This window comes from Tachysurus vachellii, chromosome 17 (genome assembly GCF_030014155.1).
Source record: "Tachysurus vachellii isolate PV-2020 chromosome 17, HZAU_Pvac_v1, whole genome shotgun sequence".
Classification (NCBI taxonomy): domain Eukaryota; kingdom Metazoa; phylum Chordata; class Actinopteri; order Siluriformes; family Bagridae; genus Tachysurus; species Tachysurus vachellii.
Window position 1 is genome coordinate 12870555 of NC_083476.1, and position 140673 is coordinate 13011227.

Below are 140673 nucleotides of genomic sequence, written 5' to 3' on the forward strand. Positions count from 1 at the left end.
GTAAATCTCACATTTGATGATGGACCACAGGTTCTCTATGGGGTTCAGATCAGGTGAACAAGGAGGCCATGTCATTAGTTTTTCTTCTTTTAGACCCTTTCTTGCCAGCCACGCTGTGGAGTACTTGGACGCGTGTGATGGAGCATTGTCCTGCATGAAAATCATGTTTTTCTTGAAGGATGCAGACTTCTTCCTGTACCACTGCTTGAAGAAGGTGTCTTCCAGAAACTGGCAGTAGGACTGGGAGTTGAGCTTGACCCCATCCTCAACCCGAAAAGGCCCCACAAGCTCATCTTTGATGATACCAGCCCAAACCAGTACTCCACCTCCACCTTGCTGGCGTCTCAGTCGGACTGGAGCTCTCTGCCCTTTACCGATCCAGCCACGAGCCCATCCATCTGGCCCATCAAGACTCACTCTCATTTCATCAGTCCATAAAACCTTAGAAAAATCAGTCTTCAGATATTTCTTGGCCCAGTCTTGACGTTTCAGCTTGTGTGTCTTGTTCAGTGGTGGTCGTTTTTCAGCCTTTCTTACCTTGGCCATGTCTCTGAGTATTGCACACCTTGTGCTTTTGGGCACTCCAGTGATGTTGCAGCTCTGAAATATGGCAAAACTGGTGGCAAGTGGCATCTTGGCAGCTGCACGCTTGACTTTTCTCAGTTCATGGGCAGTTATTTTGCGCCTTGGTTTTTCCACACGCTTCTTGCGACCCTGTTGACTATTTTGAATGAAACGCTTGATTGTTCGATGATCACGCTTCAGAAGCTTGGCAATTTTAAGAGTGCTGCATCCCTCTGCAAGATATCTCACTATTTTTGACTTTTCGGAGCCTGTCAAGTCCTTCTTTTGACCCATTTTGCCAAAGGAAAGGAAGTTGCCTAATAATTTCTAGAGCTAAAGGAATCGGCTCTAGTGTGTTGTGCACTAAATGAGGATTCTTTCAGTTCACCAAAGCATCCCAAAATGTGTCCACATGAATCAGAACAAAGATAGATAAAAGTTGTGCTCTGAAATATACCTTAGTGTTGTGTGATTGTTAATTCACCACCACTTTATTAGTATTAATATTATTATTTATTGTTCACCTGCATATCATATGCAATTATCTAAACAACCAGTCATGTGGCAGAAACACAGTGCATACAATCATGCAGCTAAAGTTTTGAGTTCTGGTTAATATTCATATCAAACATTAGAATGGGGAATATCGTGACCTTGGCCAATTTTGGTGGTAATGACTGGCTAAAATGATTCATTTAGAAAATGCTGATCTCATTAAATTTACAAAACAAAACAGATTTTGTAGAATTTCCCTGTATGCTGTAGCTATATGCTATAAGTTATATATTACAATTTCCATTCTTTGGAGCTAAGAAGCCTGTTACAGCATGGCAATATAAAAGACTGTAAATCACAGTTTATAGTTTAAAGTTATATTTAATTATTGGTGACTTGAATACAGGTCTACATTTTTAACTTTTACAAACTGCACATTTAAACCATTATTATTTTTGGGCTACATTTACTCTACAGAAAACAGCCATTTAAACAGATAAAATAAAAAAAATAAAAAACAGATTAATGGCAATTTAATCAAATATTTATTCAGTTTATTCAAATATTGAACAGGATACAATATGTATAGAGTGTAAGTAATGAGATCACTGTGACTCGTGTTAAACATTCCAACATGCTCAGAAATGGTGTGTGCTGCTGCTGCTGCTGCTGATGATGATGATGATGATGATGGCATGCAGTTAAATCTATGTAAACACTTTTCACTACAGGCGCTAAACCCTACGTGTGTGTAAGTGATATGTCCTCTAGCCCTTCAGTCAAACCTGGGCACACACCATTGAGATAAAAAGCCTACGTATTTATACATCTACAAATATCTTACAGCATTGTCGCTTTTAAACTGTAGCTCTAATCATGCCGATTTCAGTTCATCCTGTACCAGCTTCAGTCATAAGGTGTGTAGGACAAAACACACCTGAGAAAGTACCTTTCTGCATAAAATATGGTACATGTTGAAAATAATTATAATTTTTGGCAAGTTAATATGATATCAATGGCAAACAATACAACAAAATTCAGTTTTGTTTTGAAGTGTCATTTAATCTACCTTTGTTTTTAACAGCTCAGGGCCGTATTCAGAGTTCATGTGCACGTAGTGAGTATTTGATACCAAAAATCTAAACATAGTTATTCAGTCCAATAGTTTTGACAAGGAAACAGAGGAGAGTCTCAGTTATATGAGATTCTGACCTTTGACTTAAGGCTCAACGAGAAGCAGTATTTAATCCAGTGTTACTGTCTGATGGTGTGATATAACAACAACAAATACACTCAAAGAGACTAAAGACAAAAAGACATTTGAGTCCAATATTAAATACATAACTATGTGACTGTGCACAAAAAAAAAGATTATTGAATAGAGAGATGCAACTTAATCTAAGACACTGCTTTTTGATTAAACATATAAATGGATAAACTTTTGAATTTGGCATTTCAGTACTTGGTGTACCCAAGTTCCCAATATCAGCTTATTCTTTAAATCAGCAGGACATTTTAAATAAAGTCATTTTTTAAATAAATAAATAAATAAAAAGCAAATTAATCAAATGTGCTAAATTTATTTTAAGAGCTGATGAATAATGAGAGTGAAAGTCATATTTTTGAATTAATCAAAAATTAAAACTCCTATTAGATGTTTGTGTCAAACTTTGCATTCTTCTGTTTCATATTTATTATCATATTAGTCCTTTTTTCTCTTTTATATCACACTATACCACATTTGACAGCAAAGAAAACTTTCGATCCCTGATTTTTTTTTCTCTGGTTTAAAGGCAAGTGCTTGTGTTTAAAGGCAGTTGTCTAGATGCTATGGGGAAAATCCCTGTCTCAGACACTTCCACTGGAAAGTAAATTAGTGTAGACACATAAACTATATGCAGGGGATTTTAATGTTTTTAATTGGAAGCCCAGAAAACCAACTTAAATGCCTACATAACTAAACTAAATATGTGCACAAATTTCTCTTCTTTACTTTCAACAGAAACCTTTGGACTTAAGTCACCAATTCTGACTACGGGCCAGAGAAGATATTCTGGTGTGTTTTTCCAAACCTATCATATAGTACAGTCAAATTTAGTAAAAAAAAAAAAACGTAACTTGATATACGTTCCGAATCAAACAGAAACAAGTTCTGTTAGTGCATATTGGAGCTCTTTTTTAATATAAAACCAAGAAGTTCTAGCTTATGCTGTGTTCTATTGTATTTGGAACATGCAAAAATGCTTCTTAAATACTTGGCAAACACCAGTTTACTATAGAAATCTGTAGTACACTAATAGTACTTTTCCACCAGACAGCACCATACAATGATACAAATCCAGATATTTCCATAACCTGCTTTAATTTCTATACCAGTGAAAGTGGGTGGCATTTAACAGCATTCGGGAGACACCTTAAAAACCCAGCTTTGCATCGTTGGGATCGAACTCTTAACCATCTGATCAGTAGTCCAACATTTTAACAGCTGTCAAGTGTGTCTCTGGAGCGTAGACGGGAAGGGTGTGTGTTTGAGGTATGTGTAATATAACAATATGTGTGTGCGTCTGTCAGCTGCCACTAATTACATGACATGACATGTTTAAGTGGCAGTAAATGACTCAATCACGAGAGGGTGCCAATACAAAACACAGACTATTGAGTGCAAACTTTGTCTAATTAAACTGTGGTTGAATATGTTGTCATGTTGTATAATCATATACATTGATTTAGAAGCTATTTGGGATTCAACACTTGAAGATGGTCTAAAGAAGTCTTCAGCTGGCCAGACAGTTACTACTCTACTACTGAATATCACTGGGCTGTAATATCTGTAAGAGAAGCCACTCTAGTCAGAGACCAATTCTGACACCGGTGTGTTTGGCCCATCAGTTATCAGCACTGTTAGTTCCGCCCAAAGATATTTAGTCGACAGAATAAGAGATTATTTACTGAGACCAGCTGCACTGTCTGGTGGAAAAGCAAGTAATGTTTGTACATCAGAATTGTAGTCCTTTATGAGACCTTGTAAATATCAGTTAATATACACTTTAATAGAACCTTTCCTCCTGATATCCAACATGAGCACAACTAACACAGCTACATGTGCATAGTAATAGTGATAAAAACCACACAATATCCTGCACCAAGATCTCAGTCAACATGCAAGAAGCGAAATGCAGAAAACTCGACATACTCATGCTTAAACATGATCCCTCCTCACCATGGAAGCACAAAACTATTTAACATCAAGGTGTGTGCGTGTATGCATGTGTGTGTGTGTGTGCAGCATAAAGGAATTTCAATGGCAGAAAAACAGCAGCCACAAATACAATGATATACAGCTAAAGAAGAGCAAAAGCAGAGAACACACACACACTCACTCACCCACACACACTACTGTTCTAAACTACAGCAGCTCAAGCGTAAATGATCCTACTTTATCTATATAGTATCAAAAAGTTACAATGATGAAATGTAAGGCATACATTTATGTCCAAAAGGTTCAATCAAGTCATGCATAGATTGTAAAAGTTACTGTATTTCTCTAAAAAATGATGCAATCTATATGTCTATTATTAAAATGTTCATGACTAATACACTTTCAACATGACCATGTCTTTTTTTTTTTTTAAAGATGCACCAGTTTGTAATATTTTGGTAAAAGATCAGTTTATCATAAAAAGGAGGTTTGCATCATTTGCAAATACTGAACATACCTAAATTACCCTAAAAAAAACAAGGAACCAAATCCAATGTACAGCACATCAACCCTATTACTGTAAAAGTAAACAGAATGTTTGGTGTTGGACTTTTGGTGTTTTCCAATGCAGTTATAAGGCTAATGTAGCTTTCAATTAATCAAAGCTTCTAGCCACCATTTGGCATCGTGGATGTCTAAGTCACCTCTAGGGCACGTTACTAAACGCCATTTGTATGTTCCATATTAAATGTAATAGAAATATATCTATTGGCTTAAACTTAAGAGGTCCTGAAAATTGCCAAACCTCTGGACAATGCTGCACTCATAGCATTGTTAGCTTGGTATACAGCATACGTGTCTTGTCTTGACTACATTTTGGGTGAAGGAACATTGTGGACATTTTATAAACTTGCTAAAATTCCCTTAAATACCTTCCCCATTAAAAAAAAGTCTCCTGATTTGACCTTATCCATTAGTTAGTGTGTTTACATTTATCACACACACACGTGCACGCGCACACACAGATCAAGACAGAGGTTTAACCTTTAACCATTAAGGACTTTCTAGAGAGAAATACTGAGACTTGAGCCACACAATAACTGAAATATTTTCGCAAAACAAATAAAGTAAACGACAACAGGCTGAAGTAATTACTAACATAATTAACAATGCAAACTGGCTTTTTAATTTACGTAAGCAGGTGGGTGCTGGATTTATCACCTGGGCTGTGTCTCAAATCACAGACTTACATAATGTGATAGTAAGATTGAGGATATCATAAACTCCACATACATGTACATTTACAGCATTTAGAAGACACTCTTATCCAGAGTGACTTACATTTTTATTTCAGTTTATACACCCGAGCAATTGAGGGTTAAGGGGGGACCTGTAGTGGCAACTTGGTGGACCTGGCATTCGAACCACTGACCTTCCGATCAGTAGTCGAACACCTTAAGCACTGAGCTACCACATCCCACATACACAAACTCTGTGGGACCTTAACACAACATCCAATGGTACGCTGTTCCTTATTTGTGGGGGTGTCAATAGTAGTATTTTACATACAAATCGACCAAAATAAAGTGTGAAAATAGTGTTTCCGTACGTTCGATATAAAAGTCATCAGTCGTCTTGGGCATAAGGTCATTTATGTCAAGAGAGCCAATATTTATGTTCATTGACTTGTATGCAATTTGAGACACAACCTTAGGAGCATTATTAATAGTTTGACAGAATAACAGAGGAGGAGATCAAGAGATGAGATTTTTAGGTTTGTTCAGTGTTCAACCTATAATATAAAACATGCAATTCAAAAAAATATTGAACACCGTTTTAACTTTAAAGCTTTAATTAAGCTTTATCTGATACGGCAGTGACTTCTATTGCTTGACAGTCCAAAGGTAATGTGTTATGGGGTTTTTTTGCAACAAGAACCTTAATCTATTTTACATTCTAGTTCTTTGATAAAGGATCTAAAAATAAATCCATTCTATATCTATTTAATATCAAACCCTGATAGTGATCTGATCACGGGCTGTTTCTCGATCTGCCTTTTCGATTGACTTTTTTTTCTTTTGATGTCCCGAAAAGCGGTTTAAATACCTGAAAGTGTTCCTGATCCTACAAACATGGAGGACCCTTCAGTCACAAACTGGATCATTTCACTGTGAGCAAAATCTACATGCTGATTTTATTAAATGGGTTACATTGATCTGAACCTCCTGTGGTAGCTTTAAGCTAAATGGAAGCTATTTTCCAAGTATTTAAAGTTTTTTTGCACTTCCTGTGTTGAGAATCAGCCAATTACGTTTGAGCCTCCTCCGCCACGTGCTTTAAGAAGTCCATATTGTAAAAGTGCAAGCACAGCCTCTGTATTGGACAGGAGGTAAAACAAACACACACAGTCTCTCTCTCACACACACAGACGCACGCACGCACAAATGTAAGGAAGAGTGTGTCCTGAGATGACACACATACACACAGCGCATGCTGCTGTAAAACTGTACAAATGCATGCATGTTGTAGGGGAAACGCTCCACACGCCATCTTCTGCACGATGGCACTCGGGAACCATTCCAAACCCCCCCTCATCCACTTCCCGGGGGCATGAGACACTAAGCCCTTTCAGTCAGACATGAAGCATCAGGAAAGCACTTCATCCTCGCCTACGAAGGGCAAGTCCACACTGCGTGCACCGTCTCCACTCTCTTGTTTCCTAGGAAACACACAAGCACAGTGTGTATTAAAATAAATGCGCACTACAAGCTGAAAACAAAAACATCATCAGTCAGATCAGAGGCGCGATAAGATTGAAATCCCAGAAAACACAACATAAGATTCAGAATGTCACAATGCAACAACGTCTGCATAAAAAAAACAGCATAATGAAGTGATAAACATCTGATCAGTCCGCACATCAGGTGGGAGCTCAATATTTAGTGATATTGTTGCAATGGCATTATTGAAAAAGAGCACTGATTGACTGCCCTCTGTCTCAATAGTAGTTTTAAGTTGCTAGGTTAACTTTCACTGGCTAGATTAGTGTTCTCTCCCTAGGTCAGCTTTAACCCTCTAGCTTTCACTTGGCAAAGGATGAGAGATTTCAGCCATTTGATTGGAGAACGTCAAGCTTCTAAATGCCTTACCCAAGTTTAGCTCCGCCCACATTGCACTAAGAGGGTTGAAATTGTGCTGAAATTCACGTAGACATTAAAAAGTCATAAAGTATTCACACTATTTTCGTCACAGATTTTCCTTCCCTGCGACTTTAAATTCTCCTCAATAACAAGCTCCCATCAATATTATATAATCTGGCTTTTTGTGGTTTTTTCCATTACAATTAACAAATATTCGTCTCACTCAGAGTCTAACATGAGATGTACTAGTGATGTATCTCGGGTTTACTACATCCAGTCAAAAGGTTCATGAAGTTGAATCTGCACATGCGTCAGTGTAACAATAACTGTAACTGATAGTCCTGGATTTTTCCTCCTTTCCCACAAAGGCCATTGGTTTCTTGTATTTAAGGTTATGGTGGTTTGTGCTCTTGCTTATCAGTATCACACTGATATCAGAGCTCCACAATCCTCTGTAATTTCTCCAAAAGCAAATTCTATGTCATGACTAGGAGTAAAAAGGTACCACCTGCCCTGGGGTACTCAACAATGTTAAAGCATACTGCTGTGGACTGTGTGTAGTAATTGACACTGAAATTGTGGTTTGCTAGTAACGTAGTGGCTATTTACTGCAATTTCAGCTTCAGTAGTTCTGGGACAGAACATTCTGGTGTCATGCCTGAGCCTCTGATCTGCCATGACATAACATGCAAAATACAAACTCCTTACAGCATTTGTCAGATGGACTTTATAGTGTTTACTGCAGGTCACATGATCTCAGTGGATGGGAATAAAGAGGAAGACATCATTATAAATGCTTTAGAAATTACACACGACCGTCCCGAGTCATGCTTCATGTGCGTGCTCATTCTCATGCCTACCTGTCTCAACAAGGTGTGGCTGTTATTTTACATCAGCCATCAGCCATTTGCATACTTTGTATTATGACATCACTGCTCACCTTTCTTATTGTTATTAAACTTGATATAATGCTTATCAAATTATGCTATATAATGGTTACAGAATTTAGCTGGATGCAGATGAACGTTAGCTAAAAGTGATTTGTTAGCTTGACGCCAATATTGCTAAGCTACAACATTGCTTATTTAAAGCTGTATGTCAATGCACAGGGGTGAAAGCTCAGTCTAGCAGTGATGTCATGTGATCATATTTGGGAATGACTGATAATATGTAACTTGAGCAACAATTGCATAGAGCTTGGAAGGTGACAGAATAATGTACGTGAATTGTATATATTTGAATTGCATACACATCAAACAATATTAAACAAAATTTCCTTTTTCTGTTGTGTATTTAATAAAGGTATGTTTTGTTACAAATCATATTTTTATTGGAAAATCTTAGCAAGTTTAGAGCAAAAAACATTGTTCAGAACAAAGAATGTAGTGTAATGAATACACAGACAAAAATGGATTTAAAGTTGATGTGTATAGAATTAAAATATACAATATTCAAATATTCTATTAAGATAATTGTGCCAGCTTTCAAACTCCTTACAACAGAAGCCTTTCATTCAGCAACATCAGGACAAGGGGAAAAGGAGAAGTGTCCGGCAAACCAGCAGTCCTTTACCTTTGGTTACCGTGAATGTAGCAGTATCGTAAATTCCCTGCTCTCCCTTTTCTAGAGGGCAGGACAGAGGGAAGCACCACAGTCACAATCTACACTCTATACTTAAACACAACACAATCTATATGCAGGGATGGGTGATATGGTGAAAATATAATATCACACTATTTCTGGACTGAATTATTTCAAAAGCAGCACAGAATGCATGCATAATGTGAAAACCCCAGAGAAGATTCCCATGGTAGAAATGTTCAGGTGTAATATGGGTGTTTAAATTCTGTTCCTGTACAGTATGTGAAAGGCTTACATTAGGCTGTGTCCCTGTGTGGTGGGGCTGCGGTCCTCCTTGCGGCTCCAGTCGAAAGGATTCCCGAATGATCGTTTACGCAGCATGGTGCGCACCAAGATCTAAAAACAAGGTCACGTGATCACAAACGCAGACTTATCACATGTAACATATGGCATCATCATTCATACTGTTTAGTTGACCAAAGACCACTCACATGATAATGATCGCTAGTGTTAACCCACCCCTAAAGTGTTAATTTTATGTTAATGTTGAATTAACAATAGTGCACCAGTGCAATGCAAGAGCTATGTGGCAGAACCTGTCCAAAAATCTTAAAAACACCCTTTATATTTTTTTATGCCAGACTATTCTTTTACCAGGCTCCTGAAATACATGAATTATTACACATATTAGACATAACACCTGCTTACCGACACACATCACACATTCACACAATAATCTAATGTACAGAGCTAGGGTGGGACAGGAAGTAGTAATAAAGTAAATGATTTGTGTATATGACAGCATCCCATTCTAAAAAAATGTGTGTGTGTGTGTGTGTGTGTGTTTTCTCACCACTGTTGCCAGACTAGGGATATGTTTCACTGAGTTCTCCACCTCCTCCTCTGTCACCTCGATCAGACTGCAGCAGTTGTCATCCTCGGGAGGAAGAGGCTCTGCCCCATGCCGTGTCACCCAAGGGTGAACCTGATTAAACACACACACACACACACACACACATACACACACACACACAAACTTTGGACTATTTTTGAATGATACCCTCTTTATGCCAAAACTAGAATATGTGGCTCTGTTTTCCAGAAATGAAACCTCTGAAAGATGAACACAGAGAGATTTCACAGAGGGATAAATAAAATGAATGCATCTATGTTTTAATTGTGCCACTGTGGATGTCAGAAGCAGCATTTTAATGTGTAGCGTGCCGGTCCATTGATACTAACCTTAATCTGTGGCACGGTTATTCGGTTTTCAGGATTTTTATCCAGCATCTTAAAAAGGAGGTCCTTTAAATCATCAGACACGTCGGCACTGTGATGGACACACAAGAACACATGATAGGTTAAAGAACAGAACATCCATGTCAGATACTGTGACTTTGCCCAGCAGGAGCACTGGGGACACTGGTAGGTGTGTTGTTGTTATGGTCATGTGATCATGTCTTGTATGAGTTCACCTGTTTCCCATTACTCCTAATGAGGCTTGTTATTTATATCCCTCCTCATGTGTCGATTGTTTGTCGAGTCACTGTTCACAACGTGCGCTATGTTTACCGTTGTGTGCTGTTGCGTTTAGGTTTTGTTTCCATGTTTTATGTAATCTTGTCTTCAAATTTAGTTATGCCCTGTAGTTTCTAAGTGTTCTTCTTTTGGTTTATATCACGTTAGGTCAATTAAGTCATCTGTTATGCTTTCGTCTAATAAACCGTGGTTTGTCTTTATCCCTGCATTTGGGTCTAAATTTATTCCACACCGCTGGCTACATAACAATGTACAGCAGTGTCTGAAAATGATCAATCAACCAGTTAAGGTTTAAACACTATAACAATAAAACACTAACAAATATATCAATAATGTCACTGACTCAAAATAGAAAAACAAACAATTTAACAATAACAATAACAATCTAGCAACTCTGTAACAATTACAATAACAATATAAAACTGTGTCAAAAACATTAAAACTGTAACAAAACACAAACACAGTAACAATATAACAAAAAAGCAATATAACAAAAGAACTAAAAGTCAATTATTTATATATTCATTCCTGCTATTTTTTATTTCATTTTCAGCAATTAGCAGACAGTGTCATGTGTTTTCCACGGTGAGAAACCATGTGATCTTCCTTTGCTTTCCACTGTAGTGCTGTTTCCATTCCTGTCCTTTGACTGGATTGTTATCTGAATGTCTTGACCTGTTGTGTGTTAGTCAATAATTTTATATCTCTATATACCATGTTATTATTGTTTACACTGGAAAGAATTCTTGGATTTACCCCCATAAAGTGTATGGTGAGTTTTAGGACTTGTGGGACTTGCCTCTAGTCACTGCAATTTAAATGCATCATTCTTTACCGCCAAAGAAATTTTCAGATTCCTTGCTATTGTTTAAAGATAAGTTTAAAGTTTGAAGACAAGTTTAATGTTTAAGGTGAAGAAATCAAAAAGAATAATGTCTGTACACCTGCCTGTTTTTATACCATGGCTGAACTTGCTTCTGCGTAGCTACCACATCTGTGTTATAGGAGTCTAAATTAAATTACATAAGTTCTAAATTGAAATCTTTACACTGTAACCATGACAACAATTAGAAATAAACAGGTAAGGTTGGATATTTACCCTTGGCAACTACACTATTAATATAAAAAAGGAACCTCGGTTACAAAGTGTTAAAAAAAGTAATGAACATCACACCATAGCTACAATCACCACGAAAACATTGTCTGGTGTCAGGAATTCGTTAAGACTGTTACTTATACAGGACGGTATTTAAGTATTAGAGTTTGTGTGTGTGTATGTGTGTGTGTGTGTGTGTGTGTGTGTGTGTAAAAAATAAAGAGATGGTCACTCACTGCTCAGGAAGCTCCACAGGCTGAGTTTTGATCTTCTGGTGCAGACTGAGTATGCGCTCGTCCATGAAAGGACACTGCAGGACACACACTTTATCAGACCTCACACACAGACACTACGCAGTTCACAACATCACACTGCTTTGAATGTCAGTGACATCACTGTGTGTGTGTGTGTGTGTGAGTGTGTGTGTGTGTGTGAGCAGTGATATCAGTCTCACCACACCAAAGACGAAGCAGTACAGCGTGACCCCCATGGCCCAAACATCCAGAGCCTATAAACAAACACATGGTAAAATTCATGTCCATCATTATCATCCTCCTTGTTTATGAGTTTTGAGATCACTAAAGATGCACTGAATGTTTTAACACTGAATATATTTACAGGAAAACAATAAACAAAAGATATCTGTTTTAGGTTCTGCAGGTTGTACTTTTGTTAAAATTAACGTTAACAGAACAACGGTCTCACTAAAGATTTTAAATATTAAATTCCCAAATTTTTTCTTTTTATTTGGCAGCATGAGTAAATTGTAATAGGTAATGAATGATAAGAGATGATATCTAGCACTAAGGTGTCTAAGCTGAGATGTTCTTTCTCTGACCTTGCCCGAGAAGTTTTTGCGCGTCTCGGAGAGTGTTTCTGGAGCGAGGAATGCCGGTGTTCCCACTGTGCTGGTCAGAAGGGCGTCGGCTCCCTCAAACTGGTTGCTGACTCCAAAGTCAGCGATTTTAATGTGTCCATCTTCACCGACCAATAGGTTTGACGGCTTAATATCACGGTGAATGATCTTCTGATAGTGTACTGCAGAGAAGAAAAGAAAGCATCATCATTTCTCTCAGAATCTCACCGTGAGTCACATGCTGAGATGGTTCAGGTTCATGAACTCACAGTATTCAATTCCCCTGAGAAGGTCTTGGAAATAGAAGCGAGCCTGCTCCTCATTCAGGGCTTTATCAGTGGGGACCTCCATCACAGCACTGGACACAAACACCAAATCAAAACTTCACAAATGTGGGACACCATTTATGAAGAACCCATCAACAAGTAATCAACAAAAAAATAAATTATTTAATTCCTCATTTATTTAATGGCCATTTATTGACTTTATTTTACTTTACTTTTATGTCATAGTAAGATTATAAGTCCACGAAACTTGAGAGAATGTTTCTGGGTCTGGGTCTTCTTTGGTTCACCATAGATTCACCATAATGCATTGCAGCCTTATCCTCTTAATGCTCACTTTTAAGTTGAAAATGATGAATTTTGTAGATTAGATCTGAAAGTCTATTCTGTTTCATTTCTATCTAATAAAAATCACCCCTAAATAAATGATCATAGCACAGTTGTATAAAAAAATGATCACATTCTAAAATTTTAGATGCTGTATATGAAATGAATTGAATAAGTGCATTCAAACATACTGAAATGGGACTCACCCTCGCTTGACCAGTTCAAATACTGTAAAAAGAATAAAAAATCAAGCTCAGTATTGAGTTTATTATCTCTATGGAAAGCAGTGGGAAGCAGAAAGAATGTCAAATATCCCAACATTAATATGACTCCAGTGTGCTGTGTTCTGATTGGCAGAGAGCAAATAAGCCAAGTTTATTTAAAAACCTGGCCTTAAAATATTGTTTAAAGAAAGTAATGAGAATCATCATCATCAACATCTAAAAATACACATAAGATGAATTTTTAGATATTCCAAGTCATCCGTGTCACTTGGCGGCATTTGTGGGCATGACCTGAATGTGTTTGGTGCTTGGTGTCTGCACATCAAACAGTAAACGTTCAAGGTTCTACTTGCAGGTAAGGAACGTCTGTCATTAAATCAGCCTGGGATGTTTTTACACTCAAAAGTGTGTTTTATTACAACATACACCTTTTACTTGGTGTTTTTACATTTTGTACATTATGACATCACAGTTACATCACTGAAAATTTACCTAAGGTTAATAACCACAGACTGTATGTCATTACTTACCCATGTACAGATGGTCCTCACTTGGGTCATCCAGCACCTACACACACACACACACACACACACACACAGCAGGGTCAGTACCACACAGTGTCCTCTACCGTTTGTCTAGAGAAAACAGGCCCCTGCATACTCACACACCTCCACCAGCTTGACCACATTAGGATGGTCAAGTTTCTTGAGAATGGCTATCTCCTGGTACACCCGCTCCAGAGGGCCTTTGGGCTGAGGTGGGCCCTCAGGATCAGAGCGTGCCCCTCGAGGAGGAGGTCTTCCTGTATGAGCAGAAATGTGTATCTGAGATTCAAATTACACACTGCACAGGTGAAAACACACACACACATACACATGCCTATGCATTCACCCCACAGAGCAGCCCATCTGCCATATGGCACACACTTACGTGGGAAACCAGCCTGCCGCATCAAACGCTTCTTGGACAGGACCTTCATCGCCTGTTGGGACACAGACACGGGGAAACGGACAAGACAATCAGAACAAGGACTCCCACTCAACAATATCCTGTTCATTCAGCATGGATACTCTCCAGTGCAAGTGATAGCACATCCCATTTCAAAATGGTGAAACCAGTTCATTATTACACATCATGCGTGTTCGGATGATAACACTGTAATAAATTCCTGGGTTTTTCTATCCTCAGGTAGTAAGTATAATCTCTGAATTGCTTATATTGTAATATTACAAAATATTACAAAAATATTATTTTTCTGACAACAAAAAAGTCACAAATCTACCTGCTTTCAGGTCATTTTAACCAATGTCCTATTTACATAAGCAAAGTTCGAAGGGCTTGATAGTCATTTTCTATACCTTTCAGGCATAAACAATTAGAAGATAACACAACATCCAGTAAGAAAAAAAGGTCTAATATTCTAAACCGTTTAATTATTATTCGTGGAGACAGACATTCAACAGAGGTGTGTAGAAACAGATGTTAGGAGCCCTTAGGAGACACATGTGGACGTGTGTGTAGGACTCACGTAGTAGGTGTTGTCGTCTTCATTGTAGGCCAGTTTGACAACTCCATAAGACCCCTCGTTTCAAAAAAAAGTAAAAAAAAATTGTGAGTAACAGCAAACCCATCACACATTTACAGTACATAGTTTAACATTTGTTATGGGTTTTTTTCTGGAATATTTTGAGAGCAGACACAATTGTATTTCAACAAATAACAATACTCAGAACACATTATAATATTTTTAGAAAGAGCTTTCCCTCACAGCTCCAAAATGGGGATTAAAAGAAAAGGAGAAGTAATTGCATGTATATTATAGAAAGAAAAATAATAACAATTAAGTAAATAAGAAGTCCAGAATTCTCTCTATCTCTCTCGTGCTCTCTCTCTCTCTCTCTCTCTCTCTCTCTCTCTCTCACACACACACACACACACACACACACACACAGCAGGTCCAGTTGGTGGAGCAGATTGGGGGTCCAGCAGGAGCTCCAGAATTCAGACACAGAGAAGAAGAGACAGCAGGAATCTCTCTCTCTCTCTCTCTCTCTCTCTCTCTCTCTCTAACACACACACACACACACACACACACACACAGCTCCTCTCAGGATCACAGAAGTGAACTAAATGAAAACCTGCTTGGTTTTTATAAACTAAAAATAGAGTTTGCAGCAAATTATTGTTGACTCCCTGAACCCACGTTCTCTAAATCACATTCTCTCAAAATATAATCTCTACCCAAGAGCTGCTAGAACACACTCTAGAATTTCCATTTGTCATACAAAATAAACAATAAATTCATCACATACTGTATTGCTTTTCTGGAGCACAGTGAGGCAGTTTTTTACATGATTAAAAATAATACAAACAGTATACTTGTGCTAAGAACATGAAGTAAAGCATTATTTTTATTTTCTGCAAATTTTGTGTACATTTTGGGAAATAAAAAAATGGACTATTGCGTTATGTAAACCTGTCATTACACTTTTTACCACTGGAGTGTATTTGTAATGTAATTTAGGAGTTAGTGGCAGTTCTGAATGTACAGATGATGTCTCACAGGATGAAATAAAAGAAGAAACCAAAAAAACAAAAAAAAAAACAATCACATTAGGGGCAGGAAACAAATAATTAAGAATAATGATTAAGGATTAAGAATCAAATAATAATGAAATTACCTTTCCAATCTCGTCTTTCAGCTTGTACTGGTTCAGCTGCACGCAGTCCTTGCAGAATAAAAGAGAACATTTAAAGGAAAAAAACACTAGGAATTTAATCTGGAAAAGTGTACAGTGGTTTACATGGGCTTTTGAAAATGTTTGAAGATTCTATCTGTGTGTGTGTGTGTTTGTGTGTATGTGTGTGTGTCTGTGTGTGTGTGTGTCTGTGTGTGTTTGTGTATCTGTGATAAAGGTGAAAACGTATTTTTTGTGACACTAAATAATATTTGCTTATATTTGATATCTTAGCCAATCTCAGGACTTGGACCTACCTGCAGATCAGTGATGGAAACTCGGTGCGACTCAACTGTGGGTCGACGAGGTAAGCGAGGGGACGAGTGGGGTGAGGTGATTGGCGAGTAGGGCAGTGACGGGTAGATATAGCGACCGTTAAGGCCAGGTGAGCCGCAGGGAGAGGAGAGGGTGTGTGAGCGCTCCTGCAGTGACAGCTTCCTGTCAGAGAGGTTCAGCCTGCCACGGTGTTCCTGTGGGAAGAGAGCCTCAGGTCGGCTAGCTGTATGTAATAAAAGGTCACAGGATGGCGCGTGGAAGGGAGGAGGGGGAGCTGAGGCCAGCTCAGGTGTCTCTGAGCTATCCATCTCTTCTGGCTCCTCCTCGTCAACATCACCCATCCTGTCCCCACTAGGTTCATACTCCGTCACCACAATGAGGGACTCCATGTTAGCGATACAGGGGTTCAGGGGAGGGGCTGAGAGTGTGGCACACCCACGCAGCAGGTCCGGAAGCGTCTGATCAGGTGACTGGGCTGCAGGAGTGGATGGAGCATAGCAGAGAGGAGCAGTCGCTTCAGCAGAAGTCCAGGAGGAGACACAGGGAAACATGGTGTCCTTCCTTAAAGCCTCCCAACCTTCCCTCCATCAGGAGCACAGCAAGACTTTCTGTGAAGGAACCAAAAAAGATGCAAAGTTCTGAAATACAAAATGTCCCATACAGGCTGTCTCTTCTCCTCAGGAACTAGAACACCTGCTTCCTAATGGACTTTCTTTCCATCTTAAAAATAGGACAGAATAAACATTTTGTTGCAGCAGTTACCTGAAGGCAGAATGCTGATCTAAAATAAAGCATTGAACCTCATATATTTATTCAGTAAAACTGTGTGGAAATGGTTTTGTAGGCTAAACCATTCTAAAGAAGTGTCAGGAAAATTGTAAAGTGCAGTGTGTGTATGGAAGATCTCATTTGCCTACAAAACTCCATAAAAACTGAAAGCACAAGGCAGAAGTTTAGGCATTTAACTCTGCAGTAAAAATGATTATTTAGAAGTATACCAGCACATGATGAGGCTAAATCTAGAAACAAATTACAGAGCAGTGATTTAGGCATGATTAAAGTCAGAAAGGGAAATTGTTTGCCATTAAAATGAAGAAAATAAGATCCCCACTGTACCCCAGAGATCATGGTGACCAAACACTTCAGACACTGCAGACATAACAGCCGGATACTTATCTTACTTATAAAAGAACAGGCGTGTACTTGGTATGTTTTGGTAAGTGGTACGTGATAAAGTAACATCTACCCCTAACTTTAACAAGTACTCCGAATTAAGCACGTCACACGAACCCAGCCATCCACGTGATGTCAAAGAAAACGTGACTCATTACACTGTTGAGCCTATGACTCTGTCTCCAATTCACAATTTCTCCTTTCATTAAAGGACACGTTTGGTAGCCGCTAACCACTGCTCACCGGAAACACTGTGGCACAGGCCATGCTATTTTGGAGATGCTCTGATACAGTGGTCTAGCCATCACACATCACAATTTGGCCCTTGTCAAAGTCACTCAGATCCTTACACGATGGTTTTAATGTTAGAACTCATCAGTTTGTGTGACAGAATAAACTGAATACACTGACTAATAGACTGTGACCTTGTATATATTTGATAACTGTTGCAGCAGATCGTGCTGATTGAGGTCAGTACAGAGAAGAAAGCGGAGACGTGACACGATCAACGGTGTCGAGCAAGAAAAGGTTGTTTCGAGACCATTTGACTGATGTTAGAATAATTCTAACTAAATGTTTATTTTAAGCAATGCTAAGTTCTAAAATCCATTACAACAGCGTTAATGTGTGCAACGTCCAATCTCTGTGTCTTCTTCTCGATTTAGCTCCTTTCAGCCGTATCAGCCGTCTTGGCAGGCAGGTTCTCTGTTGGAGTGAAAGATGGAGATATTCAGTGGATGTGTGGGAGTGGTGTGGAATAAAATCAGGTACAATAAGAGACATTCATCACTCTGGAGGGTTCAGAAAGGAGAGCGCGTGTGGGCAGGACCACCTCCTCCTCCATGCAGCCTCATTTCTCTTCTACAGAGATCCGGTCATCCTTCTGCTTTCCATCGCTCCTGTTCTCTTTCTCCTAATCATCTCTTTTATCGCTATTGTACATATTTTTAAAATAAAAATACATTTATTTATGGATATATTTACTAGGATAAGACATTAATGAATAGCTGAAGCAAGGTTAGAATGTTCAACGTTCGCAGGCTGTCTTAGACGTTCATTCATTTATTAATTACACTTCAGGACTGTCCGTTCTGATTGGTCAGAAGGTGTTGTGTAAATTTCAATAACAGCAGCTCTGACTGTAGTCAAGCTGCCAATTACAGGTTTATATTATATTAATGCACTCATTCGAATGTGTTGTTTCTATAGTAACAACTTATTCACAGGAACATGTATATAACAAGGTTCTGCAACAGCATCTTTCCCCAAGCTGTCGGAGTACTGAACACCCTGGTGACGCTCATCATCTTGCTCCCACCTACTTAAATTGTGGACTATAGACATTAATGGTCACTCAATGGACACTTAACACACACCCGCACTTGGCCACTTTTACTGTGCAACTGTATAATAACTATATACATTTTAATAGTAAAAGGTGATTATGTAATAAATTGTATTTATTTATTGTAACCCAAATTCATCAAATGAGCCCTTCAGTGATTATTTTCTTCATGGAACGCTTCATCATGTTCTTCAATACAATGAGCTCATGTTTGGTCTGGATGAAGAAGTCTAAACAAAAACCAGGTAAAATGTTCACCAAGAGTGTGTTTTTTTTGTCAGGTGTATTTGAAACTGACTGACAGATTAAACGATCTGCAGTTAAAGATGACTGCTGTCAGGCTTATTGTGTTTGTATCACAGCAGGAAAGTAGGAAATGAAAAAAATGTAAACAACAACATATGGTGATGAATAGCTAAATGACTTGGCAGCCCTAATGGTGGGTGTTTTATGTAGACCAGCTGTCAATAATCATGTGGCTTGAAAACAGGGTTACTTTAGAGCAGACGTATTCTAACTGCATGAGGGTCGCTTTCGTTTGTTAAGAACTTGCGTGCCACAAAATATATGGATAAAAATAACAGTCTCGATTCATCCTATATATCCAGGACTAATAAAATAGATTTAACAATTCTTTGCAGGTCTCTTTAATCTTTTCTGACCGTTTTTTTTTTTTCATTTCAAAGGAACTGCGCTACATCTTTCAGACATCACCAGTCAAAAGTGACTAGAGTGGAGCTGGAGAAAGGGGCGGAGCTTTCACAGAGCGTCAGTTCATATGAGCGAGTTCAAAATACAGTGATGCCTCGAGATACGAGTTTAATTCGTTCCGTGACTTTGCTTGTATCTCAAATTGCTCGTATCTCAAAATAATTTTCCCCGTTTAAATGAATTGAAATCCCATTAATCCGTTCCAGCTCGCAAAATTCCACTCCAGTTGTTTTGTGTTTTGAATATGAAAAATGTACAGTAGCTGTATTTATAAATGACAAATATTGTATAAAAACATACAGTAATAAAAGAGAATGTTAAAAAAATAAACTGGTTTTACTTTACGGAAGATGCGCACGAAGGTTGAGGGAGGAGTAAACAGGAGTTTTGTCTCGTACGTACACTTTCGCTTTCGTTCACTTACTCACTACTGTACACTCTTAATGCTACTTTATACTTAAATGGAACTTAACTAAACCTCACTAAAATTAACGAACTTAAATCAAGCATCGCGTCAGTTCTGGCAGGCCACGTCGTCAAGCCTGCATCAGCTGTTAATCAGCTGTCCACAACGCGCACCAATCCGGTTACGACATCCATATTACCGACCATTTAAATTCCCATTCATAGAGCCGCTCTAGCGCTTCGCTGCTGCTGCGATCTAAACTCCCTCCTCCAACCCCGACTCCACCGAGCCGGAACCCGTGTTCCTTGTACCAGTTTTCGTCATAAATCTCCACATATTTTTCTCTCTCTCTCTAATTATTTAATTATTTATTTATCCATTCATTCATTTATTACTTTCCAAAAACGCGTAAGCGAGCATATCTAATACTATGCATGATTAGTGGTTCTGTTATACGGGGGTTTATTCTATTGTCGCTGCTTTCTCCGCTCTGTCCACGCATGCGCACGGACGGGCGAGTGGATTCTTGCCCAGAACAGAACCATACCGTCAACACTAACTGTATGCGTATCATCTAATAAATTCTCTTTTGACAAAGTGGTCTTGACTGAACTGAAATTCTCTTAACTTAACTGAACTAATTGCTACAATTTCTGTTTTCTTTACATTAATTTTGCTTAATTTTCTTCATCGCTTTTCTCTTCACTTGTTTTTGCCTTTTTTGTCACTCTTTCCTCACTAACATTTGCCGGTCGTTTTAATAAAAACCTGTCCGGTCAGCATATCGGATGCGGTGTAGTCGCACAAGTTAAATTTTTTTAATGGATCCGAAAATTACGGATCGGCAGATGGTCGGCACCTCACGCAGCGCCTTTGCGACTCTCCATAGGAAATTAATGACTTCCTGTTTATTGGCCGTCGTTTGTCGTATGCAGTGGAAATGCGGCTTTAACCGAGTGAGACGCGGGAAGCTGAGGCGGGGGAAACAGAGCACACGTGGTTGGTTGGGATCTTTGTTTCGGCGGCAGCAGCTCGGATGCTCGTATCTCAAAAAATTTGCTCGTATATCAAGACAAAAATTTGGTCGAATCACAGCTCGTATAGCCGCCTTCACACTGCACACGACAAACGGACACGACTGTCGGATTTCGCTCCCTAGTCACAGTCGCACATAATGTGCAATATGATCGTGCAGACATTAACATGGGAGAGAAGCGTGATTCTCGCGGTCTCCGAACACCCGTTACTTTATGATCCAACTCTTGAATCATACAGTGATGCTTACAGGAAAAATGAAGCATGGAAGCGTGTTGCCGAGATTGTCGGTCTTTCAGGTGTGTTGTATTTGCAAAATGTGCTAAATGTTTGCAAACTTAATTAGCCTGTATTCTCCCTCCATTTATCATGGTGAATGAAGTTAAGGGGTACAAACAATCAATGCAATCCAGAAAGACCGCAAATAATTTTTGAGGAAACATGGGAACAACGTTAAAAACAATACAATATAAATATTAATCATTTATTACTTTTTTATCAATAACAATGTATTTAAAACAAAAAGATTGTTTTTGATAAAGTTTAAAAATGACTAAAGTTTGTATTAATACTTTTTAATAATTCTTATCACCTCGCGCACCCGAACCTGATTGGACAACATTGGAATACATCACATCCGGTCGGCATATCGGATGCGGTGTAGTCGCACAAGTTCAATTTTTTTAACGGATCCAAAAATTACGGATCCGCAGATGGTCGGCACCTCATGCAGCGACCTTGCGACTCTCCATAGGAAATGAATGACTTCCGGTTTATCGGCGGTCGTTTGTCGTGTGCAGTGTGAAGGCGGCTTATCTCAAAAAATTCGTATGTCAGAGCACTCGTATCTCGAGGCATCACTGTACCTGTGCAAATGACGATTGATTCATCTGATTCATTCATTCAATTTTTATAATGAAAGAAGAAAGAACTCTTTTGGAAAATAGATGCCAGAAGGTACGCCATTTTAATAAAGATAGCTTTTGTCTGAATGTTTATTGAATTTTTTTTTTTTAACATGTTGAAAGCATGAAAGCAAAGTCCAATCCAATCCACTTGTACACTGATACACAATTATACAGACTTTAAAAGGCTTGAAATTAAAATGACTTCTAATGTTTATCATTTTCAAATACATTAGAAGTACAAGTATTTTTGTACAAGTCTGTTTTTTTTTGTTGTTGTTGTTTTTTCTACATCCTCAGACGTTAGAGTACCTGAATTTCTTTAAAAAATAAAACAGAAAGAAAAGTTCCTGTAGTAAAACCGCACCTATTTTAGTATCTATTAAACCACAGCAGAGTTGAAAAGGGAAAAAAGGAAAGAAGATTGGGAAGAAGTTTCTGACATTCCTGAGAAACACAGTGAGATTAGACAACCAGAGACCTCTCACTGGCTCTCACTGAGACGGAACAGTCGCGTTCCTATAACGTTCCTCGCCTTCTGTTTCAAACAAAACTACGTTTCGATTTTCATCACAGCTTCACAGCTTCATCAGCCCTGCTGCATGCTGGGAACAGGCAGAAACATTTTTCTTTACTGAGAATAAATTGGACAAAATAAACCAAGTCAGATTCCAAATAAAACATAACCATGGTGTTACATTACACAGTACATCTGCACAGATAAGAAGAGATTTCGATGTGAACAGATCCCAAAGCACAGGGTTAGAGCTGTCATGATGGGAAAGAGGAGAATAAGGAGACTAGTGAAATGCAGAGATGTGTCTGAGATGTTGCAGAACCACAGGAGCTCTGGTTTGCTGAGTTATTTTAATCTGAAGGAGGTTTCGCATTGCTGCACGACCTACTTTTATCTCTGATAGATTACAACACTATGCACATCCTATACATATCCGACACATACCATATACACAAATGCAAACATTTTGTATGATTTTTATCTAAAAATCTTAATAAATCTTTATCTAGTTTTAGAAATTAGACGATCTGATTACATTTCAGGTGCCATTTATACAGAAGGAATATTTTAAAGGGTTCACAAACTTTCTAATAGTACCGTACATGCCCTGTACATATCCTACACATACCACATATAATGTTTATATAGAGTCTTTGGTCAATTTATTAGGAACACCAGCACACATAACTTCATGCACTTTTACAATCATGTAGAAGCAGTTGCAACACAAAAACTCATGAAGACACAAGTCTAAAATGTCAGTTAATGTTCACATCGAATATCAGAATGGCATGTTGGTTGATCTCCTAATGATCTCCTGAGATATTCACACACAACAGTCTCTAGAGTTCACTTGTTTAAGGGGAAACCTGGACTGGACTAGAGTGTTTCTTAAACACATCCTATACGTACTGTATACATTTCTCATTTACCAAATAAATATCTGGTTATTTCCATTTTATAGATCCTCAATGTGAACAAACTAGAGTTGTGAATCATCTCTAGAGACACTCCATCACTTCTGATAGACAAATGATATGCAAATACACCATCATGTCATTTAAACCACATCAAATTACGTTCTCTAATACTGGTCTTCACACCAACACACCGACACGTTACACACTAAATCTTGACATCTAAAGACAATCAGGTCTAATTGGTGTGAAATTGACTTTAAACCGCTGATTAACAGACGTGACAATTCTGTGTTGATGTTTAGGTAACGCAGCACAACGCCCCTAAAAAACCTAGCTAGCAAAACATCTGGATAAACTTAAATTTAACATAACACAAGCCTTTAAAGTGTATAAACGGATCACACTAGAACGGCAGACGGATAAAATAACACTCGAGTGAGTACAAACGGACAAGGTTTTCTGTAAAGACTTCGGGAAGTAGGAAGCGTTAGCTAGCTAGCTAACATCCTGATAAAGATTATACAGAGCTAGTATAATCTAGTATTCAGAAAACAAACAAATACACATTCGGATCACTGACATATAGGAAATATAATAATGTTTGCCGACATGTTTTTCGTTTTAGATCAGCACTGTTTCTGCTAAACAGACTAGCAATTAGGTGTGTTATAAAACAGATGTTGGGGAAAATCCACCTTGTTTAGCTAACAGGATAGTCTTTTTTTTTTGTTTGTTTTTTTTTACAAATAATCACAAATAATCTGATATTCACACGTTTGTTCTTACCCCGTTTGGTCAAAAATGTCCTCTTACAGCCTTCGAAAAGCAAGGAACTGCCCTTGCATGTGATACACGGTATGATGTGCATGCAGAGAGGATGAGACGAAAGCAGCAGCATCCCCCGCTCAGCCCACCAATTCCCCGCTGTTAAACCTCACAATACTGCGAGGAAAAGTGAACACACCACGGCCTCGTCCCAATACTGTCATCTGATGCGCCCTCGTTTAAATCCCCTCATGGAGGTACTCCAAAGGGGAAATTTGTATTTTTGGCTCTATATTTTTCTCCTGTATTGTATGATATTTCTGGCAGTAAAGATACAGATCTTTAGACTGGTCTCAGGTCACATGCAGGGAATGTATTAACCATTTATTTAGTTTAAAAACAAAACCTTCCTGGTGAACATCTACTCCAACAAACCAGTTCAGTTTTGCCCTGAAGCAATTCTAATTATTTTCCCTCTGTTCGGCTACTATTAACTTTATTTAGTCTAGTCATATACATGGTGTAACACTAGACAGGTTTGGGTGTCTGAGTCAATATGGGGGGGGGGAAAGAAACACGAACACACACAGATTAAACTGTTTAACCTTTATTAAGAGTGTGATGTATTCCAATACAAACACATTTTACAAAAAAAAAAATAGAACCGAAGCAGTCGGCGTTCCTCGCAATGCGAAACACCAGCATTAGAGCGTAATAATAATTACACCTTCATTCACATTTCTTCCATTGTTCCAAAACCAATGAGAAATGAATTATTCAGTTCAATTACAAAAAAAACCCAACAAGTCAATTACAAAAAGGTAAAAAGTAAATTAATAAGGAAAACAAAATCAGGCACTACAAACCAAAAGTGGGTCATGAATGAAAAAGATAATGGGGGCAGGAAAAAAAAAAAATAGAAAAAAGACTGTACAGAGTTCTGATAAACTATCGTCTTTTCTGGAAGATGTTTCCTCGTCCTCCTGGCCCTCCCCGGCCTCGACCTCTTGCAGCCACTGCAACAGAACGACAGTAATGAGGTGAATATTTTTTATAGAAAACTGCTGTAAACATTTTGCACATCTCAGGATAAGGTACAGCACAGCTACATCCTCCTCACCTGAAGTTAATACACATCAGGAGGTTAGTACTGGATATAGAACAGTACTTCTGCGCCCCCTAATGACCGTTATGTGTTTGTACAGCTAGTATTCATTCACTGAAACCTTTAGATTACAATAAAACAGCAGCCACTAATAAATACGTCTATGGTGCATGTGAAATGAACCTTAACACATCGGTTGAAGATATTAAACATTTCCATACTGCACACTCTATACCTCATTTTGGATTGATTAAAACAGACAGGACAATGAAATTGAACAAAGCTTTCAATTTAAAAATCATGTTTACACAATTCAATTGTACTGTAAAAAGTAAACTATTATAGTATAGTATAGTACTATACTAAGTATAGTAAACTATTTTGAGTTGTCTGATCTGTTGAACAATTCAGTTGACTTTTTGGTCTGCATCTGATTTATTGCTCTAAATATAAGCATGCAGTGTTCACATTTGTTTAAAGCAACCTTGATAGAAATCAGTTTGTTTTGATATGAAAAATTAAGTGTGAATATTGAAGATGAACATCAGCTGCTCCATATACATTTTTATTTTATTATTGTTGCTGCAAAAGACTCAATTTTGTGATGTGCTTGTGCAGAAAACACTGAATTGATGAAATCCCAAACACTGGATCTTATAATTTCCTATCAGTAAAGTCACATACATAATTACTTTCTATGAAGTCTGTATTCATTGTCAACACAAATCAAAAAGGGCTTCCCCAGTTGTGACGTCACATAATGCACATTAACCCAAACAGAAGGTCATTTTAAAAAATTTGCTTGAGTTTGCAAAATTCTGTACTTTGACAGATTTTTTAAACAATTTCTGTTTAATTATAAAGTTCATCAGCTTACAATATTGAATCCCATTTATATTTTAAAAATACCATAAAACATTCTGAAATGTAAGCACATGTGCGGTGGTGACAAACAGGCGTCATTCTTTACCTTGAGCTTTAAGAATTGCAGCTTTGCCACGACCGGCTCCGGCTCCCTGGTTCTTATTCTTCACGCTCTTTAGCATAGGAGCATTCTTCAACATGTCCGGTAGGATAAGGAAGCGGATCTTACTACCACGGATGTAGACTTGCTCCAGCTGCGCCACCCGGCCATCACGATACGTCACAGTGATGTTGGACATCTGAGACAGAAAACAGTTAATGTGTGTGCACTTTACTGTAGTGTGAAGCAGATAATCCTCCACTGAAAGAAAAAGTGATTACACAGCAGAAAGATATCAGTACTTACACAAAATATTCACTATAGCTGCAGAAACTGTTCAATATTTCTCACTTGTAGACTAAATTAATCCTGAGTGGAGATTCTAAACCTTTCATTTGTTTTAACTTGTTTGGAATTTATGGCGTTAACTGCAGTGGGATATTAAAAACTACAGTCAGGAAAATAACGAGTCTTAGCATTATAGCACAGTAATTATTTGTTCTCCAAATTCACAAAATGATATCTTCAAAATAGAGATTCCACACTTCCGACTGATTTATTAAATAAAGATGGAAAATCATGCCAACATCAGCTGGCTGACAATTCTCCATGTCTCAAAGAATAATTAGCAAAAGACTGAGTCTTTCTCAACCTTCATATCTACAGATTAACTGAAGCATTTGCAGATTTCCTATTTATTTATTGCATTTTCATAATAACCAGCACTTTATTTAATCTGCACACATTTACTAAATAAGCAGAGTGCTTATTGTATAAAACGAGAAAAAGCACCGTCGTCCCAATCCGTTGGTAACTGTTCTGAAATGTCTCGAACATCCGAGTCTTGTTTGTGGTACTTGGAGTGATAACTGTGTGTGTGAGCAGTTCCTCAGTTACCTGACAGTTCATGTTGTCTTCAGCTTCAATCAGTTTGCCTCTGTACACCTCACCAGTGTTGGTCTCACAGGTGACTATGTGACCCTCAGCTTCATGCAGAACTTTAATGGGGACCCCGATAGACATGATGGAAAAAAAACCTACAGCAAGACAGTACAAAGGTTACAAAACACTAAACACGACTGCGTGCCTTCACTATTCATCTGATCTGAAGGAAATAACATCACAAACCTTTTAAGAGCTACATTTTCAATCCAAAATCTCACCTTTTGGTTTGTGAACAAAGGCCTCTAACGTTATAAAGCTTATTATAATTGCATATTATGAGATTATTCTCACTATAAAACAAATATTCTCACTATATATAGCTAAATTAGATTTTATATCCGAAGTACAGACCAAAATAAATAAATAAATAAATAAATAATAAAGTTTATTCAAAAAGGTAAAACAAATGAGAATTATCAAATAATTTAACACAAAATATTTCTTTAACTTTTAAAAGGAATCTCATTGATTTGAGCGATTTCATCTACTTCAGTTAAATGAAACTCGAATTTTATAAAAAATAACAATTAAAACACAACCAAAAAAAAAGCACCGGATTTAGAACCAGAACACAAACATTTATAAGGCACATAAATAATCTATTTATACTTATATATAACTACAGACAGGAAAGTATACAACAGCTCATTTATAAGTAAACTATATTCACATTTACAGACAGAAAACAGTATTTAGCTCACATGCTAACGCTGATTAGCCTACTGGGGCTTTTAGCTAGCTGTTAGCTAACGTGGCTAATTTCATACAAACTTCACTGAAACATGAAAACTAACGTTCAAACTCGCAATTTAAAACCCTGACCCGAACCCAGAGAGAATAATAAACAATAAAACACTTTACTTGTTTACCTTTAACAGCTCGGGAGCAAATAAGAACCTTTATGGTTTACAATCACACGGAAGCGGCAACGTGAGTATTTGTAACGTTTTCCCGCTCCCACAATGCAGCAGAACGACGGAAGTGACGTCAAACGCGTAATCGCGTTCGTGGCATTATGGGTATTGAAGTGAAATTTTCTTTCCTGTCTGATGTATTGTTGTCATTTCTGCTTTATCCACAGTAGAGGGCAGAACTGATTTACTAACATGCTTTTATCCCAAACATACTACCAAAATACTTATTAATTGGGTTATGGGTTAAATATTTTGTAAATAACTGCTGAAATCACACAGTCTCCTTAATTCATTCATTCATCTTCTACCGCTTATCCGAACTACCTCGTGTCACGGGGAGCCTGTGCCTATCTCAGGCGTCATCGGGCATCAAGGCAGGATACACCCTGGACGGAGTGCCAACCCATCGCAGGGCACACACACACTCTCATTCACTCACGCAATCACACACTATGGACAGTTTTCCAGAGATGCCAATCAACCTACCATGCATGTCTTTGGACCGGGGGAGGAAACCGGAGTACCCGGAGGAAACCCCCGAGGCACGGGGAGAACATGCAAACTCCACACACACAAGGCGGAGGCGGGAATCGAACCCCCAACCCTGGAGGTGTGAGGCGAACGTGCTAACCACTAAGCCACCGTGCCCCCCCAGTGATATAACTTCATCAAAATGAAAGCGTTACATTAAATTATTATTATTTCAATAAAATTTGCTGGATTTATTTAAATTAGTTTAATATTTAGTTCAATTATATATTGTTTTTTAGTTAAAGCCTTTGTTTTGTTTTTGTTTGTTTGTTTGCTAAATGTAAAAGATTATATTCATAAATATTATATTACAATATCGTTTCTTTTCTGTACAGAAGATTACAGAGAATAAAGGTATATAGGTTATTATACTTAATCTTATTATATTACGTTGTTATTTTTGTTTGGGTAGATAGTAATGCTTGTGTGATCTTATTTTGTTATGATGGATGTAATTAATTATTTGTATAACATTTACATTTATGGAATTTGGCAGACACCCTTATCCAGAGAGACATACAGATGCGCCACTATCAACACTGGTTCACTAGGCCGCAGACAGAAATATCGCACAACTTAATTTTTTTTTAAATACATAAAACAACCAGGAAAAAATAAGCACTAGTTTACTAGTCTACACCTGTCGCCAGTGACTCAGCTGTTTGGACATCTAGAAGTTTATTCTACCACTTCGGTGCCAGAACAGAAACAGTCTTGATGTATACCTAACTTTTAAAGTGAGAGATGGTGGGGCCAGTCAAACAGTGCTGGTAGCTCTGAGGGAGCGAGGTGTGGTGTGAGGGGTGATAAGAGCTTTGAGGTAAAAGGAAACTGGTCAAATTTCTCCAAAGGAAATGTTCACTGCAAATTTTTCGCATTATAGGCAAGCTTCAGTGTTTTGAATCTGATGCATGCAACTACAGAAAGCCAGTGGAGGGATCGTAGTGGGGTGATATGTAAGAACTTAAAACAGGTAGAAAACAATTTGTTGAAAACAAGTTGTTGAAAACAAGAGGACAAATTGTGTTTATAGGTAGACCTTCCAGCAAAGAGCTGCAGTAGTCCAGTCTTGCAATGACTGAAAAGACTGAACAAGCACCTGAGCATCCTGTGTGGATAAAAATGGCAGAATTCTTCTGATGTTGTAGAGAAGAAACCATTATGAGCATGTCAGATTAGCAACTTGAGAGAAAAGGACAGTTGGTTGTCCATGAGTACCCCAAGGTTGCGAGCAGTGGCTGAAGGCCAGTTGTGTCAGAATATTGCAAGATTCTGGCCTGGGGATGAATTAGCTGGGATGACATGTCAGTTTTGCTGGGATTAAGTTTCGGCTAATGAGCTGTCATCCATGACGAAATGTCTGCCGGACTTCCTGAGATCTGAGAAGAAGCTGTGGTATCTGAGGGCAGGAAGGAGAAAATAATTTGAGTGTCATCAGCATAGCAGTGGTTCAAGAGAACCCATGAGAGGATTTAAATTTGCCAAAAGAGTGAACATATAAAGAAAAAAGGGGAGGACCAAGTACTGAGTCCTGTGGGACACCAGTGAGAGTCTTGTGGTTGTGTCAAATGCTGATCTAACAGCATGTAGTTTTTCAGTGATAGAAAAAGGGGTGGTCTCTGTGGTATGTGCTGCTTTGAGGCCAAACTGGTTGTGATTTTGGAGTTTATTCTGCAAGAGACAGACAGACAGTTGATTATAAACTATGCGCTCAAGAGAATTGAGAATATGCAAAAAAGAGAATTGATACTAGTTCTCAGTAAACTAATTCTAGATACTAATTCCAGTAAAAGACCATAAGGGTTGTTTAAACTCTGTTTGGTTTTGAGCATTTTTGATGTCCAATGGAGTGTGTAAGTTATTAAAGCATAATTTAGGGGACCATTGGCAATTATTTTACACTATTATTATTTTTTAAATAAATACAATACAGAATTATGACCATAGTGATATTGGCAATCAAAAAATGTAGAGGTTAGTCATGTATTAGTTTGTTTGTTTGTAATTGATGTTTTTCTGCAGAAACTTTACTCCGGAACAGAATTTGTTGAACTCAAAATCACACTGTATGGAGAAAATGTGCCCAGTGATGCTAATGTATGTTTATTTCTACAAGTATGTTGCAACAGCAGCAGCAGCTACAGCCTAGTCTATGCCTTTGCCTTGTAAAAATGGACAATGGTTCTTGTTATTTTTTAGATTTGGTATTCTTTTTGCCCTTTATAAAATAAAATATCTCCAAGTGAACTTATCTGAGCTGAAACCTGACACTGTGCAAGCAGCAGTTCAACATATAATTTATTTGTATTGATCTGAGGCTAAAGAAATACAGACTGTTTGGACAGTCATTTAGACTGCAATCAATGTTTCACTGTCAGTTAAAGGAATAAAGCACAGCTGCACTTGTAATGGAAGTCTGGATTCTGATTGGTCAGAGGGTGTTGATTAATTTTCTGTGAACTCTACACAGCTCTAGGCCACTAGGTTCAGTCCTGAGCTTGTGTTTTCTAGATTTCTACTTTACTCGTCAATATTGTATTTTGTATAGATGTTTGTTATTTTGGATTTCCTAGTGTTGACTCTATACTGTTTAATAAACAGTGTGTACATACATCCTTATAAACTGTCCCTGAGTCCTCCGGTACAAGCCTGTGTCTCTCAAAAAGTATTTGAGCCTCAGATCTTTTTAATGTCAGTGGGACATCCTGTCATCTAAAAACAAGAAAGAAATTTACAGTGTAGCTCATCATTGGAACTGTACTTATAGAACCTGTCATCACATATAGACAAAAGAATATTTTTTATTATAGTAGTTTGGCATCATTCCAGTCTTTACCCCAATTATCGGCTGCCTAGCTTCATTTTCCAATGGTTTCAAGTCAAGTCAAGTAGCTTTTATTGTCATTTCAAACATATATAGCTGTCACTGTACACAGTGAAATGAGACAACATTTCTCCAGGACCATGAAGCTACATAAAACAAAGACAGCGCTAAGGACTTAAGTAAGTAGTGCTAACCACATAAAGTGCATCTATGCAAACTGGTGCAAACAGTGCAAACAAAAAATACAAGACATACATACAAAAGACAATACACAAAAGACAATACACAAAAACAGCGCTGACCAGTGTAAATACTGTATGTCCAATCAATTTTGCATGTGCAGAAATACTGGAATGAAGACTAGTATTATAGCAGCAGTTACATGAAGTATTGTAATGTATTAGTTTAAGCTGGATTGTAGCAGGATGTAACAGGATGTGACAGGATGTGATTTGTCGATAATAAAGGACCACTTTAAACTTAATTTGTAAACGCATTCCAAAGTGAGTTGAGTGAGTCTGTGGCCACCAGAAAACAGCAGGTGAATTTCTTTAACACAGATCTTGATACTGACCTTGAGAATGTGAAGCTTTAGACATTTGAGGAATTTCCTTTGCTGTACTCAGCTAGAAAGTGAAAAACAGGTCAGATTGATGTTGTAAATCTAAGAAACATCCCAGAATCTCATTTCAGCAGCTGAATGAAGGTGTCAATAAACACTGATGTGTGACTTACTCTGACTCTGACTCACACCACAATAACGACATCAGTGGAGGGAATTCAGATCACAGTACGAGAACTTTAAAGGCAATATCTGTCTCATTAAAGGATGGAGCTGTCACAGTCCAATAACATCCAATAACAGAGAGAGTAAAAACTGTTTGACTTTATTAAATCCACTTTTACACACACACACACACACACACACACACACACACACACACACACACACCATTCTCATTCTTCTTGTTAATAAATAAGAATAATTAAATATATAGTTACATTCATTTGTAAAGAAAAAGAAAAGCAGCAGCATAATGAGTTAAAACATATGCCGCTCTTGATATGTCATGCAAAATACCGTAAATGTAAATGTATTAGGTACACCAGTACACCTGCACGTTCATGCTAATCAGCCAATCATGTGGCAGCAGAACAATGCCATGCAGATACAGGTCAAGAGTTTCAGGTTTTTTCCAACATAGTACAAACATCAAACATCAGAATGATCATTCCATTGTGATCTCTGAAACTTTCACATAAAATAACATAGCTGCCAGGAAAAAAAGTATTTTAAAAGCTGTTAATATTGGATTATAACACACAATAGTGCCCAGAGTTTACACAGAATGGTGCAAGTAACATTGTGTGAGGAACAATTCTGTGGGTGGAAACACCTTGATCAGAGAGGTCAGAGGAAAATGGTCAGATTTCACTGTGTACTGCATCTATACACGGTTGAAATGACAATAAAAGCTTTTTGACTTCTTGACTTGACTTGAGATTGGTTCGAGCTGCCAGGAAGGATCTAGTCATATTATCCACAGCATGTGATGCTCCTCCTGGTTACATGGTTACTCCTCAGAGCAGATGTTTTATTGAAGTACCTTCACACACAGTCCTGATTTGATTTCAACACCACTGACAGTAGATTTGCACAGAAAAGCTGATTTAGGATAATCCCGAAAGAGTTTGACAATTTTTAAATATAATTTCAGCCACTGTTTGTTATTAAGATGATATTTAGTAGCCATTCTGGAGTAAGTGAGTAAGCCATACTGGTTTGTGTAAAGCTCATACTGTAAATACAAATGGTTTGTAATGGATAGTGAGATTTAAAGAAGTATTCTGACTGAACTGGTAGTTAATCTGGACCCAGTGTGTGTGATTCTCTATTGCTGCTCTAGGCTATAGTGGCATTTGGGGGAAAAAAAGATATAAACAGCTGGAGCTCTTCGAATATGCAAGTAGCAATGCCAAAAAATTTCTGCATGGAGTCTAATTATAGATAATAGCTAATCCTCACTGTAGCTGTTTATCTCTTCAACAGTTCCATAAGAACACATCAGGAAGACAGAAATCTAGTTCAGAAATCTAATGTACCTTCTTAAAAGAAAATTCCTGTTTAAGGACATCACAATCTTCAATTTGCACCCAAAACACAGTTGCATACAGTATTTTCTATAAACTCATAAATATGAGAAAATAGTTTCTACATTTCAGCTATTTAATATGGTCAACTTCTTTCAAACATTTTAAACTTTAAACCTTGCTAAAGGTTAGCTAGAATTTAATGTCTTGTAGATTGTATATTTAAAAAATCCTTTGTTTTTCATGACATTATATTTCCAAGCACCACCCTATTAAACACACACAACAACATCAACATCATCCAGCTTCACTACAGAATCAGACAACCCTCAAATAATTGCCATAATTATCAAAAAGCACCCAAATGCAATATCATTGAGGATACAGGAGCTAATGATGAAAGTGCATAGTATGGCTTTAATTTACTTTACACACACCTTGAAAAAACATGGTTATATAACATGCCGTCTCTCGCAAGCACCAGAAGAGGATTGTGCAAATTCTGTAGAAATGTCTGGATTTTTTCTGTCAGACATTAAGTTAAAAAAAAAAAAAAAAAGAGCTAAAGAAAGCAGCTGACTGCAGCTCAGACCTTTATGTTGCACTCATTTAACTACAGAGCTTCAGTTCTTGACTGTGGTCTTTGTCCTGCTGATGAAGTGCAAATTCTGTACAACACTTCCCTTTTTCTGAAACAAGAACAATGTACCAACTAAAAAAGTGTCTCCATGAGCAAAAAGTAAAACAGACATCACTCGAATACACATCAGCCAATTCTCTCCAAACATTAGCAAGGAATTATATAGTTAGGATTAAAGGAAAGCCTTTGTTCTGGAAGTGTCTTGGTTCTGAAAACGATTGAGACTATATAAGAGCACAGTGACAGTAAGACTGAGTTTTCCGGTCCACAGTAACGCTGATGCTTGAGCAAACTCACATAACAGCAAACCAGACCCATCTTGAAGAGAGATTAACAAAACCTTTGGGGAGAAAATGCCATAATTCATGTTTATTATTCATATTATTCCTACCAAAAAATGTCTTTTTTATTTGTTGCTGGAAATATTTTTGAGGCTAATACTGCTTTTTGCGTTTATGTTGTTTCAAAAAATTTTTAATAGCAGCAAAAAGCAGTACGATTTTGTATGTGATCTTATGGAGTGGGTCATACGTCAAATGCTCTTCACAGAGCATGACTTATAACATCAGTATTCAGAGAGCAAACAGCTGCTGGAACCTGAAAAGGACTGAAATGTGTCTAGTGTCTGAAATGTGTGTGACAGTCCAAACAAATGCATATTATAGACTAACACCAAACAATAGGTATTACTGGTAAAGATCAGGAATACCAAATGAATCAGTAAACAATTCTGTGAAATAATCAGTGAATGAGGCAGTAAACTAATTTGTAAATGGAATGAAATGGTGAACAAATCAGTGACTAAATCAGTAAATGAATTATGTATTGAAATGTGGAACTGGAACATGATTCACTGAATGAATTGGTGGATGAATCTGTGAGCAAATCTATAAAATGAATGAACAGATCAACAGTGAAACAAGTCTGAATGTATCTGTAAATAAACAAGTCTATGAACCAATCTGTAAATGAATCAATAAATGAATAGGTATACCTGAAAAAACCTTATCAGCCAATCAGCTGCCAGATCACTATGACAAATACTAAATGAACTAATCAAAAAGCAATTTTGAAAAAATGGCTTTTTATGTCAAGCTCTAACTACACGAGAAAGGCTAAATCAGGTGGAAGCCAGGTGACAATTTTTTGATGACAGCAAAAGAAATTAAAACAGTGAATCATTTTCCAGGAATATAATCTTTTCTGTTCCATCTATTTGCTCCCTCTTTTAATAGAAGCTGCACCTTTTCCAAACATATATTTATAACATAGTTCATCTTCCAGAATATGTTTTTTATTTCACTTGTAGCTAAAGCACTGTATTTTATGAAGCGGACAATTTTAACGTGCATCTCTTTTGCAGCATAGAGTCTCATAATGAGGTCAGAGGGGAGATAATGGCACAATAAAAGGCACCATCATGTCCCTGTGCATCTGATTTGTATCACATTAGGATGAACAACTGGCATCAGTCACCGCTATCTAAACAAAATCAACAATGCTGTGTGTGTGAGAGAGTGTGTTTGTGTGTGTGTATGTGTGTGTGGAGACTTTATTGTGGACGGGACTGCAGTCCATCATAGGACACCATTCACACATTCATTTTTCCATCTTCCTGCATGTTTATTTTTTTGACAAATTGAAAAAAGAACCCAATGATGTACATTTAATATTGTGGACCATCCCTATTATCACTTAATATAGACGTTACCTCCTTCAAGAGGCTCTCTTTATTCTTTCTCCTGCACAGTTAAGAAATGTTTGTTCTCATAACCGTTAAATAAATGTTAAATAACAACACATTCTTGTATTTATTACTATGTTTAGATTATATGGAGCATCTGCAACACGAATGAGCTGTTACTATAGAAAAGATAGCATAGTATAATGAACTCATCAATAGAAAATTTGTCATATGCTGTTTCACTACTATCACCGATCATCACTTTTCTGACCAGAATCCAGAATTCAAAAGCAGTAAAATGCGTGTTTTCATTCCTAAAACCCTTATTTTCTGTTAATATTGTGCTAATCTAAAGTGCTTAGTACCTTAGCTAAACTTTGAAAAAAAAAAAAAAAAAAAAAAGAAAACCCTTGATGCAACATCAGTAGTTTCAGGAATGTATTTTGCAAGCTAGTTAAATGAAACCTCAGGACTGTACGCACAGGAAAATCTCTGTAATAAAAACAGCATTGAAAAATTTGCTTTTTTTTTTTTTTAATTTGATAAAATTCAAAACTGCCAAAAAACTAAATGTTTCACAGTCAGTCGTTTGGGCTTGTAGAGGAATATCCCGAACTTCATAGAAGCTGTGACAAGATTGTGGTGAAGCCTGGCTTTATTACATACATACATAATGTGTATAACAGTATCTACTGGCCATAAGAGTACTGTACAATTTACTTTGATGTTACCTAAATTAAAAGCAACACTTCCTGGATTTTCTTTGTGAATACAGCTTTACTGTTTAAACCTCACCACAACCCCAAAACTCGTGATACCCCATGCACTGTGGTAAGTGTGAGAAAAATACCTCACCTCATGCTCCACTTAACTTCCTAAAAATCCTTTCCTTTTTTTTTCATGTGGCTGAGATCATGCAACACCCCATTTCGTACCATCTACGTCTACTTGCTAACATTTCTCAAGTCTTACCTAACAACACTAGCAAGTGACAAGTCATTCGTTTCGGTTGTAGCTTGTCGCTGGTATTTAGGTTTGATTTATGTGGTGTTGATGGTATAGATGTATGTACAATCCTTGGCAAGTCTCTTGCCAGAGGTACCAACAATGCTTCTTCTTTCCAAGCTTTAGAGTTCTTCATACCTTCTCTATACACCTTTAATTAAAATTTGTTTATGACAGGATAAGTTGAAGAAAGGCTTTCCTTTACTTTTTTGTAAGTCATACAGTATGTAGGAAAACAGTAATAAGAACTGTAAAAAGGAACTAAAATGGTTGGGGGAGAAGTGAAGAAAAATCAAACCACACACCACAGGATAGGAATCACTAGTATCAACCATTTGGATTTGTCATTTATAACAGTTAAATCTAATATGCATTAGAAAAATCTAAATTTAAATTTCTTTTGTGACTGTTACTGAAATCACAGCTTTGTGTTGTACATAGAAAATCAATGATCACTTTGTCACTTGTTAGTGTGAATTGGTTATGACTCCTCAAGGTCACAGAGCTTAGTTATTTCCCTGTTGTTAGTACCACAATTACCATTCATGACATACATGAATATGTGTCTGAAACTCCAAAACTACTAGAAATGTCAAGGGAAAAAAATAATAAGACTGTGGAGAACTGAAAAGAACTGAAAACTTCAAAAGCACCGTAATTGTGAGACGTGGGAAATCCATCCAATAAACCAGACACTTGAGATGTGTCGCATTTTAATAGCCATGTTCATCCGGTTCCCACACAAATGTACGTAGATACAGAGAACCTAAAGCTTATCTGACTCCAGACAGTAATCAGGCCTCGAATGTACAGAACACACAAGGCTATAGGTTTTTTAAACTTGGCTAATGTCATGCTTCATGAGACCTCTGTAAGCTTCACCACATGTTTAGTCCTTGTGGATATGGAGCTCAGCCTGACATTAGTGATAACGCAGCAGTCCTTCACCAGCATAATCTCGGAAGGAATTTCATTGCTAATCTGATCAGGAAGTAGATCAGAAATGTTGCACTCTGGATTTTTATCATTTTGACAGGAATTTGAGTCTCTATCTGTACATAAGTCTCTATCTGTACATAAGTCTCTATCTGTACAAAGACTTTTCCCAGCACTGCAATCTGGCACTTTGCCATTAGTCATGTTGGTGAAGGATGATTCAATGACACTAATCTTGGTGGAGGTGTTCCTGTTGGCCAGCCTGTCATGCCGCCTGAGGAAATGCTGCCGTATAATCTTGCGAAACGTCAACCTGAAGTCTCGGATACGGTAGGCATAAATGAAGGGGTTCACCACCGAGTTTGCATGTGAGAGAATAATGGCAATGTACATGATCCAGATCGGTGGGCGCGGGCATTTCGGACAAAACAGGGTGAAGCAGTTGATGATGTGCAGAGGAAGCCAGCAAACAGCGAACAGTCCCACAATGATCGCGAGAGACTTTGCAGCATGGACCTCCTTCTGTAGCACCGAGCGAGATGATGAGGTCGAGGATGATCCCTCACTGTGGCTGAATGATGTTTTGTGCTCCATCTGCCTGAGCTGCCGACGAGCCACCATGAAGATCCGGGCGTAGATGACCAACATAACCACCAATGGCACGAGAACACAGACAAAAAAGTTGAAGTAAACCATGTAGTCCATTGAGACCACACTCTCAAACAGACACTTTGTCATGCCGGGGGAACAAGTGTCGTCCGTGACATTGGTGACGCTGAAGCTGGGCATGTGCCAGCCAAGCATCGGCATCAGACCAATGATCACAGACAAGATCCAGCACAGACAGATGATGCCATTAGCTCTCTGATTCGTCACCAGGCTGTTGTACCTGAAACACACACACAGACACACACACATGTAATCAGAACACAACACTAACCATTAAATTAAATTTAATTAAATTAAATCCCAAATACTGGAAATAAACATTGCATGTCACAAATAATCGGAATTACATCAATTTATCATATTACAAATTAAATGACCTGAGTAAGTAAGACACTAATAACCTTTGACTAAAACCCTGTCTGTCTGTCTCTGTCTGTCTGTCTATCTACTGTATCTGCCAGTATGTCTGATAAAGGTACATGTTTTGGTTTAATTAGTTTCTTATTGTATTTTAAAAATATAAAAAGGTGATAGTGCTAATAATGCATGATACTTTATATAGTTAATTGGTAAAATATTGAATATATCGTATGTTCAGAATCTGTTTTTCTATTCGTTGTGCATCATTTTATAATAATTATTAGAATGAACAGAAATGATTTTTGACTACAGGCTTTACAGCATTAATGTCCAGTTAAGAAGATCACAGAACAGTTTGCTCTGCCTCATCATTTAACAACATGTGTGAGTGCACAACATGGTGCAGGAGTTTAGACAAACCAAATTGTCTGGTAATGTTTTCTGTCTTTCTGAAGAACAGAAGCCAAAACAAAGTGTTAATGGGCTTCAGTGCTGCTACAACTGCTAATCCTGGGTTGTCTGTAACATACTGCTGTTTGCATATGACAAGAGACATTTATTAAAAATCGCACCGTTATAACTAGGACCCTTCATTCAGACCGGCACATACAACAGCCAGCTGTGCTGCATATATCTTCTCCCAAATGGCCTCTGCTGGCAACTGCTCACTTGATCTAGTTCTTTCTTGGGGACGTGAGATCTTCTTCCCAGTGGAGAGCAGCACAGAGGTTCATTTAAACTGACATACTCACACATTCAAAGAGTTCAGAGCCTGAGAACCATCAGAATCTCACCCAATCAACACCTCCAACACCTGAACTACACAACCTGCACTGACTTCTACAGACTTCTCATTCACAGGAACAACTTGACTCCAAATATCTGGGAGACCTCAACCTTGGATTAACTCAAGAACAGTTAATTCCTCTTTTTTGCTCAGGCATGTTTTCTGGTCCATCCAAAACAGGATGAATCAAAAAGGTTATATATTTCCTTTACAAGTTCTATTTGAAAGGCCCCCCTTGAAACCATTTAAGAAGTTAGACGTGTCCTGCCAATTCCCCTGCCATGTCCCTTTAGACTTTTCAAACATTTCAAAAATTCTCCCTACTCACAGGAATAACTCAGCCCAAACATGAAATCTCCAAATATATTCATTCATTCATTCATCTTCTACCGCTTATCCGAACTACCTCGGGTCACGGGGAGCCTGTGCCTATCTCAGGCGTCATTGGGCATCAAGGCAGGATACACCCTGGACAGAGTGCCAACCCATCGCAGGGCACACACACACACACTCTCAGTCACTCACGCAATCACACACTAGGGACAATTTTCCAGAGATGCCAATCAACCTACCATGCATGTCTTTGGACCGGGGGAGGAAACCGGAGTACCCGGAGGAAACCCCCGAGGCACGGGGAGAACATGCAAACTCCACACACACAAGGTGGAGGCGGGAATCGAACCCCGACCTTGGAGGTGTGAGGCGAACGTGCTAACCACTAAGCCACCGTGCCCACCTCCAAATATATTATGTCAGTTAAAAAGTATTCAGTCTATAGCTTTAACCATAGCTATGAGTCAAAAATAAGGATGGCTCATTTTAGCCAGTAGTAAGGATGATGAAGGCACTGATGCCATTGACTGGCTCTAATGTTCAGCGGACCTGAATCCAATTGAGAACCTCTGGGACATTATGTATCAAAGGAACCTGAAGCCACCAAGTAGCACCACAGTATCAGTGATTCCGTGTAGCAGGGGTTCCCATACTTTTTTTAAGCAGTGTATCTAAATGTTGCCACAAACATCCAAACCTTGACAGTTGCCATTGTAACAAGATAAACAAAGTTATTCTCTTGTTAATCCAATGGTCAGTGGTTTAATATTATGACAGATCAATGTATATACAGTATGTGTATAACATCTATCTATCTATCTATCTATCTATCTATCTATCTATCTATCTATCTATCTATCTATCTATCAAAATAACATACCAAAATTAACCTTTAAAGTTAAAACCTCTAATAACTCTTGGTTATCAACATTAATATGATATAAACCTATGTCAAATATTAAAACATATTTAAACATTACTTTTAAAATAAAAGCTGGTATTGCAATGCTATCTTTAGTTTTAGAACTAGGTGAGAACTTTAGTGTTTGATGTGTGTGACTGTGGGTACGAATACATAACTGCATAAATAGAAGTATTTCTAGGTAAATTCAGGGTAAAAAAAAGAAAAAAACAAAAGAAAAGAAAAAAATGGAGCTGCACGTTTTAGTGAACGTGACTAAAGTGTCAGGGCCAAAACCTCAACCACAGGATGTACTGTATCATTATTATCTTGTTGCCTTGTTAGCATTTGAATAGGAAATGAAGTAATCAGAGCTAAAATTTGTTCTTTGCTATTTTCAATGTGGAGATATGGTGGAGTCAGCCTCTGGTCCTGAGTACAAACACTCCACCCACATACACGTGCAAAACATGGAAACACAAACACAATTATGCAAAATACTAACCAGCAAAAAGAGCACATTATATTGATCTGAATTTGAGACCATTACATTGTCATTTTTAATATTTGGTTGCAACTTCATTCATTCATCTTCTACCGCTTATCCGAACTACCTCGGGTCATGGGGAGCCTGTGCCTATCTCAGGTGTCATCGGGCATCAAGGCAGGATACACCCTGGACGGAGTGCCAACCCATCGCAGGGCACACACACACTCTCATTCACTCACGCACTCACACACTAGGGACAATTTTCCAGAGATGCCAATCAACCTACCATGCATGTCTTTGGACCGGGGGAGGAAACCGGAGTACCCGGAGGAAACCCCCGAGGCACGGGGAGAACATGCAAACTCCACACACACAAGGTGGAGGCGGGAATCGAACCCCGACCTTGGAGGTGTGAGGCGAACGTGCTAACCACTAAGCCACCGTGCCCCCCTGGTTGCAACTTAAATAATATTATAAATAATATTATACATCATTTTCAATATTTCTTACTTTTAACTAACTCAGACTTGTCATTAAAAAAGACTATGTTATAATGATAAATGTTTACATACATTTACATGTAGATAGTGAGGCATTGAAGAAATGTACAAACTAGACAATGTCAGCAACAAGAAAATAATGTTGCTTTGTGATTTTTTGATGTCTTGTGTTACAAATGTATAAAACAATATAACTACAATTTCAGCGCCAAGCCAAGAGAACGCAACAATAATCTCACCTGAGTGGGATCTTGATGGCGATGTAGCGATCGACGGCGATCGCCAGCAAGCTGAAGATGGAACTCTGTGTGAGCACGAGGACAAAGCAGGCAATGAACAGGCATCCGTGGAAGTGACTGCAAAAGCCTGTGCTGATAATGATGGCAAATGGGATGGCAAGGAGGCCCACGGCCACATCAGCTGCTGCCAGGGACACCACAAAGTAGTTGGTGATGGTCTGGAGATTGCTGTTCAGGCTAACAGCCCAGCACACCAGCACATTTCCAGCCACAGCAAGTGCAGCAATCAGTATCTCCAGGATGACGTAAAAGGAAAATACACTGCTATCCATGCCGACTGCTTTACGGCGAGTGTGGTGTGGGACTGAAAGCTCACAGTGGCACTCATTGCTGGGCCACGGAGCTCCAGGCTCAAGGGTGAGGACAGTCTAAGTTGAAGGGCTAATGATACCTCAACCCTCCCTTCCTATACTATGCATGCTGTTTCCTTTACACCAGTGTTGTTAGTCCTCCTGATGTGATGTTCCTTCTTGTTTTCCAACCTTCCTCTTCCTTTTTTTTCTCCCAGACTGACGTTGAGAAACAGACACTTCAAGAGAAGGTCAGTAAACCCTGCAGACAGAACAATCACATCTGGAAGATCAGCCTTACTCCAAGGGTCAAAAAAGCAATCATTCTCTGAAACAGAAGGTCATTTTCCCACCATCCCAAACCAGACCATCCTAAAGGCCAACAATACGGATGTATTTTAAGACATAAATATTTTTTTGAATATCTGCAGTTCATCATAAGACCAGGAAATGCGCGTTTGACCTCTGCAGCAATCTTGCTATTATTAGCTTAGCAATGCAATAAATGATTCTTTTATGCTTGCATTCACATGATTCTTTTTAGCGTTGCTGATCTGAATGGCAAAATGACTCAGACCATTAATCATTAAATTACACAATGCAACATTGTTCCTGTTACTCAATTATGTCCCCACAACAAATAGCTGATGTCTTCTGATATCTCATCTGTGCTTCTAAGAGGCTCTTAGATATCAAAACCCAGCCTCAATCACAGAGTGACATACTATGATGATAATGCACTTTATCTGTGACAGGTAAAAAACGAAAAGAACAAAAAGAGAAAAATAAATAGAAATGCTGATAGGTTTGTCACTTTGCTTTGACCCCTGTGAGGTCATTTTAAATCTATTTTTAAAATGTAAAAAATGTAATCAATTCAGCCACATAAAAGCTACGAATAAGATCATATCTGTTTATTTCACAGTAATTTTATTTTTTTCTACTTGGAAGACGGTTTTGAAATGGGGATTTCCAAACCGTACCTGTTTACTCTTCAGAAAAGCAAGAGAGGAAACCACTTCACCACCCTGAAGTGTGATGCATTTAGATTGGCACACAGACCTTGGGTTTCTGCTTTTTTATTACAGTTTACTGGGTGCTATTGCGACACATTAAACAAATGTTACCACAAAATATATAAATACACTTATAAATACATTAAAGCATAATGTGGGAACTCATGTGTGTTAAAGACTGATTGACAGAAGGCTCTTTAAGATCCTAATGTTAAATCCTGGTTAAAGTGCTCTGTTAATAATCTAAGCAGTTCTAGAGATACACCGTCAGAAAGTGTTTTGTGTAACATACACAAGTGTATCATTTCAGCTCAATATATTCTAATAAAATCGACATCCTTACACACATTGCTAACTCTAAGCTAATGTTTATTTTGTGTCTTTAGAACAAATAAGCACGGTGATTATGATGAAGAAAATGTATTGCATTTTAAAGTACACTTAAAGATAAATATTCAGGGCTATTCATATTACGTTCAGGGAAAACACTATATAATATCTGTGATATGTTTTGATCATTTATTTATTAAAACATTATATGTACACTATAGTGTAATTGAGAACAGGATTAGAACAGACCTTAATTTCAATTTAGATTTACTTAGTAAAACTTTATATTGAAGTTTTACCCCTTCTGGATACTGTAGATGTGTATATAAGAACTTCTGTAATGAAACCCCAGGACTTCATTACATTGCTAATCCCAGGACTCTTATTTACACTCTGCTCATACATTACTCCTGCTCTACATACTGTATAGTTATAGTCACTCTATCCGGTGTCACCCAGAAGAGAAGAGGACAGGTTTCTTTTTTTCGAATCATCTCAAGCAGTTATTGTTCTCGCTTTAACATTAGAGATCTGAATCTATCTCCAGATTTTTTATAAAGCTGCATTGTGACAATGTTCTTTTGTTAAAACTTCAAACTGCAGTTTAAATGGCTGTTTAAAGGTCATTTACTGACATGACTCATGAACTATCAAGCTAAAGACTTTCTCAGATATCACATTGATGTAGTAAGCTTTATGTATACATTTATGACAATATAGTGAATGTGCTGAATGTACTCACATCAGGTAAGTACATATTAAAAATACTCCAAAGTGCACCATATTTTTTAAGGGACATGTTTACTGCCTTTTGACTTCCACTGTAGATGACATCAGAGATGCATCAAATTCTCTTAAACTGGTCAGTGAATGAGTGTTTTTCTTCTGTTTTATTCTGATAAGTGAGTGAACATTTATTAAGGAAGCAGCACTGTACAGATCTGTCAATCAAAAATAACCACAAGGTATAATTATGTCATGATTATGTAAGTGATTCTACTGAGTGACACACACACACACACACACACACACACACACACACACACATACTGTACACATACACATACACATACACATACACTGTAAAACAACACTGGCAACCACATCTGATCACCGATGTTCAAAATTAGAAATTCTGCACTACAGCCAATTTTGAGATTAACCCAGATTCTAAATTCTCTAAATTCTCCTGAAAAGCTTAAAGGAATACTTTGGACAAACCTCCACAATGTTCCTTTACCCCAAATGCACTCAATCGTTTGCTTCTCTGATGCACTGGAGCTTTGGAGCTAATGTATATAAAGTGGAGCAAAGTGAAACATTATCATTATTTACCTCACTTCCTTGTTTAGGGTAAGCTTATGCCTCAGGGAGGTGGGGCCTATTGGGGTGGTGTTAAACCAAACAGGCCCAGACATTTTATTGCGAGCATTGTTATATTCTTTTAAGAATAGCCAACAGATTTGGGACCTAAACACAATCATGTTTGATCCAGAATGATTAAACTGGTCAGTAAATGAGTTTGAGTCAAATGAGTCAAAATAAAATGCTTATGCATTAAATAAACTTTTTTATTATGCATAACTCATTCATTCATTCATCTTCTACCGCTTATCCGAACTACCTCGGGTCACGGGGAGCCTGTGCCTATCTCAGGCGTCATCGGGCATCAAGGCAGGATACACCCTGGACGGAGTGCCAACCCATCGCAGGGCACACACACTCATTCACTCACGCAATCACACACTAGGGACAATTTTCCAGAGATGCCAATCAACCTACCATGCATGTCTTTGGACCGGGGGAGGAAACCGGAGTACCCGGAGGAAACCCCCAAGGCACGGGGAGAACATGCAAACTCCACACACACAAGGTGGAGGCGGGAATCGAACCCCGAACCTGGAGGTGTGAGGCGAACGTGCTAACCACTAAGCCACCGTGCCCCCCATTATGCATAACTGCTATTATTAATTCTTTTATTATTTCTCACTATTAGAGCTGAAACTGAAGAACAAAGGATATTAACATGGCACTGACGATTAAATATAATGTATTAAATATAATATTCAGCACCTACTTTAATGTCAATCTGCTTACATTTCATGGGGAAGAAGGATACCTTCTTAAGTAGGCAGCAAAAAAAAAAAAAAACTGTTCTGTTTGGACATGTTCTGGGTGACATGTAAGGTCATGCAGTTATAATTCTATTCCTCCAACCCTGAAAATGACAAAAAACTAGACTGTGGGTCCAGTAGGATCAATAAGAGAATTCAGAGACTTTCTCACTAAAACAATCCCTCCTTTTTATGCTGATGTTTTCCCAAAAAACATTTTCTTCCTTGATGTTACAAAGAACCAATGAATCGATTCCCATCATAAAATTTTAAATCATGTGAAACACAAATGCATAAGAACTTTCCAGCAAAGCATTCTTCTTTTTATTGTATTGTTCTGAAACCATGGTTCTCAAAGTACAGTCAGTGATGTATGTCCTGGGGTTATGACTGTATTGGTTTTTCAAATAATTTATCTATTTTATTATTAACAGCAGTTATCAATTAATAAAAAAAGTTTAAATGAAAGACATCTAAAACTTTAAAAACATTTCTATGGAAGATTAACTTTAGTATAATTAAATTTTGAAATTAAAACCAGGAAGTCATGTTAGTATAATAAGGATAGTTTTAAATGTACATTTAGGTGAGTGAAAAGTCCAGAAAAAAAAGATATAATAGCTAATGATTTAATATGTTAATACAATAGTACATTTTCATTTAGAATGCAGGTTTCATCCAAAAAAAAATTTATATAAATTTTAAATTAAATACATGTTCTGTGGGGGCTCTGGGAATTCTTGTAAGCTCTGCTTAATGTTTTGTTGCTCAGCGTCCATCTGTCTGACTTTTGAATTCTAAGCAATTGGCCCCTTAGCTCTGAAACTCAGTCTGTCTTTATGACATGTGTCTCATAACCTCACTGGTTCTCCTGGAATGTTCTTCTTGCCTTTTACACAAAAAGTACTAACCTGCACCATAGCTGCACAGAGAGTGAGATCCTGCATCGTCTTTTATACCTTGAGTGTATCATTTTTATTTTACTTGGTGAAGTGAATGTCATAGTACCACAGTTTTAGAATGAATTCTGACCCTTGCACTGAATGAGAAAACTTGTGAAGGATTTTTTTTTAAAGTCTACTGGAAGGCTGCTGGAATTCATCCCCATTATCATTATTATTGTTAATATTGTTATTGCTGTTGTTATTGTTATTATTTTTTAATATATTTTTTTAATAATATCAACAACAATAATAACAATATTAATCAAATAACCTATCACACTGTAGTTAGAAAAGCTTATTTCCTCTAAAAAGTCCATTTCATCAGCTGGACACTGAAACACACTCGAGTTTTACTTCATGAGCTTCGAGAATCATCACATACAGTAACTCAGCAGTAAATCTTTTCATTAAACCTGATGAAAAACAACACAGTAAACGTATTGAACAATAATCACACTTACTAATATGTGCATAGAAGAAGTCCCGATTTTTCGCCAGCCAAAAAAAAAAGGATCGGACACTGTTCAAGTTCATCCAACGTGCAACATGAACAGTCAGTTTAAATCCACAACAACGCGCTACATCAGTTTCATATGGAGTTTTCCTCTGACCAGAATCACATGTGGCGTCAACTTCTGCGTCCTTGCGTGCGTGCGTGTGTGTGTGCGCGCGCGTGTTTATGTGTGCGTGTGTGTGTGCGTGCGTGCGTGCGTGTGTGTATGTGTGTGTGTGTATGTGTGTGTGTGTATGTGCGTTTCAGAAACTCTTTCAGAGGCTGTGTCCCAAACCGCATACTACCCCCACTGCAGGCTGGATGCAAAAACGTTCACACGGTACATCAGATACCGCACACTACAGTCACAGTTTGTTTCACATGCCTTTTTTTTTTAAGTAATAAGTAACAAGGTTTACTTGTTTAAGTAACAACGAACGAAGTGGAATTGAATGAAAATGATCAATAACCATGATCATGTTTACCTTTGTTAAAACTCATCACAGTAGGGTTATAAGTGCACTAGTGCGGGGTTTGGAGCGCAGGCGCAGGGTTTGGAGCGCGGGTGCGGGGTTTGGAGCGCAGGGTTTGGAGCGCGGGTGCGGGGTTTGGAGCGCAGGGTTTGGACCGCGGGTGCGGGGTTTGGAGCGCAGGGTTTGGAGCGCGGGTGCGGGGTTTGGAGCGCAGGGTTTGGAGCGCAGGCGCAGGTTTTGAAGCGCAGGGTGTGAGGCGCACAGGCCACTGACTATTTCCGTTCTTTATTCCATTAGTGCGTGATGGTCTACAGTAATAGACTGTAAACGTGTTTTTAGACAAAAAATGCTTTGCCTCATGGTTATATATGTGACATTTCCTGTTTGAACACCATGCGATTTGGCACGTAGTCTCAGTGCCTCAACTCTGGTTCCTGCTTATTGATCACAATGTGGAATAGAGTGACTCTCTGATCTTTATCACAGCTTTCAGATCTCTCCGATATCAGTGCCCGCGGTTTAGCGCAGGTTAATCATGCTCTCGATAATGAACCGATAACCAGAGTCGATACTGAGAGCTGCTGTGAGCCATATGAACTGAAACCTGTGGGAGAAATGTGTATTGTGAGAACACAGAACCGGTCCTGATCACATTTACGGATGATTTAACAAAGATTTTCGTGAATCATTTTGGTGAATGATTTGTGAATCATTTCCATTTCCGTGGTCATTTTAATTTTAAAACTATAAATAATGTTTTATAGAATATTTATTGTCGTATTTAATACCATACAATCTCCAAATGCAATGTATCATTGTTAATAGTTATTCTTTTTTATTCTGCATAAATTATAATAAATAAAGAAATGAATAAATAAATGTGTTGGTGACAGCACAGAGAGCACAGATACACATATACAAGTAAAATGTGGCTTTCTTTTTTTTTTTATTAAAAACTTTGATGTATCCTTAAGTCAATGTGATTTTACCTTTCAAATCTGATTTAAATACAGTTAAAACACACATGCTTATACCAGGGACATGCTCATGTTTTACTTTTGTGTGACCTTGGTTTCACTCACACACTAGTTAATGTGAACCTGCTGTATATTTGTGCATGTGTGTGGTGACATAGTGTGGTGTAGCCAGACAGGACCATTAACAATGGAGCCAGTGATGGTCAGAGTAATGATTTATTGGTATTAGACTCAGACATCCAGGAATGTTTAAATAAAAAATAAAAAAAATTCACATAGAAATCCTGTAACTGTAATTGATGACAAAGCAAATAAAACATCCACATCATTTATTTTGAAATGAAGAGGAAAACCTGGTGAAGTTGATAATTAGCAAAGGCTCCTTGATATGAAGGGTCGAGCGAATGGAGTCTGGAAATAAAAATTTATACAACACAATCTAAACAACATCCACATCAAGAAATTAAAATTCGGACATAAACGTAAACATCTGTGAAATCTTGGTAAACATGACTTTTTGAATATGAACAGATTATTTTATAAAATAAACGTATTTTATTTTACATTTTTTAGCAGCTGTTTAACTGGCCAAATTAACTATGTTGGTCTAAACAGCAGCTGATCCTGTAAGAGGATTTGTTGTGAAACAGGATGACATTTTAACCTAACAGCAGCTTTGGGGGGTTGAAACAACAGCTTTCACTCAAGGCACTCTCTACTGGAATAAAGTATCGATTGTGCCTCTTTACATAGCTTTTTTAAGATAACTGAAATGTCAGGAAAAAAATAAAAATAAATGCACTTCAAATTCTTTAATATACAATAAAAACAAGTGGGGTTAAAGGCTATAAATCTCTCAATTAATTCAAAGATATGTCATACTGCAAAACACAAACTGGTTAGAAATGTTTCTTTAGGATACAGTATTTAACACAGTGCAGCAGAGCTAGCTGGTATTTGACATTAGAAACCTTCTGCGCATGTGGAGAAAATTCACATTATACTTCAGCATACAATCCTAACATGTGCTTTTTAAGCAGTCCTAAGAGGAACGTGCTAGATAACTTGTCCTTGTCATCTCCATAATAATGCATTCAGCACTTCTTAGGCACCAAGTGAGCGAGTGATCGTCAATGGAGCTTGAATAAGTTTCAGTCTTTTCTTCAGTTCTACTCACCTGAAACTCCTTCACATTAACACACACAAGCTGAGACTAAGAATGTGAGGGACTCTTTAAAATACCACTCCACTATTAGGCATTTAACCAGCACACATTATGAGTATTATCATAATAATAATTATAATAACAGTTTTATAGTTATGGCCTGCCATTAAACAAAGAAGTTGCACAATGCTGCCTGATTAAAGAGGAATAGTAGCTTATAACGAGTGACATAATAGGTACACCTGCAGAACTGTGACTGTAAAAGAAGTTCTTCTGCTATATAACATAGCACTTTTACACATGGACACAAGTGTGAGAGCCGGTTCGGAGTCAGGTCTCAAAATATTTATAGATGGAGGTGACGTAAGTCATCACACTCTGCCAATCAGGTCTCTCTGTGTGGACCATCTCACTTATGTCCTGAGAGAGAGAAAAGTTGGGTTAGTTACAAAATACCCACACTTTAATATAATTAATGATTTAAAGTAAAATTAGAATCTAGAGGTTTTACCCCCAAACATAATATAACTACAGAATTTCGATGTATAGGGCAGTGTTATGGGTGGGGCCGAGGCAAGGTTATGGATGGGGCCGAGGCAAGGTTATGGGTGGGGCCGAGGCAAGGTTATGGTTGGGGCCGAGGCAAGGTTATGGGTGAGGCTAAGAGATGCAAAACGGTTTTAAATATTGTTAATAAATATGTATTCAATAAATAAAGGTAAAATGAATATAAATATGACTGATTAAAATACTAAAAACTTATCTGCTGGATGGATAAATATAAATAAAAATATGGAAAAGTGCTTTTAATTCCTGTAGTATGAAGGATTCATTCAAAATGAACTCACAAGTGTAGATTTGATCCCCACACTTTCTGCTGCCTGGAAAGCCAACGTGAAATTTCTTCTCTGAGAAACACACATAAGACACATTCGTCAGATACAGCAAAACAGGAGATCTGTGCGTGTGTGTGTGCGTTAGAGACGACACCTTGTCTTGGCTGGTGAGCTCCTGGTATGGGATGTGAGCTGGAAGGTATGTGTGCAGCACAGCACAGAAAGCCAGACCATCATTCCAACTGCTGCTAAAATTAGTGATGTCTATATTCTAAGAAAAAGAGAAAAACAAATTCTGATGAATTTACTTTCAGACTTATTAGTACAGACAAGACTGTTTACAGTAAACTCAAGACTGGAGCCTGATTCAGACATGCAGAGATATAAAAAGATAAAGCCTTGAAAAGCTTTTAAAAACAATAAAATAAGTTCTAAACAAAACAGTAGCATCTGTAACGGATTTGTTTTAATAATAACAAATCATAACATTATAATAAACATTATATTAGAACCATTCCTACAAAGTCTCAAATCCTGGTTGCCTGGCAACCGTTATTTTACATCTTTTGCAAAATTAAAAATTTTTACATTTCGAATGTGTTCTAAAGATTGCATTGGTGTGTACTCTGTTCATGAGTGCATGCACTTGTGTGTGTGTGTGTGTGTGTGAGAGCAAGCCAACAGATAATGCAGCATTCCTTTGTATTGTTGAAAGACTGAAAGGCTTGCCTTAAACAGTTAGTGTGTGTGTTTGTGTGCATGTAATAGTCCTCAGTCCTAATACAAACTCAGACAACAAAAATAATTTTTTTTATATTTAAAAAGTCATTTATGCCTGATGTGCATATGTTTGTTCATATTACTTAAGTTCAGAAACCATGGACAAAAAAGGGAGATTTTGCTTTTTCATTATCATTTGCATGCTTCTATAACTTGTAAAATTAAATAGCTAATTACCAACCGATGTTTATTCTTTTATTACAGCGCTAATAATGGTAAAATAGAATGTTAAACACAATTTATCTTGAATCGTTTGGACAGTTTATTTCCTAAAATATTCCACTCTTTTATTTATATATATATATATATATATATCTTAGTAGACGTTAGTCTCCTCTGGAGGACAGTAATCAGTTTGTCAGCAGGAAGAGAAAGCAAAAAAAATAAAAATAAAGGGCAGATGGTTAGCTTTTGCTGGCACTGCTGCACAAACTGATATGTGGATACAGGAAAAGAACAAGCAAAGTGTTTATATGATGGAGTGTTTCTTTTTTTTTTACTTTGGGTTCAGTAGAGATTCCTAAACGTCCTAAAATAAAACACTAATTCCCCATCCTTCCACTGAATACTATAACTGTTCTCTATTGTTCTTCCTCTCCTCTCTGTGCTGAGTAAATTCATACATGCTTGTCAGATATCAAAGTCTGATTTAATACATATAAGATTATTGTATCCACACAGTCCTGAAAATACATAGAGCTACGTCACATTACAGCAGAAAATCCGATCTGATTCACTTCAAACATTTAGTGTTATACAGCCAATATAAGCAAAATGAGCAGCAAAAGCTGGCTGTATTCTCTTTTCCACATCCAACATATAAATCATTGTATAATTAACTTGTTATAATCTTTGTTTACTACATCATACCATCTTCCCTGCCTGCATTTCTGCTCCAAGTTTCAAGATGTGGCTCTTTTTATCTTATCATGTAAAAGAAGCTACAAATATTTACTGGGATTCTAGTAAAAATGTCAGACCTGATAACCTTCTGTTTTCTTCTGACACCACTTGAGGAGAGCGTTTCTCTTTGATCCTCCGTATTCTCTGGCCAGAGCAGCGAGCGGGTCTTTCCTCTCCTCTCTGTGTAAAACAAACCAGAGTAAAGCTTTAAAACCACAAAGATCATTTCAGCCTAGAGCAATTTCAGCTTAAGTGATTTACAGTTTCACAAAACAACTACTTACGAGAGAAGAGGCTTTTTTTTAAAACATTTTTTAAAAATCTGCAGATTAAGGGTTTACTCCAGTTCATGACCACAGATGTACCTTTACTGTAAATGCCTAAGTAAGGATGACAAAATGCAGGAGGATCTCGGCAAAATGCCTGTGTGCATTTGTAACTGGTTAGTCATCCTGTATCAGTGAAATATTTGCATTAGGGTTATGACCGTGTGGTGAAAGCTTGAAAGCGGAGACATGCACTGACATTCCTCTGCATTTTTAAAGACAAAAATCCACATCTGTCCCTGTCTTTGACATAACAGCATTATTATTATTAATAATCGGCATTATTAAAATGAACAAAGCCACAATTCCAGTATTAGTATCACTGTAAATGGTGTACAGCCACAAAGTGCTGCCAAGTTACATCTAAATGTAATAACATACTGACACAAACTATTCAATAACAGTAACATTAAAGTGGAAACCTATTTGCATTTGCATTCATCTCAGTTTTGACTACAATTCCAGCTTCAAACCCTGGGGATGTGACTAAGAGGCAGCTACAATAGTCTGTTAGCACCGAGGTTAAAAGAGATCCAAAGAGATCTCATGACGTTTTTTTTTTTTTTTTTGCTGAAAAGAGGACACTTGAGGACGTTTAAGGTCTTTATTAGGTTTTCTGTTCTCAAAGCTGGGGGCACGGTGGCTTAGTGGTTAGCACGTTCGCCTCACACCTCCAGGGTCGGGGTTCGATTCCCGCCTCCACCTTGTGTGTGTGGAGTTTGCATGTTCTCCCCGTGCCTCGGGGGTTTCCTCCGGGTACTCCGGTTTCCTCCCCCGGTCCAAAGACATGCATGGTAGGTTGATTGGCAACTCTGGAAAATTGTCCCTAGTGTGTGATTGCGTGAGTGAATGAGTGTGTGTGTGCCCTGCGATGGGTTGGCACTCCGTCCAGGGTGTATCCTGCCTTGATGCCCGATGACGCCTGAGATAGGCACAGGCTCCCCGTGACCCGAGGTAGTTCGGATAAGCGGTAGAAGATGAATGAATGAATGAATGTTCTCAAAGCTGTTTAGTTTTGAAAAGACTTTTTACTGATCGTATCATGAGTTTCAACAGTTAAACATAACATCATCCTAACTGTCTTCTGTCTTTCTACCAATAAGGCTGAAGATGAACGATATATTGATTACGTTCTGATTTATGCGAGCTAATCAGCTTTGAGAAAAGTGTGAAGAATTCAGAGCAGAGTGGCTACAGTTCATCACCTATGAGTGCTACAGTCTGGGAACTTTGTGCTTTATTCACACTAGAGATTACAGAGAAACCACACAAAGGGATATTTTTTTTCAAGTCCAGAAACAAATACGATGGATGTGGACAGGTAGAACCCAAAAGAAATAAAAAGTCAGAGACAACAGACAAAAGGATCAAAACAGGGTGAACAGACATGAACAAGACGGACAGAACAGGCAAAAAAAAAAAAAAAACAGAATGAACAGAACCCAGAAAAGGACAAACAAAAAAAAAAAAAAACAAAACAAAAAAAAAAGACAGATAGACATCTAAAATGAAACAAGACAGAGATAGACAAAAAAAGACAATTAGATTCAACCTACCGTAGACGGCCACGTGTTGTGGGTGTGACAGATGCTGTAGGGGACGAGGAGTTTGAGGACAAGGAGAGCTGAGGGGAAGCAGAGCCTAATGTCATGATTGAAGTGGGGTTTGGTGAATCAGTGACTGACAGGTCCCTCTTTAGCTCCTCACTGCTTCTGCGAGAAACTGACACACACAAACAAAATAAAACTTCTGATCAGTTCAGTGTGTCTAATACAACCAGCAGGTAACTGACACAGACTGCTAATAATAAACCATTCGAGACTTGTGATATGTAGCAATGCTAATTTTCAGGCATAAAGAACATGGGGCTTAACCAAATGTTCCATCAGACAACATGACAATTCAGTGATCACTTTTTGACAGCAGGTAAAAACTGTAAAAATTTGGTACGTACCCGGCATACTAAGCTCTGAATAACTACCTCTCTTATCCACCAGTGAGGAGAGGGTTTTAGGAGTGCTGATCGTATGCCTCTGTAAGACAAAAAAAAGCAAAAAACAAACACAATGGGTTAAGTCAATCCTGGTGAAGCCTTTAATAAACCTTGCTACCTCTAGCATCTGTTTCACCGATGTGAAAAGTTTTTATTTTATCTATATATTTATCATTTTATAACACTGCTGAGACTCTGTAAGGTCTGACAGCTGCTGATCAGGAAAACTGCATGATTTATAAGCCAACACAATAAATATTACACTCTTGGCATCAAAAAAGTGACGACTTAAGCAGAACTGCAAAACACTCATTATTCATGAAATCTGAAAAAGCCATGACAGCAATATATTCATAGTATTTAATGCACATGAACTTATTCCCTAAGAACAAAATCCAAAAAACTAAAAGAAAAAAAGAAAAAACCATGTGTTTGGCAATGGAAGCTAACAGCCTCCAGCTTAGCAATCATGAAGCCTCTGAAATATTCTTACACACACACACACACACACACACACACACACACACACACACACACACAGGTGCACTTGGTCATAAAACTCTGCTGGGAAGAGAGGAAATCATAAATATAAAAGCTAATTAAGTACTAGTGTATTTGAGGAAGAGGTAGATCTTCACAGTGACTCAGCTGTCTGTACAAGGGGAAAAAAAAGCAGCTCATACCACTCCAGCAACAAGGAAATGTATGACTCAGATAAATGCAGTAATTATTGCTTTTCAGTGGAATGAAATTTAAAACCAGAACAGAGACGTAGAGACCTGAGAGGGAGAGAGTGAATGAACCCGGGCTTTCTTCACAAATAAACAAAAGTAAATTTTTTTTTCTTGAATCTCCTTGTCCTGCATGAAAACATCCTGCTTCGGCAAGAGAAAAATCCAGAGAACTGGAATGTGTAAGAGGGATGGGAAAAGAGAAAAGCTGTAAATCTATTAGGCTCAAAGGACTTCCAAAGTGAAGAATGCAGACATCTGCTAAAGCAATCAGGAGGACGTGTGTACAGTTGCGTTCCCCACAGCCTGTGCTTAAATAATAATAATAATAATAAAAGAAGAAGAATCTTGTTGAACATTAAAAATGCTTATAAATGTGTTTTCTGAATTATAAGTTTTAGTGCTGTCTTTTACTTCAAAGACACACACCAGTTTTGGGCGTTATAACAGAGACGCACTGCGACTCCTACTGGCCACAGCTGAGATTGCATTATTTCAGAATGAACATTATTAAAAATGTTAATAACAATTAATAAGATAAAAATGTCTGCGGTTCATTTCTCACACTATCATGATCCAGTAACAGGTCTAATAATCTCCCCCTGTGTGCAAATTACAGATTTATATTAACACACTCATTCACATGGACATGTGTTACAGCTGAGAGTTCTTCAACATGGGAAAGGCTTTAAGACAGAGGGGTCTATGTTTGGTGGGGTCTATGTTTAGTAACAAGCTATGAGAATAATGTGTATAGGTCAGCAAATGAGTCCTGGAACCAAATTGTTTTGCAGACATGCCACTACATTAAACGTAACAATAAACAGATTAAAAAAGTAAGCCATATTGCAGTGGTATAGGTGGTAAGAGGATTAATACACTCAGTTGTGCCGTGACAGGAAAATAATCGAGTCTACTTCATCACACCACGTCACTGATGGGAGCATTCATATCATTCCTTGCATTAAAGCTTTAGTAAGCCTGCAATTTTGCGTCTATTTGTAAAATTAGCCAGTGGTCTTTTTAAAAAGTTAAAAGGTTCAGGAAATAACTTCATTTAGGAAATGTACAAAGGAGGTATTGTGGAAAGTTGAGAGGGAAAAAAAATGGCTGAATATTTAGTGAATAAAGGGGTTAAGATCATGTGGCTGTTATTATTCAGTCTTAGCATGGAGTTTTTGTTTGTTGAGGAATTTGGGTAAAGTACAACAAAGAAGCTTTAGTGTATTGATTTTGTTCATTAGAAACTGATATAAAGCAAAAAACCGTAACATTTAGATCAAAACATTATGCATTTCCCTTTTTGACTAACTGGATTAGCATGATTATTACAGGATTAAGATTAGGCAAGCAACACTGATTTTATTGTACCCATTTTCGACAGTACGTACAGTAGACCTGCTATTCCAGGAACTCATTTAGTAATGAAATCAAATTAATCAGTTTCAAGACAGAAATCACCAAATGAAACCTATATTTCATAAAAATGCAATCATTACCTGGATTAACTTTATTTTAGCAGCAGTGACAAAACAAACATTACCTTATTATGTGTGTGAGGAGGTCATATTGTTAAAAAGCACCGTGTGACAATGTCTCAGTGAGACAAGGAGAGAATTGTATTTATTTCTTAGTTTATACCTGAATGGGGGACACGGCAGCAGCTGGAGGGGTTTTCATTGGACTTGGGCTGAGAGGGGTTCGAGAAATCGCTGTGGCAACTACAGCTGGAACAGCGGAAGCTGGACTGCTGGGAACAGGGCCTATAAACACACACACACACACACACACACACACACACACGTTACTCAAAACAAGACTTGGTTTATTAAAACTAATAAGTTTGTAAATTGTCATGGAGAGATTAATTTTGATGTGCAAGTGATCATCTTCTTCTTTCGGCTTTTCCCTTCAGGGGTCGCCACAGCGAATCATCTCTCTCCACCTAACCCTATCTTCTGCATCCTCAACACTTGCACCCACTAACTTCAAATCCTCATTAATTACATCCATATACCTCCTCTTTGGCCTTTCTCTTTGCCTCCTGCCTGGCAGCTCCATGTCCAACATTCTCCTACCAATATACTCACTCTCCCTCCTCTGAACATGTCCAAACCATCTTAATCTCGCCTCCCTAACTTTGTCCCCCAAACGTCCAACATGGGCTGTCCCTCTGATGTACTCTTTCCTAATCCTGTCCAATCTTGTCACACCCAAAGAGAACCTCAACATCTTCAGTTCGGCTACCTCAAGCTCTGACTCCTGTCTCTTCTTCAGTGTCACTGTCTCTAAACCATACAGCACGGCCGGTCTCACCACTGTCCTGTACACCTTCCCCTTGATTCTTGCTGATATTTTCCTATCACACAGAACTCCTGACACCTTTCTCCACCCACTCCAACCTGCCTGCACTCGCTTCTTTACTTCTTTCCCACTCTCTCCATTACTCTGGACTGTTGACCCCAAGTACTTAAACTCCTGTACCTTCTTCACCTCTTCACCCTGTAACCTTACTGTTCCACTTCCCTCCCTTTCATTCACACACATGTACTCAGTCTTACTACGACTGACTTTCATTCCTCTTCTCTCCAGCGCAAACCTCCACCTCTCCAGGTTTTCCTCCACCTGCTCCCTGCTCTCACTACAGATCACAATGTCATCTGCAAACATCATCGACCAAGGAGACTCCTGTCTGACCTCCTCTGACAACTGGTCCATCACTATAGCAAACAGGAAGGGGCTCAGAGCCGATCCCTGATGCAGTCCCACCTCCACTGTGAACTCCTCTGTCTGACCTACAGCACACCTCACCACTGTCCTGCTCCTCTCATACATGTCCTGCACCACTCTGACATACTTCTCTGCTACTCCTGACTTCCTCATACAGTACCACAGCTCTTCTCTTGGCACCCTGTCATACGCTTTCTCTAAGTCTACAAACACACAGTGCAACTCCCTCTGACCATCCCTATACTTCTCCATCAACATTCTCAGAGCAAAAATTGCATCTGTTGTGCTCTTTCTGGACATGAAGCCATACTGCTGCTCACAAATTTCCACCACCTTCCTTAACCTAGCTTCCACTACTCTTTCCCACAACTTCATTGTATGGCTCATCAACTTTATCCCCCTATAGTTGCTGCAACTCTGCACGTCACCCTTATTCTTAAAGATCGGCACTAACACACTCCTTCTCCATTCCTCAGGCATCCTCTCACTTTCTAATACCCTGTTGAACAAACTAGTTAAAAATTCCACTGCTGCCTCTCCTAGACACTTCCAGACCTCTACCGGGATGTCGTCAGGACCAACTGCCTTTCCACTTTTCATCCTCTTCAAAGCCTTCCTGACTTCATCCTTTCTAATCTTATCTACTTCCTGTTCCACAGAGTTCACCCCTTCTACTCTTTTTTCCCTCTGATTTTCCTCATTCATCAGCTCCTCAAAGTATTCCTTCCATCTCCTCTGTACACTCTCCTCACTTGTGAGCACCCTTCCATCTCTATCCTTAATAATTCTAACTTGCTGCACATCCTTCCCATCTCGATCCCTCTGTCTAGCTAACCTGTACAAGTCCTTCTCTCCTTCTCTAGTGTCTAACCTAGTGTACAACTCATCATATGCCTTCTGCTTGGCCTTAGACACCTCCCTCTTCACTCTGCGCTGTAACTCCTTGTATTCCTGTCTATTCTCTTCAGTCCTGTCCATATCCCACTTCTTCTTGGCTAATCTCTTCCTCTGGATACTATCCTGAACTTCCTCATTCCACCACCAAGTCTCCTTATCTTCTTTCCTCCTTCCAGATGACACACCCAGCACCTTTCTCCCTGTCTCCCTGATCACTTCTGCTGTAGTTTCCCAGTCATCTGGCAGCACTACCTGACCACCCAGAGCCTGTCTCAACTTCTGTCTAAATTCCTCACAACATTCCTCCTTTTTCAGCTTCCACCACTTAGTTATCTTCTCTATCTTTGACCTCTTCCTCTTACAGACCATCAGAGTCATCCTACACACCACCATCCTATGCTGTCTGGCTACACTCTCTCCCACTACCACTTTACAGTCACTAATCTCTTTCAGATTGCCTCTTCTACAAAGGATGTAGTCTACCTGTGTTCTCCTACCTCCACTCTTGTAAGTCACTATGTTCCTCTAAGAATTAACAAAGCAAATTCTATTTTAATGCATTACTTGAATCATTTATTTCATAAAATAGTTATATTATCATTTACATATATTAAAAGTATTAAACATATCAATCTAATATTTTACTAATCAAAATAATATAATTAATTTAAAATTCTATTCAAATATTTCAAACTTGTCTGATATTAAATCTACTGAAACAGATTTCCTAAACATTTATTTCAATTTTAAAGCAACATTCAAGTGGATCATTTCTTTCAGGTTCATATTAGAGTCAGTCTTTCTTTTTTTTTTACTGCCACAGAGTCATTCTCTAATTTTGATTTTCCTTTTGGAATCTAGGACATTATATAAGTGACTACCTTATACCCCATGTAGTGAGCATATATGATATAGTGAATTGGAATCAAATTATAAATAGTAGCAAAAAAAGAACATTACTGTACCCAATATTGTGGGAAATATATTTTAAAATAGTATTACAAAGTATAATTGTATCTCACTGCATTTAATGTGTACTATATGTTTAATGAAGAGTTAGTCAGGACCTGTGTGTGTATACATACCTTGGGAGGCACTGTCGAAGCTCTTGATGAGGGTTTTGACAGTGGGTGAGGGCTCTGATGAGGTGGAGGAGCGGCGGCTAAGCCCCATCCCCTGTCTCAGTGCAGCCAGATCTCTCTCTACTGCGTTCATGTAGTTAAAGACACGCCCACGTTCCTCATCCTGCCTAATACATGCACAAACACACACACAGCATTTTTACAGTTTCCATTTCATATCAATATACACTTTTCTAATCAATATAAACTCAAATCCAGTTTCCTTGTTTAACCCAGATGAAGCTGTCAGTTGCCCAAAGCAAAGTTTTAGTTTTGTACTGGAGCTGTGAAACTGATGGTGCTAAAAAAAAAAAAAAAAAAAAACTGTTGCTTTCAGCCACACAGAGAAACGCAGAACAATAAATGAACAGGTTTTCACACAGCACTCAGTTCTCTTCCTACAAATTTCTCAAAAATTAAAAACTTTCAAATGAGCACAGAGTAAAATGAGTCAAATCTGAGTACTTTTTATCATCTACTACGCTTATTGTGGACGGTTTATTTCGAATTGATCCTTAACAAATGAATGGGTCCCAAAGATTTATTTTTAACCCAGCCCTTTAACTAACTTAATGTTTGGGTCAATCTACAATCTAAAAAAGATTTCCAGGATGTGTCCCTTCTTGTGTTTCACGTTTTGTAGACAACCTGCTTATTTACTGCCATAAACTGATGGCTTTGAACATTCATGCAATGACAAGGATTTGGAAATTGTGTCAGGGCATTAGAATCAGCTGATTGAAAGGTGTCTTACTTCTTGCTCTTGAGCTCATCCAGCTCTTTGCTCATCTTTTCGTTCTTCTCCTGGGCCTCTTGAAGGCGGCGCCGCAGGTCCCCAATCTCCTCCTGAGCCTCTGATTTGATGTCATTGGCAATGACTACAGCAGTTTGGAGATCAGCCTGGAACTGTCTCCACTCTGCTGACTCCTCCTGCAAAATAAAGGCATTGTATGTATAGTCACATCTATACTATTGTACTTTTTTATCCAGACAGTGCAAATGAGCCAACACCGCACAACAAAAGTGCTGGCTCTTGTCTAGTGAATGATTCAGAATTAAAAACACTATGCTCAATAGAATCCACTGAATCTTGCTTTATTTTGTGGAGATCTTACTGTAGCTTTTGTCACAGTTTTTACGGTAACCCTGCAATTCCAGCAGTTACAGTAGTTTGCTGCAGAAAAACTTTTAAACCAATTACTGTCTGTAAACTAAATGGATGTGATCTGAGGTTCTGTGTACCTCAAATACTCAATTTCATTATATAGAGTCACTGTGACTATAAACTGATCATTATGAAGTTTTTTAAAGATTAACACTTTTACAAAAAGCAGAGGTGGGAGTAAGTCACACATGTGCAAGTCACAAGTAAGTCTCAAGTCTTAAACTTCAAGCAAGTCCGAGTCATTTTTTGTGAGAGTCAAGTCAAGTCACTGCTTTATGTCAAGCAAGTCAAGTCGTAGCTTGAGTCAAGCAAGTCACTGGCAAGTCATACATATGTTTGATAATTTAACTAAATGTATATATTAAACAAAGTTAAATCTACAGTATTTATGGACTATGAGTTTTATTTGCAAGAAAAATGATATGCATTTATTTTTAAAAGGTGTCCACATACAGGTGAGTTGTAAATACAATAAAAAAATCTAAAAATGAACAAAAATCAAAACTACAAAGAATAAGATGTAAATGTAGCTGAAATAAGGCCAACATAAAAGCATGAAAAGTTTCAATATGCCTCAAACATGGCAGAAGACCATGGAAAAGTATATATAAAAAAGTACAATGGTTTCAATGCAACCAAATGGCATTTTTTGAACAGGCATTCCCTTTTAATGGGACATGAACACATCCTTAAATTAGATCCTTCCTTTTTAACAGAATAACAACAACAATCACGTCAATCAAAACACGTAAATTATTGAATCCCACAAACCTTGAAGTGAATTAACTGGGGGGGGGGGGGGGAATGATTGGAGTGAGTGTAATTTATTAATTAAATGGATAGTTCACCTAAAAATGAAAATTCTGTCATCATTTTCTCACCCTCATGATGTTACAAACCTGTATAAATTACTTTGTTTTGATGAACACACACGTAGATATTTTGAGGAATGTTTGTAACCAAACCCTTCATGAGCCCCATTCACTTCCATAGTGGGGAAAAATAATACTATGGAAGTGAATGGGGCTCATGAATGGTTTGGATAAAAGAATTTTTTTATTTTTGGGTGAACTATCCCTTTAAATTTAATGTGTGTGTGTGTTTGCGTGTGCATGCGAGACAAGAATATGACTGTGCTTGCAACTCTGAAGTTTTTTATATTTATGTTTTTATATACATGTGCATCCCCATAAACGATCCATACGCTTTTCACTCAACGCCTAACACTGAAGACCAATTATAAGTGCCATTGCAAAAAAGCTGACATTTCCACATAAACAGTGACCAACCATTTACACTACATTGCGCTTGCAAAAAAAATAATTTTGATAGAACTTTGTCATTCAATAGTGAACGATGTGGTCGCATTCTGCTGTTCTTCTCTTCTCATCTTGCACAAAATCCTGGTACCTGAACTTAATAATTTTTGGTGTAGCGCCTTCCATGTTTCGTCACGACTGTTAAAGTTTATTAGTTAGTGCGCGCGCGCCCTCTGCTTGCCTGCTGCGTCACGTGGTTAGATTACGCTCTTGCGTGCGTTTAAAAACAGATTTAAAAACAAAATAGACAAAAAAGATAAAACAAAAACGAAAAACAAGTTATTTCGAGTCATTTAACTCAAGTCCGAGTCAAGTCTCAAGTCATGAATGTCAAGTCAAAGTCAAGTCGAGTCTTTTTTTAATATTTGTCAAGCAAGTCTCAAGTCTCAAATTTGTGACTTAAGTCCGACTCGAGTCAAGTCATATGACTCGAGTCCCCCATCTCTGACAAAAAGCCACACTCATAGGAAGACGGTCAATAAAATATAGATAAGTAAAAGATTGTTACCCGCAATTTACGGTGAAGGGTTTTAATCTCCTTTTCCATGTCATATTTTTGGTCATGGAGTTTTTTAATAGAATCTACAAGATAAATAAAGAATGTTAATTGGGGCAAAAATCAGAAACAACACTAAATGTGACTTGATGGCACCTCCTCTCTGGCTACATCTATGAACTCAGTTGTGGAAACGAGGTGATTCAGGGACAGAACACATTTTAATCTATTTGCATGGACTATTATTAAAATCCTTTATGGCTTTATCTTGATGTCCTGGCTGACTCACTCTCCAGGTCTGAGATGATGAGGTTGTCATGGAGTTTGACAGCTCGATGCTGCTCCACTTCGTCCTCCAGCTCGAAGATGGTTTCCTTCATGTCAGCAATCTCTGTGTCTTTCTCCTCCAGCTCTGAGCACTGCTGAGCCAAAGCACGCTTCTGCTCGGCTAACTGTTTCTGCACCTCATCCCGGAATGACTGGAAATCTGCCTCCAGCTGGAACATAACAAAACACATACACACTTCTTTACTAATGTGATCAAAGTTAGTAAAAGAGATGGTAGTAAAAGAAATCAATATAGTTCACTTCAATCTGAATATGTGCGTATCTTAGTGTATGTATGGTAGCCATGCTTCTCTATTACTTAAATTGCTTCCCACCATCACATAAGTTAACAATAATCATCAAGCTTGTAAACTAAAACCCAATTATCACTGCACGTAGAAATCACAGCACACTACTCAAAGCAAAATGAAACCAAAACTAGCCACGAGATGCCATATGCTAAGAGAACTGAGTAAACCAAATGAAATCTCTAGTGCATATTGTTACATTGGTTTCTGCCAATTTGTGCATTCATTTCCATGAATCATCATTTTACAGTAAAGATTTCTACTATTAGTTTGCATATCATTCCCTTACACAGTATGTCCTAGGGGAAATGTTCAACATACGTACAGCTATACAGTTATATGCAGTTATACAATCATGTATAATCTTACAAAAAAAATCTTTAAAAATCTTTGTTTGAATCTTACACTGACTTGAATAGACCATTTATCAACCTCATAGGAAAACAGCTAAACAACATGCCACTGCTGATGACACCTATTTGGCTACTTACAAGTAGACAAAAATCGAGTTCTTTATGGCACCAGTTAAAATCACAATTGTACCATAACCCAGAAACTAACCAAAGAGGCACCTCACTACTGTAGTTTGGTAAGGCAGCTAATTATGTATGCCTAACATAGGTTTCACCTTTCGAATTGCATCCTGAAGCTGAGCAGCTTCATTGCGAGTGTGCCCCAGTTCCTCCTGCAGCTCTGCTGCTTTGGTTTCAGCTCTCTCTTTGTCTAATCTCTCACTGTCCAGCAGGTGGCGTATGTCAGTCATGTCCCCAGCACCCTGGATGGAGAGGAGTTGAGCTACTCTCTGTCTTTCCTGCTCCAGTTGGAGCCGACAGCGGACTAGTTCAGCCTGCTCGTCCTCGGACTGCATCCTCATGGCATCAAGCTCCACAGCTGTAGCCTCACGTTCTCTTCGCTCCAGGTCGGCACCCCTCTCAGCCAGGTGTACGCGCTCCTTCAGGGCTCCCATAAGGCTTTGCGTCTCCGCATTCTCCTGTTCAGCCATTTTCAGTGCACTGCTCAGCTGCTGCTGGACACCAAGAAGCTGCTCCCTCTCAAGGCGCGAGTTCTCATTTAATTCAGTGTAGCGCCTCTCCAGCTCCATGTAGCGACTGCTCTTGGCATCCTCATCATCTTTGGCATAAGCTACACGATGCTCATCCAGCAAGCCACGCAAGTAGTCCAGCTGTCGGCTATAGAGTTCCAGTCGCTCACCTTGCTGGCGCAGCGAGTCCACCAAGATGGCACGTTCCTCACCCAGGCGTTCATTCTCTGCACTCAACTCCTGTGCAATCTGCTGAAGGTCTGCGAGTTCCTGTAGTGTGGCCTGTAACTCCTCTGCGGTGCTGTGTTGGCTCTCCTCCATTTGGTGGATGCGCTCAGTCAGACAGGCCACTGAGACCTCACTAGCAGTGCCACTACTTCCCCGGCGTGAGCGCCTTCGGCCTGGTGAGCCACCTTCTGACTCGGACGAGGAGCCGCAACCAGATGGTGCATCCAGGGCATCATCACTAGACATCACAGCTTGGCACGGTTCACTGCACTCACTGTCCGGAACATCTGGAGACCCCACTCGCCTTGCCTCTGACAGCAGGTCCTCTGTTGAACCCCTGGCGGAACCTTCAGTTGAGGATGTTCGAGTCCCTCCATCCCCACCACTGCTGCTACCCCCACCGCTGGTTGTTGGCTCAGGACTGAGCGAAGCACAGCGCAGTACTTTCTCGGGACTGTCCAGGCGCTGCTCCAGTGAGAATCCTAGAGCATTTAGCCTGTCCTTTAACATTCGATTCTCACTCTTCAGCAAGTTCAGCTCCCCCCGAATGCCGTGGTTCTGGTCCTGCAGCAACAGCAGGGTTGACTCCACATCAGCAGCGCTTATACCAGATACAGTTTCCTTCTCCTGTGGCAGCTCAGCCTCACACTGTTCTTCTTGCTCATGAACTTCCTGGTCCTCCAGGCCAAGTTGAACCCTCATCCCACGCAACTCAGACCGCAAGTGCAAGATCTCCAGGTCTTTACTTTTGGCCAAGCCCAGCAAGTCCTTTACTCTTGACTCCAGTATTGCTTTGTTGCTAATATCATAGCGCAATTTGCCTGCCTGGGCTTCAGATTCAGTTGATGTGCGACAGCGAGAACGCTTTGAAACCACAGAGTTAGAGGGTCCAGATTGCTTTTTGGCAGCACTGGTTTTCTCACGAGTCACTCCAGGTTCCTTTACTGCAGAAGACATCCCACGTCTTCCTGAGGTGCCTGCAAGACAAAGAATAGATTATGTTCATGTTGATTTCTTTCTACTGGACTGCTCATATCCTTGTTCAAAAATACAACCAGAAGAATTTAATCAACCCAGAATATACTTGATATACTGATATACTCTGAAGCTCAGATTGACTCATTGTACCAGAGTTGGCCTTGGTCTTTGTGTCAGTGTTGCTCTGAGTGGAACTGGTGCTCCTCTTGCTCCTTGTTGTAGCACCACTGCCGGTACCCACCGAGGCCCCTCCACTTCCTGCGCTCATTGCTGCAAGGTCATCGTTGCTCTTTGTCTGGTTAATATATGGAGGAAGGTAATTGTGCATGGATGTAAAAGTTACTATAATACATCAATAACAATATTGAACTCTATTATCCATGACAAGCAAGTCAGAGGTACAAGCTACTGGTTTGATTTTCCCAAAATAAGTGCAGATTTGCCAATACATAGAAAAAATATGTGGATACCTGACAATCATTCCAGATTTAGTCCCCCTTATCTGTTATAATAACCCCATTGTTCTGTGAAGGCTTTGGAGCATGGCGGTCTGAATATGGACTCACTCAACTACATGATCATTAGAGCGCTCAGGAAACGATACAGGGGTCAGAACGCCCGACATACAGTGTGTGCTCCAGTTTATGCCAAAGGTGGTAGAGTTTATCTTCGCAAACTAAAACATACTAGATAATTGTGTGCGGTCAGCCTTATGGCAAATTGTGTCCATACTTTTCCTTCTATATACTATTGGCCATATAGTGTATTAAAAGGCTTCTATTAGGTATTCAATGGCTTACTTTTTTTAATAGTTTTAATGTCTAATTTTTCATTAATTAAAACTAATTCACAAGATTATGCCAAGTCCCACCATACTGATTCGATTGTAAATTAATAACATTTCAATAAATTATCGAGTTACATAATGTGCTAGAGAAGTAATAACAGTAAATAATACATTGCTGGTGAAAGACTGAAGAATGCACCGTGAATGAATGAAACATGCTCAGCGACTCACCTTGGACAGAAGGGCTGAGTTCTGGTTCTTGGTGGAGCTCTTTCCTCCAGTGCCCATCGTGCCACTGGGCTCAGGTTTGCCTGAGGGTTTAGAGGCTGTGGTGGTTTTGCTGGAGGCACCTGTGGGCCTGCTCGCCTTTTTCATACTGGGCTCCAAGTTCTTGATACATTTATGGCGCAATCTACAGAGAGAGAAAAACAGGTGAGCACAGAACAGTGGTAAAATCTCTAGTAAATCTCCAGCATCAGGGTTACAGCTCCAGTCAACAGCTGCTCTAGTTGTGAATGTGGTGTGGATGGTGTCCTCTGAGGACTAATGTATATGCCTAGTGTTCCCAGTACGGATCCACCACCATCCTGGCCATGACGTATTTCAATTCAATTCAATTTATTTGTATAGCGCTTTTAACAATTTACCATTGTCTCAAAGCAGCTTTACAGAAGTATGGAAACAGAAGAGAGAGAAAAATAAATAAATGTGCTGACTTTCCACTAAAGTCAGAGGTGAATCGTGTCTGGGGAGTGAGCTATTAATTGACGCGTGTCAATAAAGGCAAATGTTCTTTTATTGGAACAAGCAGATCATACAGTCACCATAGTTCCATTGTTCATTCGTCCACAGTTCACGCCAATCCTGAACATATTACATGTGTAGCTAAACAACTAACCAAAATTCCAAAACGATGAAAGTATATGCTCAAAACACAATAAATCTCACATGCGCTCATGTTTCACGGTCAAAAAACTGTGAGCTTCCCCCGTACACACAAAACACCCCCTCTATCCCAGGTGCACTCATTTATTCATTAAAAGAGATTGCCCCCTACTGGTTTAACAAGGTATGTTCATATAAGGCTCCTACAATAAATATACAATAAGAAGAAGAAGAAGAAAAAATAAAAATAAATTAATTAATATATACAATTAAAGTTTAAAATTAATTTAAAAAAGATTAACCTGAAATTTATGATACTATATATCTATCCCTATCCCTAATGAGCAAGCCGTAAGGCGAAGGCGGCAAGGAAAAACTCCCTGAGATGATATGAGAAAGAAAACTTGAGAGGAACCAGGCTCAGAAGGGAACCCATCCCCATTTGGGTGACACTCTACAGTAAATAGTGTCAGCACAGACCTGATAGCTGATAAAGACCAGACCATGCAGCTGACGGACACAACATTGGTTCAAAAGAAGGCATCACGGTCTCCAGGCAGCTTCATACACAACAAGACACTGAGACACTAGCTGACACTACATAAATCTAAAAGTATACATGATCTTTGCTCTCATGTAGGCATAAAAACCAGTGCAGACTGTTTCATATAAACTAGACAATAAAAGAACATTTACAGTTAAACAATGCACTTTGATGATGAACATTCACAGGAAAGATGCTAACTGCTCTGAATGACAGTAGAGAAAAAGGCTGTCCCTTCTACCAAGCTGATCACTCGACTGCATTAAATTCACACACAAAAGACCAGAGAACCTTCTAGAAACCTCAAGCAACATCAGGAAAAATTTCTCCATTACCTAATCGCAGAAGTCCCAACTTTCCTCGGAGAACACATGGCCTATTAAACACTAGTACTATGTGCTAGACAGTCGTAAATACCAGTGCAGTCCTCTCGGGCTCTATTTATACACAGAAAGTGTTCGGGAAGAAAGCACCACTGGACTGTTTGAATGCACACACACAGTGTGATTGGAGGACGGGGCAGAAGAAAAGCTGTAGCTGCTTTTCTTATCACATCATCAGGGCCGTTAGTGGGGCTCGCTGAAGTTCACCTACAATATCCTTAAAAGGCTTTCAAAATTTTTTAGCAGGCGCTTAAACACAGTACATAAGAGAGGAGTCAGATCATAAAGGGTGTGTGAAGAAGATAAACATACAGTTTTAAATTTGACATTACAACAAGTAAATACTGAGCTGGTGTTGAAGACTCGTACACATTCCTCAGCAACTGATCACTAAAAACAAGCGACTGGTCACTAGAAACAAGTAAATCCACTCACTCTCTAAACTTCTATAACCAGCAGCTATATAATGAGCTCTTTTTTGGTAAAGGAAATTCACTAAAGTGGTCTAACACGTCAAACAACACTGTGACCTTGGGAAAACTTAACATGGTGCAAGGTGAAACAAGAAGTGAGGTTGGGAAAGTTTAAAACAATTTTTTTACAGATTACTACTTTTCAGTATTAAGCATTTTATACAATTTTACACCACATTAAATAAGTGGCAGCTCAGTTTATTTTTCTAACATTATGTTCATTTTCACTGCTTTTTGCAACCCTGTTTATCATCTTACTTAGAAATGTCTACAAGTATCTTTTGCACAACACCCATCACTCAAGGTCAAGGCAAGTTGTCAGTGATTAAATGTCAGCTACACAGTACCTATGCTTATAATTTATTTAGAAACAGTGGAAAGTGTTTGACTGCCCAGTAGCTGAATCTAAACAAAACTGACAGAAGCTTAACAAGCTTTTTCTCAACTATGGAGGAATTCTAACTGCCGTGTTCAGCCAGACCTGTCTAGGTTAATCAGATTGATATCCTAGATAACATACCATGTGTGTGTGGAGTTATGCTGTTCATGTCACCTAAAGGGATCTGCCATCTGAATGGTAAAAAGAAAATCAATTACTTACTCTTAATGGTGAAGTCCAGACACTTTAAAAACAGCAAACCATTTCTGATCAGTCTAATGCAGCAACATACTGGCACAGAACCAAGCCAAGTCAGTGAAACATTCCACTAATCAGTACGTCATAAAAAACACCAACTCACACGAACTTCCACATAAATATTCTACAACCACTATTTTCAAGCAAGCAATTGTTGGAAAAGGAAATAGCTAACAAGCTATAACTGCTAACAACATAAATATATATCCCAAGTGGTTGAGCTTTTACATTCTAGAAAGCGTTTAATTGGACGACCGCAAGACTAGTACAGGATGACTAATCAAAAATATGACTTATAAACCCAGAAGTGACAAACAATAAAATGAAAACAAAAATACCCCCTTTTAACTATTCACATTTAATATCCACCTATTTAGCACATAGCAAAGACTTACTCTTCTAAACCTCAACACTCTGAAAGGCTGATTGCTACCGATTATGATTCAGCTGAAACACCCACGTGCTTTACGCATGCCTGTATGTGAAAACTCACTCAGGTTGTGAGTTTTCATACAGGCATGCGTAAAGCACGTGGGTGTTTCAGCTGAATCATAATCGGTAGCAATCAGCCTTTCAGAGTGTGCCTTTCTGACCAAGCAGGGTGGAGGAGCACATCAACTTTTTTAATCTTCTCGTCTGAAGCACAAGTAAAGGTTAGAAAAGAGCAATATGATCATTATGACACTGTATTCTTTAGGGATGGATCAAGAAGAAAAGAGGGTGACTCCACCTCTGCAAATAAACATCATTAAGTGGTGCCAGCTCAGCAGACCTGATCCTCAGCATGCTGGGATTTTTCCCAGAGTTCTGCCAGACAATAACAGTGAGTGGAAATCATAACATAGTTGAAATTCTGAGACCGGAAGAGGAGAACGGCCTAGGAAAGGGGGGTAGAGGGAGAATGGGTGAAGGAGGTGGTGAGAGGAGCTTAAACCATGTCGACATGCACACGCTTGTTACAGCCCACAACAAACCACAACCACAGAGTCTCCGAAGCCCTACAATCATTTAAGAAATGGCTATCAGACACAGAGTCGGATTTCTGTTCAACAAGTAGAAAATAAACTTTATATATTTTAGCATGACAATGGTGATTAAAATGAAATGTAGAAACTGTTCAGTGTGTCAGGTTTGCTTCTGTAGTTTGTGCTCTGGTAGCTAACAAGTAATGGAGGCCTATAAATGATAGTGTTTCTTGAGTCGGCCTGGTGGAGTTGTTCTATGACTTAAACAGTCTTGCTGAAGCAGTTTCTGTATGACACACTGTCAGCTATGAACTCAGACAAAAGTACAAAGTCACAGAGCTGAGGTGAAGAACACACATGGCACATCATACTTGTTTTATTCTCTCCGAACTGAGGCTCTAGGGAAGTTTCCTGTGACTCAGACCTTCACATAGAGCCACAGAGAACAGGGTGCTTATTGAGGCCAGTGGTGGTGTTTACATGCCACAACGTTTTAATAGCAAGGCTGCAGTCGTTCATAACCACACACTGCTGTACTTCATCACTGAGCCGAAGGAATGAATGAAGTGCTTTGTGTGTGTCTTTTTTTTTTTTTTTAAATTGACAGACAATTTTAAAATCACTTGCTTCACAAATGCAGGGCTATGAGGTGATATAAAAAGACAATGTCAGGGAACATGATAAACGCTAGCCTACATTCTAGATCTAAAAGATAAATGCATAAATTTAACAGTTTAATAAATAGAAAGTTAGAATTAAACTATCTATCTATTTAAAGGAGTTATAATAAATAAATAGTTATTAACAAACAAGCCAGAGGTGATGGTGGTGAAAAACAACTCCCTGAGACAATAATCGGAAGACATATTGAGATGAACCTAAAGGGGAACTATTCTCATCTGGATGACCCCGGAAAGCGTGATTATAAATCCTTTTCCTTCTATAACTGTAAAAAATAAATAAATAAAATTCTGGTTTAAACAAGTTATCAACTCTTCACTGATGGAGACTTTAGTGCAAAACTGTTCATGGCAATTGCAGTCATAAAGCTGTCAAAGCAAAGTGGCAAAATCCACAGTATTCTTATGTATATATTAGATTTTATTTAAAGTAAATTTGAGAATTTGAGATATTTTTCACATTTCGATGATAATTGTATTATACCAGCACAATGACAAATTAATTCTGGATTTTAATTGGTCAAAAGTTGTTGATTCATTTTCTATCAGGACAGTGGCTGCATATCACAAGTCTAAATTATGAAACTCATTCTAATGTCTTGTACTTTCAATAGTAACAGCTCATTACAGGGATTTGCATAAAGGACTCTCTACATAAATGAAGAAATAATATGCATTGAAGGAGTCTCCAGTGTCAGAGCGTGTGGCTCTTTGACTTATGAACTTCTAGAGAGAAGAGGAAAGAAGCAATTAAGGAAATGGGTGCTTATAGCTACTATAACAAGTTTAAAAAAATAAGGCTGCACTATATTAAATTTAAAAAATGAACCAAACAAGAGTAACAGCGTTTTGTTTCATGCCACATCACACCATCCTAGATTTGATTATTTTCCTAAAATAGCATTCCTCTATCATGTTTTATTCATTACTTATTACACATATTATCAGCATTTTTATAAAACATACACACACACATATATATGTATACGTGTATATATATATATATATATATATATATATATATATATATATATATATATATATATATATATATATATATATATATACACATATATACACACACACACATACACACATATATGTTATTTTGAGTTCCGCCTGCATAAAGTCCAGGACTGTAATGAATTTATTCCAGACAACTGCAAATCATAATCTATAATGGGAACCTGAAAGTCTCTTTGAGTCTTTCATCTTAAGCTGCTTTGGCCTTACTGCTGCATTTTACCATACGGATGTTAAATTCAAGCAAACTGGAATGTCACGAACAGAAAAAAGATCACACCGGTTAAAGACAATACAGGCGACTGGGATGTTTCTTTAAATTGAAAGGTGTTATTTTCATAATCAATAAATTTATTTTGATTATTTTTTAAATCAAATTCAAACTTTTGTCTTTTAGTCTTTTAGGACTGATCTGAAAACATATAACCTATTTGGCCCTGACTGACTACATAAGCTTTAAATCCCATTAAATCTTGTTAATTTTCCAATATTAAGAATGATCCATTGTGACTCATTTTGTTGGCACTTTAGTAGCAAAACTAAATATGGTATATAGGGTGTGTCATAAAACCGACTTCAAAAATTGTGATACAATAATTTGCAGATTTTTAGTCCTCTTATACTGTAATCAGTATTGCATGCAACCTGGAGGCCATGGTGTATTATTTTCTGTCCAAAATTCCTGACATTCCTGACATAAATAAAGTAAAAAGAAGCACTGACAATGTGTCTGTGAGGCTTAAATCAATCGTGTGAAGAAGAAAAAGAGGAGTAAAGGATGTTCAAGAATGAAATCTGCTATTAACACCTTACATCTAAGAACACACAACATGAAGGGGTAGAGTACATAATGAATGTGATCGTTATACATGACAGTATTCAGAGTTTAAATAAGGGGGAAAAAACAACATACCTTCTGTCTTTACATTCTTTCAATCTTTTTAGTCTTTGGTCACTTATAGAAACCTCCCTCAAAAACAATATACAGCATATATCCACATATAGGGTTATAAACAAATAAAGTACAAGTATACACACACACACACACACACATATATACACACGCATACATACATAGATACATACACACATATTTATATATATATATATATATATATATATATATATATATATATATATATATATATATATATATATATATATACATACACACACACATACACACACACACACGCGCGCATACATACACACACCCCATTTAATGGATGTAGTATTAAGCATAAATACAGTAAAAAAAAATAATATTAAGTATAAAAATAATTCTAAGTACTTACATATACAGTCAAACAATTTTCTATTAAAACACTTTTTAAAAACAACTTACTGTGGGATTCTTTACAACTTTTTAAACCAGAATCTTTGAAACCAAAAACTCTTTACAATGACTAGATAAGAAAACGCAGACCGGAAGTGACGTCAGGTCAGAGCCCATTCCCTATGGACACAGTATCTGTGCTCTTTATTGTTGTTACTCTAAAACATTAGGCCTCAAAGTGCCGCTATTCAATCAAAGCCGAACCACAGCCCTTATCATCGCCGTCTCCATACCCATAAATCCTAAAAATCAGTTTTCATCATCAGTTTTACCTTCAGAAAGCCCTTTCTTTCCAGAGGTTTTGTGTGATAACGGCGGCTGTAATCCACTTTAACCGCGGGGTAAAAACTCCCAGCGTTTACATCCCGTTTCTAGGGACAGAACGAGCCGACTCCCGGTCCATACAGCTGCTCAGCCCCAGCTTTAATCTGCGGCTCATCAAGCAAACAGCACGGCCGAGAATGTGAAGTGAATCTGAGGAAAGAATCAGCGATTCTCCATTGAGACTTTTTTCAACGACTCCTTTTGGGAAAACCAACGAGATCGATTCACGAGCCGAATGAATCAGAACCTTTTTTTTTTAGAAACACTGTCTAAACATTCGCATCACCCTTTAGTGATTTTATTTTAGATTCATCTTTGATTGAGTAACGACACGACCGACAAACTAAAGGATAGCCGATTGAATAAACATAGGTGAACGGATCAAATGAGTCGAATTGAGAGTCGAGAGTTAGGTGATTCATTAAGGCCAGACAGTAAGAGCTCCTCCCTTTTAGAGGAAAACGGGTTTCAAAACAAAAGTCGACGAAATTTACGTCAATCTGTGGAATCTGTAGATTGACAATTATTAAAATTGTCTTAATATACGTAATATCCTATTATAATTATTATTAAATTGTAAATGTATAGTAACAGGCTTTTTTTAGAATAGTAAAAATATAATTTTAAAACAAACATACAACCTACTACACACAAAAACATTTCTATTTCAATTTATATTGCCCTAGTGGATATAAAAACTAAAATTTATCCTGTAAGGGCACTGAGACATATACATATAAGTATAACATCACTTACAAAACAAAGGTTTCTCCAGATGTTTTAGTCGAAAATCATTTAGACATTTAGCAAGTTGCTTTACCCCAACTAAATGGGAAAACCATATAAAACATTGTCTTAGCTTTATGATATAGTTGCATCATATACAAGTTAATTTAAACACATAATAATTAAATATAAAAACACTAATGCAGGTTACAAAATACCAATCATGCAATTACATAGTTTGGAATATTGTTAGGTACATTATTATTAAATTAAATCAAATTGCATTAAACATATACATATTGTGCTTTTATAGGAAAAGAATCAACATTGTTGTGGTGTGATGTGGCTTGACTTAAGCCACCCTGAAATTGATTAATCTACAACAGCACATCCCTAAGGGCTATATTCCTCTCATACCACAGTAATGACTCAATGATTACAACTTTTTTTTAAATTGATTTTTAATGTTTTTTTTTTATATAGTTATAGTTACATTACGGTTATAAAGCATACAGAAAGGTTATTAGTTCCTGTTATCACTTATGTTATAGCAGATATAAACAGTCATTCACGCAAAGCCTCCCTTTTTTCTCTTGACGTTCATAAGAAAAAAGTTAAAAAAATCTTAAAGAGAAGCCACAAGATGTAATTTCCTTTAAACTGTAGCCTTTCCTTTGTGACAAACGTTATAGCTATATCTCTGACCTGAACAAAAAGCTGAAACTGTAGACTTTACTCATAACTAAACCTCTCCTTACAGAAAACTTCACCCCATCACATTTACATTTACTACATTTGGCAGAAGCCCTTATCTAAGATCATCGTACAAAAATGCTTTAAAGCCTCTATCATTGAATACATTAACTCTGGTTCACTAGGTTACAGACAGACAGTTAGATACCATGAGACTAAAACACTGTTTATATTCTTTATTATTATTATTATTATTATTATTATTATTATTATTATTATTATTATTATATACAAACATATTCCATTAGATTTTTTTTGTTAATTACACACATTTTTACATTAATTTATTATTAGGCTTAGTTTATGTAGTGGTCACTGTACAAGAGCTGATATCACAGAAATGAAGGTATTAGAATGGACACATAAATTAGAACTTATATCTTCACCATTTTCAGGCTGCTGGTATAGAAATTTACCTTCTGATCAATCAAAACATACAATTCTGGACTGTAAAATAGGGTAGAAGAATAAAATAGTAAAATAAATTTAATAGGATTAGACTTTTAGAGGGACTCTGTCTAAAATACAAATACAATTTGAATTTAAAAAACATATTTAAAAACATTATTTTATTTATTTATTTATTTTTGCGTAGGCAAATTGCACTTCCGCTCATCCAGCCAATCAGAGCTCGATGCACGGGAGCGAGCGGCGTTTTATAAAACTGAAAGGCGGGGTTTGTTGTTCTCGCTAGTGCTCCGTTCCTAAAGCGCGTGCACGTGCAAACGGGATCGCGCCACATAGAGAATAGAGAGCGGCGCTGTGTCGGGTCGCGCGCTAATCTGAAGTAGAGAAGCGCGATATTATAAGGCTTTATAACCGCATTTCACTTCTCACACGCAGCTAGTGTAGAGTTTTCTCTTCTTCCTCAGGCGGGAGAGTTAACGAATAAGTTCGGGATCACGTTCTTTTGGAGTTTTTTGTTCGGTAAAAGTTGCGCAGGCGAACAGAATCAGCATGTCGGCCTCGGCGGCGAAAGTGAGCAGGAAGGAGCAGAACTCAAATCATGACGGCGCGGACGAGACCTCGGGTAAAGACAGACATGGCGGCCTCCTTCGGCTAAACACCGCCATTTTCACCACATTCTCTCTCTCTTTCTCTCTCTTTTATTTTTAATAATTTGTAATCTTTTTTTTTTTATGTTTGTTCTGTTTTACCTCCTGACACATGACTATAAGCCGCGGTGTTATTGTGTAAAGCGTTACATTTGAAGCTGTATCCCGTGTCCGTAAGACTGCAGCGGTGACCCACGGCCATGTTCACCGCTCATTGTGCCACGCATGTTCGCTGCGCGCTCCGTTACTCAACTCCGTCATCATTACCGCTGTCTAAACGCTCGGCTTACTTCTGGATAGTGATATCAAATAATTTACAACCCACCGGACACTGATTTCACCGTTTCTTTGTTTCAAATGTGACCGAATGCGTTAATGCGCTCCGTGTTAGCATGCTAACTAGCTAGCATGCTAGTTATGCTAACTGATGTAGCATGCTAGTTAGCTCGCTGTCGGGTTTATTGTGTCTCCGCGCCATCGCAGCTAACTCTCCGTCCTGTTAGATACCGTGAACGACAAATGGCTTAAAAGTTTACACGGATATAGGTGCGATTTGTTAAATAAGCGACCGCCGACTGATACGGCTTTAAAAGCGCGGACTATTAGACGGTATTTAAGTTTTTATTAGCTTGTTAGCTAACGTGCGTTAGCCACATACAGGCCTTGTTCATTCAAACCACGCGGCCCAGCAGTTCAGTTAACCGGAAACGGCGTCTAGAGCGGATAATGTGGAGTTATTAATGAACCGTTTACGATAATTAAACTAACTTGTTCGCATTAGGTTGTGTTTTTTGTGATGGTATCCGTTTTATCCGAAGTTGTGGGTTTATTCGGGATCGAGCCGCGTGTTTACGTGCAGTGGTGAAAGTCAGCTGTGTTTACGCGCCACATTCATGTGCTCCTCTTATTATTAGGCTTTTCTTCATGTTTAATGGCTGTAAAAAACTTATCGTTTTTATTTTAAGTTTTTTTAATAACGATATTGTTTTTCCATTTTTTGATAACATTTAAAAAAGTGTTAGCAAGAACTGAGTGTGTGGAAATAAATGTGTAAAATAAAACAGGAATTTTATTTTTAACTCTACACGTGCATCAAAAAATGCACACAAGTAAAACTTTTAGGGTTTTTTTGCACTCATGCAGGATCTCTTGCACGTTCATTTTTGCTTTTAATAGTATTTTATTTACATATATTAAACAAAATATCAATTAAATCTGTATTGTGAATATGCACTTAATGTACGTAATAACTTGTCTTTTACAAACAATCTAACTTATAAAATGTCTCTTTTTATATTTTAGAAAAAGAACAGCAGGAGGCTATCGAACACATTGATGAAGTACAGAATGAAATCGACAGGTAATATAACATGCTGCTTTCAGGTCTTGCTCAGTTTCTTGTCCCTGTTAAATGAAGTATTTAAGATGACTTTTCCTTTCTCTTTTCTTCCTCAGATTGAATGAACAAGCAAGCGAGGAAATCCTAAAAGTAGAGCAGAAGTACAATAAGCTACGCCAGCCTTTTTTCCAGAAGCGATCAGAACTCATAGCCAAAATTCCAAACTTCTGGGTCACAACATTTGTCAACCATCCACAAGGTGAGAACAGACTGAGGTGCACAATGATTTACTGAACAGTTTAATATTCTGGTTCTGATCTTCCTCAATATACATTAGTGAGATGTTCTTAAGAACACTCGATGCAGATGATTCTTTTTGCACCTGTTCGTTTATCAGTCCATGAGACCTGAATCAAATTCTGACATAAGGTTATGCATAACTGTAAAGTGAGAGCCATCATATTGTTTATTCAATTAGACTATGCACTCAAATATTCCATTGTGGATTTAGTATTTGAATATGTAAATATTATGCAAATTTGCATAGTAACTAAACAATAAAGTGGAACTACACTAAGCCTTTTTTTCATGATTGAGTTTTGTTCAGCTTTTTTACGCTTTTCAGTCAATGAGGTATTTACATACAGGTCTGAGCAGATTGTGTTGTGATTTTTATAATTGCTTAAATATTTATTACATGGTACAGTATGTAGCATAATTGTGTTCTGTTTAGAGAACACAGATGACTTGGGGAATATTAGTGTGCCTAGATATTGCAATAAAATTATATCCTAAGCAACTTGTAAGTTCTACCATCATTGAGTTAACTTTGGAGAAATTATAATAATTGAGATTTATTTCAGAAATGGTTTGTCGATTTTAAATTGTACTGGAATAAAAATAAAAAAATCCAGCTTGTGCTCTGTATTGATGGTTTGTGTGTGCAGTTTCAGCTCTGCTTGGTGAGGAGGATGAGGAAGCCCTTCATTATCTGACCAGGGTGGAGGTCACAGAGTTTGAGGACATCAAATCAGGTTACAGAATAGATTTTGTAAGTATCTCTTTTTCGTCTGCTTTGCACTAAAATTTGTGTTAACATCCATTTTGCTTTGGGACACTGAGCAAAAATTTTCCTTTTTTTCCTTTAGTACTTTGATGAAAATCCCTACTTTGAAAACAAAGTTCTTTCAAAAGAGTTCCACTTGAACGAAAGTGGTGACCCGTCTTCAAAATCCACCGAAATAAAATGGAAGGCTGGAAAGGTCAGTGTTACACACATTTTAAATGGAATCATGTTCAATTGTTCAATGTTGTTCTGTTTATTTAAAGTATATGGTTGTCATTAGCAGATTCAATGTAAACCTTGAGCTTTCTTCAAGAAACCTGAAGAATATTTTCATTGTGTTTTTAGTGTTCTGTGTAACTTTCCCAGTGCTCTTTGAGAAGGGTGTTTGGAATCCTTCAGATTACAGCTTGTGGCAGGATTAGATGTTAGGATTTAATATTAGTGTAACTTGAATGCATATGTCTTGAAAGAAAAATAAAATCAAATGCCTTTTAGGACTTGACCAAGAGAGCAGGGCAAACACAGAACAAGGCTGGCAAGAAGAGGCAACATGAGGAGCCAGAGAGCTTCTTCACTTGGTTCACTGATCACTCGGATGCTGGGGCTGATGAACTCGGAGAAGTGATCAAGGACGACATCTGGCCCAATCCTCTGCAGTATTACCTGGTACAGTTTCTGCCTTGTGAATACTTCAAAGTAACAATATAATCAATAACAGGACTCAAAATTAGCAAGAAGTGAAGCGCTCGTCTTGAATGATGTGATTTATGCACTTATATTTACACTTTGGAAGGTTATTGCACTGTTGATGTAACAAGTAGTTTGGGGGAAATATTTTCTCAGGCTGCTCTGGTTTGTTACAGTTGTTGAGCCACTAGATGGCACCCTAGTTTAAAATTTCCAGAAAGCTGTGCTTTTGAATAAGATCTTTACTTTATTGTGGATGTGAGTTTAAAGAAAAACACAATTCAGGTTTTTGTTTTTTCAGCAGTTCTGTAATTCAGACACAGCTAAGTTGATCTCATGCACATATCTTAGATTGATGCAACAACGGGTTGGAAAGCCTGTTTTTACGTGTTTGGAGCATGTATTTCTATGCTTGCTTGCACTAGTGTAGAAAATAATGCTGCACGCATGTTAATTATTGTGTGTTACCACTATATATGATCAATAGTGGGTTTAGTAAGTCAAGTATTTTGCTTTTATGCATCATGGCACTTGGCTCTTTCACCAGGTTTAGATTTCAACCAGCATCTGTGCAAACATTGCAGCAGTAGGGTATAGACTTTAATATCCCCCAAATGCTGTCTACTACGTAGGTGTAGGCTATACAGCAAAATATAGCAAAACATGTATTGTATTTTATAGTGGTTCTAGCAGGGAATTCACAACCATACTGCACAATAGCACTCTAGTGCTTTAGTAAAAGTGAAATGTTTTGATGGTTAGTAAAAATCTCCAACCCCTTAACTGTAATTCTTTGACACTCTCTGACATTTTCCGTTTATCCATCTTATTTATATTATATATGCACACACGCAGATATCCACTTTGTCAGTTTTGTAAAAAATACTTTTTTTCCTCCACAGGTCCCAGACATGGATGATGAGGAAGGTGAGGGTGAAGATGAGGATGATGATGAGGAGGAGGAAGGATTGGAAGATATTGACGAGGAAGGGGATGAAGATGAGGGCGAGGACGATGAAGAAGAAGATGAGGGAGAGGATGGAGAGGTGAGCTATGACACTTAATGTTATTCTTCAATCTTATAGCATAAGCTTTATTATATAGTGTATAACTTTAGCAGTATTAGCAACTTAAGTAAATTTGTTTGGTTTATTTTTCTCTCTCCCCTTTGCAGGATGATGGTGAGGATGACTAAAGGTCACATGGACATATTGTGATATTCCAACCCCTTCTGTACTTGTTCTTTCAATTTAGTCATCCTCTGGCCTGAGGGAGCAAAAAAAAAAATTTTTTTTTTTTTTTTATTATAATTTTTTTTGTGCTCCATCTTCTGTTCTGAAGCCTCTCCTGTCCTTCCCATGTCTAATCAGAGTTAATTCCCTGGACATTTCCTTCTTGCATTCTGAAAACTAGTGGCATCTCTTTGCTGAAGCCTCTTGCATCGTCCATCTCCAAAGACACGTACAAGATATTAACGATCTGCACGTCATCCTCTGTAGACTAAACTGAAGTAAATAGCAATTTATATGATTACATAAATTCGTTTTTTTTTTCTTCTGTGAATGTTTGTGATATAAAATAATAAGCCATGGTGCAGTGATGAGCTAATCATAGCGTACATAACTAGCCACTCATTTTTCTTCCTCCTCTTCCTTTCTGTATGTTGTAATATGGTTTAATGCGGGGTTTCTGCTATAGAGAGTCGACAGTTTTTTCCTAATGTAATTATTCGACATAAGGAAAGCACCAGCTTGTTCTCATCACCTCTTGTAGACATTTTTGGGTGGATATGAGATGATCAGGGTAATGGCCTTTGTTATCGTAGGCAGATTAAAGCAGGGGTCGGGTGGGGTGAGTGGGTCAGCTACACGTCAACATCTTTGGGTTTTGTGTTGATTTGAATTTTCATTGTAATGTTTTACAGACACCCATGAGGTTTGAAATTTACATTTTTAATAAAAATAAAACACACATAAAAAAATCCTCCTTGTAATTTTGCGCGAGCATAAAGGACTATTTAATGAAGTGATAAAGAAACTTGTAGAATCTTATGTAAAGTAAATTCACATTTGGATCTGTTTATCTACTTCTAACTTCTAGTGGCAGCCATCAGTCATACAAAGTATTTTTGCTTGTTCTTTTACTGGTTGTTCTAAACTGCTTAGCAATATCATTTGAGCAGTCATCATTTCTATAGTAGCCCTTTTGTGTAGAGAAAGATGAGACATGAAAGTTCATAATTCTTAACTTAATAGTGGGTTGAACATTTGCTTAATGCTGTCAACAAATATCAAAAATTTGCCCATGAAGCAGCTGAGGAAAGCTGGCTATTTAAATTGAATTAGATCAGTTCAGTTAAGCATCCTTGTATACTGATCTGTGTCCATATGTACACTTTCCTTGTATTTTCTCATGTGCAGTTACAGGACATTACCAACATGTGAGACACTTGTTTTGGTGTTCATATTTGTTAAATCATGAATGTTTTATGACCGTTCAGTTCATTTCCTCAGAAACGACCAAGTATACACATCACACTTTAGTACTTACACCTTAGAGATACACACTGGGCTCAGAAATTGTGACCCCTTTTATATGCATTTGTATTAAAGCTTAAATTAGAATGAAACTTCCCTTTTTGACATTCTTTACACAATGATCCATAATGTTAAAGTGAAACAAGTTTATTAAAAATCAAAGCTCTTGAATATTCAGATATTTTATTCGGTACTTTGGCACCAGTTACAGCTTTGAGTCTTCTTGGGTCAGTCTACAAGCTTTGCACATCTGCCGTTGTCCTGTTCTACTTAGACGAACCTCTAAAGCTCCATCAGAATGGATGAGTAACATTTGTAAACTGCCATCTTTACGTCTGTCTACAGATTTTTTTATAGTTTTTTGGGCTGTGCTTTTGCTAGGCCGCTCGAGGACGCCCACAGACTTGTCTCAAAGACACTCCAGTGTTTTTTGTTTTTTTTTTGGTTGTATGCTTCAGGTTGCATGCTGAAACATGATGCCCTGGTCTGAGCTTGTGTGCTCTCCGGTGCAGGTTTTTCTTCAAGCACCTTTATTTCAGAGGATTTCATTTCTTACCTTGGATTCTTCCCCCAAATTCAAAACAGTGTCCTTGTTCTTTCTGCTAAAAAGACACCCATATAGCACGATGCTGTCCATTACCATTCTTCACTGTAATCTCTATGATGAGCAGCAAAAAAAAAAGTTTTTTTTTTTTTACCATCATTGTGTGACGTCTTTCTAAATCACTTACAGTCAACTGAAGTTGAAACCAAGCAGGATTACATCCCCAGGTCACTCAAAATAAATAATCACATTAAACAATATTTTATCAAGTGTCTTTTAAAGCACATTATGAAAGGCAATGAAGTGCGCGCCTGCGTCAGAATAAAGCAGGCCATTGATTGGTTAAACGCGGGGAGGCGTGTGTGTTTGCGTGTTTGCGCGAGCGCTTGTGTGTGTGTGTGTGTGTATTATTCATTATAAGACTCGGTTCATCTTCAGCTCATCCTACATGGCGGAAAAGTGAGTATTAACCGCTTACAGACCTTTGTGTATGTTGTTTTTAATAATACACAATGTTCTTTGTTTATTTGTTATTTTAGAAGTTAGAAAATGAAAAACGAAAAACTTCCTTAAAGCTTTTAAGTTCCTCAACAGTTTGAGAGTTTGAGATAAGTGATGTTTATACACAAATGGTTACTGACTACTGAAAAACACATGATGTGTAATCAAGTTAATAAATACATCATCTGTTGCTTTTACCCTTACATCCCTGTGTTTACTGATAGCTTCCTAAAAGAAAATCAGAGCTCAAATATAAAAATAAAAGAAGCTGAATTATTAAAAACTCAATTATTAAATATCTAAACAGCACAAATAAAATAATCTCACTATTAATACACAGTAGATATTAGGATATTGGTTAAAAAACAAAAAACAGTAACGTGTGTGTGTGTGTGTGTGTACTATACAGTGTGCCTCTCTACTTTATCTTCTCTTTACACAGATATTAATCAAATAAATAAATGAATGAACAAACGGTTAGATTAAAAAATAAATGAATAATTGAGATTGGTATATGCCAATTATTAAAAACAAGTACAGAAATTAAACAGGACTGATTTAATTAATGAGGATTTAATCAATATAATCTGAATATACATCTGAAATCTTATAGTACCAAAATCTGAATGATAATATATTTACTCCTGATTCTAATTTGCTAAATCCTCACCGGTCCTCGTCGATCCGAGAGTGTGGGGTTTTACATGTTCAGGGATGTATGATTTAATGCTTTATAAACCTATAAATCTTATGTGAGCGGGTGAGAATTATAGTGTTGTGCTGTGAGGAGACCACTTTAGGTTTAAAATTTAACTTTAGGTTCAAGATACCAAAATTTACCAACTTTAATTTTTCCTTAGTGAAGTTAAGATCTGAGTCTTGTTGAACTTTTCCGATTCCTGATTTGTGATTTTGAGATTTCTAAATTAATTAAGGTAAATAACATAAATATTTACACCTGTATACATTCAAAATCCTTGGTAGCACAAAAGTAGCATAAGCTTGCAGATGGATGCAATTGATAAACAAAAATTGGACACTATAGAATATAAATACAGTGACAGTATAAGGTTGAGCAAAATGTATGTTTTATCAGTTTTTTTTTAATGATTCTGTGGGTGTTTGGTGTGTTTCAGCTAGTGTGAGCTAGTGAGAGTTAAGCTGATGGCGAGATGTAGAATACTCACTTTTCACAATGCACATGAATAATCTGCTGAAGCACTGGAGTGAGTAACACCTTTACACATTTAATTCTTGATTTATAGAAAATTTAGCAATAACTTCTCATAAAGCAGATAGCAGACTGTTTGCTAGCTAGGCAGACCAACTGAGCTCTTAATAGCTCTTGCAATGTAAGCATATGTGACACATCATTGTCTGTGGTTGAAGTCAGACAATGTGTTAATACAGTTTATTTATGGAAATGACTTGAATAATTGTTTGAATTCATAAGTAATTTTGTTGCTTATTTAGTTGAAGAGGTGTGGCCTTTGTCTTGTACTTCTGGTGAAAAGTGTGGTCTGACCTCTGTATATTTCTGTGTAAGTGAAGGTTTATCTTATATCTGTATCTGTCTATGATAGTAAAGACTATGATACTGTGGACTCAGTATCTCACAGTCAGGAAATTTTTAGTTAACATGTTGCTTAGTGAGACAGGAAGTGAAAGCAGCCCTACAGATTTTTTAGTGCTCCTGTCACAGTGTTTATTGACAGTTTTAGTCATGAGGATTAGTCTTTATGCTTTGTAGATAGAATCACAGGGATATCTGATGTGGGCATGTCGGAGCCTGGTAGACCCACCCTCCTCAGTGAGTGTACAGATGCGTACTGCCAGGCCGAGCACCAGAGCTGCCTTCATATCTGTGCCTGCAAACTGCATTTCTGGGAGGATTTCAGCACAGAGCTCATAGGGAGTGGCTTCTTCTCTAAAGTCTACAAGGTACAAATAAACAGATTCCACTTTATTATTTTCTAACGTGCAACACCTTCTAATTAACCACTGTGTCCGTGTGAGTAATAGGATTCTCCACTGAGATGTCAGAGCAACGCACACAACTAGGGCTGGGTAATTTTTAGAAAATCTTTCATACTGACATGATACCTTGAATTTGAGTAAACACATGTTTCTGTAACAATTAAAAAAAAATAAAATAAATGTAAAAAAAAATTGTTACATTGAGATACTGATACATTTAAAAAATACAAATTTGTGGCGTTTTCATTAAGGCAGAAAAAAATAAATACAAGATTATGGTTTATTTTGCATTACTAGGATGTAAATTTATATAGACAAAAATAAAGTTCTAGACTGTTCTATTTATATATTCCAAAAAAAATGATTTTTTTTTTTGTACATTTATGTGTACTGTTATGTCAAAAATCAACAAAGTGTAAATGTGAAAGGGGATATGGTTGTTGTGTTATTTGACCAGTTTGTGAGTTCAGAGTGAAGACAGTGTCCTCATGTGTCTCAGGATAGTTGTTTTGGCTTTGGTCTCTGAGTGTATCATGCAGCTGGTTAATCCTGAAAACAGCATGTTTCTAAAGATGATAATAATGTACTTAAGTCACTTTAGTGTATTATTTTACTACAGTAAGGGCTCAGTCATGTCATATAATGTTAAACGTGGTGCACAAACAGAATATTCGACTACACATGCTCATTTACATCCACAATTATCATTATTCCATCTCTTTTGACTCCAAACCTCAGACACACTGAGTACTCTGAGTAATACCAGCAAGTCTACAATAAACATCACAGAGCTGTTCTTAGGGCAGGATAAATATGACATCATGTCTGTAACACTAACATCTGAATTTGTATGCTTTATTTATCTATGATGTGAAATCAAGTGTATTCATTTATTTAAATGATTTTTTTATGTTATCATTTCAACCTTTTTTTCTTGCCAGTACAAAAAGACAAATTTGTTTAACTAAATTGAATGCATACTTTACTTTATATAGCAGTGTGTGTATGTATGTATGTGTGTGTGTCAGCCTTGAAAATGAAAAAGCCGAATTTACATTTGAGCAAATTAATTTCGTTCAATTTTGTTTGTCTGTTTAGTTTTAATTTGAATTCAGTTCAACCCCAATCTTAATATGTGTAGTTTAGGTTTATGACCAGCAGCTTCTTCTAAAAATGTATCTCAAGTGAGAGAAGGAGGAAAGACTGGTTTATAGGTTTATAGCAACATTTTAAAGTGAGTATAAATGTTAAAATGCATATGATTGTAATCCATTTATAGCGTGTCTCATTATTTTATAAATAAAAATTGTCATCCTTGGTTAAATGCTGTGGTATGAGAGGAATAAAATACTTGGCAAAGTGCTGTTAGGAAAAGGAAAATATTCAGCTTCAGGGTAACAGGAACTCTGCTGGGATGCGTCACACCACCCCATTATTGATTATTTTTCTAACAGCATGTCCCATGGTTAAAATCCATCACGTATCGTACTTAGTTTATTGAGAGTGTGTTATTTCTTTATAAGAAACCGTTACAGAAAGAACCATCACACTTTACAGAATAATAAGGTTCTAATTGTTTTTGAGAATTGTTCAGAAATCTACTTTAGAAATTAAGAAAGTTAAAATAACTATAAATTGAAGTCACTGATGAGATCCTTCATGTTTTCCCCTACACCGAGAGTAACACTTGTTAACACTCAGGTGCAGAATTCTTTTTCAGTACTGACTGATACGCAGAGCTTTAACATCAAGTATGAAAAGTGGATCCAGGCTCTTCAGTTTCTCAGAGTTATTTTTTTATGTGCGACAGGTGATGCATAACACCACAATGAAGGTGATGGTGGTAAAGGTTTATAAGAATGATGTGGATCAGGAAAGCATCATAAGGGAGATGAGCCTCTTACAGAAACTCTCACACCCCAATGTGGTGAGGTGAGTCAACAAGCAGATGATGTGCTCAAGGTATCAGTTTTATATTTGGAGTAGTAAAGTCTTGTTATTCCTTTAATTCATGCGCTGAACTATCTTATTATTTCCATCCATTTGATCATCAGAATCTGCTCACCTTTTTGTGAATGTGTTGAGAACTGTTTTCAAAGGAGTCACACTGTGACCACTGAGTTTTATCTTAAATGCAACAGTTAGGGCAAAATAAAAATGACCACAGTGTCCCTGTACCCAAATACCATATAAGATCTCTGAGCTCTGAGATGTGTTTGGTGCATGAGGCTTTAACTTGTAGCTACATTCATAAACTAAAAAAAATTTCAATCACTAGAGAGTAAATATCAAGATTCAGTTTAATTCGTTAATCTTTAATCATATATCAAGTTGCATCAATTGCATGATTATGTTGGCTTGACTGTGAGGAATAAAAATATTTTGTATCTTTTCTGAAGGTATCTGGGGATTTGTGTCAGAGAGAATAAACTGCACCCGATCCTCGAGGTGAGTTCATTTATTTTGAATCTAAAAACATGCACATATTTAATAAACTGTATTGCAGAATATTATTATGTTCATGATACAGTGTAACATACAGGATTCAGAGGGATGGTTAGCATCCATGTGCAAAATATTTCTTTGATGCAAAATCCAATAACATAAAACTAAGAAAGTCAAGGTTCGTACAAAAAAGGCACATCAACATCCAAATCTAAACCTTCGCAATATCTAGTTAATATTCAGGCAATGGCCAGTGCACAGGAAATAGACAGAATATACACACACTATGCACAATACACACTTATGTACATCTTTGGTACATCACCTTTTCATTCTGTACTGTTACTACATGAGCCAAAACTCCACATTAAATTCTATACCATATTATTCTCATTTCGTATTTTCTATTCCTTCTTATTTTTACTTCACTTTTTAAAAATGCACTTTATTTATATGTACATTATAAAGATGGGGGATGTGGTAGCATGGTGGTTAAGGTGTTGCACTACTATTCAGATGGTTGTGAGTTCAGGTCCCACAAGCTGCCACTGCTGGGCCCCTGAGCAATGCCCTTAACACTCAATTGCTTATTTTTAGAAAAGGAGAGAAAAAATATAAGGATATCTGCCAAATGCCATAAATGTAAATGTATAAAGAATTGTAGGCTGGATTGGCCTTTCACTGCAAGATACTGTATATAACTGCATTGGTGACAAATCAAATCTTAAATCTTTCATTTCAAAGCTGGACAAACGTGACAGAATCTTAAATTAGGACAGACAGGACATGTAAAGAATACATCTAGAGAGGACACACTTAAAAACTTGTATTAATTAGATGTATACAGTATGTGTATCTTCTGCTTTTAAAGAAATGAGAACCATATAAAGGCTTGATTAGGTTTCTCAATCAAGGTGTATGTGTGTATTTTTGCGTGTATGTGTACATGTAGTACGTAAGCGGTGGCTGTCTGGAGGAGCTTTTGGCGAGCAGTGACATCTCGCTCTGTTGGAGAGACAAGGTTGAACTAGCCTGTGACATCTGCAGAGGAATGACGTACCTCCACTCCAGGAACATCTACCATAGAGATCTGAACTCCAAGGTTGGAGCATGCACACACACAACCCTGTGAAAAGTCAATTCAAAAGTCATTCCTGTTGCATCCAGTATTCTTGTTTAGTTCAATAGCAGCTTATAATAGCTTCTAAAGCTCACTAGATAAACACAAAATAAATAATGTACTGATTGCTGTGTAAATTGCTTGTCTGATTCCAATTCTCTATTCTAGGCTTTGTGCTAGCTTTGTTGACAGAGCAAAAGACAGCAAACAAATTATACTAGCTATGTGCACTGACCAGAGGCACCAATTATCTGTTACTTCCGTCTAAGCTTCCAATTTTGCTTTGTAATATCTCTATTTAATGAGAGGTCACGTTTAATCACGGGATAAAATGAAACTGGATAATAATTATAGTTTTTCCTTCCACTTTTGCACAAATAAGCTCTAATTTGAGATTTTGTATGTAAATAAAGTTCTGTGTCACTCTGTGTACATTTAATGGCAGTTTTTTGCTATAAAATTCAGAAGCCGGTGGTTTCAAATACCGGTGCTGTCTTTGGTGGCCAGCTCAGTCTCACACACCTCTGTTTGTAAGAGGATATGTGGAGAAAAGAAGTAGAGCACATTAGCAATGGTACAGCTGATGAATGGCCACTTAAATGGATGTTTAGTTGGCAGTATGGCAAGGGATTGATGATCAAGCTTGACCCATGTAGTAATAATAACTCGGTGAGCTGGTGTGATCAGTAATCAAGATGGGGAAACAAGAGCCTAACTATGGTGTATGCTACCCAGCTAAGCCAGCAGTAGCAATTCTAGCGAGCAGCCAATGCTCCAAGAGAAAAAGAATAGTATACAGTCCCCAATGTGGAAGCGAAGACATAAGAGAAACGAAATGTAAAATCAGAGTCTCTCAGAGCTTTGAAAGACAGAAAAATTTGTAGAATGAAAACAATGATATGTTAGAATAAGCATTTCGTATAAGCCTGCGATTTGAGGCTGTACCAGAGCTGTTGTTAAAGGACATTAATCAACCAGAAACCAGACTTTAGCCGCACTGTGGTGTGAAAATAGATAAGAAGATACGTAATCCAAACATGCAGGGTCATGTGCACTTCATTAGCTTGCTTGTTGTTGCTCCAGGTTCAGATTTCACCGTGTTGCTGGACAACAGCTCTGCACACAGATGCGTCAGTCTGTATTTTATTATTTAAACATGCAGGATAGATTCTGTTCCTGTCTCAGTTGGAAGTGGAAACAAACTGCTTCCCTTAGGATGCATACCATTTACTCAATTAACTGGATCTCTACATTTTCATTAGTTTTGCACTAGATCTACAAGGCCAAAATGTCACGAAACAAACTTTACACCCCGGACAGAGGAACACTGTTAAGTGTTGAAGTGAGTTGTACTGTGTATTATTGTCTGTGGACAGGATCGAGAAACAAAACCTTTGACAGGGAGAATGGGTGTCTTTCTGCCTATCTGTCTGTCTAACGTGTCTGTAATGAACATTTTTCAGTGTCGGATAAATAATTGAGATCAGGATGATCACAAAAGTGAAAAGAAAAAGTGTAAACCCCCCATTTTAGAGATAAAAGTAGACAAAGCGATACGTTATATTTCTGTCTGTCCATCTGCCTAGTTCATAATAAAGTAGACACCGCTGTTTCTGTCATGTAAGTGTGTCTCTGCCTGAAATCTAAATTGCTGCTTGCAGAACTGTCTGATCCGAGTGACCGCACAGGGCAGAGAGGCAGTGGTGACAGATTTCGGTCTTGCCCGAGAGGTGGTGGAGCTTCCTGTTAGCAGTCCTGACAGAAAGATGTCCTTGGTGGGTTCTGCGTTCTGGATGGCCCCCGAGATGCTGAGAGGGGAACCATATGGCCGCAAGGTTTACATGCCTTACAGTTTAAAGGCTTTTGTTCTGTGTGTGAGTGCGTGTTTGTGTGTGTGTGTGTGTGTTGGTGGGGTGAACCTGTTACAGTTATTATAAACATCAAAGGGCACTACAGGGTAAATCTGTGCTGCTTGTCATTGATTTGCCTCAGTGAGAAAATGAGAAACTGAGACAAAATTCAATAGTAAACTAGCTCACATTATTCACAGGAGTGGTCAATTAACTAACCAGCTTGTCGTGTGTAATATGTATTAAGTGTATAGTACATTGCTTTTCTTAGTCATTAAAAACTGTCATCAAACTGAATTCTTATCAGTTCTGTATTCCATCCATCCATCCATCCATCCATCCATCCAGAGTTGTAGAATAAAGGACACTTGACCCTGAATTGATATCTATTAGTTATAAGTAATGTTTCACTAAAAGAAAAAAAGCATTTTGATTGAAGTGATACTCCATGTATCATTTGCTCTGTCCTTCCTGTCAGTGTACTGTGTATGTGTCTCATGATGCTGGGATTAATCAGTCAAACTCTGTGTAATTGCTACCCTTTGACCAATCACAGGTTGATGTTTTCTCCTTTGGCATCATGCTGTGTGAAATTCTAGCTAGAATTCCTGCTGACCCAGAAATTTTGCCTAGAACACAGGTAAACACAACCAGCTCACACTCTCTCTTGTGTACACACATACACACACCTAATATCTTTTAGGACATCTGTGTTTCTCTTCTCTCTAGGACTTTGGTCTGGATGTGGAGGCATTCAGAGATCTGGTACTGGGATGTCCACAGAAAGTTCTGGAGCTCCCAGCCAACTGCTGTCAGGTAAGCAGGAGGGATAGTACATTGAGAAGAGATGATACATGGAGAGATTGTACAGAGAGACGTTACAGAGAAAAAGTTCAGAGAAAGACGGTACAGTAAATAGTACAGAGAGATGGTGCAGGAGATATTATGGAGAGATACAGTAGTATGGAAACAATGTTACAGTGGGATAATACTGAGAGATGGTACAGTCAGGCAGTACGGAGAGGTTGCACAGTATGGAACATCAGTATGTTCAGTTGATGTGTTGAGGCAGCATGGTGATACAGTTCAGTGAGATAATACAGAGATATGGTACAGTGATATGATACATTCATTTGAGACAGTTTAGAGATATAGTTCAGTAAAACCGTATGGAGCATCTGTATATTAAGATGATGCATGTGTTAAGGCAGCCTGAAGGTAAAGTATATATACAGTAGATGGTACAGAGAGACAGTGTGGAGAGATAGTAGAGAAAGACAGCACAAAGGGACAATAATACAGTAAGATTACTCTAGATACCAATGAACTCCTTTCACTTTTTTTTATAGTTATTGAATGTGTTGTGGGAGGACACGGTGGCTTAGTGGTTAGCACGTTCGCCTCACACCTCCAGGGTCGGGGTTCGATTCCCGCCTCCGCCTTGTGTGTGTGTGGAGTTTGCATGTTCTCCCCGTGACTCGGGGGTTTCCTCCGGGTACTCCGGTTTCCTCCCCCAGTCCAAAGACATGCATGGTAGGTTGATTGGCATCTCTGGAAAATTGTCCCTAGTGTGTGATTGCGTGAGCGAATGAGTGTGTGTGCCCTGTGATGGGTTGGCACTCCGTCCAGGGTGTATCCTGCCTTGATGCCCCGTGACCCGAGGTAGTAAGATGAATGAATGAGGATGAATGAATGTGTTGTATATTATATAGTGGATGTCTCTCTAGCTTACCTGTAATGGCCTCCAAGATCCTATCCAGTTTGCCTTTAAAGCTGTACACTACCCACAAACTACCCTTGTAGCTGTTACTGAGAAGCTTCATAGCACTAGAACAATCGTACTGTTCTTGGCTATCATTTCAATGTCAAGGTCCCTGGACAGCATATCCAACCATCCTTCTCATCTAACATTGATAACTTGACTCGCTCGTGTAGGTTTCTCCTTTACAACATCTACAGAAACTGGCTTTTCCTGTCTACAGAGGTGAACAGGTGCTTGATCAATCTCTGGGTCATCTCAAGACCAGATTACTACAAATCAGAGCCTCTGCACACCATCCAACCTTCCAGTTGAACCAGATTCCTCCAAATGACACTAATCTCATTGCTGGGCTACCTAAAGTTGCTTTGTAGCTGCTGCATCAGTCATGAAACACTCATGTTTCGTTCCATGTACCAGTATCCACATACTTCAAAGTGTTTAACAAACCATGCTCTCTAGTACGGCCTGACTGGATTGACCATCCCTCAAAATACTAGGAAGACATGCATGAAGACTCTTCTCTGTTCTGGGACCCAGTTTGTGGAATAAACTTCCATTGTGAGTCACTTGGGGTCTTCAGATTTTGACTAAAGTCTTATCACTTCATCAAGCATGTGAATCAGCAACTCTATTTTTATTTTAAAATGCTTGTGTTTCATTTATATTGTAATAGTTTTAAAAAGGTACTAGGTAAACTAGCATGAGGGTGTGTTTTTGGTAGGGACTACAAAGCACTTTTGAAAATTGATCAGGATAAAGGCCGGTGCTAAGCACTGTGAAACTGAAGGCAAATTTGTACACAAATTTGCTACTTCAGTGAGCATATTGGTGCTAATCAAAAGGAACATGAGGTAAAGGTCCAGTAAACAGAAGCATCTTATTTTTAGAGCTAAATATTTGTGTGTGAAAAAACACTAAACTTGATGCAGCAAAATAAAACTTTATGGACACCTTTTCTGTAGCAGACAGAATTTAGTTAGCTGCTATAAACCAATAAATTGTTCTCTGCATTCAGATGGACGCATATCGGCGGCCGTCGTTCACTGACCTACTGGAAAAGCTAGAGGATGTTGCAGAGAGTCTGGAATCTCCAGATTGCCCTCTGACCTCAGGGTGACCGATGCGAGAGAAGTGTCTGCAGAATGCTTTAGTCTTTATGCCTAATTTTATCTTTGAGGACTTGTGTGTTTAAGGAACTGGACCAATTTTCACATGGGACATGTTACCATACACCATTCCTCATGCAGTCTAATCAGGGTTTACTGCAGGAGGCTGGAATTAAAGTGGCAGTGAACTAGTATTCATGTGCATTAAGTGACTGATTTGATTGTGTAGGTTAGTGTAATCTTGAATTGTTCTTGTGTTTCGTGATCTGTCCAAAAAATAAGATCCTTTGATGCCTATGAGGTGATGTGTAACTCTTTAGTCCAGCCGAAATGATGTACTTTTTGTAAGTTACCTCTTTAAGGATAAGCAGCTTTGCACCAAATTGGAGTGGAGCTAATTTCAGGGCCAGAAAAATCCTGAAATGAAGAAACATGCGAGATCTGTTAACTGTGAATCAGTTTTCCTAACCTTCTAAAGTGAAATATGATCATTATGATCCTTCTCTACAGATTTTCAGTTTAAATATAATGTTTAGCATACTCTGTTGGAATTGGAACCATGTCCAGTAAGGCGCAGAGTTTTATTTGTCCAGGTAAAGTAAATTAAATAAAGGCTGGAAGCTCCAGGCGCTCAGTGATGAAACAGCAAGTAATTAGTATGTGATTTGAAAAACTGCAAATCCCAAAGACTAGATTCACTGTGATTACCACAAGGAGGTGCCAGAGTCTGCAACACATTTCCAAACACTGCATTTAGAACTGTAGTTGAATGGAAACTCCAGGTTTTCTCGCATTACACATTTTTATATTTCATCCTGAGCTCAGTCATCTAATTTTTATTTTCCATGTTGTACTACTTTCTCATGATTTTCAAGTTTAATTTTACTGATTTTTTAGGTGTCAACTGAGTAATATTGCTCAGTTGACACCTAGTAATATTGACTGAGTGATATTGCTGTAAATCCCCTTCTCCAGCCAGACTCCAGCTTTCACTTTCTCAATAATTTACACATCGCCTCCTTTTTTTGTTGCAGCTACTGTTTCTATGGTAACCAGGACGTTTTCTTTTTCTGAATGCTTTTAATTCACTGTATACCTTCTGCTCTATTCGGGAGCATATACTGTAGTTGTTTTTTGACCAAACATGGAACAAAAACTGTAAGCCAGAATGATTTCATTAACAACTAGGAGTAGGACGACGTTCAGGACTGAATGTCAAATAAATAAATAATAAATGGTTATTTGTAACTTTGGCGCAAACAGAGTCCACTCATTTCCATTAGGTGTGTAATCACAGAGAGTTTAACCCAAATGTTATTCAGGAGAGAACTTGACTAATCTGTTTGTCTCTGTGATGATTTTACACACACACACACAGCTAAACTGGTAGCTATACATTTCTATTATTTGTTAGCTATATAGCTACATACTGGAGCATTATCTCATCAGTGCACAAATAAAGATGCAAACTTAGCAGATAAGCTACCTTTGGGATAAAGGGACCATGTGGCTGTTTGGGTTCCCTTTACACACAACTTTAATAATTACAGCCAAAACAACAGGATGTTATTTCTGAAATCAAAATATTTAATAGGTACATATCAAGTATAATACCATGTATAAAATTTTGGGATCACAATAGGAAGCCATGTTGCTGCTGAGGCAGGTTGTGCGTCATTAGGTAAGTGTTTGCCACATCAACAGAACTGATGATGAACATAAAAGAGGGATTAAACACTAGAAAAACAACGTCATGATCAGCGCTCATGATAATAACACATCAACTGTTTTTACATTGTTTAAAAGTCTTCTCCTTCTTCAGTACGTGCTGCAAAACAGAACAGACATGAAGGCAGAAAGCAGCAGAACAGGAACTAGGACTAGAGCAAGAGAGAACCAACGAGAGAGAGTGAGAGTGAAACTCACAAGAATGGGGTTTACTAGCATCACCAACTATTGCAGGGGTAAATAAAAAGAATACAAGGGGAAATAAAGGAAAATCAGACTGCAAATCACATTTAGCCGCAGATACAGTATAGCAGTTCATGAAGCAGTTTTATCAGTTAACTCGTTCAAATAAAAAGAAAAGAAAAAACTGAAAAGATCACATGCTCTCTCCCTCCACAAACAGGACAGACAATTTAGGAGCAAACACACAAGTGAGAATGGGTTCAAGAGATATGGGTTCAAATCCTGGTTTTACAGTGTCATGTATCTTCATGACAGCAGGGGATTAGCATAAGTAACATTTGATCAGCCAGTTGTAAACATTTTCCTTTTTAAACATAAAAAAAATTAACATAAATGCATAACTGTGCTGATGCTCGCAAAATACTTGCCGCTGTTTCATAGCTAATACTAGGCTATTACACTGCTATACTATTATATTGTATTACTCAAACCAGTAATTTATGTTAAACACCTCACCGAAAAAAAAAGGTGGTGATAAATTTGAATCTGCAATTGGCTGAACAAACGTTAACTTAAGCCCCACCCCTGATGACCCAGTGATGCTTGTCACTCATTAGGATCATGATGCCAACATAATGCTGGCTGTGTGACTACAGGTTAAACACTATTCACCAAAATTTTGACTTTTCCATTGTTTGCAAAAATAAGGACTTTTTTGCTGGAAAACAAAATACTGAAAGAATTACTAAAGTCCAGGGAGGCTATGCATTGATAATGCTTACATTAACAACAGTCAAAACAAAACATCGCATTTCTTTTTGTTGAAAGTAATAAGGTTATTTTATGAATTATAACTCTGTAGGCCATTACTACATAAATCTGTACTTTTTGTGCATGATTTTGTTTATAATTTGCTTATAGTTTGGCTATAAGCAAGCTCCACCCCCAATTAGCCTAGCTCCACCCCTTTAGCTCCCTGGCGCTGTCCCATTGGCTCACTTTCTCAGAGCTCTATGTATTTTGTAAATGGATACGTTGTGACTCTTAATTGTAATCTGAATGTAAAAGTATAAAATGCTGTAAATAAAGACATGTAATGGTGAAATTGCAATTACAGAGTAATAATGATAATGAATTATAATGAATAATTTTCAATTCATTAAATTGAAATGAATTCATTAAATACAGTACATTTCATAAGTAATAAAAAAAACTCCATACAAATGTTCATATTTCAATATTATAGCAATAACGAATGATTGAAAACAACAAAACTTAAGATCAAATGTGACTGATAATGTAACTAACTACCTGTTAAAAACAAACATGAACATTTATTAAGTTGAGATGATCTGGACAGATAAGAAAATATACTGCATAACCTCTCTGGACTTGTGTGAATAAAAACAGCAAGTGGTTTTTTGACGTTGACAGAAACAGGGCAAAAAAATCTGATCTAGATCAGATTTTGAATGGCTCATAATCCAAAAGTTATGCCTTTAATTCAGTTTGTCTTCAAGCCTCAGAATGATTCTAACACTATAATTAGACTCCTGAACTGAATGTAGCTTATTCTCAATAACTATTCACAGATCTGCCAACCCTGAAGAGGAATAATACGTAGTGATGCATTATTCATACTTAAAAATCGAAACATTTTTAATATGATCTTTTTATAAATCACTTGTCAAAGGTAGAAGCTGGAGTGTGAGCACATACAGAGTTTTTGGGGTAAACACTAGGCACTGGTGGAGCTTCTGTCTGTTTTAGTTAAGATGTAGACAAAAAACTTCTGATTACAGGAAAAGTAACAGGTTCCAAACCGCAACAGGCTGCTATCACTCTATGATCTATGGTTATGGTCTATTTCCATTTTGAGTGTGAGTCTCATGTCTCCAGTAGGATTATTTACATTTGGCAGAACAGCAAAACAGCATTTTTTTAAAATCTTATAATTCTTAGAATTATTCTTATAGTTCTTACACATATGATAATTTCTCATAAAACAGAAACATTGCCATTATAATTGATGAGCCAGAAGTAGAGATGCTGTTTCTCCCCTAAATGCCTAGTAGTTACTGTAAAACCCTGTATATATGTGCAATCTGGTTTATAATCACTTGTAAATTTTTAATACCATTAATATGTCAGAGTAATTTGAGTCTGGTTTCTATCACGGTTGCTCTCTCATGTCATCTCTTTTCCATTGGCACCGTTGACAAAGGCTTGTTTGTCAGGAATAAAGTTTTAAAAGTTATATCCAGAATTAATATATTTCTGTAAAGTTGCTTTGTGACAAGGCCCATTGGTAAAATTGCTATACAAATAAAACTGTATTACAACTGTGTTATAGAGTTCTCACATGCTTGTGAGCCTACTAATTATTTTTTCTCTATAGTCGGAAAAACTTTAGGTTGCATCCCTATCTAACTATAGTGAGGTGATGTTTATTATATACTTGTGTAATGCTAGTAATGGAACAAACACTGATAAAAGTTAATTTTACATTAATAAAAACAAAACATTTTTCCATTTAGCATTACAGAAAGCGAGAGCGCTGCACCAGCGGGAAAAGAGCCGAGACAAACCAAAAGATTACTCATGTGAGATAGTGGAAGGGGTGGGGCAAACAATCAATATCTGAGATTTCAAAACATCCCTGTCAGTCATTCCAGATTCAAATACAGATTAGCCCATCTGACATTTTTATTGGTAAATAAATGAACCACAACTAACAAACTGACATTAGAATATGTTGTTTCTATGCAAATTGCATAAAGGTTGGCAGGTCTGCAATAGATAAAAACTGTAGGTCTCTGAGAATAAATTTTAATAAAAAAAATCAACAAGAAAAGCTGAGACATGCTAAGATATACCACACCTGGGCCCTGATTCGACCCAGTTTGGGGTATGAGCTATGTTTTTCAGCCAAACCTATTGAAACCTTTAAATCAGTTTTTATTGTTGAATGAATTTAACTTTTAGTCACTGCACTTCTCCAAGAACTGTATATTTCATTTGCAATCCAGCTGGTCAATCCTATTTGAGAATTGAATATTGACAGAGAGCCAGAGTTTACCTCTGTGACAAATTCTCCTTGTATTTATTTCATCCCAAAGGAAAGACTGTTAACTGCCACTCTCAGGTAAAACTCACCATTTTGTGTATTTTCCATATGTTTTGAAAACTGTTTAAAAAAAAAAAACAGTCCCTGGTAGAAGCAATGTTAAAGTTAACCAAACATTATTATCCCAGCAACAATGACCATAAGCTAAGAGGCTAGCATTAGCTTGCTGACTGGCTAAACTTAACTAAATTAGTGTAATCAAATGTCACATGAAAATGACATGAATTTTTGAGTTGCCACATTATGCTAGAAACCTGATCGCACCCTTTGCTGATGCTGGCAAAGTATTTATCTGCAATAACATAGTTTCAGGACTCAAGACCTGCTAGCTAGCCAAAATGAGCCCAAAAATTGCCCAGCTAGGGTTGCTGGCAAGTCCATCTGTTCTAGAACGGAAAACAGCCAGCATAATAAAGACCTTTTGGACTGTACATCCTCAAATTTCAATATAATAAACCAATATCGCACTACAGCATTCTTTACCTACCATGCTGTAGGGATCCATCAACCTATACAATAATATACAAAGAACAGTGATTTTGTATGGTTATCCATGCTTGAATTTATTAGCTACAAAACTAATTAGGTGAGAACTTATTCAGGTTTGTGTAATGATATGAAGAAAAAAAAGCATTGTGGAACACAAAATAAGTAAAAGATAACTAAAATCTCATTACAGCCTTAGCCAGCCAGCTAGCTGTATATGTTTAACTATACCAAAACACTAGCTACCTAAAATGTGTGTTAACAGTGATATAGTAATTATCGCTGGATATTATCCATACTGTTGTAAGCCAAAAACTTAGAAACAGTGTTTTACAGTTATCATATCCTAAATATATTAGCTATTAGCAATGGGGTAATTTGTGAGTCTCTTTTCTGTCTTCAGGCATCAGAATTGTTTGTACATAAACCAATGAGTGAGATCTTTTTAGCTATCTAGCCAAAAAAACAAACAAACAAACGAAAAAAAAAACACACAACATAAGTTTAAGATCAGACCTTGGGGAATTTATCCTCATTTTTAGGTTGCCTATTTTCCATACACTAGCCAGGTCTTCCCTGTCACATGACAGCTAACAATTAGGAAGTGTAAGGGCAAACACATGCTTCCTCTGAGAGGTGAAGCCAGCTGCAAGTCTTGCTTATGCTGCACAGGGCATCGTAACACACTCAGTGTACAAGCTCAGATGTGCATGACTGACTACTGTATTCCAACATATACAGCCATCATGTCGTTAAATTTGATACATTATTCTGTTTTTACTATTGTTTTGTTGTTATTAATAAAATTTTATTGTAAAACATAAAAATCTAAATTTGAGAAGCATGAGGATTAGCTAGCCAGCTAGCTCTAAATATTAAGCAATCCCAGATCAAGCAATTAACCTAATTGTAATTCAGTAATCTGGTGTGTAGCTATCAAGATTTCTGCGATAAACAGATAACAAAAGGATACTGAATTACACGACTGACAGTTTTAACAGTAAATTAAATCCATCTGAACATTCTATTCTTACTAACCACCTTTAAGTTGATTCTTTGATGCTGGGTTAGCATTGTTTGGTTAAATTATGTCACTTTTATGGAGAATTGTGAGCCATTTTCCCCCCTGTTACCAGCAATTAGCACTTGATGAGCATTAGCCATTAGTCCATCCTTAACAGATCCGTTGAAAAGAAAGAGTTGTTACTAGTTTTCCGTTGCTCCTTTGTAGAAAGTGTGTTTTATAAATTTGTGTGTGTCCTTCAGTTGAGGGAAGTGTATGTAGGAATAATCCCACGCACAACCAGCAGAGGTCGTGGTCATGGTGATGACCTAGGTGTCCTTGGGATACAAGTATCAGGCTGGTGTTAATGAAAAAAACATCTACATGAAGCAGGTGTGTGTGTGTGTGTGTGTGTGTGTGTGTACATGTGCGATTTATGAGTGTTGGAGTTAGTGCACTGATATTGTGTGTTTTTTATTGTGTTGAGTGTAGGAGCTAGTGCACTGATTGTGTGTGTGTGTGTGGGTGTGTGTGTGGGTGTGGGTGGGTGTGTATGTGTGTAAGTGCCATTGAACTGGATGGAGATTATTTCTGTCCACATCTCCGGTGACATCTCATCGTCCCTTGCTGTATCCAGGAAAAAACTGATCCAGGAGCTGCTGCAGGTTTTTATTCAGCACCATGATGTAATCTTTTCCCAAATCGTAGCGACATGCTGGGCAGGTGAACACTTCAGCTCTGAATGATCGGTGTAAGCAGGTCTGTAATCACAACACAGCAGCAGTGTAAGATTCTTAGGGACAACCAAGAGTTTGATGTGTGAAAGAAATTTCCTGGTGAAATGTAGAAACAAGCAGCAAAAATATTGTCATGTTACATCTCACTCTACAGCTAGCCATCACAACCAATGAGTGTTTAAGCTACAGAAATGTCACATTTGACTTCCCAATGTTATTTTCATTTTTTTTTTCATATTTCATTTACAAACTAATTGAGGTTAAGTAATTCTAAAGATTAATAATTTTAAAGTAAGCCATTAATTTATAAACCCAAATAAAACTACACACACCTTGCAGACATTGTGCTGGCAAGGTGTGGTAACGGGCTGGTAAGCAAGCTCCTGGCAGCACACGCACATGAAGATCTGCTCGACCTTACGCAGGAAGTTCTGCAAGAAAAACAAGAAGTGTGAAAGTGTGACCAAGAATAAATACAGGTTACGTACGTGTGTGTTTATCTGTGTGTGTGTGTATGTACCGGTCCTTCAGTGAGGAAGCCCAGAGCCTCATCCCACACTTTCTTGTTCACATGATCTTCCTGTATAAGTGAACGCTGCTGCTCTGATAACACAAATGCCTCAGCTTCCTTTAACCTCTTTGCTTTGGGCTCCTGCTGCTCCTTACACACTGCACACACACACACACATTTATACAGTTAACATCAGATCACTGCTTCTGAAGAAGTTAAAAGTATTGCCAAATGCATGGTTGACTGAATCTCCCTGGGATGACTCTCCCTGCATCCCACACACTGACCTGTGTCTTTCTGCGAGTCCTCTCCTCCATTCTTTTGTGTTTCTCCGTCCTTGTTCTCTGTAGGTTCCTCACCCACTCTCTCCCCCTCCTCTTCTTCCTTTACCCTCTTTGGCGGCCGTCCAGCTCTCGGCCTTCCTCTTCCTCCGTGTCGCTTACCACGTGGAGCTCCACTCCTTCCCCCTCGCACAGTCGGTTCCTTCTTGCTCTTATTGGCCATCGCCTCCAAATAACCAGGAGGGTACTGAGACAGAGAAAAATAAAGAAACAAAAGAGACATGTGCATGGTATATAATAAAAAGGTGTGTGGGTGTATCGACAGTGCTGTGTGTCACATGTACTCACCTGTACTTTCAGTCCGAGTTTCTTGCTGCGTTCGAGTCCCTCAGGTGTCCATGGTGCAGGTTCCACATCATCACGTCTCAGCAGGTAACGCCAGACCAGGAAGCCGCACTTTCCGATTTCAGGCCAATATTTGACTACCTGAGGGATGAAGAAACAGGAAACATGATTAAAAACCTGTATAACTAAGTCACAAAATAAGATATTTTCTACCTGAGAAACCAGAGCCGATTTTACTTCCTGATCCAGAGCTGGAGACTAGAAACTATTGTGAGCAGGGCTTTTGTCTTACAAATTATTGTTAATTGGGCAAGGAAAAGCTTCATAGTTTGATTTTTGTCAAGCTAACAAGCATGCACTAACTGTGTTTTAAATGAAAGTCAGTGCAAGATTACTGGCAAAAATGAGTGAAAGAAGTCAGAAAAATGGCAGATGTACATGTGTGTTACCTTGTAAATTCCATCATAGCGGTTTCCTTCCTCCGGTGCATACTTGCTGATTCGCCTGCCTTTTGAGCTTCGGATCACTCTGACTGGCTTCCCTGCCCTCCAGTTACGAGACTCCGCCCCATCTTTATCATTCAAAGGAGCATCACAATTCAAAGCAAGTGCCCTGAGAAGTCAACGGTCAAGTTTAGAGGTATAAAAAAAAAGCCAACAACCTGGCAGCACGCTTAAGTCACAATCCTTGTGGATTGGACAGAAGAATCCTCACTCTTTTTATTAGCTACACCTACACCTGGTTTAAATGCTAGGTCAGTGCTCATTTCCTGTATTTGTTCTCAGATCCTTGCTTATGCTTACTTAATGTGCATAAAAGCACTAAAGGGACTAAGGGGAAACGTTACACGACTACTTACGATGAACACTGTGCCTAATAACGGGAAACTGTTAGCTGTTTGTTTTTGCTGGAAACATTATGAATTGCACCAATAATCTTTGCTTATTCATCATTTATGTCATTTGCCCATAATCTAAACAATACATCGCTCTATTTTAACGTAAACTGCAGCACAATGAAACCCTGTTGTCTTGTTATATTTAAACTTATGGTTTGAAGAAATGAGCAACGGCATGGAGACGTCACTGTAGTAATACAACTTGAATTAAGTAACGGCTCTCTAGATTATAAATACCGTAAAACTGCAAATCACATGCAAAAAAGTGTGTTTCCATACACTTCAAATTCTTTATACTGTGGAAAACAAAATTACATTTTTGTTTTATTTAAAAAGGGTCATTTTGACCCAAAACTAAAACAGATAATAGGATTGCACCTGTTCATGTGTGTTAGAGTCTGATCAAATGAGTGTTCTCCGATTCGCTTGTTTCCTGAAAGGTCACGACCTCCACTGCCTGTGTAGGTGAACTCATCACCCCGATCCTAAAACAGAAGGTTAACGTTATAAGTTAAAAACAGATGCAGGAATGCATTTGATTAAATATGTTATGTAAATGTGTTTACAATAACCATGATAAAACCGCAGCTTCGAAGGATACACTACTGTTAGCTCAGTTCACCCATGACCACAGGGTAATACAGGAAGTTAGTGTCAGTACTTAGTGTCAGTACAAACAAAGCTGCTTACACCAACATGACACTAAACACTAAACAAAACTACACCACCAGGGGGCTCTAAAGTACTGATTTAGAGAAAGCACACAAATTGCGTAGAATAAAAATGGCCGCCACATTAATGCTGCGTATTTTGCTGTAACAACGTCAAGCTGATCCTCAGTCTGTTGATGTGAAAGCGCTCGAAGAGCCACAGAGCTGTGTTAAGTTGTATCATCCTTTGTCAGTCTGATCTAAGGTACAGATTTCTGCTTCATAAAGTTCCTTATTAAACTCAGCAGTCGAGCGTGAGATGTGAACACGAGAAGACGAAATTCAATCTATAAGATCCTCCTTTACTCACTACAAATGAGGCGGAGAATTTCAATCAGGAAAGAGAGAGAAACAGGCAGAGAGAGATTGAAAGCGAGAGAAGGAAAAAAAGCGTCTAGTACATTCCTAAACTAGAACTCATACAAGAGCAATGGGACAATCAGTGGATGAGGTGGGGAGGGGAACAGAAAAACTTAGTAATCGAAAGAATGAATCAGAATGAGAGAAAGAGAAAGAGAAAAGAAAATAGAGGGGGAAATCAACGATAACCAAAAAGGCAGCAATGTAGTTTGTGTGAGAGAGAAAGAGCGAGCGAGCAAAAGGGAGCGAGAGAGAGAGAGAGAGAGAGAGAGAGAGAGAGAGAGAGAGAGAGAAAGAAAAGGAGCATGTGTAAGATGTAATGGATTCTTAGTAAAACTCACCACTTCGTCTTCAAATCCTCCGGCTAGCACGAGTGAATAGGAGCCGTCATTACTGCGTCCATGAATCCCACCCACATGTGGTCTATGCACTCCTGCCTCACTCACCTATAGCAACACCACCACAAAAGCCCAGAGACAGTTAATGACACAGGTTAAAGCATAAATAAAAACATAATAATTATATTTAAAAAATAAAATCAAAAACAGCTCTGTGCCTCCTCATACCTGTACACGAAACTTCCAGGTGGTTCCCACAGGAATCCCAGGAACCGGACCATAGTGATTGGATGGAACAATGGTGCATTCTTTCGTACGCCCCACACACGCCATTCCCTACAACACACACATGCAGTCATATTATAGTCATGTTTAATCTGGGGAAACATAAACTGTGCTAAATAAATTGTTCCATGATGTTCCTGATTGATTAATACAAATTTAATTGCTAATTTCAGTATTGGTATCAGTATAAATCACTTGTCAAATCTCATGAAAAACAAGATGAATTACTGTTCCATATTTGTTAAAATTGCCAAAAAAACTCAGCCCAGATACACATGTAATCTTTTTCATAATAAGAAAAAGAGAGAATTTGTGAATTTTGGAAACCAATATAAAAAGCAGGGCAATTATTATCTTCTAAAATGTTGCAATATGCAACAACAATTGTCCAAAAACAGGACAACCGTCCTTGTAAATATAAGAAGAGCATAAACACCAACAAATGATGCTCCCTATCTAGGTAGCTGACTTTTTAATGATACTCATGATATTAGGATGTATCCATAAACAAAAAAACATGAGTATGTGTGTGGTGTTTCACATATCTGAATATCAGCACATGTCTGTTGTTAACCAGGTCAAAGGTTACTGCTCTGTGCACTTTAAGTGATGCTGGTGTTTTTAATTAGCTGTGGTTCTGTGTTTCCAGGAATGAATGAATGTGTGTGTCTGCGTTTTCATTCTGCTGTTTCCAGTAACAACCTTCTGTGCTGTGACTGATCTCTGCCTGAGTTAGAGGAGAGGATATGACTCAATGAGATGTCACATGTATATACACAAATAAATACACACAGACACACTGTCTAATGCCACTGTTCACACACATACTAATCCCTCCTGCTGATTTCTCTTAGCCACAGCACTGGACATGTTTCCCTGTTATGACTCACTACAATTATTAGTTTGATGTCGCAATCGTTGTCTAGAATAAAACACACTCTGCCACTGTAGCATTGTGGTAATAAATGTGGTAAAAAAAAAAAACATGTGGTAATAAACTGAGATTGCACCGGTAAATATTATCCAGCTAGTTTGATTTAGTGGATAAATATTTACAACTAGATGGCTAGCTAAATCATTGTGGGATATTTGTGGAGTCCTGATAAAAAACAACAACTTACCTTTGTTTTGTTCAAAAGCAGTTATTGGTATATCACTCTTCATGAAAGAGAGTGGAACTAGAAGTTCTATATGATTAGCAGAGAAGATAGCATAACGCAGAATTTCTAGCGGTGAGCTTTAGGACTGGTGTGGAGGTCTGTGTAATAAAACCAGCTCGATATCTAAACTCTAGAACTGGCACTATATACAGCTTTTAAATCTTAACATCTCAACTAATCTCAAACCAACCGCTGGAATAAAGTGATTAAAATATCATCAAGCAGCATTAAAAACAAAAGTACTTTTAGCAACTAAAAGTCCTAAAATGGTCTTGTGTTATGAATAGTTACAACTTCAGACACTCATGCAGTGATGAACAAGAAACCAACTCATGTGCTGTTAAATTCCTAATAGGAGTGTTATGGTGTATATGGTATGATGGCCTAGTATAAGAATATCGTAGTTTCACTCTTTCACAGTATTAATAAAGTATTTAAACCACACAAGCCTTTAAAGAAAATTAAGGTAGAATTCATAAACGTCTCATTCTTACAAAAATATTCTTGCAAATAACTTTTCTAATATCTTGCATTGTCCCTATCTAGTATGTTGTTATGAGCTAAAACGAGTGACTGCAAACGTAGTGAAAAAAGCTAAATACTGGCAGTGTGCCACGCAGCTTAGCCCAAAATAGGACATTGGGTTTAGCAATGTAATGGTGGAGCACAGCAATGCCATGCTCTTCTGTGGCTTGATAGTCATCATGCATGATAAATTTAGGAAAATGCTCGGAGTAGCAGCAGAGGTAGTGTGTTTAAAGCAGTGGCAGGTTAAACATGGATAAAGTGTTTTCAGCACTGTGGTGTCCCTTCTTCAGGATTAAACTGCTGTTGTGTGATTTAGGGTGAGTCCAAGGGAAGGGGTGTGAAAGTTTATATTGAGTAGCTGCCAGACACAAAAACTATGAGAAAACGTAAATGTCTGATCAGCACCATGACCAACCAAGGAACTGTGGCAATCCTAATTCTAGCAAAACTGATGTGTTGTCTTCCCAATAAGCTTAACTATCTTATGCTATAGATTTGTTTCATCCTCACAGGCTTAAATAAGTCACATGGCTGCCGACACTGCTTATGCAATATTAAGCAGTTGTCCCACTAATCAACAGGTTAAATAATAAACTAAAAATTGGATCTGTTGTATAAAACATTAAAGGCTATAAGCTTCTTGTTACCTACTTTATTAGTCTCATAGCTCCATTGCAAAACTAAAAATGCAAACTAAAGATACAAACACACAAAATACATACATACATAAATTTGTGGGCAGAGGACATTTATTTTGTGCATTTATGTACCATATTCATAGTTTGTGTGTGCGTCTGTGTGTGTAAGTGTGTGTGTGTATGTTTGTTGTCACCTTTCCCCAGTCCCGCTGGCTCCCATTGGTTGCTGAAGGCATCTTTGCCCTCTTCTTACTTTCTTTCAGCCTTTCGCCTGCTTTCACCACTTCTGTTGTGTCATTCTTACAAGTGGGGCAGTACCTACACACACACACAAACACACACACAGCCTTACAGGTGGGTAAAGGTAATTGTAAACAGCAGTGCTGCATTTAAAAAGTTGGCTTAATGTAATTCACAATGTCACATCATTTAACATGGAAAAGTAGAGAAAACAAAACACTACAGAAAATATCTTATCATGCAGTCAGCTGTAGTTTATTATGATTAAAGTATCATATTTCCACTACTACACCCCACCCCTACACTTAATTATTTGATTAATATTTAAAAAAATATATTATCTGTTCTATGGATTATCCTATGCTCTAAAAGGACATGACATTTATACAGGACAGAACATATCTAAGAAAAAAGAAGGGCTAACAAATTATTCAGCAGTACTATTAGTCCTTAGTGATAACGTTTATGTTGAGATGTTAAGTCATTAAAGGTTTCTGCAATATATTAAAAATAATGATAAGAAAGACATTCATAGGGAACTTATTATTATGGATTATTTCTACCAAGAATATATATTGTTTAGACAACTATCTTCCTTGTCTTTACATTCCAACAGTCTTTCTTTTTTGTGTTTCATCTGTCAGAGCAGATAGATGTATTGTGCACTGGTGCATGGTACACAGGTGGTTGCTACAAACTAGGACTGCTGTGTGGAAAAAGTAGTTGTGTATTACAGGCTATTTTAATATTATTATAGGTTTGCATGGGCTGAATGAAAAACTTGTCTGCGGGCCATTTTAGGACCACAGGCCTTGATTCTGACACCTGTAACCTACAGGGTCACACTGCATTAATGCACCTGTGTACTTGTCTGTGTTTGTGTTCTCACCAGTCCTCATCCTCTGGAATGGTGGACAGTGGGGGGTTGAGGCAGTACAGATGGAAGGCCATGTTACACTCATCACACAGCAGCTGCATGTGTGCGTCCTGCTTCCCCCCACACACGCAGCATGAACAGAACCGACACTCTGCATCCGGGTCAGCTTTACAGTGTTTACACTCTGGCCCACTCTTACCTATGCACACACGCATACACACACACAGGGTGGCAAATAAACCTTTTGTTTTCCTTATCACAGCGAATGACACAGGGTATAATATTGGTGGTGTATGTTATAGCCCACGTTTAAACTGGCCGTTGGTGACGGAGAGAGGAGGAGCTCCAGGTTTCTCAATTTGGTAGATTTCTTCCAGAAACAACAGCTTACAATCACTAATCACATCAGTTGGGCCTCTGTAAAACAACCAACGGAAAAACTGACACGGTACAAACCAAACTAGTAAAATAAAATCTGAACACCTTTTAAAAACAGGCATGAAGGCTAAACTGGATAACTTAAATCCAGCACATATCATTACACCATTACAAAGTTACAGTCTGGATAAAAGTTCACATTTCCTTTTCACCTTCAATGTAGCTATTCAGCTAATATGACCATGGCTGAACAACCAAGGCTTTTACCCACCAGTTTAAGCATCTGCAGTTTAAGTATAATTAATCACACACTCAGCTCTAGAGACATTGTATCTCAGTTAAGGTCGGAAAAGTTTTTGCATCTATTTTTTTTGTCTCTATGACTGAAGCAATGTATGGCAGATGTATGGCCCAATATTTATCTGAGGAAACTTCCACATATTTTAAAATGGGTTATGCAACTGCTTAAGTTTATTTTATGGGCTCCCAATCAGTTTAGGCCTCCATGACCACCTCAATGACCAATGCCTCTGATGGTTTCATTTAAAAAATATGGCTTCCATCCTTTATACAGCAGCTTATAAAATACCACTTGATCCAGCACATCCTATTATTTTGCATTTTAAATTAGATTAAATCTGGGTTATGAAATCTTATGAAGGCTCATGACCATATACACTTGCTGTCCAATTTATTAAGAACACCTCTACGTTCATGCAGTTATCTAAAAAAAACAACAACAAAAAAACAACAAAAAAAAACAATCATCTGGCCACAGTGCAATGCATAAAATCATGCAGATACAGGCCAAGAGCTTCAGGTAATGTACATAACTAACACCAGAATTGTGTGATCTCTGTGAAATTGTTTGTGGAATTGATATTGGCAACAGACAGGCTGGTTTGAGCATTTCAGAAACTGCTGACACAAAAATGTCTAGAGTTTATACAGAACAGCAGAAAAACAAAAACACTGAGTGAGTGATATGTCTGTGGGTGAAAACATCTTGTTGGTAAGATAGGTTAAAGGAAAATGGACAGATTGTTTTGAGGTATAAGGATATAGTAACTCAAATAATCACTCTTTACAACCATGGAGAACAGCACCTCAGCTTAATGCCAAACCTTGAGGATGGTGGGCTACAACAACAGAAATCCACACTTGGTTTCACGTCTGTCAGCCAAGAACATGATGCTGATGCTAATAAGGCCTGAGACCCAAATTGGTTGGAGACCAGAAAAACCCCGATGATTTTTCCTTAATTTTCAACTGCCCAGTTTCAGTGAGTCTGTGCCCAAACCAGACTGCTCAATCCATTCTGTGTAAACTCTAGACTGTTGTATGTGAAAATCCCAGGAAGGCAGTAGTTTGTGGAAAACTCTGACCAGTCCATCTGGCAGCAACAACCATATCATGGTTAAACTCATTTTTCCCTATTCTGATGGTGGACAGTGAGAACATTGTGAACCATGCAACCATCTTATTAATAAGTACTTATACTTGACATTTATTATTCTGTACAAATTCACTGGTGATCAAAACAGTTGAATTTTTTTAAAAAGTAAGTAATTAGTAAGTAAACTTCAGACAGCAAACACGATCTTAACTAATAATCCACATTTGTGGTGAAAAGAGTTAAGCTGAGCCCTTTAAAATGCTTCAGGATAGTAAGCAATATATGAAGTGTACATGGCACTCTTACCCGAGCAGGATTTTTACTCGCACCTCCTTTTTGGTCCTGGAGATATGGTTGAGCGTGGTGATTTCAGCATCATACCAGAATCCCCTCTCTTCTGGAAGCTCCAAATTGTAGTTCACCATTACCACCTGTCCCACCTCGAGCTGTTCGAACCGTAGCAGTGTCCGAGCTCGAGGACGCACGTCCTCTGCGTTCATTTCCACCACACCATTCTCTGGGTAACTGCAGACATGTGACATTTAATATTTTGTACAAATACACTGATGAGCAAAACAGCTGAAAATTTTAGCTCATTAGTTGGAATGAAAGTCTGGTCAGGCAACAAATCAAATCGAATGCTTCTTTGAGTCAGCTCAGAAAATGTTTCAAATTCAGTACTCATTCAGAGCTCTTGGCCAATGCTGACATCTAGACAAATACTCACTACCTACCAGTTTACTGCAGTTAGAACAGAATTACAGTTATTACAGAATTCCAGCTTTACAGAAGACGCTTTTATGTCTTCAGTGAACTCGTAATGTCTGAAAAACCTCCCTTTAATAGTGTGTGATGCAGATTATACACTTTCACAGTTAGAAATTTGGGGTGTAATGTCACAATAGAAGATATTTTATCTGGTCTATCAGTTTTTATACATATTTGCTCAGAAGACAGCAAGTTCAACAAACCTTACTACAACACATAACACACACAGTGTCACACCACATCTTAATCTTACAACTTTTATGAGCTTGAGCTACTCTATCTGAATCCCACCTCCTGCTGCACTACGCTCATCAGCTGTGACGTGATCTGGCTGACATTAAAACTGTATTTACTGAGCCATTTAGCATGCATAGATGACAGATGATCTTTTTCTGTTACTATGTGGTTAAACACAGAGAGACAATAAACATCTGTGTATGCAAACTGTTCATAAACACTGTATGTACTGCTATTATAGTAAAATTCACAGTTCAGGGGTGTTTGAAGGGGGAATTATTATTGTTACCACACCAAAGTTATTATAATAATTAAAGACAATATAGATCATTTCCTATAACTGTACAAATGTTTTATGTCTCTTATACCACAGCAACTTATTTCTATAAGTATTTTTTCTTTTCATTTTATTTTAAATGTTAATACAAAGATTTTAAATGCTGTGTAAAAAGTTTGTGTCTGTTATCACTTCCATTATAGCAACTATAAACAGTTGTTCTATCACCAGCTTCTCTTTTTCTGTCTCTTAGAGATTATAAGACAAAAATCTGAGCTTGTTCTTTTACCAAAAAACCACAAAGGGTAAATTCCTCTACCCTGAAGACCTTCCCATGTCAGAAAACTTATAGTACTGCTGATGTAGAACATGAATCAACAATTTCTGACCATTCAGTTTCCCCCAAATCCTGTATCTAGTTTAGAGATTTAAAGTGGCTTAATAAAAAGGTAAAAAGCACCACTAAAACAGTTTTTCACACAGCATTGTTTCAAGTCTGATCCTGCTGCAAAGATTTCTTAGAAATCCTCTCCTGTTTCCATCCCAGGTGGCTCGCATTTCTGACAAGCTGTTTTTCCCCTCGCAAATGATACCAGACTCACACACACACACACACACACACACATACGCACACACACACGGTAAGGAGAAATGAGAGAGCATGCACAGCTCAGTGGGGAAAAACAACAAAGCACCCGGCTGTGTTAAATCCCTCTGTTGCTGCCATCTTAATTTACAGTGCAGGAAAAAGGGAACAGTTTAGAAAGAGGGAGTGTTAATAATTAAGGACAATTTCCAACTGTGTGCTGAGACATTAACATAAAATATGATTAACATATACTTTTCTAACATGACGTATCTGAGATGAGCAAAGCTCTTATCCCCCAGACTGTAAATGGTACAGCCCGTGGCTCTTCACACTTCATGTACAGAATTTTAGCTATGGATTTTTTATTTTAATGAAGTTTATATGTTTATATTTTTATTTGATCAGGGAACACACATCTGGGTATTACACAGAAAACCAAAAAATTCCCCATTTTATGCATGCCATATTTATACGTGAAATCCCATCATGAAAACCATAATGCTGTATTAAATATCTTGGCTCACAGATTATTCAACTACAGCTCATATAGCTGCTAACTACTAAAACTGATTAAGTGAAAGATTCATTCATTCAAGATGTTTTCTTTGTTTGTTTAGTTAGTTAACTAACTCCTGTTCATTGGAGCTGCTGACGTTTGCCATTTTGTAATGAGCAGTGCAAAAGAAGAAAACATCACTAACAAAGGAAGCATGATGGTCACGCAGTGTACATTACCTCTCTACCACACATACAGTCTTGCTATCCTTTTGACCATAACTAAATGGAAAACAAATCCACATGGGGACCAGCCAAATGTCCCCACAATGTCAAAACTGTCACATATTCCTAATTAAAAACAGATTCCTAATCGCTGGTTTAGTGGATTGTATTATCAGATTTTCACAGCTGGACATGCGATCCTTTTCTATTGGCTTAAATATGGACCCAGTCATTTTGCTGCCCTTTTGAATCAGCCAGACTTTATCCCATTAACCCATAAACATGCTGCTAGCTTAATCCCCTAAACGAAGTGCAGAAACAGACACCTCCATTTTGCCGTATGTGGTTAATGATTTATGGCTTTGCACGTATAAACATACAAGTGCATTAACAGCTGTAGATCATTTGCAGTATATATCTAATTGTTTTTATAGCTATGTCGTGTTTGATTGTTTATTTTTGTCGTAAACATAGCATGAAAAAAAGGGGAGAAAATAAGAAAGAAACGCTCGCCGCTCAAGAGAGGTCGCTCGTCTCCATGGCAACGGCGCGTTCCGGATGAATTTGCCATGGAAGGGGAAAAAAAACGAGCGAGAGAAATAAGACGAGTGTGAATTCTGCCTCTCCTTCAGCTGCAGGCAGAAATCTGAGGAAGAAGAAGGGAGTAAGGTGTTTACAAAAGACACACACACACGCATACAACCGCACACACTCAAGTGCAACAGTGCTAAACCCAATACGCATGGATATACGCATGCACAGACACACGTATACATTCAAGCACAACACCATTAAATACAAACACAATGAAGAACTCAGACACATTCACATACACACAGCCATACACGCAGAAGCTCATAACTCGGTTGCTACCTGGATAACATATTTAATTGGCACATCTGAAATCTTAGTTTAGCTGCTTTTAGCTAGATGGCTTATATTAGCAGTGTTTATGAATATAACTTCATATTTCATATTAGCTATCTTGGTACTTTTTTTTTACAAACTGGGCTTTTTCAAATTTAAAACAGCAGAATGTGGCACGGACGAAAAGCAGGACAGTGGCCTGTTAAATCTGTGCATTAATTTAAAGGTTAAATGCACCCACTCCTCGTATTTAATATGGTAGCTGATATCGTCTCTGCCAGAATCTTCTGCTTCAGTCTGAGATGTTGAAGGCTCTTCACTGTTCGAGTGTGGCGGCACAGTGCCGTTTGTTTCTGACTCCGTCTCCACCTTCCCATTAATGCGCTTGCCATTTCTTCCTGCTCTGCCTGTAGATGATGCTGCTGTCTCAGCTTTGCTTTTGCTCCCTTTGTTGGACAGCGTGACTTTCTCGATAGTGGCCTCGAACCAGGCGCCGATGCTTACATCCCTGCAGTCCACCAGCTCGTTAATCTGAAAACAGTACATTCATATTAATCCTTTCTTCACCTGTTCTTCACACTTGCATCGTTTACACCTACTTTACACCTACACACATTACATTACAAATTTTCTTTATAACTACACCCCTCCCTGGGATGGGTTGGCACTCCGTCCAGGGTGTATCCTGCATTGATGCCCGATGACGCCTGAGATAGGCACAGGCTCCCCGTGACCCGAGGTAGATCGGATAAGCGGTAGAAAATGAGTGAGAGAGAGAACTACACCCCTCGTACCTCCTTACACCTTTACCCTTTGGACCTGTTCTTTATACATACCACATTTACAGCTGTTCTTTATATGTACTCCATTTATAACTCTTCTTTGCATGTTATTCCTTTACACCTGTTCTTTACACCTGTTACATGTTAGACTTGCACCCTTTACAACTGCCCCTCCTCTACACCTTTTGCACCTGCTCTATACACGTACATGCTTTATAAATGGTCCTTCCTCTACACACTTTACAACCGTACTTTACAACTAGTTGAACCTGTTTTTTCTGCATACACCTTTTTACCCCTGCTCTTTACACCTACGTACTTTACACTTACACACTATAAGTATGTTCTGACCTTATAAACTCCAATCCCTGGATCGATGAGGTCAGTAGATGATGATGTCGAAGGCTGACTTTCTAATGCTGACCCACTATTGCTGCTGACCGTTGCCGGGGAAGCCGTGGTTGCCGTGGTTACTGTGGTTGCCGTGGGTGTGGTAGAGCTGCTGCTGGGAGGAGTAGCGTTACCAGTCATGACCTCTCCATTGTTGGGAGTAGGGCTTGGACTGTCAGCTGGATCAGTGTGAGAGCGAATGAGAAGCTGAACAATGTCATTAAGGCCAACATTATAATCGAATAGTGTCTGTCCATCCTCCATCTGTAAATCATAAGGAGAGAGAGAGTGAGTGAGAGAGATATAAAGTTATTATGCTACAAAACGTTGACTGGATAAGGTATGGTAGTTATTAATGAATAAGTCAGTTAAGAAATGTAAACATTTGAGTAAAAGAAGGTAAGAACAAAGGAGGAGGAGGAGCAGCGAAAACAAATAACAGAAAAAGAAAATAAAAAGTTACAAAAATAAAGGAGGCAAAAATTGGGAAGTTAAATAAGGGATGTTAGGAAGGAAGGACATAAGAAAGGAAGGAAGGAAATAAGGAAGGAAGGAAGAAAGGAAAGGGAAATAAAAAAGTGGCAGTAAAAAAAGTAAGAATTGAGCGAGAAAGAAAATGGTAAAAAGGAAGTGAAAGTAAAGGTTAAGAAAACAGAAAAGAGGAGGAACAATAGATGTTAATAAATAAAGAAAAAGGACAGAAAAAAGGAAGACAGAAAATAAGCGATGTTAAAAAGGGGAAAAGGAACAATTCCAGAAAAAAGAAAGAGGAAAGTAGTAATGGAAGTGGGAAGATGGGGGAAAAGAAAGAGGGGAAAAGAAAGAAAGAAAGAACGAATGAAAGAAAAAAGAAAGAAAGAAAGAAAGAAAAAAGAAAGAATTATTTATTTATTCAGCAAACTCGCATTATCATATACGCTACACTGTGTGTGTGTTTTGTGTGTGTGTGTGTGTTTGTATGCAGGTATTTGCTACTAAATCTAGATACTACTAATATAAATACATATTACAAACAAACATTCAAATAGTGACAAAAAGCACAAGGGGTTGCTATGGAAACACATACACAAACACACACTCACACACACAGAGGAACACAAAATCCCTCCCACCTCACCTTCAGCCCAAGCGCACACGCAAATACACACACACACACAATGAGAGCAAAATGGCGGCTTCTTCTTCACGCTGTTTGAGGGAGCGGGAAAAGCAGCACACACTATGCCATGATGACTGTCACTAAAGGAGCACTAAGACACAGACACACACACTCTATATTAGTATAAAACGATACTGCTGTAACGGGGTGGTAGTGAGAACATTGATATCCAGTGCATATGACAGCAACTATCACCCTCTATCATCACATTTTCCGTTGATAATCCGTGTGTTTGTGTGTGTGTGTTCGTATTGCGAAACAGTGCATGGCGAAGTGTGTGATTTTTCCTGATCTCTCCTTTCGGATGAGCATGAAGGAGAAGACCGCCATTTTCTCTGTTATTATGTGTGCAAATGGAATGTACAGAGAAAGAAGCTACTCCATAACCACAAAAAATAAAATAGGTACACAGAAAAAGAGAAACAGAACGAAAACCAATCAGACAAAGAGAGACACCTGACTGACTTTTGCATCAGTCTGTCTGTCTCACTTGCTTTGGTCTGTTTTTCTTTTCCTATTAAGTAGAAATACGCAAGAATCTGGTCACATGATCATGCTTGTTTGTTTCACTCTTTATCCATTTATAAACTTTTAGGGGTCTTATTCCTGTAGCCGTCACTATAACAGCCCTTTAATGCTGAGTGTGCATGATGCCATGTTATTTTATTAACCCAGTTGTCAGGATCAGCGCCACCACAGTTCCACTGCCTGACTGCCTCCCCCATATATCCCCCCGCCCAATCTTCACCTTTTAAATAGTTTATATAATGGTATCAAGGATTTATCAGAGAATCTGTAAAGAAATCAACCATAAAGCAATCATACGAATTCCTGATTCAAACTGCTCATGCTCACGAAAGAGAGAAATAAAAATGAGCACAGAGAAGACGCGCTGAATCACTCTGACACGCAGAGGCTCTCACCAACCCGCCATCTTAACACTCTTCCAAAACAACATCGAGAAAATGGAGTGAGACAAAACAGAGGGAGAGAAAGCAGGAGTGACTGAGGGAGAAAAAACAGGGATAAAAAGAAAGAATAGAAAAGATGTGGGTGAAAGCGGGCAGACAGATTACAGCTTGCAGGACCAAAGACCATTAGGTCATTAATAAGAACATTACACAGTCACATATGGCACACTGAGTTCATTTATTCACTCTTCGTAAGTTCCTGGTCGGGAAAATCATGCTTTAAATCCTCTACTAATGTATTTATATTTTGAGAAATAAAACCATCTAAATTTGTTACAATATACTGTGAGCTAGTAAATAAAAAATAAAAGAAAATAACAGCATGAGTGGGTTAAAATAAATGGTCCATGCACATCTCTAGACCAAACAACAACTGTAGTGAAGAATAAGTCACACACCATGCTGACACTTCTGTCATTTTTACCTCAAAGTTTTTCTATTGTTTGTCCATTGGGGAGACACGAAAAACTTAGGGCTTATATTCAAATACAGATATCGATATTTGTTGCATTGAACAGATACAGATAATGGTATTGTATCCCTTTTTTAAAGTCTCTGATATTGTGTAACTACCATCAGCATTTGGTAAGTTAAACTGTTTGAGATACCTGAAGAACAAAGCATGTTGTAGGATTTAAAAAAATGAACAATTAACAACTACAGCAGCAAAGTTTTTTTTTGTGTGTGTGTGAACAAAAAGCGTGCACTGTCTATGTCTAATGACTAACAAGCACACACCCATACCTCGTTACTGATGTTACCACTTTCATTAGGACAGTTATTTATTCATGAATCCTGTATTTTATTATTAGTAAACATTACTTCATGTCTTTAACTGGTAATAAAATCTTCTTTTCTTTTATGCCTCAGTTTTCTCTGTTCATTTTCTCTTGTTCAGTTTTATCACTTTGTTCATCTCCCTTCAGTGTCCTCTGTATTTTCCTACTCCATTTCATCCCTCCATTTTCACGCCATGGTTTTGCGCGAGTGGTAAAATGGCGGGCTCTTTAAGAGCGAGACACGCCATCACGACGTGTTAAGAAAAAAAAAAAAAAACGCTTGCTGGTGCACAATCAAGCTCTCCTGGATCTGTGTGTGTGTGTTGCAAAGTATGTGTTTGAGTGTCTGCGTGTTTTGCACTCAAATATCTTAAGCCAGAGTGTGTGTCTGTGTGTGTGTGTGTGTGAGTATTTAAATTCTTCACAACCATACATTAGTGTGCACTGTCTTAAAATTGTGTATGTAGTTTAGTTTGACGAGTTGACTTGCAAGTTCTCAAAAAGAGGCCAAAGCGCAGTGTGTGTATATGTGTGTGTGTGTGTGTTTGCGTGTGTGCATGCGTCCAACCGCCATTTCAGCTTCAAGGAAAAGAGAATTCTGGGAAATTTGAGGAGCAGCTCCCCTCCCCCATCACCAGCCAGACATAACGCAAGCATGCAAAAGAACAAAATTTTTTAAAAAAAAAAGGAAAAAAGGAGTAAAAGAAAGAATTGAGTCACGTTCTATTGACAATACAGCATCGGCATAATAGTGTACTAAAATGCAACTGGGTAATAAAACATAAATGACTGATTATTAAACACTCAGCGACATAAACAATTAAATCCTTCTTTCCAGTTTTCTCTCTGCTTTGCAGCCTGCAGTAACGTGTGATATGTAGCTGAATATCGCTGTCTGTTCAATGAGCAGTCGGGTCTCACTGGGGTTTAGACTAGCTCTCATCTCGATCTTGTTCACATTGTGATCGGATCTCGTTTTCTGCTGTACAGTATGTAGATAAGCTAGCTAGAACAAGTAAGCATTCAGGGCTTTCAGCACAGCATGAGCCCAATCTTACTATCCAGGTGATATGTATTTTATAGATTTTCACAAATATCATGCTTCACAGTTTGACTTGACCCAATAAAACACACAAGCTGGTTGTAAAAAAAATAAGGGAAAATGCTGAAAACCACAAATGTTAATTAATGTCAATTAATTTTCATTTGTGTATCATCACTTTTAACAATATACCATTGTCCCCAAGCAGATTTAAAGAAATCTGGATGAAGGTTTTAATACCTAAGGAGCATTTACTAGATGAGAAAGAAAAGAAAAACTCCCTGAGTCAATATGAGGAAGAAAGCTGGAGAGGAACCAGACTCAAAAGGAGCCCATCTTTATCTCTCCTTTTTATAATGTATGTCCTGAATCTCTGGTTGATACCAGATAGTGGGATTGAAACTGATTAAAATGTATAGGTGTAGAAAAGTAAATGTGTATCAAAAATATGTTCAGTATGAGCAGAATCTCCTACCGCAGATCACAAGTTTACATTATTGGCTAATGTATTAATCTTCTGTTATCCTTTCAACAGTGACAGCTCACTCACAGGAACTTGTATAATAAATCTGCTACATAATATAAATCTTACAATAGATAGATTAACATTTTTTAAAGGTGTTAAACAGTCATAGAACATAAAAACAAATGCGCATTATACAGCTGAGAAAATCCCTTTGATAAACTATAGGTCATGACAATCTGCTTATTTGTGTTTGCCTTCTTGTTATAGACATGACCCCGTGTGAAAACAGAAAAACATGGCTGAAAATGCTATGAACTCAGACACTTTTACAGTAAACAAAATAAACATGCCATGCTTCAAAAAACTTAATGTCAAGAAATGTGGTGAAACAGTCTGAAGTTTAATTAATTAGTGATGTTTTTTCTATACATTTATTATACCCTACAAAATGTTAACTTCTTTTGAATGGCTGGTTCACAAACTAAAAGCCGAAATGTTGTCATCACATAGAAAGACAGGCAAAGTTCTGCTTTGGATGAACCATTTTCACAGACATGTATGTAATATTATATGTATGTAATCTTTACAAAGAACAACAACACAGCAAGTGCACTATTAACTATTCTCAAAAATCAGTATGAGCCAAATTTAGTATGTTTATAGTGTTATAACTTGGCTTTCAAGCAGGTGAATGGTTGAGTGGGTGAAAACAAGTCGGCCAAAATGCTAACATTGTCATACAGCCCGCACTTAGGATAAGAGGAGTACTTGCAAAAACGTTATTAGATAATAAGTCACTCAAGCAAAATAAAAAAAATAATGAAAAAAATTAATGATTAGTTGAACTCAACCTACTTCACTGCTACATTTACTAATTTTGATTTATGATCCTCTTTATTAAATTTATTTATCATTTATGGAATGTGTTTTCAGCATCATTGCACTGCAACAGACATAAAGCTGTAACTTCAACCCCTCACACCCCTATCCTCATACCCCAGTTTTTAAAGGCTTGTCTCCCTCATAACAGAAACCAAGAATTTGAGAGAATCCTGAGGTTCTCTCACCAGCTGACATAGCTTACTGTATGTCCCCATGCCATAAACCTCCTAAAAGAGAAACTGCTTTATGTCCCTTCGCTCTCATGTGTTCACTTTACTGCATATAGCAATAACAACATAATTACACAAAACACTCTCTGCTCGGATATTTCACTGTACATTCCCATCCAACATTCTGACCTCTTTTTTTTTGTATATTTTGTCATGACCGGCAGCATTTATGTGTGATTCTCTGAATGCACTGAATTTGCATTGTTATAATTCTATATTTGTATTATTTACTCATGTAAGAATGGATTTATTGGAACTTCCAATAATTCAGTCTGACTAAATGTAAAAGATTGCAAAAGTGTACCACAATTATTTAAGGTGCAAATCTGACTAAGAAACTTTTGATTGATGTCCTAACAGCAAAACAAAAAACAAATACATTATTTGGAATCCACAGATAAAATGTTGTTAGTGGATACAAATACATGTATGAATAGGAGGTGCAATATATTTTTTTCTAGAAAAATTGCCAGAAGAGATTCACATGTGTCTGAGAATAGAGTGTTTTGTGATTGGGATTCAACAGGACAACAAAAAAGTTGTACAATTGGGTCGGGGTTACTCTCCTGCAGGTGAGTAAATAAATATAGATACAGATAACGGTAGTGGCACTGAACAACCTTACTAAACACATATACTTAAAAACTAACAAAACAAGACAATTAAATGGGTGTGCATTTTTATAATTCATCTCTCACAAATTTATATGCTACTTTAAACAGAATTGCTCTGTTTGTTGATTCATAAAAGTTTCTGATGTAAAGTGTCTTTTAGTAACAAAACCTGTTTGTATGTTCAGGTTTTTAAGAAAGAAATCATTCGGTTTGTTGTTAATATTTGGGTAAATGTGTCACAGGTGTCACAACCAGGGAAGGAAGGAGACGGCCCCGTACACAGGATAGCTTCAAATGAATGGGGTTTAATAAATGATAAAGACAAAGACAGTAAATGGAGGCACACGGTGAAGGCAGATGGGGGGAGCAAGGACCACAGCGAGGCCGGTGGGGAGAGCAAGGACCACGGCGAGGTAGGCGGGGGGAGCCAAGGCACACGACGAGGCAGGCGGGGGGAGCAGGGCACACGGCGGCGCAGCCAGAGAGGGCCGAGCGATGTCCACAGCCGAGCTTAAGGGCCGAGGTGACGTCCGCATCTGAGCTGAAGGGCCGAGCGAAGTCCACAGCCGAGCTGTAGGGCTGAGTGACGTCCACCGCCGAGCTGAAGGGCCGAGCGAAGTCCATCGCCGAGCTGAAGGGCCGAGCGACGTCCACAGCCGAGCTGAAGGGCCGAGCGACGTCCACAGCCGAGCTAACGTGCCTAGCAGCGTCCCCCGATGCACCGCGGCCAAACCCTCGCCTCGATGAACTGAGGGAAAGGGAGGGAGGGTGGGAAAGATCTTCCGCCACGGGCCTGCAACACCCCCCGCGGATGAAGTGAGGCGACGTCCTCCTCGGTGGAACCGGAAATGGAGCAGCGTCCCTCACCGGAGCAAGGTGCGGGGCGATGCCGCAGGGCACCGGAAAAAAAAGGAAAAAGGTCCAAGAAGACTGACGTAACAGTCCGGGGGGAAAAAACGATTAAAATGGATCTAGGAAGACTGACGGAACAGTCCGGGGGAAGACAACGATTAGAATAGGGGGGATAACGACGGGAAAAAAAAAGCTGGTCCGAGCTGGAAGCTATCCTGCTGGGTCCGTATTTGGGGCGGATTCATTCTGTCACAACCAGGGAAGGAAGGAGACGGCCCCGTACACAGGATAGCTTCAAATGAATGGGGTTTAATAAATGATAAAGACAAAGACAGTAAATGACGAGAACTAAGACAATACAAATGACGAAACCTAACCTTGACTAGACGTAACCAATGAATCCGCGCCGCCATCGGCAACGCGGCTCACATTTATACAAAAGACAATGAGATACAATAAGGATCAGATGTGGAGACAGGGAGGAGCAGACGAAGGCGGGGCAGACACGTGACAACAACAATAACAACAGCACATGGCCGAAAGTCCGAGCTGATCCCGGACAACAGGAAAGAGGAAGGCGAATTTCTCTGAGATTCAGGTTCCCTTTATTTTCTCAAACATGCTTTTCAACACACCTCATTTACTCAACATAAGACTAAAGAAAAATCTCAAAAGTTCATGACTTCCACTTCATTCAAGCTCACTTCAAACTGGATCACATTCCATGAACACATGTTGTGAGGCAACAATGTTCCATCACACCCCTGCACCAACTGAAGCTGACTCCATCCCCCAGGTTTGGCACAGCCATAATTTTATTGATTTTTTGTGATAAATATTAATAATTACATTATTAATATATGGGACCAAGATACATCTGGGGATCCAAACAACCAACAGAACAAAAAAATAGTGACAAAATGGTGAAACCCAAATAGACTAGAAAAATCAGATAGACGTCAAGATATTGGAGTCAAGGAAAGCAGCCTACAACACTTGGTAAATCCAGTTTAAATAAAAATGTGTTGAGGCCCAATTAAGAAGTTAATCAATGCACTTCATTGATTATGTATAAAATTTAGACACCAAGTCCGCAAAAAAACAGACCAACTTGTGGGCATTGGACACCAACATCAACAGGTGGCTCAAATCCCTGTGGGTCATGGCATGGTAACTGGTAGGAGCAGCTGTGTACAACCATATTTGAAGATGTCTTGATGTCTTGCTCTATGAGGTTGGTATGAGAAAATGAGTTCCTTCCTCTCAGTAACTATTACGGACACAACCACAAGAATTTCCTCTCCCGACGATTGCAAAAACCTGTGAAAAACTGCCAATAGAAAAGGCCATGAGATGGTTTGATGTCTTACCTAAATGCCCAGCCATGAGATTATGAAAAGCCACAAGGAAAAGCACCAAACCTGTATTGTGTATTCCTCAGTTTGAGTGTCTTGCATGACACAATATAGCATATTCTTGAAATATTGTTGGGATAGTTCAACATGTGGATGGATTTGCTGACTATCAATTACTCTCACTTAGTTGAAACTATGAATCAGGGTTTCACTGTGTGACTGCTCCAAGGGTGACTGCTCCCTAAAGGGAATTCCCTCAGTGGGTGCACAAACAGTGATATTAGAATGGGGAGACCTGAGGGATGTCAGGGAACAAAATCGGTTCTCACTCAATGCCTGGATCACCTGCAGCAGCAGCAAACCTATACAGATGGGTCTACCTGTGGAAAGACAGAGGTAGACAGCAAGGTCAGAGTGTCAGGGACCCAACAGTGCCCCATCAGTGTTGTGCCGGCACCTGGCCAACCCTTTGTAATACTGCACATTTAATGCTCTGGTACTCCAGATGCATGCATAGAGGCAGCAGCAGGGCACCAGCCATCCCTGTGTAACTGCTGTGCACTCAAAATGGAGGGAGTGTTTCTGGAGGAACTCTTGGTTTGCAGAAGCATTTGGAGCACCTATCCATCCCTTTGAGTGATAACCATCAATGCCGTTGTCCCTGGCACCAGTCAAGGAGGGCATGATATTAGTAATGGTGGAGATTGACAAGGTACCTTAATTATCTCATTGAGCTGGAAGTGGCATCTGGTACCATCTCCCAGGTTTCACTGCCACTGTAGAACTCAGGGTGAGTGTCTATGTGTGAAGGAACGAATTTTCCTCTGAGTTTAAGCTTCTCTTTCCTTTCTCGGGTAACTTGTCAAGTTTTTAAGTACAATTTTAATTAAAACAAAACCATACCTTTGCAATTGACTGGTTCCCTATTATTCAAGTACAAGTTCAATTCCAACTGGATCACACTGTGTGTGTTTGTGTGTTGTGAACCAACTTTGCCAGCTCTGTGTCTCACTCTCACCCATGGTTTTACTGGAAGGACATAAGTAAACTAGGTAATTACAGGAACCATCATGGGTCACTTGTCGGTTCTACAACCACACACATGCTGCCACAGCATCTGTTTATGTTCAATTGATAGGACATAACTTTTAAGCATTAAACACTGGGATTAACACTGGGATTAGCACACCATAGAGCACAAATTATAATTTGTGTATGGTTACATAACTTTTTATGCAATTATATTTTTATTGAGCACTGATTTGATGCAATGTAAAATCCTGGTTACTTTTAAACTTTGGTTACTTTATGGATTCGTTGTAGAAGTCTTATTAAATGGGGTGAGTCATTTCTTGAGGGACAGAGAAAAATGCAGTGAAATTCTCTCTCAGCGTCTGGCAAAGTACCCCAGCTACACAACGTACTCGCTTCAGTGGTGAGCAGAAATCTTTAAGCAATGCAGAAAAGCAAAGCAGGAGAAATTGTATGCTAGAGACCAAAAAGCACAATATGACATCCAGCAAGCAGAGTCTTAAAGAATCTACATTTTTGGTTTTCACATACTCACAGATTGGTCATATTAACATCATCTTAAATTAGGAAGATGTGTCTGTGTGATGCCAACATAATACATTATGATGCAAAACATGTGTACATCGTTGTGCCAATGGACAGATGGCCTGAATATAATTGGTGACATACTATTAAACTTAGTGTTAAATAACACTATCTGTTAAAAACATTAGTTGTCATATTTACATTTACGGCATTTGGCAGATGCCCTTATCCAGCTCGAAGTACAACAGTGCATTTAAGTCTCTATAGATGAATATATTAACACTGGTTCACTAGGTTACAGGCTTTGGATACCATCAACCTAAAACTCACATGAGTGAACAGGTAGAAAATAGTGCTCTCATGTAATCGCACATAATAATTAAACAAAAACATGTTTTAAGAGATTTTTGAAAATTAAAAACTGAAATCTGTATTTATATTCTTTATAACTAATATTTTCCCTGGGCTCCCCCCCCAACCCCCCAACCTGCAGTGTGACATCTGTTTACAACGAGCGTCTAACCAAGAAACAATAACAGATTGTCCCCAACACAGCCTCCTAGAACCAACATGCTGAAATTGTGACTAGTTTTCTCCAGTAGTGCCGCTTTGCCTCTTTCACCACTCTGTAGGACACAGCCTTGTATTCATCCATGTTCTTGGTGGTGAGGCCCATGTTGTAGGCAGCAGAATGGATGTCAAAGCATTGAAGATGGTTTTAACCACATGGTTTCTGAATGGGAAATGTTCTGATGCTGGTTTTGTGAAACGTATCGTATGCTAGTTTTCCGATAAATCCCACAACCAAAACTACTTCCATAAATGTGTTGTCATCAGAACTGTGCCTGAACATGTCCCAGCCTGCTTTATCCAGAGAATCCTCCAGAGTGGCCAGCGATTGTTCTGTCCAATGCACAACCTCTCTCAGAACCAGAGATTCCTGCTTTGTTTATATTTATGCATGAGTTAGATGGTCTGATGGTCCAATTTCCCAAACAGTGGAGTGTAGCAGTGGTCCAAGGTCCTCTCACCTCTGGTAGGTCAGGTTATAAGAGCCATGACCAAAGTAAATTCCAGAGCAAGGTAGAAAGAGAGATATTTGTTGGTCCGGAGCTCCAAGTTGGGTGAGCAGAAACATGAAAGAGGTACACAGATGTCCACACTGTCACACAAGCTGTTGTTTACCATCAGCCACACTCCAAAACCTCTTGAGTTTCTTGTTCTGTCCATGCGTTAACCGGAGAAGAACTTGATTGGATGGTTCAGCCATGTCTTGTAGAAGAGTGTGCAGTCCTTGAATGTCCCTCTGGAACTTACCCCGGCCTTGAGGTCCTCAAGCTTCAAGTCTCTGTTCTCCAGAGACTGGATATTGGCTAACAGAACGCTAGGTAGATGAACACAGTTTGCATGTGCCCTCAGCCTATTCCTGGTGCCGGCTTGTTTACCTTCATTTGTTTGGGTCATGTCCTTTGTTGCTCCTCAGGATTTCGCTCAGCCATCTTGAGTTCAGATTAGAGTACAGGTATAGAAACTGCGGTAAGTGATAATGTCCATGATGCAGGTTTTTTTGTTTTTGGCCAGATACAGTGCTTGTGGTTTCTGCCCAAAGATTTTTCATTTTTGTCTGATCAGGCATATGCCTCCTCTCAGAGCAGCAGAGACGCTTGTCTATCCAACAGGTTCTCTGATTTGAGAGATGACGGCATGGCAATAGCACGCACAAGCCACTCCGGCTCCAAAATTTTGCTTTTCACAATTTTTAGCCCAATTTTTCAGGGTACGTGGACACCAGAAAAAGCTGTGCTCATGTATACGACTGCCAGACACTAAAGAAATCATGCAGCAGTCAACCTGCATGATGGTGAGTTCCGGATGCCGCCATTAAGATCGACAGGCTCACCTCCTGTCGTGCCATCAGAAATGCAGCTCTGTGTGGTAAGGCTTGCGGTGGTGGTGTGTGTTTACTTCAACACTGAATGGTTGATGTATTGATCATCCGCAAGTGCGTTAATGATGTGACTGTCTCCAAGACCATCACCACATGCTCCAAACAGAAGTCATGGATGACTGCTAAGGTGCGTGCGCTGCTGAAGTCTGAATATTTAAGTGTCCTTAAGAACAGTAACTATCTCGAGCCATCAGAGAAGCAAAGCGTACACATGCTCAGACAATCCACAGCCCCTTCCAGGACAGCAGAAACACCCAGTCCATGTGGCAGGGCATCCCAGCGATCACAAACTACAAGACAGCTTCACCTACCTGTGATAGTGCCGCCTCCCTCCCAGATGCGCTGAATGATTTGGTTTGAGGTGCAGAACAATGTAGCGGCAAGGAAGACCATCCCTACCCCAACAACCATGTACTCTGTCTATCCACGGCCAAGGTTGAGGAGAACTCTATGCAGAATTAACCCCCGGAAGGCTGCTGGACCAGACAACATTCCTGTCAGGGGTCTCACAGAATGTGCAGAACAGCTAGCGGATGTCTTCACTGACATCTTCAACTACGGGCCTCAAAACAACCACCATCGTCCCCATGCCAAAGAAGTCTACAGTGTCCTTCCTCAATGACTATCGTCCCAATGTAAAGAAGTGCTTTGAGAAACTTGTCATGAGGCACAACAAGATTCAGTTACCACCCTCACTGGACCCCCTGCAAACCACTCCATGGACGATGCCATTGCCATGACCCTTCAATTAGCCCTTACCCACCTGGACAATAAAGTCACGTACAAATGCTGTTCATAAACTTCAGTTTATAATTCAACACAATCATCCTTCAGCACCTGATTGAGAAGCTGATCCTGCTGGGACTGAACACCTCCCTCTGCAACTGGATCCTGGACTTCCTGACAGAGAGACCTCAGTCAGTCCGGATCGGGAACAGGGCTAATAGCCCACTGCTGTTCACTTTACTGACTCATGACACAACATCAAGTTCGCTGATGACACAAATGTGGTGGGTTTCATCAGCAAGAACGACGAGTCGGCATACTGAGAGGAGGTGCAACAGCTGGTGTAGAGCATCTGTCTCTGACTGTTGATAAAACTAAATAGATGGTTGTTGACTTCAAAAGAGCACAGAGCAACCAATATCTGCTGAACATCAACGCATCCCCTGTAGAGCTCATCAAGAGCACCAAATTCCTTGGTTTTCATCTGGTAAATAACTTCATCTGGTCACTCAATACCAGCTCCATCACCAAGAAAGCCCGGGATCTCCCTCCCCCATCCTCACTACATTTTACAGAGGGACCAATGAGAGCATCCTGAGTAGCTGCATCACTGTCTGGTTTAGGAATTGCACCATCTCGGATCGCAAGACCCTGCAGTGGATAGTAAGGACAGCTGAGAAGTTCATTGGAGTCTCTCTCCCCTCTATCATGGACATTCACACCACATACTGCATCTGCAAAGCCAGCATTGTGGATGACCTCACACACCCCTTACACACACTCCACCCTCCTGCTCTCTAAAAAAAGGTACCAAAGCATTTGGGCCCTTGCAACTAGACTATGTAACAGTTTCTTTCCACAAGCCACCAGACTCCTCAACAACTGAACTCAATTGTATCGAGCACAACACACACACATGCACACTCAACTGTGTGGACTGCACTGATCAAATACTCACTCTTCCAATATACATCCATGTCTACAACACCACCCATATCAAACTGTTAACATGCTATTTTGCACACTGTTTTTGATATCTTTGCATATGCTGTCTTGCACATTCAGTCAATTGCTGTTTTGCACAATTCATTACGATACCCCATATAACTGCTGCTATTATGTTATGTGTTTATTCCAGTATTTTTGCACATGTACTGTAGAATATACAGTATGTACACTGGTCTGCAATGCTTTTGTGTATTGTCTTTTTTGTTTTGTCTTGTAGTGTTTTGTATCGTTTGTTTGCACTGTCTTTGCAACAGGTTGCACAGATGCACTCTCCAGTCCGTCCTATCTTCCAAAGTTTGCTCCCTGGATAATAAAATGTACTACATCTGACTTCAGTGGGAAACACAGCAAATTTAGAGACTGTTATGTCTTCGTTATCACGGTGACATTGCTTTGTGACAGAGTTCCGGAGGACACCATTCAGCTAGATGGGCTCACCTCTTTTTTTTACCAACAGAAATGCAGCTCTGTGTTGTAAGGTTTTCAGTTCTGGCTTGTGTGACTACATCAACACAATATGGTGCTTGTTTCTAATTACCGCTCATTGCTAGTAAAGTTTGTGACTGTTAGATGCAGACCATTTTATTTCCCATAGGAATCCACCACTCTTTTCATTGTCAGATTGTACATTCCCCAGTGCTAATGCTAAGGATGCACTTTGTTAACTCTATGGGGCTATTAGTGATCTGCATGGACTGTTATTTATCACCAGTGATTTCAGCCATGCAATTCTCAAATCCAACATTGCAACGATGGGGCAAACACTTCAAATGTGGTTTACACAAACATCCCCCTCATGTACCACTGGGAGCCCCGCCACCACATTGGATTCTCAGACCAATCGCCACATAAGTGCACAAATCAGAAGCTGTGGATGTCTGCAAAGGTGAGTGTGCTGCTGAAGTCCGGAGCCTCTGCCTCATTTTACAAGATTTCCATAATTTTACAGCAAAGGCCAAACTGTACTGAGCCATCATAGAGGCAAATAGCACACACAGCCAGAGAATCTACAACCACTTTTGTCACAGTGGCAACAGCTGGTGCATGTGGCGAGGCACTACAGGACATTTACCTCACATGCTCATCTGGAAATTGATGACCCCTCCCACCCCTCACACACACTCTTCACTCTTTTACCTGTTCTTTAACTGTCTTGTTTGGATGAGCTTGTGGCCCATGCATTAGGTTGCTGTTCTTGGCTGAGAGGAGTGGAACCCTATGTGGTCTTCAGCTCCTACTCGTCAAGGCATGGACTTCACAAGATCTCTGAAGGTGTACTGTATCTGGTACAAAAACATTAGCAGCAGATCCTTTAAATCCTGTAAGATGCAAGGTTGGGGCCCCAGATGTTGTTTACAAGCATATCCCACAGATGCTTGAACAGACTGAGATCTTGTGCATTTGAAGGCCAAGTCAACACCCTGAATATTCTGAGCTGTCATGTCAAGTTTAATGCATTCCAGAACACTTTTACAGCAGGGCTAATTATCCTGCTAAAATATGCCATTAGAGAATAACATTGCCAGGAACTTAGTCTGCAAAAATGTTTAGGTTGGTGGTAAATTTCAAAATAAAACCCACATAAATGCCAGGAACCAAGGATTCCTAGAACCTCACATCTGCATCACACTGCATCTGCCAACTTGCCTTCTTCCTATAGTGCCTTCTGGCTCCATGCCTTCCGCAGGTAAATGAAACACACATGCCTGGCTGTCCACATGATGTAACAGAAAATGTGATTTATCATCACCTTCTTCCAATGCTCCATTGTCCAGTTCTAATAGATCGCATGCCGTTTGTAGGAACTTTTTGCTGTGAACAGGGGTCAACACGGGAACTCCAATAGGTATGGGGCTGCACAGACCCATATGCAGCAAGCTGCAATGCACTGTGTGTTCTGATAGCCTTTTTAACATAACTACTATTAACTTTTTCATCAATTTGTGCTAAAGTACTTCTGTGAATAAGACCAGATGGACTAGCCTTCGCTCCCCACACACATGAGTGAGTACTGGAGTACTTCATTAGTCTTTAGTTCACTGGTTGGCCTTCCTTGGACCACTTTTGATACATACTAATCACTGCATAGTGTGAAAACTCCCTGTGTCCTGCTGCTTTTGAGATGATTTGCAATTTGGCCTGTGTCAAAGTTGTTCAGATACCCACGCTTGCCCAATTTTACTGCTTACAGCACATCAATGTCCAACAGTCCACATGATGTGTAATATATATCCCACCCCTCTATAGGTGCCGTTATGATGCAGTTTTTGCCTGAAAAAGAATGTGCTTGATTGTTGTAATAATTAGGAGCTGATTAAATATTGTGTTTTTAAACAATCAAGCCAGCTGAGATGCCACATTACCTGATTGTACAACTTGTAATATTATTATGCACACCACTACACTTCTTAAACCAGAAATAATGACCAAAACTTAGATGACGTATTGAGATGACTTTTAAATGAAAATGCAAGCAGGGAAGAAAATCTGTGTGTAACTGTTGGTATGACAGAGTTTTTTAGAAAACAGTTATGTAACATTTATAGAAGACGTCTCTGGTATCAAGACTTTATTACAGGGTAAAATAGAGAAGCCAATGAGGGAACGGCCATTTATAGCTGCTATAGCCTAAAGTGATGATGACAGGAACTAACTGCTTTTGATGTGTTCCAGATCTTTCAATGTAACTAAACTAGGAGTCCAGCATAATTATTGACAAGTATTGACAATAATCATCAGTAAGCCTGTGAGTCTAGTAGCCTACAAGCACACTCACATGTGTCAACACAGCTGGGGTGAGAGAAAATCTTGTGAACATATTTGGATCACAATAACAGACAGCTCAAAGTGGGACATGACATAAAAAAATTATAATCAAAAACATTCTGAAATTAATTCCAATAATTAATTGTAATCTATCATTTTCATGAATTTTAACAAAATAAGAGTAAGCGACTACCGTACACAACCCAAGAGATTAAAAATCAAATGCTCCGAATAGTTTCATATTATTTATGTACAAGATACTGCCACAGTGTTGTGTGAGGTAGTGGCCAGCTCTAAATAAAAAAAAATATATAGCTTATTAACAGCGTAAACACGGCAGCACAACGCAGTTATAACAGCCTAGTTACACAGTAACATAAAAGCGTACTGGGAAAATAATTCATATGGTCGCATCCGTTTGCTGTCTATACTTTGAATCGTTTTGTCTTCAAAACCTCCGCCTTTTATTCATCAGCACGTGCAGCTGACAGGAAACCGGAAAAAGAATACTTTGCTTTTGTTTCCCTCTCTCTCTCTTTCTCTCTCTCTCTCTCTTTCTCCGCATCTGTATTCGTCTCAAGTCCTTTTCTTCTTTCACAAGTGACGTTCCATCCGCAAGCCCGACGTCAAAACAACACACACACACACACACACACACAGCTTTCCAGCAGCTTCGCTTAGAGGCAGCGCACGTGTAGCGAGAAAAACACAAACACCAACAGCTGCTGTGATGTCGCGATGTGCTAATAATAAAAATAATCATAAACGGAAATGAGGTATAGGCTCGACAAATGAGCGCAATAAACTAGACCTACGCAATACAGGAATACCGTTAATAATCATTACAAAACAAGAGCTTGCTTAACGCTATTAAGTGGCACATGTCTTCAGGTAACCATGGCTACGTCCCAAACCATAATACTATCAGTCTGAATAGTGTCACTACAGTATATTATTACAGTTTAAACACCACTCAGTAAGACAGAGTGCAGACTGGGGCGTTAAAAATGTATAGAAATATATATATATATCTACACAGTGACCGTTATATAATTTTTATATAGTGATAAGATTTATTTGTTAAAATAAACAAACTAAAATAATACACAAGATGATCCGAATACGCAAACAACTAGATAAACAGCCTAGTGTTGACTTGACACCTGGTGTTTATCCGGGTTCAGTCAGAATTATGTAACACTGCAGGCTTTAATTCGGTTTAAGTCTTGATTATTTTGCTGACTGATAAATACAATGACTTTCGCTCGATTTCGAGGGGTTTGTTGTAGCTTTTCTTGCGCAATAATCTGCAGAGTAACATTCCCAGCCAAACAGGAAGCGTTAGCCAGCGAGCTAGCTATCTAACTTAGCAACATGGCTAGCTAACAACATAGCAATAATTCAGAATACTAAGACAAAATCTAAGAGATAAATACGAGTGTGAACGCGTTAAAACAGACGTTTCGGACCTGTTTGCCCCTGTAGAATAAGCGCTGTCTTTCAGGGTCCACATTGAAGATCTTCTGTATTTTGAGACGCAGGGACTCGATCTTGGTGAGCCGGGACAGATCCTCCACCGTGCGGGTCTCCGTCCCGTCTATAGTGCGGACCTGAATCCACATCGCGGCTCGGTTTAGCCCCGAATAACGGTTACGTTTAACGTGAAAAAATAAATCGGTTTAATCCGGATTCTGGGGGTCGCAGGGAGGGGAATAGGGGGGCTCTGAGAGAAAGTGTTCACGTCTCCATACACACACGCGCACGCACGCACGCACACGCACACGCACACACACACACACACACACACACACACACACACACACACACACACACACACACACACAATCTCTCTCTCTCTCTCTCTCTCTCAGTTTTAGGAGGCGTTACTCACTTAAAGCAGTCACGTGGCGGCAGCGGGGGGGAGGAGGGGAGATAACACGCACCCGACGTTACAAATTCGCGCCTTTTTAAAGACGCCACGAGCTCCTCTGAGGTAAACTTGTAAATTAGCCTGTTGCTAACCTGTTCGGACTTTTAATTCATTTTAATGTAAAATAAATTTTAAACAATGTTCTGGAAATATGTCTCTTTTTAACGACGAAGGTTTTATTTAGTATATGATGGTTGTATCGAAGCAGAAAAATACGGTTCCAGTTTGAACCTTAGACAACAAAAACTAGCCAAAACTGGCTGAATAACTAGAAATATAGAATGAAATTAGACACAAAAAGACACGTTTTGCTCATAGAATTAATCGGATGTGATTACGTACTACAAACGCGTTTTCATAAAAATGTTTTGCTAGAGAACTATAAGAAGTTTCACATGATTTTGTTTTTAAAAGGTTGGCTTTTATAAACAAAAGATTGTTTTAATTTAAAAAAGTTTTTTATTGCTAAGCCAATTGATCTAATTTTTCAATATAATATAATAACTCATAAAGCATGTCTTGTATCAGTAAATAATTAGTAATAAAATATTAGTAATAATAAATAATTGGTAATAAATACTTATGCTAACATATTTATGATTTAAATATTGTTCTATAATGTAATAGCAGGTTAAACTAACATTTTCCCTCATTGACTACAGATAAGAACTCTGGAGGCTGATTGATGAGATCAGTCTTTTTTATAATAATATTGAATAATCTTCAATTTGTGAACATTTCTGTGTTCTTGAATGCAGGAATTTCTGCCAAAATATTTACAAAAAATCAGCACAGAAGTGAAAAATATGAACATCATTATCTTGCTCCTACAAGCGTATATCCTATCTCCACATATATCAAAGGTTGTTGTTATACATTTAGACAGAAGCGAATCATAGTAAACATTTCATGTTAAAATATCTGAAAATATATCACATATATAAACACAATATAGACAAACATGAGGATTGAATTGATTTGGCTGGTATTGAGACTAATAGTTATAAAACATTGTAACAGCCGTGTTACAATGATAAACCAAATATTAATTGGGTCATTAGTAAAAACTCGAAGAAATAGCAAAAACAAATGGAGGAGGGAAGATGGAGGAAAAGGGAGAGAACGAGCGTGATCATAATCAGAGGATTTCCTGTGGAACCTTTGGAAGAATTACATCGATTGGACGAGAGTGGTTAGAGCGCCCTCTTGTGGAAAATATGCTTTTTTTTCAATCACAAAATTTAATATCACACAGCTTCGATAATGAGCTTCCAAACAAAAACACTACAATAACACCGAGAGGGTATTAATGTGCTACACCTAATGTATCATATAAACAGGTAGATTAAACAGATGACAAAAGTCATTGTGCTGCTTAGGCTACATCAAGAATTATCCTTTTGTTGCAGACGAATATGATTCTAAAATATCAGAATTAAGTAGTGAGACCCAGTTCATCATTATCAGGGTCACTTCTTTTGAATGAAATATAAAAACGTTCATTTGTGTTTGGTACCCAGATAAGAAATGTATAAAAGGGGAAACATTTGGGAGGCCACCAGATTGTTAGATATAGCCCACTACAGCAGCAAATCTAGTCTAGAATACTTAGACCAGGGGCTCTGAAATGACATTTCCAGGTTCATAAGTCCCCAGTTGGGAAGCCCTATATTGAATAGTTGAGGAAGGCAAGGGACACAATCCAAAGTGCTACTTAGAGCATAATTAATGGCATACAGAACATTAGGTACTAGTCATTGAACAAGACGCATCCACCGCTTTGGTTTCTTTTTTTATTTCTCACATAAGCACAACACTACAGCTGGGAACATCAACAGAGTCAAACAATGAGAGGGGTGGTGAATTAAATCATAATGCAAGTTATATGATGCACAAAAGACAGTCAAACAGCAGGCAGTAAAGCCACTTTGGCGTCGTACCAATTTTCACCCAACAGGATCGTCACTCGATTGGTAGATGCTTCAGCACTTACAACTTTATGCCCTATACAAATCTCACATTCTTGTTTCACTTGGCTATGACACACCAAGCATCAGAACTTACATCGTCCAATATTTTAAAATTCACTTTAAACCTTGAAGCCAATCAAAATGCAGTGCTAAACAGTACCTATAAACATTGTAAACTGGATGACCTTTTTGATGTACATTCAAAATAAAGCAAATGCAGATTTTATAGCTGTGGGAATTACAACATACTAATGATTTCTTTTTATACAACAGGATTATAATAAAGACCAAAACTAAAAGGCTCAAGATGGAGGAATGATAAATGAAGGAGAGAAAGGAATAATGTCAGCCTGCATTACAACAATAAATCAGCTCTATTACAATAACAAAAGCAGAGATGTGAACAATTGAACAGGGGAAATAAAATGAGAAAAGATGTGATTGGTATAAGGGTAGGGAAGGGGGAGCCTAATCTTCATCCGATGAGTCTCTATCAAAGTTGTAGGCCATGAAGAAGACATCAGGTCGAGGAGGGACAGGGGAGCGGCCCGGACTCACAACCTCAAAGCCCAGGAAACTAAACGTACGCACCAACTTAGCTACACAGAGGGGGAGAGGGAAAAAAAAAAAAAAAATTCAGTTTCATTTCAATCATTAATAACATGCTTATTTTATGTTTTGTTTAAATCAGATTGCAAGAAAACCAAATACACTACATAAGTTTCAATTAGTTTTTTAACTGATATTAGTTATGGTTGGATGGTGGCCATCATGGCAACTTTACATTTTGATATCTATAACTATTGAATAAAATTAGAGAAAGAACAGTTTATGAATTTATTTTCAGCTTTATGAAAGATTTACGTTCCAATGAGGACACCCAGTGTGTGTATACATTACATCCAGTCTTTCAATCGCCAACACAAAAGATGAGGTTTCCCCAAGACCCATTACACCATGACTTCATAAATACTAATGGTAGTGAAGTTAAGCGGAACATACCACGATCGTCTCTGTTCTTGTAAAAGCAAACAAACACGCTGGTGACCTTTAAATGTTCTTCAGCAAACTCCAGCAGAGATGCAAAGCTAGGGAAGGAAAAACAATATCTAGGTTCATTCCTCACTTTATCCAATGCAATTTAGGTTTCAATGTTAACTTCACTAATATTTGAATTAAGTAACATCACTTTAAGCTGGGTCACTAACACTCCCACTCGCCCCACTAGACGGCCCCTAACCTCTCCTTGCTGCCCTCTGGAAGTGGATCGTGAGGAATCTCAACGTAAAGGGCTTCACCGCGGACAACAGCCTCCCAGCTAATCACACGAGAGACTGTGGGTCGGCTAAGGAAGTGCAACGTCGCCGGGGAACCACCTCCAGCAGGACGTTCGATCACACTTAACTTCCTGTCCTGGAGAGAGAAAGAGAGGCATTTCATATTAAAAATGTCCAAAAGATGACGTTCAAGCCTGTTCCAAAGGTTTTCAACAGAAGGATAGAGTAAAATTTTAACACTGAAGTCTGTTAGGTAATTAAAATTTAGACTGACATTAGTACATCACAAGCTAAATATACGACCTCTACCTGCAGGTTCCATATTATTCAGTCCTTCGACATGAAAGCAGCACAACTCAAACTACTTCTAGTACATCATAAGAGGACCACAAGAACAGATGCAGACAGAGCTCTATTTATCTAGAGTCTGAAAAATAGCTTAAGTTGTACTAAGAACCATAATGAAAGCATAAAACTCAGTAAATTTTCATAAGTATGAAAAATCATGCATGTTTTGACAAACTGTATAAATGTCCATATGGAACAGTTAAAATGATTAAAAGTTAGCATTCTGTTAGCATCTCTGTCAGCATGCGCGTGCGTCTATTCCTCACCGTGTAGAGTGGCCGAGCTGAGGGAGAGTGATCCCGTGTGCCATTCCCTCGCCCACCTGGGATCTTCAGGGGTGGGAGAGGGGCATCAGGAACACCACAGAGGCCCGGGACCAGGAGTACTACTACAGCTCAGAGACAGACTAAAGAAAAAGAAAAAGAAAAAAGGATTGGGGAAAGGGTTTTCAGACGTCCGTCCGTCCGTCCCCCCCGACATATAGCAAACTAAAGCACCATAAAGAATGTTAACAACATAGGTTGACAAGCATAACTACACCTCTAATCTTGTTGGCTTTTACCCTAAAACTGAACGCCAGATTAACCAGATCTAACTATTTATATTTTATTGAATAGGAGAGTTATTTTGTATTAAAATGAACGGTTTCTCTGAAACAGGAAGCACTCATGAAACCAGTATAAACATACTGAGATGCACTCAAAGGCCCTGACCAGACATGGTGCTTTAACAAATGTTCATTAACTTTTTATGGCATCATTATGATTCTTCCATATTTGAACACCCAGACACCAAAAGCCTTTCAGTCAGTAATCACAATTTAATGGCTACCAGCTGCTAAGGTGACAAAAATGCATCCATCATCCAGGATTGTGCAATTTTCCTTTCTTTTGGAAGTTACTAGCTAAACTCAGATGTTCACAGATGATCTCCAAGGTGCCTCACAGAACAGAACAGGTGAAAAACTTAATCAGCTTGTTCTTGTTAAACGATCCGTTTAACTAAAGCACAAATTCTTACATTATATCCATGACATGGACCTGATATATACCCAGGTCAAGGCCAACGGCAGCAGGCTATAAAACCATGTACTTTAGTCACCAGTCCCCAACATTAACTCACTGGTTAATATATTTTCAGCATCCAAGAAATTTCAGGAACAAATTCAAGTGTTCACTTAATATTAAATCATTATAACTTTTGGTAAACAAATGATATGTCACTCTTAGCAAAATAACTAGAGGTAGTAGTATAATGATTAACATTTTGGCATCACCATACACCAACCGCACCTTCATGTTGGTTACTGCATCAAAAGACTAAATTGGAAACGCTGGAAAATTTGAATACTTCATTACGGAGATTTATAATGCATTACATAGCATTCTACAGCATAGTTCACTCTTGTCTTGTACAAAACCGTCTTTTAATCCACAAACAAGCTTTATATACAGCATCAAGGTGACCGGAAATAGCAGACAAGTGTGTACAATAATAGTAAATAATCCAATGGAAACTGCATATGGCTGCAACCACACAAACACAGTGAAGTGGGTTTTTTTGTTTTTTAAATAACCACTGCATTGCATACAGTGTTTAGTTTCTTTTCGTTCTAGATACTCATCTGTAGCTTTCACACCCTGTGGCTGAGTTTTGTTTATTTTACTTCCGGCAGTCAAGTGTATTTAAAGTGAAATGATACTAATTTCAGTTAAACTTGGAAGAAAACAGATTAGATCAGAGTACGAATGCTATGACTGCACCTTAATAAAGAGCTGCACTGAGAGGAACAGCACACTTTGGTTCTATTTGAATAGACTCAAGTCTGTTCATGTGAACACACCAATTCTACACTACAGTCCAAAGCTATATACTATTTTATATATTGAAGGTGCTCTGGTTCAAATTAAAGTAATTAAAGTAATCTTTATTTTTATATAATTTAGCACAGGATTTTTTTTTTAATTTTGAAAACTTCAGATTGATTAAAAAAAAAATATATATATATATATATATAAATAATCTCTAAAACGAACAGAATTTGCTTTATAGACACTCAACAATTCATTTAAAACAATAGTACAACGTTAAATTCTGACAATTGTGCATGTTAATATGGCAAGATATCACAAGTTACAAAATCTGTAGATTTTTTTATTTTTTATATAAATTAATAAATAGAAAAGTTCCCTTGTGTGTTTAAGTTGTAAAGCAAAAAATAAAGAAAAAAACCCGAGGCAAAAACACACGAAACAAATAACAGACCCGTCAATATGACGTCATATCACCATGAGGAACCTGTGACGCAACTGTCAAGAAACGAGGCCTAGACGGCTAAGCTAATCATGCTAGCTTATTCACGAGCATTCTTTAGACAATAATACATAAAAAAAAAGTTAACCGAATACGCCATTAAGACGTGCTAAAGTGTAAGAAGGTATAGTTAGATAGGTAATAATGCGATTAATAAGGGAAAAGCCCAGCTAGTTAGCGATTAAATGTACTACGACGTTAATCCTAGCATGCTAATCCGACTAGCTACTTCGTAATTTTAACGTGACCGAAGTAGTCTTTGACATTTAGTGTCATTTATGCCAATAGGAGCTAAAAAAAGAAGAAAAAAAAAAAAGTTATATTTAGCCTTACAGCACTAATTTATGACAACAACCAGGTTCTCAACTGCGTTAGCTTAGCTTCCTACTTAGTACCGTTGAAAGCAGTTGAAAACGTGAGACAGACCGATAAAACGTGAAAAACATCTGAAATAAAATACAAACCGCCTAAAAGATAAAATATACACAGATACCATTTTTTCCATGAAAGACTATCAGCATTATAAACGCAGTCTAGTCACCCTTCCCCCCACCACCGCTTCCTTCTTTTTTTTTTTTTTTACTTACTTGCTAATCCTGTCAGAAAGATTATTACAATTTAAAGCATCCATTTTGGTTTGACACTGAGGTTTTCCTTCTTTTTCACGGGCGAAACAATGACTGTTGAGTATTCGCTGGAGGTTGGATTTGACCATCCGGCCTCGGAGGGGTTCACGGTGGCCTGATTATCTCTCAGCTCCTGGACTGAAGAAAACTCGTTGATTCTGTGTCGCTCTTTAAAAGCAAGGGCTGTGTTCCAAAATGAACAACTATTTAATGCGCATGCGCTAATTCTTCCATAGAACCCGTTTGTTTCTCTACCCTTCGTAGTGCGCGGACGTAGGGAGCAAATATGCGTTTGGGACGCGGCTCTTGTTTTTACTAAAACGACGCAGGGGCAGTGGAAAATTACTGAGAGCTGCAGATAAAAACAGAGGAAGCAGAGCTGACTAAACTGTTCATACATCATCTGTTGCAGGGAAGAAAGGGTGTTAAATATTTTTAGTTTTCTGTTCTGCAGTTCAAACATAGACAATGGTTCAGGTCTTGATTTTAAGTACACATGTAAAAGTACACTTTTTTTAAACAAACAAACAACTGATACAGACACTGAAGCTTTAAATCTGCTGCTTTATTTTCCTTATTAATGCATATCACATTGTGTTTTCTCTTTTCATAATACAGCTAATAAACACCTTTAAAATGAACTTCATACACAAATGGACAATGGTGCTTCCTGTTTGAATTCTTTTTGTTTTTGTGTAACTTTTTAATCTCCTTTTTGCATCTGTACTTTCACTTCATGTTTTGTTCAGTGCATTCTAGCTTATTTTTGTCATTTAGATGTCACTCCTTGATTTACTACTTGACTGGTACTAAATTATTACTACTCGAATGGTACTAAACCTTCGATTGCCTTCAGCGTGGTAGTATCTGAAGTGTATAAACTTTGTTTTAGACATTTTTTGAGATATGACTTTTTTGTTGACCCCAGCCATGATGTTAGCATTTTTATTCTTCATTAGTAGCTTTTACTTTACAAACTAAACATTCAAATCAAAGAGATGCTTCAAGATTTGGCTGTTTTGTGGTAAATTTCCATAGATTGTGTGTTTTTAACCTTTTTTACACACAACTCACAACATGATAGCACAAAGTCGTGAGTGACGTGACATCTTCAAACGACTTGCATCAGCTAAACACCTTCTCAGGGTCATTTAGCACAGACTTTACCAAGAACTTTCATTTTATAATGATGTTATCTGTGGTCATATAGTAATTCAGTGACAGCAGTTATGTGAAAATATCAGCAGGTTAGATAAAATGGCAGATATGCAGTTAACAAGTCACACAACAAGTATTTCTTTTTACAAGACAAGCAAAAATTCAGACTGTATGTTCCTAGGAAACACTAACCACGTTCCTTTGTTGTAAAGTTACAGCCTTACAGAAAACATCATGTCAGTCCCTGGTAAATGAGTTGTTGCTATAGAAACAATAATGCATTGGAACTAAGACAT

General features: G+C 38.3%; 8 protein-coding genes across 11 annotated transcripts; 2 read left to right on the forward strand and 6 right to left on the reverse strand.

The window, feature by feature from the left end:
• Positions 1-1587: 1587 nt before the first annotated feature.
• On the reverse strand, positions 1588-24273 carry LOC132859782 (calcium/calmodulin-dependent protein kinase kinase 2). 2 transcript variants are annotated; one of them, XM_060890726.1, is made up of 17 exons: positions 24118-24273; positions 16301-16927; positions 15987-16034; positions 14834-14887; positions 14236-14287; positions 13974-14107; positions 13836-13872; positions 13288-13309; positions 12740-12828; positions 12453-12652; positions 12069-12122; positions 11851-11924; positions 10222-10309; positions 9833-9964; positions 9275-9375; positions 8971-9021; positions 1588-6977 (listed from the first exon to the last, which is right to left on the reverse strand). In XM_060890726.1, exons 2-17 carry the CDS (start codon positions 16868-16870, stop codon positions 6905-6907), a joined length of 1779 nt encoding a protein of 592 aa, XP_060746709.1. In that variant the 5' UTR covers positions 16871-16927; positions 24118-24273; the 3' UTR covers positions 1588-6904. The 2 variants fall into 2 exon arrangements, with proteins under 2 accessions (XP_060746709.1, XP_060746711.1); XM_060890728.1 differs by lacking the exon at positions 8971-9021 and having other exon boundaries at positions 24118-24272.
• A 414-nt stretch (positions 24274-24687) lies between these two features.
• On the reverse strand, positions 24688-28122 carry snrpd3l (small nuclear ribonucleoprotein D3 polypeptide, like). Its single transcript, XM_060890744.1, has 4 exons — positions 27980-28122; positions 27063-27202; positions 26172-26364; positions 24688-25112 (listed from the first exon to the last, which is right to left on the reverse strand). Exons 2-4 carry the CDS (start codon positions 27186-27188, stop codon positions 25045-25047), a joined length of 387 nt encoding a protein of 128 aa, XP_060746727.1. The 5' UTR covers positions 27189-27202; positions 27980-28122; the 3' UTR covers positions 24688-25044.
• Positions 28123-37452: 9330 nt separating this feature from the next.
• Positions 37453-47431, reverse strand: adora2ab (adenosine A2a receptor b). Of its 2 annotated transcripts, none has more exons than XM_060891209.1 (3): positions 47230-47431; positions 42015-42626; positions 37453-38624 (listed from the first exon to the last, which is right to left on the reverse strand). In XM_060891209.1, the coding sequence occupies exons 2-3, from the start codon at positions 42344-42346 to the stop codon at positions 37658-37660; spliced, it is 1299 nt and encodes a 432-aa protein (XP_060747192.1). In that variant the 5' UTR covers positions 42347-42626; positions 47230-47431; the 3' UTR covers positions 37453-37657. The 2 variants fall into 2 exon arrangements, with proteins under 2 accessions (XP_060747192.1, XP_060747193.1); XM_060891210.1 differs by lacking the exon at positions 47230-47431 and adding an exon at positions 43348-43449.
• A 1477-nt stretch (positions 47432-48908) lies between these two features.
• Positions 48909-74396, reverse strand: specc1lb (sperm antigen with calponin homology and coiled-coil domains 1-like b). Of its 2 annotated transcripts, none has more exons than XM_060891638.1 (15): positions 74042-74396; positions 67075-67255; positions 66207-66351; positions 64437-66055; positions 63463-63670; positions 63186-63259; positions 60948-61123; positions 60158-60321; positions 57087-57208; positions 54676-54754; positions 54278-54443; positions 52473-52575; positions 50867-50983; positions 50725-50784; positions 48909-50296 (listed from the first exon to the last, which is right to left on the reverse strand). In XM_060891638.1, exons 2-15 carry the CDS (start codon positions 67216-67218, stop codon positions 50207-50209), a joined length of 3267 nt encoding a protein of 1088 aa, XP_060747621.1. In that variant the 5' UTR covers positions 67219-67255; positions 74042-74396; the 3' UTR covers positions 48909-50206. The 2 variants fall into 2 exon arrangements, with proteins under 2 accessions (XP_060747621.1, XP_060747620.1); XM_060891637.1 differs by lacking the exon at positions 74042-74396 and adding an exon at positions 68608-68741.
• Positions 74397-76282: 1886 nt separating this feature from the next.
• Positions 76283-82348, forward strand: setb (SET nuclear proto-oncogene b). Its single transcript, XM_060891693.1, has 8 exons — positions 76283-76602; positions 77930-77987; positions 78083-78225; positions 78914-79017; positions 79115-79228; positions 79528-79698; positions 80622-80765; positions 80894-82348. The coding sequence occupies exons 1-8, from the start codon at positions 76530-76532 to the stop codon at positions 80912-80914; spliced, it is 828 nt and encodes a 275-aa protein (XP_060747676.1). The 5' UTR covers positions 76283-76529; the 3' UTR covers positions 80915-82348.
• An 850-nt stretch (positions 82349-83198) lies between these two features.
• zgc:113162 (uncharacterized protein LOC553743 homolog) lies at positions 83199-93755 on the forward strand. Its single transcript, XM_060891688.1, has 10 exons — positions 83199-83259; positions 84438-84527; positions 85052-85242; positions 87089-87210; positions 87678-87726; positions 88676-88825; positions 90505-90678; positions 91250-91333; positions 91423-91509; positions 93471-93755. The coding sequence occupies exons 2-10, from the start codon at positions 84497-84499 to the stop codon at positions 93570-93572; spliced, it is 990 nt and encodes a 329-aa protein (XP_060747671.1). The 5' UTR covers positions 83199-83259; positions 84438-84496; the 3' UTR covers positions 93573-93755.
• Positions 93756-95127: 1372 nt separating this feature from the next.
• Positions 95128-132549, reverse strand: LOC132860447 (E3 ubiquitin-protein ligase UHRF2-like). The gene is made up of 16 exons (XM_060891654.1): positions 132225-132549; positions 114362-114664; positions 113470-113759; positions 110077-110295; positions 108304-108413; positions 108009-108195; positions 107074-107197; positions 104497-104604; positions 104272-104376; positions 103239-103345; positions 102412-102574; positions 101966-102103; positions 101624-101864; positions 101346-101494; positions 101158-101256; positions 95128-100849 (listed from the first exon to the last, which is right to left on the reverse strand). Exons 1-16 carry the CDS (start codon positions 132375-132377, stop codon positions 100703-100705), a joined length of 2643 nt encoding a protein of 880 aa, XP_060747637.1. The 5' UTR covers positions 132378-132549; the 3' UTR covers positions 95128-100702.
• A 1915-nt stretch (positions 132550-134464) lies between these two features.
• On the reverse strand, positions 134465-139383 carry oaz1b (ornithine decarboxylase antizyme 1b). Its single transcript, XM_060891695.1, is given in 6 exon segments — positions 134465-135254; positions 135658-135743; positions 135896-136068; positions 136547-136633; positions 136635-136686; positions 139181-139383. Coding segments are annotated over 6 exon segments (657 nt in total). The 5' UTR covers positions 139309-139383; the 3' UTR covers positions 134465-135123.
• Positions 139384-140673: the final 1290 nt, after the last annotated feature.

What these genes read in the sequence shown, in the direction of transcription:
- LOC132859782 (XM_060890726.1), bottom strand. Translation starts at nt 16,870, where the DNA reads ATGTTTCCCTGTGTCTCCTCCTGGACTTCTGCTGAAGCGACTGCTCCT. An exon ending in ATGTGGTCAAGCTGGTGGAG is followed by an intron (nt 13,873 to 13,973) that starts GTGTGTGAGTAT and finishes GTGTGTGTGTAG; the next exon opens with GTGCTGGATGACCCAAGTGA. An exon ending in TCCCTAGTCTGGCAACAGTG is followed by an intron (nt 9,376 to 9,832) that starts GTGAGAAAACAC and finishes CCTTGTTTTTAG; the next exon opens with ATCTTGGTGCGCACCATGCT.
- snrpd3l (XM_060890744.1), bottom strand. Translation starts at nt 27,188, where the DNA reads ATGTCTATCGGGGTCCCCATTAAAGTTCTGCATGAAGCTGAGGGTCAC. An exon ending in AAGACAACATGAACTGTCAG is followed by an intron (nt 26,365 to 27,062) that starts GTAACTGAGGAA and finishes TTTCTGTCTCAG; the next exon opens with ATGTCCAACATCACTGTGAC. An exon ending in TGCAATTCTTAAAGCTCAAG is followed by an intron (nt 25,113 to 26,171) that starts GTAAAGAATGAC and finishes GTTCTGTTGCAG; the next exon opens with TGGCTGCAAGAGGTCGAGGC.
- adora2ab (XM_060891209.1), bottom strand. Translation starts at nt 42,346, where the DNA reads ATGGATAGCAGTGTATTTTCCTTTTACGTCATCCTGGAGATACTGATT. An exon ending in GCCATCAAGATCCCACTCAG is followed by an intron (nt 38,625 to 42,014) that starts GTGAGATTATTG and finishes TGTGTGTTTCAG; the next exon opens with GTACAACAGCCTGGTGACGA.
- specc1lb (XM_060891637.1), bottom strand. Translation starts at nt 68,645, where the DNA reads ATGTGTTCTCCGAGGAAAGTTGGGACTTCTGCGATTAG. An exon ending in GATGAGCTCAAGAGCAAGAA is followed by an intron (nt 60,322 to 60,947) that starts GTAAGACACCTT and finishes TGCATGTATTAG; the next exon opens with GCAGGATGAGGAACGTGGGC. An exon ending in ACAACACGTGGCCGTCTACG is followed by an intron (nt 52,576 to 54,277) that starts GTAGGTTGAATC and finishes TGTTTTACACAG; the next exon opens with AGAGGAGAGGAAAGACCCGC.
- setb (XM_060891693.1), top strand. Translation starts at nt 76,530, where the DNA reads ATGTCGGCCTCGGCGGCGAAAGTGAGCAGGAAGGAGCAGAACTCAAAT. An exon ending in TAAAATGGAAGGCTGGAAAG is followed by an intron (nt 79,229 to 79,527) that starts GTCAGTGTTACA and finishes AATGCCTTTTAG; the next exon opens with GACTTGACCAAGAGAGCAGG. An exon ending in ATCCTCTGCAGTATTACCTG is followed by an intron (nt 79,699 to 80,621) that starts GTACAGTTTCTG and finishes TTTCCTCCACAG; the next exon opens with GTCCCAGACATGGATGATGA.
- zgc:113162 (XM_060891688.1), top strand. Translation starts at nt 84,497, where the DNA reads ATGCACATGAATAATCTGCTGAAGCACTGGA. An exon ending in TAATCTGCTGAAGCACTGGA is followed by an intron (nt 84,528 to 85,051) that starts GTGAGTAACACC and finishes TATGCTTTGTAG; the next exon opens with ATAGAATCACAGGGATATCT. An exon ending in TCACACCCCAATGTGGTGAG is followed by an intron (nt 87,211 to 87,677) that starts GTGAGTCAACAA and finishes TCTTTTCTGAAG; the next exon opens with GTATCTGGGGATTTGTGTCA.
- LOC132860447 (XM_060891654.1), bottom strand. Translation starts at nt 132,377, where the DNA reads ATGTGGATTCAGGTCCGCACTATAGACGGGACGGAGACCCGCACGGTG. An exon ending in ACTCTAACACACATGAACAG is followed by an intron (nt 102,575 to 103,238) that starts GTGCAATCCTAT and finishes TTGACTTCTCAG; the next exon opens with GGCACTTGCTTTGAATTGTG. An exon ending in GCTATGATGGAATTTACAAG is followed by an intron (nt 102,104 to 102,411) that starts GTAACACACATG and finishes TTCATCCCTCAG; the next exon opens with GTAGTCAAATATTGGCCTGA.